The following is a 122,379-nucleotide window of genomic DNA, read 5'->3' as shown; positions in this document are numbered from 1 at the left end:
GACGGCGTTTATTGACGTTTTTTTTATGCCACTCATAAAGCCGTTTCGTGTGCGCGAAGGTAAAATGGGTCAACGAGCCGGCCCGCAGTGATCGGTGGTCGAATCGAAGGTTCTATTCGGCGAAAGTGGATTAGATGGATGCCTAAACCTACCTGAACGGGTGGCTTGGGTTGAGCAACGGATCTGGTTACTTTTTTGTCTCACTATCACCCACCATGGGTCGATTTTCAGTGAGAAACCTTTGTCTCAGTGGAGTATTTCTTCTTTGGCACGAACTCGTTTCACTGCTGCAGGGCAATGTTTGGCGAGACACAACCACACTCGACACACTACACTCTTGCGAATAATCAGCTATAGTCAATTCCCGCACCATCCAGCAAGTCCGAGCGGCCGCAAAACGGAAGCACTGCTCACTATCACGGTGTTTCTAATCCACACACGAAGCTTAAAATCACGTTCCTCCATACGATCGGATGGAAACGGTGCTCGGATCGATCGGTGAAATGAGGCGAAACGACAACGCCGTTTGACGGACAGGTGTACACCGGCACGAGTTTCAGCCCAGAGCTCGAAAGCTCGCGTATAAATCCACTCTCTCACGGGAGGCAACCACACACACTCGCTTGGTGGCGGCACGCGATCCCCGAAGCCTCCGATCGCGAGACGTGTTCGATGGAAACTGACGCAACCGAGGCAAACGGTGGTCCAACCAGGCCCCACCAGAAAGCGAGTCCGTGGAAAGTTTGCTCCACCGCGCGAGAGCTCAATGTGAAGGAAGTGAACGAAAGCTCACGCATTCGCTTGGTGAGAAGCGCTTCTCATGAGTGAGAAGCACGCTCATAGTGAGCGAACGAACGAGCACGATCAAAGGAAGGAAAAAATGGCGCTCGTGTTTTTGTTTGTGCCTGATGTAAGCAGACGAATGGCGGTGTTATTGTTTGGGGCCAATATCTGTCCCCGGTCGGAATGGAAAGCCCAATCCAATGCCAGTTGATAGTGGAAGGTGGTTAGAGGCCGGTGAAGGCGATCATCTCACAGGCGGGGTGGGAAATTAAAATCCAACTCCGCCAGAGCTGGCAGATGCTGGCCGGGAGAAAACCCGCACCCGAACGGCTGGCGGGCGGAATTTTGTTTCTCGGATTGATCCACACCCAGACCGGTAGTATGTTGACCTGCTTTAGATTTCGGTTTAGAGTAAGCAATCGCAATTACAAACAACCTTGCGGCCGATCTGGTGGCCGGATGTTGTGTTCGGAAAATTCGGACTAATGATGTTACTCGATCGACGTGGTCGGTAATTATCGCCCACCGAGGAAGCGGCCAGTGAACGAACTCCCGGTGTTGTCGATCTCTCGCGCACGCAGTCTGGTAACCTTTTCGAACAGGTTCACCGATCGACGTCGAGCCGATCACCGTCGAGTTTTCATCCCACTCGATACCGGTTCGTCCCGACCAGGAGTTCCGAAGGGCTACAACACCTGATAAGCCCACCAATTACTCAATCTCATCAACATGCAGCGATGCGAGATTGTTGCAGCTGCGGCGAGACCATCGATCAACGAAATTGTTCCAGTTTGTAGCTCGTTTCACTATGTCCGAGTCGGCAGACCTCCGCTGGCTGCTCAGTTCCAAGCAACGTAGCTTCAAGCGCATGTTTCACGGACCCGGAACCTGACCGCTCAAGCCGCTTAATGGCCACATCGTGTCCGCAATTCTCTCACCACGCCAACCACGACGATCGGGTGTCATTGCGCACTTCAAGTAGCTCCACATTGCCGCAATGTTGACGTTCTTCGATCGCGAGACTCAGCGCGGTACCGTTCGAGGTTCAAGTGAGCCCTTTTTTTGTTCCCTCGACAATGGAACCAACGGAACATCCGCGGAACCACGGAAAAAAGGGCCACCATCGGCCGGCGGCGAGTGAAGGTAAGCCTCACCGCTGAGTATCCTATGGACCTTGACATATTTCGTCGCATTCCTACGGACGTATTACGCCACTCGGGCACTCGGAACCCTTTCTTAATGGGCCGCCTAAGTTTGGCTGTGGTTTTTTCATTGTTCCTCACCACGGTGCGAGCTACACACCGTAACGCACGGACGCCCCTGTTGGATCGCAATCACATAATAACCGCCTCAAAGCGGGGCCTAAACTGCCTCACGCGGTATCCGCGGAATGGGCTAAAGAGGTGATTCATTTCGAGTGGAAAACGATAGCCACACGTGCAGTGGTGGCGTTGGTGGTGTGGCTGTGAGGGGTTGACAAATTTTCACAACCACCCTTGGTGGCTTCGTTGCGTCGCCTCACCCCAAAGCTAGCGTACGTTTTGGCGATGCGTCGATCGCTAATGTGCGTTGCGTAATGTGAGCGTTTTTCTTTTTTCAACCCACCCCGAGTGAGCGTGTGGGAAAAAGGAAGCTCTAATATCGCCACGCTTCCTGGACCGAGCGCGTTCTGGCACCGTAATCGGCTAATTTAATCAGCTTCCAAATGGAAAAGCCTCATTTAGGAGCACGCTGGACAAAGAAAAACACACACTACGTTTCGTTGGCCAACGGCTCAACGTCGGTCATTGATTTTGTGTGAGCAATTAGCGGTGTACGGTTGATAAATCCTGGCAGCAGGCGACGAGCCCGTTGTCAAAGGAACGGTTCGTGAATGGGGTGTTTTTTTTCCGGTGCCGGTTAAAAATGGCTTCATCTAGTTGCCAATGGGCCAACGGAGCAAGTGGGAGCATTTTTCAATTAGCGATCGTTTTCACCGTGCGTTCTGTGCGGTTTCTTTGGCGTCTTCTTTGTTTGACTTTGTTGCGTTTTTTTTTTCTAGCGAATAGTACATTTATTTGTTGAGGCTATCTATCTGTGGGGGAGAATCTTCCACGGCGCCACCCGAACGTACCGGTGCGATACTGTTACATCAGATATCTCCTCCCGCATACGCGAAACGAACGAACCGGCGCCGTTCGTACAGATAAGAACTTGCAGAAATAAAAGCTTCTTGCTGCTGCTGTTGCTGCTGGGTGCTTTTGTGTCGGTCAGTACCATCAACGGTACCGAGGGTTTCGCATTGAAACTCGTGGCCATTGGGCAGCCGGGAAACTTGGAACGCCGTTAGGACGGATGCCGATGGCGACGGAGACGGACGAATGTCGATGATGATCACATAATTTAGATACCTCGTGGGTTTTGTGGGGGTGCAAAGCATTTACAACGTTAATGACATGAGCGTAATTTGGATTACAAAGCGACGCACTGCTGCCCAGACTGCTCAGAATTCGGTACGGCCGTTGCTCGGGTCGGTGAACAAGAACCCACCGGGAGGGCGCTACGATCGCCCGCTGGCATCCAGATCCCATTCGGTAATGGGATAACGTTAGCACATTCATAAGCGCCCCTAATTGGGAAGGAAAGCGGTACCGATTGGATAAATTTAACGCCAAACGAACCAGCGGGAGTTGATTAATGGAAAACAAATAGGAATCGTGGGTCTATCGCTTAGCGCGGCTTAGCCCGGTGGGGGGAAAATCTTTCTTTTCCCCGAAAAAAGGGCCCTCCACCATTGTTCGAACAAGAGTTTTCCACCCTCCAACAGCCCGCTCTCGCCTGCTTTATCCGACGAAAAATGATTGACCAGAATCGGTGGCTATCGGTATATCACACGATCGGTTCCCGTTAGATCGAGCCAGCCAGAGGTGCCAGCTTGTGCGCACACGGGAACGAAGGCAAAAAATTAAGCCCACCAAACCCTTCAAGCAAACCGAATACCGCTGAACGGGTAGGGTGGAAATTGGTAGTCGAAGCAGGCGAGAGAGAGAGAGAGAAAGAGAGAAGCCCAAGTGATGTGAATACTGTGACTGGTAAAAAAAAGAGAGCCTCGCTGAAGCACTCCAGCACTCTGCGAACCGAAGAAACGCACCCTCGAGGGTGAAAATAAAGAAACAACGTAAACAACGCGGCGCACTCCAGCAGACAATATAAATAGTAAATGGTAGCTACACGGCGGAAGGGCCAACGGAGGCGCTCGTAGCCAGCAGGAAGCAGTCGACAGCACTGGGAGCGGAAGCGAACGAGCCCCGTGAGTCACAGCTGCAACGATGTAATGCAATTGCCCAAAGCTAGCGGTTCGCGCGCGCGAATGTGCAGAATCTGCGGTGGGCTTTGGTGCGCCGGCTGCCGCCATTACTGATGTTTCGTAATCGATATTTGCTTTACAAGTAACCTTGGGAAGAGTTTTGTTGTGCTAATGGTGTGATACAAAAATGTGCCTCCAACGAATCGAACCGGCGAACAGGTGGTAGGATGATTAAAAAAGGTTCGTCGCTTGCAAAAATTCGCTCAAGTCTTTCGTTTCAAGGTACATGCGGGATTTGTTCAAAGTATATGGTGTGTTTTCTCTAATAAAAAAAAGAGTTTTTCGAACATTTTAAGACTGATTCAATGATGCATTCTTTTTTCTTACTGTCTAACTCTTTTTAACTGAAAAATAAAATCATAGAAATACTTTAATTCATGTTAATTTAATGCGAAAATTTCAAGTACTCCCATACGCTGATTTGTATACTTTGAATAATCTATCCATTTTTTAATAAAATGCACATGTTTGAACAGTGTTTACAATTCGTTTTTTTACTCATAAACCAATTTAAATATAATTTAGTTCTTATATGTGTTATAAATAGTTAGAAGTAATTTTAATTGTAGTGAAATTTAAAGTGTTTAGTACTGATGTATTTCATACGTTTTTTCACATATTTATTGTAAAGAATATAATTTCATTGAAAATATTATTTAAAACAAATAGCTAATTTTAATGCTTATTTATTCAAAAATTACACAATACTATGGAATATTCGGCTTAAAAATGTACAAAAATCAGCAGAACACAAATGATAATTTTGAGAAGGTAGAACTATCATAATTATGGAGTAAACTAAACAGTACGTTGCATACTCAAAGATTAGCTATATTAATAGCCATTAAAAGTGTTTACCGTAATTATAACAAGAAAAATCCTAATACAAGAGACCAAAACAGAACGTGCTTACCAACCCAATAGTGACCAATGAACTTAAATAACTTGTCTAGCAGCTTCCATGTTTTGAATGTTACGCATTTTTTTAATATTGCTATTCTACTATACTCCTAAACGATGAAAATGGTTGATAAGATGCCTTAGAAACGATTTGAAATGAAATTGTGTCTACAATTTTGCTCAATAAGAACAAAAATAAAAATAGATTAATTCTGATAAATTATAACATCTAATCGATATGTTACATAGATGATTTCAGTTTCAGAAAATATATATTTTTAATAACGTATTTGATAAAAATTGTTGAGTTTTAACCATTTCTTTTTTAAAATACATGACCCCAAATGTAAAAGTAGATCACTTCTAGATTTTTATTTGAATGTTAGTCTTACTTTGAAAGGGTGGTTGCATATACGATGTTCATAATAACTTTTCTACCTTTTTTACTTACTTTTATTTATTATTACTTACTGTTATTTATGTATCAAATTGCCAATAAATAGAAACACTGATATACATATGCAACTGTAGTTTTCAAAGGTTTGTTAGATCTATTAATGTTAATTGAAGTATAAAATTAAAAATTTCATATAAATCCAAATCAAATTCATAATTTATAATCGTTTATATACGAATGAAAAATTAAGTAATACAGAAGAACTGCATCAAATATATCATAGCATTGGTGGAAGAAATACCAAAAATCGTAGACAAACTGTCTGTCAAAGCAAGGATATCAAAACAATCATTGTTAAAAGGTGAAATCATCCATTGGGCAAGCTTCAATCAAGCCATGGACAGCTTGCAGAAAAATAAACCAATTGCATCAATTCAATAAACGAAATTGAGCCTAATGCATAGAATGAAGGAATCAATGTATCGTGTTGATGAACGATTATCATAAAAGGAAACCTGTGTTCGTGTTAAATATTGGAAGATGGCTTGCAGCTATTGATTTAAGAATTCAAAATATGAAACTGAGCCTAATGGATAGAATGAAGAAATCGATATATCTTTGTTTTAAAATATAATCATAAAACAAAAATATTGTTCATACCAAATTTGGGTGGTAGTTTGCAATTGTGGATTCTATTAAAATAAGTAAATGCTCGTTCAAAGTACTTTTTTAAGGCAATTGATTCAGATTATTTATGATTATCATCTTTTAAATGATTTAACTGATTACGATCGATTGTGTCAACTTGCTACAGTTTATTAAATTTAAAATGATTCCCATTTATTTAAATTTCGTACAATTTTGTAACATTTCTTAGTATATTATTTTATATTAAATATTTTTTATATAATAGGTAATAAAAGAGACGTTGCTTATTTCTGATTCATTGATGGAAAAAAAATTATAATATAATTGAAACGGAATCCAACATTCTCGTACATAGGACTGACTATAGACTATTTCTGAAAATTATCAAATCAAATAAAATCATAACAAGGAAGGCCTTTAACGTTTTTGAATCAGTTAAGAAGAACCAAAGGTTTTCTATACTAGTATTCTTTAAAAATCTGCTTTCTGTTGTTGTGTTTGTAGATATTTTGTGTATTAATGTTAGTACAGGCTCTTTCATATGTTGTATTTGAAAACATTAAATTTTTGAAAAATAATGGAGCACAGCGCAATGCAGAACTGCTCCTAAAGGCAGATGTAATATTTCCCACCTCAACTGAGGCGCCTGCATCAATGCAATTTTGTTTATATACATGCAGGCGGTTATATCTACAGTAATTTATATATTGTGGAGAGTACTGTGGAAAATATGAAAGAGCAAGACCAAACTTTTCCGATGGCGTGAAAGAGATTACGAAACTAGGTCACTTTAGCTAAACGCACTCTGTGCATACCAAAGGACTAAACTGTCCATAGTTCAACAATTTGTGAGCAACCACGAGATGATCTAAAGATTTACTTAAAAAAATCAATTGTGTTACAACGAAAGCTGAATGCGATTGTAACCAACTAATGATACATTTGTAGTGATGTGTATGGATCCGAAGAAATTTTTATTCTTTTCATGATGCTAACAATGCTGTTTGAGTAAGTGTTCACTGTTGTGCATGTTGCTAACAATGCTTAATTACAAAAATGTTCTACTCGGTTATCCGTCGCACTTTCAGCTCTTGAACTATCATAACATGTGTGATTTCGCATTCGTGAGGTAAAATTAATGTTCGTAACATTTTTATTCACCAGAGACACACCGCGAACGAAATTTTTTTCGTTCATACATCCGTACTCTTTGCAATAAGCTTCATTTCCAAACCTGGCTAACTACACCGCGGCTGAAGCAAGTATCTGGTTTTCCCTCGCCCAAAGCTGCGTTTTGACGGTACGGTGTTAATTATAAGTTAATGCTACCATTCTGTCCTCGAGCGCCGCGACCGGGCACATCGCGAGACAGGTGACATAATTTCTCTGGGCCAGTTTTGATCCCCACCTCGCTTTCTTAACTGTTCTGCTAATTTGAGGCGGCTCCAACCGGCCACCGGCGAGCGCTTCTGGCAAAACGACCATCGTTGCCAACAGAGGAATGCCGTTCAGATACTACCACCATCAGCAAGTGGCCTCATCGTCCCAGTGCAGCTTCCCTCGCGGCCAATCTCGCAGAACATTCCAGTTTTGCGAGCAGAGGCAAGGTAGCTTGGCCAACGCGAAGTGGCTACCTTTGCTACAAATCGATTGGCTCACGTCGAGTGGTCGATTGGGCTTCAAATGTTATCTAATTTATTTCTCGTTTATCAGAACGCAAACCGCACAGCCCTATGATTGCCACCCCCAAAACCGCTCTACTACTCAACCGATGCAGTCCGTTGTGTCTAATGTTGTTGGTAACAATCCTTGCCCATAATCACTCGGCACTCTCGACCCAACCTCGATCAACCTGCATTGTTTCGCTTTCGAACCCACCGCAAAGGAGTGCCGCGCGAATACGTTAAAGGTTGGGTAGAACGGAATGTGACTTATGGTGTGCCGTGGAAGGGCTCCAAGGGCCACGTCGTTGAGCCTGTTTTAATTGAGGCAATCCTTGCCGCCAGAGCCACCAGGGCAACGAATGTTTGTGCTTCGAGAAAGTACAATTGACATCATCGAAAGCGCTCCAAGCGATGCACAAGTGATCTAATCGGTAAAATATGCAGCTTCCAATCCGAAAGACGCGCATTCCGTATTCTGGCGTATTCCGCTTCATCTCCGTCTGCGTATCCTCGACCGTTCGCGTTTGGGCCAGGCTCGCCGTTAACACACATATTCGGTGTCAACACGCAAGAAGCCGCCCCGGAGAGGACTTGTTTGAAAACTTGTTTTTTTCGAAATCAACCAAACCGAAGGTACCGGAGGGCCGTGCGAACAAACACCACGGTGATGTTCATAGCGATGGTGCGTGATGACGCCGAATACCGGCCGGGACGGGATCATGATAAAAATAATAAAAATAGCAATCATCATTTCCATCATCGGCGGTGGATTCTGATACGGATTTTCCAGCCCGAACCTCGCCCGACCGTAAATCGTAGTTTTTATCGCGTGTACTAAATTCACGCAGCCTTTAGGGTTCTTGGATCTGTGGCGCAAGTGGCTCGAATCAGAACAGAACAGGTTAGACGAGCATTCGGAGGACGGTCGATTGGAAATTTTAGGTCATATATTCAAATTAGGCTCGGGCGGGATTGCTCCACTCAAATGATCTCGACTCGAAACGAACAGGAACGAAAAGTAAGCCGGCCACTCGTCTTGGGCCTCACACAACGCTTCTCTACTGAACCCAGCGCTTTTCGAACTTCAGCAGCACTTGCTCCCACAGCGTGGCTCGAAAAGTAAAACCACACCACAGTTAAATAATAAACACCGAACGTGCGCCTATAAACCGGCCGCGGGAGAAACTTTGGCAAACTCCGGTCGAACAACAACAAAAAAAGGCTCCCAAGGTGCATCTCGTACGGGCCTGCTGATTAATAACACTCGAATCATAAAACTTTCCGCCAATAAAAAGCCTCCTCTAGGGCATCGTTGAGATGATGGCCAATTTTCCTCTAAGTGCCGCAAGCCGGAGCCCGAGTTATGGAAGGGAAAAAAGGGCGAAAAAAAAACCATGGACGTGCGCTCGCGCGCGCGCGTGCGTTTGTGTAAGTGAATCTGTACCACAGCAGTGCAGTAGCAACCCCACGATGAATGCGTTTTGCGAACGGTTTCCCAGCGCCAAAGCCCAACCCGGCTCGTTGACGCGTTGGCAGTGCTCTTGAAGCCCACCCGACGACGACGACGACGACGACGACGACTACGACGGTCAAGGTTCTTCCTACTCACGGGTTTATGGTTCAATTAACTTTCAGGAAGAAGAAGGAGAAGAAAAAAAACAGCAGCGCATAAATATACAATCCGAGCTTTTCCGTACTGCCGGCTGGTGGGCTCCCGTGGCAACCGTTTCGCCTGCTGCGATGGGGTGGATATATCTTCATCGTTCGTCCCCCGAACGCTCAAAACACCCGACCCATCATGGTGCAATGAAGCTCGAATCACGCGCAAGGCGTCGAGCTGGGGAGCCGGAAAAATCTCAACATTCACTTGGGCAGCGATCCGCGTCGGAACCTCGCGTTTGACTCCGGTGGCCCCGAGGTTGACCGGACCGGACCAACAAACCCGTGAGAATGGCTCGCGCCCCGGGGTCACGATTAGAATTGAATCGCATATCTAATACATGAGAGCATCTCGATCCGGGTTCCGATCCCAGGTTTGGGATGACTTCGCGCAGGTGGAGATGATGGATCACCGGAGGGCATCAGCAGCAGCAACAAAGTACAGAAAAAGCCCCATGATCAAAGGCCATTTTGGCGGCTTGGACGATTGACAAAAAGACGTATCAGTTGCACGCGAGATTGGTGTGCGGAAGGGCACTTTGTTGGGAGTGAAGGTGGCTCCTCGAACGGGCAGAATATTATGTGATTTAATTTGTTAAAAAAAACCTACAAAATCTGTCATATTATAAATCAGTTCAGATTTAAATTTTACATACACTTCTGATCAAACCGACTTAAACTGTTACTATACCCCAATCCAATTTTGCTTGAGAATGAGATAACTTCAGAGCACACGATGCCTTCATGCAGTATATTTTCCCGGCAATCGGTGATTATTAACCCTACCGGCTTGTTTATCAAACCAGCAACACATTCACCACGAATAGCGACTCGCCTCGATTGATAAAATGTTTCCCCCTACTGTTGCTGTTTTTTTCTTCTTTTATTAACGCGTGCACCTCCATGACCGCGCACTAAATATGTTTCAATTAAATAACTCGCATCGCTTATCAGCAGCCCGTTTGTGAGAAAAGAAGCCGGCTAGCCACGTACAGGGGAGAAGAAATATTGCCCTGAAACCGTACACGGCTGTCGGAGAGCTTTTTTTTGTCCCGTTTTTCCCGTAGGCACTCTAAGCCCACCGATCTCCACAGAGACGACTCCCAACCACGGTGGCCGCGGTCTATGCTCACGAACTGCAACGCCGATGTTCGGGCCGGTTCAACGTTTCATGGCCCAACCCAGAGACGAAGCTCTGTTTTTTCTTAGCACCTTCGCCGGTACTCGACAACCGCAGCAATGTTATGATTGAGTGCCATTCGGATTTATTATGTATTCGATTATCGGACAAGCGCGCGAACGACGTGCAAGCGGACGGTGCTGTTTTGCCCAAGAGCCACGGGAGGTTGTTTGTAAATCGGTTGGAAAATTGTGTGCAACCGTGAAAACGCCGCTTGTGCCAGCGTGTACACGAGCGTACGTGCCGTCGCGTCGATGGCATGCAGAATGTTGCTATTAATTAGGAGCTGGGCGTTGGAACCGCGACCGCAGCACGTATTACGCGAGGAGTATAAAATTTGGTAGCCACAGCGCCATCAGTGGCACGGATCGTGCCGAATTTCCAAACGTATGCGGCAATTTTGACTTTCAATTTACAAAACTCAAGGCATTTCCGGATGTCTCCAGTGTGTGAGATATATACGTGCTGTGTTAATTATGCCCTTATTATGCCCCTTAAAGGTGGTCCTAGATGTCGTGGTACTTATTCGAATTTTTTTATAAAAATACTATTAGTTTTTAAGTCAAAACACTATAAAACGTTAAAATGTAGTACTTATTTTAAAGAGATTAAAGATGCTTTTAGAGCCATTGAAGCTAAGTTTTGTCCTATTTGAGCAATACGAATATTCTGATGTTCTTTCTCGTGCATTTTTTCGCAGCTATGAATCGTCTTCTTATGTTGATAGACGCAAGATAAAATTTGCGAAATATATATTTGAAATCATCTACGAAATTATCATCAGGTTTCATCATCTGCCATCTCAATTAAAATGCGATTATTTTTCTTTCTTCCGATTCTAACGTTCGTTTCCAAATCTTTTTCTTCACGATTTGATATTCTCAAAGCGTCTGATTAAATATTGCGCAGCCGCTTTGTTTTGGCTCATTTCCACCTGAGCAGCACAGTTTCCATCCCAGGGTGACCTGTCACATTAGCAATACACCTTATGACATGCCAGAAGCAACTCTCGAGCAAACAAAACCTGTCTATATTTTCAAACAATCGCTTCTCACATTTCACCAAGCGGCTCAGGCCTCTCGTCATACGTGGTTTAAATAGCTTTGCCGGGGTTTGAACTTTCTTTTGACGGCGAGCTTAATTTCAGCAAACATTCACTAAAGACTTTGGACCGTCCGTGAGGCGGTCGTACCACTTTAGAAGTGATTTCTCTTACTGGATGTGGTGGAAACGTAGGAGTCTCCCGAAACGGAGGGAGACTTTCAGTTATCGTAAGGCAGTAGACAATAAAACTGGGATGGAAATTCCGTCTCCCCAGCCGACAGGCAGACTTTATTCACTGATTGCACCAGTCTATGCATAAGTTTAGGGTACTAAATATTGCTTTTTTAAAAACCAATCCATTTTTAATCTCTCTTTCGCGATCATGAAGCATTGCTTAAGTAATATACGTTCCGTTTTAGTGAAGCAATGAACTGTTTGTAATGGTAATAATATGAAACACTATAATTCGGATATGTTGTAACAATTCAAAATTGATTAAAAAGAAATTTGTCATCCTTTTGCACATGAACATATTTATTGATTTAAACGGCTATAATGTAACCCCGCTACTTAGCTATCGAATTTGATACTTGATGGATGGACTATCATTAATATACCGTTACCGTTACGAGCAAATAAGTATGATTTGCATTTTTGCGTAATATTTCCACAAGTTCGCCCGCTTATGCTAAATGCACACCATTCGTCTGAACGTCTGATTTCGAGAAGTAGCAAAATCGTTACTTCCCATCACCAGTGGAGTCGAATTCGTTCGAAAGAATAGAACTTAACGTGCACAATATTTGTAGCAAAGGGTTTCTCCGTTGGCCGATAACCACCAGCAGGTCTGTTGGCTCATCCATTGCCCTAGAGCCGCCATTTCACCTGTTCGCGTCTGCTCCCGCACAAAACCTCGCGAGGCCAAAAATGGTGCCAATTACGGATCGGCAAGCCGATAAGCCCGCCGCCGGTTTACAGTTGCCTGCAGGAAAACACCCTTTCCCATGGGGGTAGTTCTGCCCGCTCGTACTCCGGGGAGGCTCAATTTGCGCAGAAACACTGATTGGATCGCTCTGGAAACAAGCCGCACCACAGCATCATCGTCAGCATCGGTCGGAAAATAGCCCGGCCCGGATCCCCGGAAAAGCACTCCACAACGCCGCAACGGTACAGTACACCGATCGGTGGGGCTTTTCCGCGCCAAGCCGAGAGAAAGCTAGCTGAGGCCGCACATGCCGACCATAAGCGGTTCCTAATTTCGGCCTATTAATTGCTTTTCGATTCAGCGCCAATGACGGCAACGCATCGAACGTGCGCTCGCGAGTCGAAAACGTGCATCCCAAGCTGGGGAGGGTTGTTGTTGTTTTCCACAAAACACATTCGGAAGTGGATCTCGTGGCCGTGGTGCAGGGAAGGAAACTTGGAGCTTGAAGCCGTAATTAAAAACCCCACAATGGTTGGAAGCCAGCCTCCGTGTAGTGAGGTCTTGTTCATGTGAGTGCGCAAAAGCTTTTTCGGCCCAAAATCTGGCACGTGCTGACGAGCTACTGCTAGGCGCTCGACTAGCGTATAGCGTTTGATCCAGCCGCTTGACGAGCGGCTGGAATGGGAACCCCAATTAGGCGTACTTTCTTCCGGCAGCCACGAGGAAAGCGAAAGTGAAACAGATCTCATAAGGGAGCCAACTTCATCGAAGTGCTCCGATCGATCGTACGAGAAGTTGCGGTAATTTTGGAGGCTTTTTTTCAACGGATTCCAAACTCGAAAAAGACATCAAGACGTGCTGGTTCAACGATGCTCCGAGCTTATCTGCTCCCACAGACACCGCGGTGGAATAATAATCATGACCCTCAACGGACTCTGATGCCACGTCTGAGCGCCCGGGAATCGCAACCTCCCGCAGTCACCAGCCACCGGCTCGGGGACGGCTTTTTCCGCCACGTCATGGTGTGCGAACGTTGCGAAAAATCGACCCTCGAGAGAAACGCCACACGCGCGCGCGCACACACTCTTACTCAGCGGGAGCAAAAGTAAGCCAGCGAGAAGCTTACCACGACTTTCTGGGGCTGTATTTACACACACACACACACACACGGTCGCATGTACGACTCGCTCGGATGGCGGGACCCGTGGAATGCCGTTTGGTATGTTTTCCGTTTTGTCGTCGTTCCCACCATTCGGCCTCGTTTCTTGGCCACAACTCAACGTCTGGTGATGGCGCAAATGTCGCCCTACGGTGGGGCCTGCGAGCCAAGCCCTCGATGAAGCCACGAGTCTTCGAAGCCACCGAGACTTGCAAGAGCCTGAAGCTCGCGATCGTAAGGGTGATCCTCACGAAGGTGCACACACATACACACACATTCCGGAGTGCGCTGAGAGTGAGCGATAGTGAAGCATCTTGGAGTCATGTCGCTTTCCGAGGGCTTTTAAGCTGGCATTTCGGTGGATGATGAATGCGACTTAACACCTTAGTGATCTTGCCACATGAAGATCGATACGATCAAGTGCTTCAACGATGGGGGACTTCACGATCAATAGCGATTCACCATTCGATGCACGCGCGTGTTCTATCGATTCACGCTCCAAATACACCTTCCAGGGTGGTGACGATTTTCCAATTTCGGGGGGGGAGCGCATTTCTCAAACGCAATCGACGGAAAAGAAAGCGTTTTTCCCCCCTCGTGATCCATCCGATCGGCGGGAGAGAGAGAAAGGACAAAGACCCACCGTGTGCTGTCGCATAATGCGGCGTAGCTGGAAAAGCCCACCCAGGGCCGGCTGGTGGACAAAACTTTCCAATTTCTTCACGCGACCGAATTCTTTGCTAGCGAAACCCCTCTCAGTGGGTTACGGTCGCCACCATCCGCCACCGAAACTAGCCACGTACGGGGCCGAATAGCTCGATCGATCGCTCACCTGTGTCTGTGAGGGGCCGGCGATTTGTTGACGATTTCACCGCCCAGCCATTCGATGCGGCGACGGAAAGGAAAAGCGCCTTTTACCGCGCAACGGCCGATCGGCGTTTACTTCCACAATTAATCACAGCCGCATACGCATTCCGTGGCCGGTGTCACCGTTCATTCACAACTTTCTGCTGGCCCGTAACAGGAAACCTCGCCCCATCGGGAGGCCATCGATCGTGGCGGGAAGAAAGTTCGCGCATTTCGCCCTTTCGATCGCCGGAGAAAATGGTGTTGAGTGACGCTTGAACACGCGCGTGTGGCACTGGGGTGGCCACGTTGTGCTGAGGCGGTCTCTCGTGCGCTATGCCTTGGCTGGCTTTGGTTTTGGTCATGCAACTCCCGGCTGAATCCGGGAAACTTTATCCCTTCGGGGCTGGACACTTTCTCCACCGTTCGCGTCAAGTGCCGCCGAGCCCGGCTCTTGTGGGCTCGATCTACACGATGTTGAGGAGCAAAATTGGCACGTCCGAGCTGCTTAGCGTGTGTTGTTCTCCAAACACACTCGCAGGCAGATGAGTGGCCGTCGATCGTCGATGTTGAGAGGTGATATTCTCGATCTTCAGCTGGTTAGCCACTCGAATGGGCCATTGTGAGTGTGAGTTTTCTTCCCGCAGCAAATTACACCCCGGAAAAGCTTGACCACCAAAGCGCGTGGATCACCTGCAAAAGGAAAAGCGAAATCGACGGAAAGCGAAACGCCATACCTACCTTAGCTGCGTCTGATAAGCAAACATTGGCCACGGCCTGGTGCGTACGATCACCGATCGTTTCGGATGCAAATTGCTGCCACCGTGTAATGTGTTTTCCGATCGCACTCAACTCGGGTGCTTTTTTTTTGTTTTATTCCACTGCAGGCGCCTCCGATGTCATCACCGAGCTTCCGCATCGCAAACCGTCATTAACCGACCATCATTACCGTGGTGGTAGTGCATACGATTGGGGCAATTGAATCATTACGCCTCTGCCGACGAGCGAACTGGAACTGGGATCCCTCTCGTTTTTTTCTCCTTTGTTGGCTTTCCTTGGGCGTAAAACAAAAGATGCGAAGACAAGTGCATTTTCCTGCCAACAAGTGGTCGGGACGTTGCGCCCAATTGCTCTCCCGACGGTGAGAACTTTTTTGCCGGTTCGCTGGTGCCGGAACGAACGAGACAAAACCCTTTTTGACCCTTTTTTCATGACCTTTTTTCGGGACGGTGATCGAGCTAAAAGCAAAACCCCCAACAACGAAATTCAACACGGCGAGCTCCGATTTCAAGACTCTATATATTCTCCACTATTCGAGTATTTCGTATTTTCGTGACATTAAAATGATTGAATAACAATTTATATGCGTATCGTTTGACCTGCACTAGCGCAGGGGGTTTTTCCTTTTTTGTTTCAGTTAATAAAAGATTGCCATTATCGCCTACCAAATATGCCGCTCCCTACTACCGCCTAGTGATGCTGTCCTTTGTATGGTATTTGTCTCCCTCACGCTCTCTCTCTCTCTCGCACTCTCTTTCTGTGATTTCTTTTGTTCCACTTAATAACGCTTCTCTCCACCCGGGCGATATTTTTCTTTTTGCCACGCCACACGTAGGAGTATATATATGCTAAAACGAGCGCTCGAGATGTGCCCTTTTTTTTTTGCTCTTCTGTCTGATCTCTGATCCGAAACGCGTCTCCACGCGGCCCGGGGAGACCTGAACGCCGAGAAATGTGTCGTGTTGGCGAAATTTTCGGCCCCACCAAAAACCGGGTGGAGAAATTTTTCTGCTACTCCAGTCACCACCTCGTCTCGGCGGTATCTACGCTCATTTCCGCGTGCGTAAGTGCGCGCGTGTGTGTGTGTGTGTGTGAGAGTATTTCGTGCTTTTTTTTCTTCATTTCCTCTTTCAAGTCAACCCCCGCCCGCTTCAACGAGTCTTCAATCTGGCCACCATTCGCGCGAGAGGCTTCTTCACGATTGATTGATCATTAAGCTCTTCGACTCCGCGACTCCGTCGTTGGTTCGGTGTTGTTTTCCCTTTTTTTTCCATTCGTTATCTGCCAAACCCCTTCGTCCTATCCGTTTTTTTTTTCTTTTCGTAGCTTCACTTTCGAACGTCCCACCTTTGGCCCATTCGACCGGGACGAATGCTTTTGTTTTATTCCCACAACAACCCACGGCGAACCTATCAACCCCTACCGAAGATTCACCGATGCTTCTTCGTTCAACACCCCCAACCGTGGGTGGAAAACCGAACAACCTGCCTCCCATTCTGGGGGGTTGAGATGAGGAAGCTTTCAAAAATCGGTGGCGGCAATTTCTCCGAAATGAAAAAAAAAAAGACACAAGTGCACGATGCATCAACCCGCAACCCAAAGCAGCAGCAGATAAAAATGAAGGAAACTCATCACACACACCCACCCACCCACCCACACGGGAAATGAAAGCCAGCGTAATGAAGCCCGGCGACGTGGGGTTAAAGGAGAGCACTTTCATTTCACTTTCGTTTCATTTCGCACCGCGGGAGGACTTTCGAGGCGAGTGATTATAATTAAATTATCTAATTACCTAATAAGGCACATGCATTTCTTCTTGTAATTGCGTTCGTCTCTGCATTCGCTCGCACCCCGGCAACCAAGGAGTCCAGGAGTGCCCTTTTTTTCCACGGCGCGCGCCTGTGTAAAAATCAATTTAAAATGTACTGATCGCGCCGATCGCGCCGATCGAACCGTGCCTGCGATACAAACTAGCGATTCTAGCGATACTACCGTGTGCTAGTATGCGTGTGTGCGTATGTGTGTGTGTGTGTGGGGGCCACCCACGGACGTGATTTGGTAATGGCCGCCATTCTAATGCCATTTTCCGTCGATGCGCCATGTATGTTACAAAAACGTCCCAGCGTGTCCACGTGACTTGCGCGGGATCAAAGCGACGAACCTGCCGACGGGTGCCGCTCATCGTCTCGGTTTCCCAAACGTGCCAGACGAACCGGCCACCTCCGAGCGACGCCGGAGCGTAGCATCATCCGTCAACTCGAGCCCGGCCACCATCTGCGCGATCTCACGCTCCTTCTTCATGTCGGGCGGGTTGAACTGTAGACTAGCGAGCGAACCATGGCTGCGGCTGCGATGCTCCTGCCGGATCGAGTAGCTGAAGGCGCGCTCGTTCAGGTGCCCCTTGCGCCGGTAGATGCCCGTCCCACCCGGTGACTCCGCACCCGAATGCCCCGAGGCGTCATCCAACCCGGCGGCGGCCGATTGTGCCAGCTTGCGGCTGCTCAACGACAGCGGTCGGCTGTCCGCGAGCGATCCTGGACCACCGCTGCCATTCGGTGGTGGTGGATACGCGAACATCGGTGGCACGACGGGCACCCCGATCGGGATGCTCCCGTTGCTTCCGTTCACCGCCTTGCCCTTGTCCTTTTTCTTCTTGCTCGTGCGCGGATGCTGCAGCGTTGCGTACTGAGGCGCCAGCATCATGGCCGGCAGCGTCATGCCGGCGTGTGGATGCATCCCGGGATGCGCAAGACCCATGCCCGGATGCAGCTGGGCGTGGGGATGATGGTGGTGGGGGTGGTGGGGATGGAGCATGGAGGGATGGGGAGGAAGGCCGGCGGCCAGCGCCGCCGCCACCGTACCACCGCCACCGTTCATGCTGCGTGGCCCAAGCGTATGAAACTGGCGTCCCGGAACCTGCGGTGGCAGCGGTGGCGGTGGTGGCGGAGGACCCGCGCCGGGATGGCCCGCCATCATACCGGGATGGGGGTGGTACAGCATCAGGCCATGATGTGCGGCTGCCGCGGCGGCCATTGCTGCGGCGGAGCCGGCTGACCGACCTAGTGGATTCATGTGCATGGGACGTGGTCTTATAAGCGTACCGGATAAACTTTGACTGCCTACCTGCTGGTGTTGCTGCTGGTGTGCGCTTTTCGATGCCTTTTTGTCCTTTTTGGACTTTTTCGGTTCCTCTTTTGGGGGCGGTGGGACGGGCACCGGGGCGCTTATCTGACGCGCGCGTGCCGGGCGGCCAAGGGTGGAGCCACCGCCCACGCCGCCACCACCACCACCACCGGTGCTGCCACCGAGACCGCCGGGCCCGGAGTAGATATCGTAGTGACCATCGTTACCAAAGCCGATGCCATCGATCTGATCGGTCGAGCCGTTCCACACCTTGTGATTTTCGTCGCCATTGTACAGCGAGCTTTCACCGTCGTCAACCACCTCCAGATCTGCGCTGCTTGCATATACTGTAAGTGGGAGAGTGAGAGAGAGAGAACGAGAGAGAGAGAAGAGATCATGATGAGTGTGTGACGGTGGTGTACGCAATTATCGCACGCGATTCAGGTGACCGAAAACACCGTCAAAAAAATCACTTTCCACCCGAAACAAAAGGAAAACCCACCCCAAACAACAACAACAACAAAACCGGAAGCCAATCGGTGGGCAAATTTCACCGCACGGGAAATAAAAAAAACACGCACGCGTTTACTCGTAACTGGGCGAGATCGCGAGATGCTTAGCCTGCTAAGCCGTGGATGAAAAGAAAGCTCCTTCAACTGACAGTTCTTTGACAGCTGTGACACGTGCACGAAGGGACACTTTTCCACGGCGCACATTAGTGCTGGCGTATCACGGCGAATCAATAATCGTTCGATCGCTGGCACCCCGGTTAACGTGCTGGCCGCTCAACAATCGCCCATCATTACCAGCCGCAATCAGGTGCTCACAATTCTCCCAGGCTTGGTTGGGAATGCTGAGATCGCCACCTTGCCGCATCCAACGCATTCCAGCGCCATTTCCCATGCACCATTTTTGTGTTCGCTCCACCTCGAGGGAAGCGTGAACTTGAAACCCCGCTCAACACGGGAGCCCTCGTGGCCACACAATGCCACCAATGTTGTGGCTCAGATCTAGATCACGAAACTGGAGACTCATCGCGCCTCGATTCGCTCGCCATTTTAATGAACCACAAGCGTGGATTGGCGTGCTTTGCGACTTCCTGCAACTTGCAGACGGAAAACCACGGGAAATCTTAGCGTGACTGGTGCGTCCCACATTACGCTGTACCGCTCGCTCAGGGAATCACTGCTCGGTGTTCGTGCCATTGCACACTGATGACTTGACGCCATCAGCCAACAAGGTCAGGTGTGGCTGTCGCTTCCCACAGACCACCGTTTGAGGGCTTTCTTTTGCCTCCGAGAATGATCACGTCATATCGTGTTTACAGGGCGCCATTTCCCTGACGACAATGGGTCCGCATTCCTGTCGCGTGGCACGATCGAGAGGAAGTTGCTGTGCTGGCAAAAAAAGAAGCACCTCGTTCTAAACCCTCGACGTCTTGTATCCTGACTCATCCGAGGCGCTTTTATGACGCCCGAGCGGTGTGACAGCGTAAAGCGTGGTTTTGAGAGGCAATTGCACTGCGTACTGTGCGCACTTACTCGCTGGCGTTACGAAACACTCCCATCAACACCGCTGACCATGCGTGTAATATGGCTACACTTCCAAACACCAATCGCCGCACCGTTGCACAATCGCAACCGGGGGCCGCTGATTCCGGTTCGATTCCAACGTCTCGCGGGAGTGGAAATGTAAAATTATTACTTTAAAATAACGCGCACACGCCAAAAGGAAGGAGATGGCAAAAAAAAACACACACACCCCCTGCGGCTCATTTGCATGAATGGGCGCGCGTTATGCGCGGCAACGGATTAGGAAGTTGCCCGATTTTGCCAACTCACCGGCCCCATTTCTATTCCTACGATCGATCGATCGCGCGCGAAGGCGCTCCATTCGAATGGGTGGCCACTAAAACGCAAGACGTGGGGTGTTCGATTTAGGTATGACGAAACCAACCTTGCTAATTGGTTGCTCCCTTTCGAATAGCCTTCCAACCGATCCGACGATCGGCCCTGGCGACTTTGTACCGAGCAAGTGCGAAAAACGCCTCCAAACCAAAACCGCTTGCGGTCGTTGTTCACCAACCTCGTTCGGTGTTTTGCAAGCAAAGCCGTGGTGAACGAGAGCGCGCCTGAGCTGGCAAACAAACGCTTCCCTCTCGAGACACGTGGTCAAGACCCCACGATTCAACCTGCTCGATCGGTACCTTTTCGCGCACTCCCTCCCAGTGTTAAATGCTTTATTGTTTTCGGGGCCCTCCGTACGTGCCTTCAACCCTGGAAGGCCGGTTTCGGTTTCGCTTCCTGTGCGATATTTCGCAAAACGGCCCTGCGCTCGGTCGGTTGGAAAGCGCGCATAGTGGGGGAGGGTTTTGTTTTATTAGCCACCGTGCGGTGCACCGATGGGTGAAGGACCGCCCGACTACGTTTGAGATTGGTTTGAAAATTATGAAATTTGCAGACGAAGCACCCGCGGCTCGTTTCACGGTCGTGCGTCAGGAACGAGCGTTCGATGCACGGACCGTTGACGTTTGGCTGGTGGGTTATGCGCGTACGAGAAATGGACGTTAGTCGTCCTAAAGCACCACACCTGAGCCCAACATAACCACCCAGCTGTGATGCGGTGGGCTCGAAAGGTCAAGGCTGCTCATTGGGTTTATGATTCATGTGTGATCGCTTCGCTTTCATTCGTGCTTGAGATGAGCCGCCCAAGGGTGTCTAATCAAAGCTCGCAGTGGAAAATGCTTCTCGAAAACGGCAACCTTTTCGATGCTCGATCGCACCATCGGAAGATCAATTCGCACCAATTAGGAGCATCGTCTAATTGCTCGATCACGATGCATCACGCGCCAGGAGATCGCACAAAAGTCTGCCCGATTCCCGGACGATAGCGCATTTTCGGTGTTCGACCATCCACACAAGTGACCACGGGAAAACCGGTTTACAGCCACCATTAGCGTGTGGAACAACGTACGTGTGTGTGTTGTGGGTCACACCGATCCGATCGCCACATTGACGCACTTGTTGGTCAACAGCAAGCATCGAGCACGGGAAAAAAAAACCTGCAGAACCACATCTGCGGCCATATCTCAGTCGTAGGGTTGCAGAATCGCGATGTCGGGATTTGTGTTTTTTTTTTCGCACCCCAAATTCCTCCACCAATGACACTGGAAGGTCAGACGGCCAATTCACCGGCACCCCGTTGCGCCACCATTTGCACCGTTCGAGGGTGGTTCCATGCAGCGATGCAGCTCTTGAAAGGCCACCCCAAATTCAACCCACCCACCGATCGAACGTGCACCGGAATTCGATTAGCATGGCTGCTAATGGACCCCAGGCCCACCTATGGATACTTACGATTCTTCACCGTGTACGCGTCACCAACGCCGTTCATCGTCTGCCGACCAACACCAACGCTATTCAGCGTAGTCGTACTGCCAGCACGTGATCGCCAGCCATCACCGGTGCCGTTCGATTTTCCACCGATGGTGCCATACACACTGCTCGATCCTCCACTTCCGGAACCACCTTCAAGCTGCCGAGCATACGAGTTATCAGCGTACGCGTGGAAACAACAGCGCACGAGCGCATTTGCGGCCGCTTCACGCTTGCAGATGAACGTGTGACACTCGAGCACCTTAATGCCGGTAGTACGCCTCAAAATGGCCGCGAAAATTGGCGGATGCTGGGCGCGAGGTGTACGCGCAAACGGCGAATCCAGCGGCAGAAACTTTGGCTCCGGGTTGTTGTTACCACGCTCCGGAATCAACACCTGCCGTACGGCGGCACAGTAATGCAGCGAGTCGATCGGGAAGAAACGGGTCACCTGCTTGCGATTTTCGTCCACGTTCTCGAGCAGAATACCATTCGACCAAACGCTCAACCATGAATCGATGCCCTTCGCACCGAGGGCACCTTCGGACGGGTAGAGACTGCGCAAGGGCTCCTGGATGCCCTGCAACCCATCCTTGCTCTGCCGAGGCACGGCGCTGCCCAGGTACAACACCCGGCAGCGGCAGATCGGTGTTGACTCTCCCATTGTGCGCGTGTCCTTCATGCGCCTAGCCGTGCTGGTCCTGTGGCCCGGGGTGCAGATCCCTTCAGATCACAGCGGTTTTCGTGGCAGTTTTAGGTCCCGCACGATCGCGGGTAGTTTCACACTCACACACTCACTCACAGGCACTCGCACACGCGTAGAAGCGAAGAAAAATCACCGATCACCGTGCTAATGCCAGGCGACATCACGATCGTGCACCGCGAAGCTGTGAAACCGAGAAAAAGACCTGTTACAACCAATGCCACCGTACGATGCAGGTGTACGAAAAGAAACTGTCACTAGCTTTGCCTCTCTCGAAGGTCAAGTCACTGCAAAAAAAAACCTCCCCTGTGCTGTCAACACAACTGATCGAGTAAAAAAAAGCCCATCTCTATCGGGCCATTATGAGCGATCTTCACTTGGCAGATTTGACCAAGTCTTCGAAAAGTGGCCCAAAGTCTCTGCGTCTTTTTCCTCGACCGCTCTGCCACAACTACAAGCGAGTGAAAATGATCTTCTCCCACACTCACTCACTTACACACATCCGGGCACATTTATCACCACCAACACCGCATTCCAGCCGATCGCAGGTAGTGCTGGCTCGCTCGATCCACCGCGTTTTGTATCCCGCACTGGGGCACAGGAATCGTTCTCCGGACCGGTCTTACCGGGCTGTCGGTTCTGACCACTGAGATGGATTTTTTTTCACATTCTCTTCACGAGGCTTGATCGGCGTAATGATGGCGAGCGTGAGACCACACAAACATGCGAACACGGGGTAAATGTTCCGTGGATCCAACAAACGAACGATCGATCGACAGGCGGACAGCCCTTGCTTGAAGATCGTTCGTTTGTTGGCGTTCGTCGCTTTGAAACGCGTTGAAATCTTTCGATGTCATACGCGGGCGTGCTCACGGAGCGGACCCAGAACCCCCGAAACTGCTCGGAAGGAGCGTGCGAGCCGAGCTTACCACGTCAGCAAGACGCGATGTCGCGAGACGTGATCAAGGTGACATTTGCAGCCAGATTTCGCCCGTACGTCCACTGTTTTGCGGTTCACTTGTGATAGTACAGCCGCGCGTTGTAACACTACCGCTCTGGTTGATGCTGGTTTAAGTCGATTTTTTATAACGTTTGAAAAAAATATATAAATAAAACACTCACTCTGCACGATCACTGAACGAGTACGAGATGGGTGTGCTCTTTCTCGCACAGGCGCACGATCGCTATACCCTGCGAAACGTCACGATAATGCCTTCCACTTGATCCCGGGGATGGGTCTCTCTCTCTCTTTCTCTCTCTATCTAGCTCTCTTTCCTCAACACCCCGTGTCTTGGCGTTCCACTCTGAACCACACGCAGCACACGCGGACCGTGTGTTGCCACGGCGAAGGCTCACAGAAAAATGACGTGGATCGTTCCAGTTTAACACCAACCAACCGTCAATGGTAGCGGGTGATGGATACGGTGATGGACAAGTAAACGCAATCAGCACAGAAATAACATTTTTATCAAATAAAATTTTACATTCATGGAGAGTTGTGATTAGTTGTTTTACAAAGCATGATCGGCATATTGTAAAACCATTGGAAAAGTTTTTAAAACAAAGCAACATAAATGATCAACGACCCAATTTGTTGGCTCAGAAGGGCTTTAAATTATTTTAACAATGCTTCGTTTAATGCGCTATGAAATCCTACGAGTCATGTTTATTGATACATTTTACATCATATTGTCAATTAGCACATTATTACTACATCAAATGTATGGGAACTGTTTTTAACGGCGTCTTTTTCATATGATAATCTATTTTTTTTTCATCACATAAACATCGAATAATTCATAAATGTTCATCACATCGACGTTAGTTGATTCGACGAGCCTCATTTGATCATGTCGACTATATCGACTCACGCCTTCTTGTGTGTCTCGGCTAAAGGGAGTCGCGATCGGAAATATTTCACCATTCTTTGATTCAAATGGGAGATCCAACTTCATATCAATGCTAAGAGCTGCGATGTTAAAATTTATTATAAGAACAACAAATTATGTTCTTCATGAACAGAGTGTATGAATATGAAAAATAAGCTCCTTTAACATTTATCATAAATATACAATTTAAACAAATCAGGTACTGCAAAATAACAACATATATACAGTTTATGAAAGAATGGAGAAATTATTGTAGTAGCTGTCACATCACTTCTATTAATTGGACGTACCTTGCTTTCTTTTAAAATCCATCATCAATTTTATTAAACTGCACGCTTAATGCATACTGTAAATAATGCACTGCACAACGTTTACTAGCATGATGCATTGCTCCGTGGTAAATTGATTAGCCTTCCCAAAGTGAGCTATTTTCCACGAGCACTCAAACACAGTCACACACACACATGGAGTAGAACATGGATTATGTTGATAGTTTGATCGGATCGATGCCACGCCTCATTATGTCCGCAGTTAACGTATTAATTAGCCATCCTGTCACGACGATAGCCTCAAGCAAATGCTCCTGCCCAATTGTCGGCTAAGCATCCATCGATCCTGCCACCGCGTGCTGTTAATGTTTCATCGCATAAATTAATTACCCATAAGCAGCCCGATCGCGTTGCGCAATGCGCGTCGCGACACATGTCAAGCCACGCAGAAAGCCTTCAATCGATTTCGAGCACCAAACGGTCCGCCGGAGTGGCGGTGCCGCAGGAAAAACTGTAACACCGATCGCTTCGGCCCGCGCTCCTGCGAGTGGGGCAACTCGACTGGCTCGCGAACGCCCAGCCCGTTGTTATCGACGGACCAGTTTTGGCAGGAACGCAAGCAGTACGGTTTTCCACCATCCCCACCAAGCACTGGACGACGATGCACCGATGCACCGATTGCATGGGTTGTCCGGCTGCGTAGGGCAACGCGAATGCGCCGGTTTTTGCACCGATGCATCGCTATGCAAGGGTGAAAAAGGGTGGTTGGAAAATCACCTTCGAGCTGCCGAGTTCGTTACGTCGCCACACTCTGGGGGCTCGCCCTGAATCGAAGCCGTCCGCGAGGCTCCTTGGGAAGCGCCTGACGCCCATCGTCCATCAGTTTTCCTCACGATCCCGTCGAGTGAAGTGGTCCGCCGGCAACTCCGTCAGTCCGTGTGCGCGGGTCGGGCAAGATGATAACACTACTGCTGCTTGGCGTCGGCGTCCTGGCGCTGTACGCGTACTGCAAGATCAAGTTTAGGTTCGCGGAGAAGATCCCAACTGTCGAGCCGATGCGTCCGTTCTTTGGCAATGGGCTCGAGTTTGCCCAGAAGAACTCGTACGAGATCTTCAAGAGTCTCACGCGTGCCTACAAGGATAACAAGCGCATCTTTAAGCTCAGCTTTGGACCGTATCCGGTGATCTGCCCGACGCATCCTGACCTAATACAGAAGATCATGACCGAGCAGGCCAGCATGGATAAGCCGTTCGTGTACGATTTCATGCGCGTCAAGCACGGATTGCTGACGGCGGATTGTAAGTTTTGAAAGATTTCGCATTCCCCGCGTAACGGGCCGTTGGGAAAGCATTAGTGCAATTACGCGTTTTGTGGTATTTCTTCGCTTCAAGGCTTCTCCTGACAGCAACGGTTTTGTGCAGAGACGCCAAACGATTTTCGCAGGGCCGGTTGTACCTGGTAACGGTGGAAACCTTTGTGAAACCGCTCCGAAAAAGACTTGTACTATTTTTACTAACAGTTCTCAAACGATTTGTGCTTCTCTCTAAGTGTTTCGGAGCCGATTGACATTATAAGGAATTGAAGAAATGTATTGTTTTTCATCGGCTCGTAATTTAAAAAATTATATAGAAAAAGTCCATAAAATAACGCAAATTTGATCCTGCGACATGTAGCGCTCGGAAATAGGGGTTTTTGATCAATTTATAATCTTTTGTTAAATTGGATCATGAAATGGAAATATTGCACCCGCCATTATGATGATCGCATGCAATTATTCTATCGCGGGAAAATGTCTGTATCAACACAACAGCTTTAATTGAATGAAAAGCGTTACGATTGAATGAAACCACACTCGAATGAATAGGAATAATTGTTGTTTAAGCTAGCAATTGGCCTAGTGTACCGATTGGCTAGACTATTTATCATTACCTTCGACATATCTCGCGATCTTTGCTGAAATTTGAATACTTTGCTTTAATTGAGCACTGAACGTATCCCGAGAACTGCCTGAATGACTGTATGACTTACAATTATTGAATTAATTTCTTTGTTTTGATTATTAAAATTTATAAAAACTGTTTGTAAAAACAAATAACAAAAATATGCAAGCCAGTAGCTGTATTTTGTCGTTTTTTCATCATCGCTTTATTCACTGGTGTTGCAAGTAATTTGTATGCTAGACCACCGGCCTCAAGCACTACCGGGTGACAACATCATCGAGACGATTGATCCCGTTTCTTGAAAGTGCACTTAGTGTTACCCATCTCTGGAAATTGCGTAAATCCGGTTTGCCGTCAAGTAGCTACCACTATCTTGCAGCACTTACGCATGCCTTCCAATACGCACCTCGAGAATTGCCTACGTCTAATTGCCAAAGCTGTCTACACGTTAGTTGAAACACGTTTTCGCTTCTTTTTGAGCCATTTTCCAACGCGCTCAGAAGCGTTTTGCCATTTATCACACCGATAGGAAGTAGTCCTATTGCAACAGCACGAACCATTTTGCGGACATGCGAAGCTGGTTGCTCTTGATTAAACGTTTAGAATGGGCATAGAATGGTCGTGTGAACAGAAACAGAAATCATTTCAAAAGATCACCATCACTTAGTCAACGTTTTTGCAGTAAATCGGTACATACCACCATAAAAGTGCAACTTTGTGCGAATGTCATAAATTGCGATCCCAAGAAAATTCGCGGTGAAAGGAAATACAGTTTAGGGCTGGTTGATTTTATTGCTACGCAATGGTCAAGCTCGTTATTCAAGTTGTGATTGAGTCATACAAGGAAAACTACCTTCAAGGCAGGATAGAAAAACTCCCTTCTCCACGAGGGTGTATTAGCTTGGTGTATCTTTTCCTTCATCGTCGATAACGGATGGCGAAGATTTCCAGCCGCTAGGAGATACGCGAGTAGATATCGCTATTACGAAACAAAAAATGCTGGAAAAACTACCATATGAAACTCTAGCAAGAACATGATCATGTCGAGCAGCTATGAACAACCGTTCAACGCTCTTCTTCTATTCCATCAGATGACGAATGGCGCGTGCATCGGAAGGCGCTCAATCCAACGTTCAATACGCGCATCCTCAACAGCTTTATACCGATCTTCACTGATTGCGTGTCGAAAATGATCGCCAACATGGAGAAGCACGTGGACGACGAAAAACCAATCAACATGCTCGAGTTCACCTCACCATGTACGCTGGAAATGATCTGTCGCACCTCACTCGGCGGAACCGTGCTGGAGCGGGAAGGCAAACAGGAGTTCATCGAAGGGCTGGAAATGTAAGTACACTGCAATCGTCACTGCGAATAGCCAAAGCGGAATTGATAACGGTCTAACACTCGCCCCCAAAATGCCCTTCTTAAGCAGGGTGCTTTTGCAAACTCGATCGGATACCGAAGTGAAAGGAATAGGCATTGTTTCGGTGCCGATTACTATCGAACTCTAATTGAATGCAATTGATTTATGCACTCTGAAATGCAGCTCCGCGGTTAAGCCATTGTTCGTTCACTGGCTGCTGAATCAAACCGACCCTAAACCACGTACAAGGGCTCCCAACGTTGTACAGTGGCGATTTCGAAACAGCTCCTGCGGCCTTCCATGAACCAAAGAAGTTTCTAATGATTGTGCTCAATTTTCCATTTCGCAGTATCCTTCACAACGTGGGCCTTCGGATGTTCAACGCCAACCTCTATCCGGACATCGTGTACAGGAACACTCGGTTCTACCAGGCCGAAATGGCGGCCCGCAAGATATGCTACGCTTTCACGGACAAGGTAACCACCTTAAAGACGCACCCTTTTTGAAGGCGATTCTGATCCGTCTGCTCGATATTCGATTTTCCTGACCTCCGGCAGGTGATTCACGAAAAGCGAACCGAGTTCGAGAAGAAGCTACGTCGCACCGTAGATGGCAACAATAACAGTGCGATTGGGGACGAGAACGGCTTCGTCGCCTTCGACGAAGAAGAGGACGATATGCTCAGCTACAAGAAGCCGCAGATCTTTGTCGACCAGCTGCTCACGATCCCGAACGATGGCAAGCCGTTCACGCACGAAGAGATCACCGATCACATCTACACGATGATAGCAGCCGTATGTTTGACTCTCGAGTCGCTTCTTTGACACTTTACGCAGGACTATGAGCAAGGATCTCAAGTGTTGCGAATGCTTTATTTCCACAGGGCAACGAAACTTCTGCAACTCAAGCCGCTCATGCCTGCCTGCTGCTGGCCATGCACCCGGAAGCGCAGGACCGAGCAGCGGCTGAGGTACGCGAACTGCTGGCTGACGACGTCGAGTACACGCACGACATCCTCAAGCAGATGGTCTATCTGGAGCGCATCATCAAGGAGTCCCAGCGGCTCTGTCCCGTAGCCGCCGTGTACGGGCGTAAAACGATCGGACCGATCCAGCTGGATGAGTTCCACATCCCCACCGGGTACGTTCTGCTTCTGAACGTGTTCGCGCTCCACCGGCAGAAGGAATTCTGGGGACCGAACGCCGAGAACTTCGATCCGGATCACTTTCTGCCCGAGCGAGTCAAGGAACGCCATCCGTACGCCTATTTGCCCTTCAGCGGTGGCCCTCGGGGTTGCATCGGCAGTCGGTACGCGATGATGAGCATGAAAGTCATCCTGTCGCAGATTCTGAAGAACTACCGGCTCACCACTGACATCCCGTACGAGAAGCTGGACTTCAAGTTCAAGGTCTCGATGCATCTGTCCTTCGAGCACATGGTGAAGCTGGAACCACGTGGCGTGTAGCGCGTGAAAACGCGCATCGGGGTCATCGGTGAAACTGAATCTAAGCCTAACTGCCCGATTGTGGATAGTTCTGAGGCTGTTTTGGTTTGCGTTTCGTTGTTGAGCACCGCAACGAGGACAGGAGCCGATGCACCGGCGTAACTAGCGTTTGCCATCCGTCGGCGGTTTTTTTTTCACCCGCGTACATACGAGCCGCGTTGTGTGTACCGAGCGTTTGAAGGGAAATTATGCCCAACCGGCTGTATGCGAAGCGTAAATGCGTTTCTGCTGTTGACTAAAACACGCAACACGCGGCGCTTCGAAGCACGCAATCGACAATTCGATTAGATAATTCTACGAACCGACGTTGTGTCCCGAGTCCAGGCCCTTTTTTAGGTTGTTTAGCATCGCATATTCCGTCATAAATTCTTCTGCCGGCTGTTTTGATTGGAAAACCGCAAGTCGTTGTGATATTTTAAGTTCTTTTTGTACATTTGTCTGTTCTAAGTGTGTTGTCGATTTTCCGCACGTAGCAATGTTGAAGCGGTTGGAAAATAAATCCAAACAAATGCCAACCAAAGAGCTGATGCGTTTTCCTTGGGTTTTCGATGTACGGCTTAGAATCCGCGATTGGAAATTCCTTTGCTTTATTCGATTTAGCTAATTGCTGGAGCATACGAATCCATATCTAATTAGCGATGCTCATTAGCAAGTCAAATGGTTTAAACCACCCAGACTCGATCGATGATGCGTCGCGCCTCGACTGTGGCAAATGTACTTTTCGCTTCCATAACACGAGCCTCATCATTGCTCAGTGGTCGAAAGTCACTCAACCGTAAAAGTGACTGGCAAAAAAACAATGGAAAACAAATACCGCACGATTACACACCGTCTTGGATAGGGCGTTTGAGGAGCAAACTTGCTTTGCGTGCGATTCACTACTGGTTGGAGGTTTACGATCACGCTAAACTGTCCTTAAATGCATGTTGCTTTCGGAAGAGTTTCAGCAACGTGTAACGCTTCTTTGCACTGTCAAACATGGTTACCTGCGTTCGAGCTTCCCGTTCTTCTTAACTGCTTAACGAAGAAAAAAATGTAGAATTCTTAATCAAATTGTTTTTTTTTATCAAGCCGTCTTTACAATAGTTCTTTAAGCTTATTTTTTTAAACATAAGTAACCAATTTTTTAACAAACACTTTACTAGGCATAATTATAAAAATTATTATTTTTGTCACAAATCAATAAATAAAAATATAAATTTTTAATTTTTTGGAGTTAATGTAAATCAATTGACCTGCTGTTCAGACGGTTGGGGAACAACTGTCGACAAAATGTTCCATCTTTTCTTTTCTGCACCATGCACGTCGTAGCACTATCTCTCTGATTTCATTCGCTATTACTCCATAATTCTTATGCTAGAGAATTTCAACTAAAACGTGAGTTAACCTCTCCACTCATCGTTACGATTCATAACAAGCGAACGTGTAATTTCCCAAGCACCGTACGGGAACATTATCGGACGGTATCATCTAGCGGCATGATTGTACGATGTCACCGGAACACCGACGCCCGGAAGTATCGTTCGTGTGGCGAGCAATGCATCAAAAAGCTGATCAGTGGCTCCATTTCGAATCACTTCCCTATCGGGTACACCTCCAACACGATGGCGAGTTATCGTAGAACACTACCTCTGGTACTACTGCTGTGGGGATGCGTAAGTAAGCTCGTGCATACACGGTTCCTACTGGCGGCTTCAAAAACGACAGTGCAATTTCGATTTCAGCTATACGTCAGCGCGACTATCTCGCCCAACGTTATCGCAGTGCAGCAGGTCCTGTCCAAAGAGCTGCAAACACTAGAACAAAGCGCTTTCATTACAACGCACTCGCATTCGTCTCCAGGCGAGAACGCGTTCTACCGTCTCCGACGGGTGTTTCATGAGTTCGAGCGTCAAAATCAGGACAGCATAACCGCCATTTTGCGTGTGCTTGCTCTCATCGATCAGACGCTAGAGAACACCATCCAGGACTGCGAGAAGGTGTTTCATCTGCCCTCGTTGGAGAGTGAAAATGTGCTGTTCCGCGAGGTCACCCGTCCACTGTTGTTGCGCGTTGAAAAGCTTTGTCAGCAAATCAGCTCAAAGGATATCGCCAGCATAGAGGCCACGATGGAAGAGGTCGAAATGGAGGCGAACGTGTACCAGCGACTGCTAGGCGAAACGATGAGCGACATGCGATCCCTTCAGCACGAGCTAGACATTGCAGATAGGTGGTCATTGGATATCTCCGTGCCAGCTAAAATCGATGCACTTTTTGATCAAATGGCGTTAGTCAATTCGACGATCTGTACTGAAATCACGGCTGCGTTCGGAAGCTTTGTCGATCATCAACGATCGCTGGGAGAGACGATCGGGCAAAATATGAGGCCGGAAGATAACGACGAGCTGATCCTAGCTGTATCAAACTATGTGACCTTTTTACAGAACGAAACGACACTGCTCGTTCAGGACATAATCGAGGATCTGGACGATTGGTTTAACGAAACCGACGTGTTCCTTAACCTGGTAGCCGCGGAGGCAGCGAATCTTCCACATAAGCTCTTGGAGTCACCGATCGAGGAGTTTTTGCTGGGAGAAAGCTCTCTCCGATGTCTGGCGGAATTCAGCAACCATGTGACGGTGCAGCGAATGTCGCAAGAATTAGCGAGCATATTGCGGTGTTTTAACGTTAGCAGCGACACAAAAAAGCCGTTCGATATGGCGCTACACCTGTTGAGTCAATTGGATAGCGACATTCAGCTGACGTTGCGAGGAATTCTGACCTGCCAGCAAAGTGCCAGCTTTGAGGGATTGGATATTGATGACTATAGAAACATCATGAGCTGCTCGGAAGTGGTGAGATAACCTAAGCGTTAGAGTATTCTTTTCGTACATAGCTACTTTATATTACTGATTTTCAGACCCAATCGGTTCTGGAGGCAATGGAAAATTTGATCGATGCCAAGCTGGAAGAAATCGTCATGCACATCGATGCTTCAATGTACTTCAACGAGCTGCAAATGGAAATGTGTGTTTACTACAAATTTAGAGATATGCTCGTTGACATGGCCCTTACAAATCAGCACTATCACAAGTGTAACGCAGATAGCGACATTGAGTTGTGATACGTTTCATGTCTTTAAGTAGCTATGATCAGTATCAGTATCAACAAATGAAAAATATCATAAACATAATTCATATTTCTGTCCCATATCAATGAAAGGCAATCCAAATTGCCTGCTTAATTTTTGTCCGTACGTTTGAAAGCCATTTTCATTGGCGTTAAGCTTCTCTTTTCTCCAGACGAACCACATATCCGTGCTCTTGCTTTAGGGCTATGTCGAATCGAAAGCTCAGCTGCCCCATCGTCATGTCAGTACGAATCCAAAACGATCGCACGATCATCGTCAGCATCACCTTCATGCACAGCATGGCGTACCGCGAACCCATACAGTTTCGACTTCCGGTGTTGAACGGCATATAAGCACATGCCGGCCTGCCCTGGCACCGTTCCGGTCGAAAACGCTCCGGATCAAACGTGTCAGCATTTTCGCCCCAAACGTCCTTCCGACGGTGTAACGCAAATAGACTAACAACCAGCGTAGTGCCTCGCGGAATGAATTGGCCTTCGATGGTAACGTCGTCCTGCGTCTGGCGAGCAACCGTCGCTCCTGGAGGAGCCAAACGTAAGCTCTCTTTCAACACACACTCCATGTAGCTGAGACGCTTTAGGCGATCTTCCGTAATGGGTTCGTCTAGCTCTCCAAAAACATCGCACAGCTCCTGATACACTGTGGCCTGCACTTCGGGATGCATTGCGAGGAACAGGCAGGTGTGACCCAGCGAGTGTGCGGTCGTGTCGTTTCCCTGTGGGAAAAATTTGCATATCTCGGCTTAGACAACAATCGATGGACTTTGACTTTCCGGTACTCACAGCGCCCACGATCGAGTATATGTTGTGAATGATTTCTGTGTCCGTCAACGGAGCATCCTCTTTGGCGGCCAGCAAGCGATCCAGCATGGCCGGAGATTCTGCCACTTCGTACGATGTTGTTTCAATCGCATGTTTCCTGCTAGCAATGACCTACGGGAAGAGCATTCATTATACGTTCAAAGCCACACACCGAACCGGCAACCTGTTTACCTTATCCACCAAACGATAACACTCCGCTCGAGATTGGGATTCGATTGCGTAGTTGCTTGAAATTCGATAGATCCAATCGTAATAGTGCAGTGCATTTAGGGCTCGAAACGATATCATCTGCAACAAGCTGAGATCGAATCGATGGGTGTTTCCCTCGACCAAAACCGTCCGAAAGGATCATTAGGTGGGTTTACTTACCTGTCTAAATTATTTAGAATGTTTTTCGCTTCATGCTGCTTCACAACATTCGCTCCCAGCGTCGTGGAGAAGATTATGTTCAGCATACACTCGCTTAGAAAAGGCGCTAGAGACACGATTCTCGAAGTCTCACTGGCCACCGATTCAAGGTTTGAAACCATCACCGAAGCACAGCTGATAAAGGAAGGAAGCGCGTTGCTTACCTTGATCGCATTGAACGACGGACTCAGCGCCTTTCGGCACCGTTTCCATTGGTGGTCTGCAACGACCCAAGGGGCTATGGTACGTGTTGGATCGCGAATGTGCGGGCTACTTACAGTTCTGTGTCATAATTCCGTGATCTAGCTTCAAAAAGCCGTAAAAGAAGGGCTTTTCCAAGCACTTTGGATGGGTAAGAATGGCCTCGGATAACGCAGGGTGTGACGTGCACAACATCAGTCGAGGACCAAGCCATACTTTGAACCAGCGATCGAACTGAGCGAACGGTTTCGCCACATTGTTGAACAATTTAACTGGGGACTTTTCCATAAACGTCAGTGCGTTACCGACCAGTGGATAGCAGGGGCTGGCGCTTGGAATGTCCTGCACATATCGACAGCGTTCCACGAAAATGTAATAGCAATAAACACTCGCTGCAACGAGGCACAGTATTGGAGCTAACATTCCGATCGCACTGGCTGCCTGAATGCAACTACAAACGGTTCAAACGTTGCTCGAACGTTTGGTATGCACTCGTTCATTGGGACAGTGGGTGAAGGATATCCAGCATGCTCGCAAATGTTGGCGCCTGGCTTGATGCTGTTTGATTAATTTGTACATTCGCGTACAAGATTTCACAGAATAATGTTTTCCAACAGGTGCGGATTCATTCGACCATGACGCAGATTTGCTCGATGCTAGTATATTGGAAAAATGTATAATTGTTACACTATTATTGTTCAGTAAAGCAGTTATCACTCAGAGGCATTATATGTTTGTAAATGATGGCAGTTAAACATGTGAATGTATTTCTTTTAACTTTTACCAATTTTTAGTGGTTATGTACTTAGTGGCAATTACTTTCTCTAATATAATCATTTCATCATTCTAAGATTTAACATACATGTTTGCTAAATGTAACATAATTGAAACTGGTGATTAATTATGATTCATGCTTTATCTTTTTTATTTATTGAACTCATGGATACTAAACTTATTTCGAACGTGTAAGAAACATACAACAAAAATACTGCATAGACCTAACACACAAAAGATCCTCCGAAAATCGCAGATCATCCAATCCGCAGATCATCCGACAACAAAAAGTGAACAGTGATCTTTTATCCTGAAATACTGCAGTAAAACTGACTAGGTGTCATCCTTCAAATAAATAACCTCTCATAAACCTCACGATTTGGCAAGATCACCGGTTTAGCAATCAGATATGCTTATTCCCTATGAATCAAAATGGAGCATTCGAGAGAGCAGCGATGGAGCAAGGAATAAAGTATCGCACCTGCAATTTCGGCTAAATTCGCTTCTCTACATGCACGAGATAATCCGACTCCAGTTTCAACGTTAAATCGAAGCGAAACTGCAGATCGGCCATTTTCAGGTGCGATCGAAGGCGCAACCTTCTCAGTATGCTCGCCAGCATCACCTTCATACCGAGCATGGCGTAACGGGCCCCGATACAGTTACGTGAGCCCGCACTAAATGGCAGAAAGCAATTCGCATTCCTCCCGACGCTGCGTTCCGGCAGAAAGCGGTCCGGATCAAACGCAGCCGCATCCGGGCCCCAAACGTCAGTGCGGCGATGCATCGAGAAAATGCTCAACACAATCAGGCTGTCCTTCGGGATGCGCAGACCCGCTATTTCCACGTCCTGCATCGTCTGCCGCGCGATGTTCGGACCAGATGGCGCCAACCGTAGGCTCTCCTTGATCACACGCTCCATGTAGGTGAGCCGTTTCAGATCGTCTAGGGCAATGTCCTGCTCAGGATCTGGGAACACCTCCATCACCTCACGGTAGGTTCGCTCCTGCACGTCCGGAAACATGGCGAGAAACAGGCAGGTGTGCGTGATCTGCAACGCGGTGGTGTCATTTCCCTGCGAATTGTGTACAAACGTTGGGTAATCATTCGCCTCGGCTTTGAAGAAGACCCTCACGCTTACCGCCGCTATCATTGAGTAGATGTTGTGTGTGATCTCAATGTCACTGAAGGGTTTCCCATTGTGCGTGACGGACAGCAGTTGGTCGGCGAATATTTGTGGTTTCTTGAAGTCTTCCTCTTCGGCTTCAGTGTCAGCGAGTGGCTCTTGCCGTGTCTTAGCCTTCTCGATAACCTGCAAGAGTTGTATTAAGGCAGATTAGCTTAGAAAAGCATTTCTTGACTTTCCACTGTTAAACGCTGCTTACTGATTCGAAAAACTTATAGCACAATAAGCGCCGTTGGGACTCCTCGCTGCTATCGTTGGTGAGTCGGTACAGCACGTCCAAGTACTGATGCATATTGAGCATCCGTTTCGCAACCAACTCAAAGCAACTGTTCGTAACACGTGAAAATGCGTTATCCTTTGAGCCTAGTCTCCTGTGGCGGGCACGAGACTTACCGATCCACATTTTCAATGAACGCTTCCTTTCCCGGTTGCTCCAACACGTCACACCCGATTGTCGTTCCGCAAACCATCTCCAGGGTGCACTTGCTTATGAAAGGGAAAATGGGTACCATTTTCCCACCAGCCGAGACGGCTTCCACCATATTCTGCACCATCAGCTTGGAGCACTCCACGAAAACGGGGATAAAGCTGTTCAGAATACGCGTGTTGAATGCAGGATTAAGCGCTTTACGTTGTGTTTTCCACGGATGATCTGCAAGAAGACCTTTTCATCACAAGGTTGTTCGCTGGTGAACTATTCCTTCTGCACACGTACAATGGCCTGCGAATATTCCGTGCTCGAGCTTCACGAAGTCGTAGAAGAACGGCTTTTCCAAGCACTCCGAGTGGGTCAGCACGGCGTTCATGATGTCAGGATGCGATGTGCACAGGACCAACTTCGGGCCGAGCCAGATCTTGAACCATCCTTCAAACCGCCCGAACGGCTCCATTAGCGCGTTGAACAGTTGCACACGTGACTTCCCCATAAATAGCTGCCCATTTCCGATGAGCGGGTAGTACGGTTCCATATGTGGTAGATGGCTAGCGAATCGATGTCGCTGCAGAATCCAGCAATGCCACAGCCCTACTACTGCCAACGCGAGCACGAACCAAATCCACCACATCTTCACAATCCTTGCACTTGCACTTCACGGAACGAACTGGAATGCAACCAGGGCACCTCGGGGAATAAATAGTCCACAACGCAGTTCCGCTCCCGCTAGAACACAGCACAATCCCCAAGCCACCGCACCGACATGCATCTGGTTCTCGATGACAATTGCAACCACATTTCTCTAACGACGACGGCACTCAACGCCACATGCTTTACGCGACCGGCTCGGTGACGAGAAGATGCAAATGAAATAGACCATCAACCCTGCGAACTTCCGGTAATGGTCGTCGCTCTGGGAGGACAAGTGCATCCCTCCAAACCTGCCTGCACAAGGTGCAATAGTTGAAGGCAGTGTCAAACGGAATGTGCTCGCAATTACAGCCACAGCTCAAGCGGCTCTGGAGCGGACGTATTGTTGAACTTCGCAACAATGCCGTGGGAGTCAAAGGCACGTGAGGTTCAAACAGCCCACTTCATGTGCTGTTGACGCATCAGCTTACCCTTAGCCTGCACAACATGGGAACATCCAACATGATCGTCCATCCGAAAATTCACTTGTTGCTCAAATTTTTTGTTTAAATATAGGCACTTTGCATTCCTTGGATAGCGCAGATAATAAAAAGAGGAGAATTATGATTATGTTAATGGCGAATGATAATTGTATCGCTTTCGCATCTCATCGAGCACTATCGTTCGCGGTGTAAGCGGAGGTACGAAAGTGAGTCTGGCTCAAGCGACAACAAACGGAAACTGGATTCGCAACGTTAAAAATGAATTATGGTGCTGAATACTGGATATGGTGCGTTGTTGTCTGAAAAAACAATATACCATTTACATATCAAAAAGCAACCAACTAATGGTAAACACGTTCTTGTCCAATAGTTGCGAGGAATTTGTCTGTATGTTCTGGTTAGCTGTAAACAACTGTTTGCTTTCAAATTAGCAATTGAATACAATTCTTGATGGATTATTTCTAGACACGTGCGTATAAACTATAGTATATTAGTATACGTCGAAATAAATTTTCAACTGTTCTCAAAATGTCCGTACCACAGTAGAATGACACGAAGTAATTAGTACAGGCAACATTTGGAACATGTACAGTTGTTTCTAACAAGCTTGTTAAGCTAAGAAAAAAACTTCAAACCATTCCCTGATAAAGGGTGCACGTCTAACTAATATTCTCCATGAGTTGATAGAGCCAGAGTAATTTGTTTTCAAAGCTCGATGCGAGACTTAAATCATAATTTTGCATCTCTTTAGCAATTTTGGAGCGAAGCACATAAGTGTTGAACTACGAAGCATAATTACAACTTGAGCGGTAAATACTACATCCATATCTACACGAATTATAAACATACGTACTTACTTACTTACGTACATACGTGCATATAAACATACGTAAACGAAAACTAAAATCAAAAAGGAAAACAAATCAATAAAACTTTTGAAGTATTCACGACAAACGTAAAATGATCACTATTGAAGAAGTTCTATTTGCTTGATTCCTTTGAAGTTACGCATGTCTAACAACACCCATGAACATTATCAATCTAGTATGCTGTGGAAAATTTGAATAAAATACTGAAAACAATGTAAATTTATTCACATGGACTATGTTTATAAAATTAATTACCATGTTAAATATATCCTACTGCAAATAAAAATCAACAATCTGTTTCATCATTACTATTGTTGCGTCGTACCACTCGTTGGTCTCACTTTCTTCAACCCTAGTATTTTCAACATTTCTAGCAGTAATGTGGAAAATTTATACTCATTCTTACTTTATTAGGCTTCAACAAGGATTACAGTTTGACAAATGTCAGCACGCATTGACGGGCTCCAATCTAAACGTGTACCCCTGAGAAAGCTTCATCGTCAGATCGAACTTGAACTCCATTTTCTCGAACCCTATATCGGTATAGAAACGGAAAGTTCGCAGCATATACACCATCAGCAGCTTCATGCTAATTATGGCGTAGCGTTTGCCAATGCAATCCCTCGAGCCCATGCTAAATGGCGCAAATGCATGCGGATGGCGACCTTCGGAGCGTTCGGGCGAAAACCGATCAGGATCAAACCGATAGGAATCAGGTCCCCAGATGTCCTGGCGTCGATGCAACGCCAGTATACTGAACGCGAACGCCGTTCCTCGCGGTATCACATTGCCGTCTACTTCGAGGTCATCCGTACATGTTCGGCCTATCATAGGTGCAGACGGACATAACCTTAGTGCCTCGTTGATGCATTGTTCCAGGTACGTTAGTTGGTTGAGCGCTTCCGTTGTCGTCTCCAACTCGTTACTAACAGGAAACACCTCCAGGATCTCTTGTCGAGCCTTTTCCTGTACCTTTGGATGCATCGCTAGCAACGTGAGAAGATTACTAATTCCTATCGCAGTTGTGTCATTTCCCTACAAATGTGAGTATGAGGGCACTAAATAGGTTAAATAGGTTATAGTCATTTGGCACAAAATTAGCTTACCGCTAAAATTAAGGTCACAGCGTGATGCAAAATTTCCTTGTCCGGGAACGGTTGTCCAGCTCGTTTGCCTTTTAGCAGATGGTTTATAAATATCTGTGGCTTCCTGTACAGCTCGAACTCATCTTCTGATTTATCATCTTCAACGCTCGTTTTCGCAGATGCCCTTTTGATGCTAATCAACTACAATAACGATCGATTGTGCATGAAATGTGTCTAAAACTATGATTATTCAAATTATCATGGTGCTAACCTTGTTGATGTAGTCGTATAGCACTTCTCTAAATTTCATTTCAATATTGTAGCTTTTGGTCCACCTATAAATGAGCTCCGAATGATACTGCACGTTTATAAATCTTTGACCCATTATATTGAATCCTCTGTAATTCGGAAAAAAGGACATTTTCTCTTAGAAGACTTCAGACTGTCCATTTACTCAGCACATACTCATCAATCATCGGTAACAGCTGGGTTGCTTGCGGATCGTCCAGAATATCCGAGCCTAGAGTAGATCCACACACCATATCGAGCGTGCATCGGCTGCAGTGTTCCATCACGTTCACCCTGGACAGATCAGAAGATCGTTTCATGCCATCGATCATTTTCCGGGCGCACTTGTCGAACAACGGCACAAAGCTGTCCAAAATCCGTTTGTTGAATGACGTGTTCAGCGTCTTCCGTTGGTGTTTCCATAGCGAATCTTAAAAAGCACGACACAACATTTGCGAACGCCTTACATTAATGTTTACTCTCATACTCGGTAAGCCATTGCAAACCTACACGGGCTTTGGATCAGGCCTTCTTCAAGCCTTAAGAAATTGTACTCATTCAGTTTGTTCATCGCCTTCGAGTTATCCAACACAGAGTGCATGATGTCGGGGTGTGAGGTGCAGATGAACACTTTCGTCCCTAGGTGGAATTGGAACAACCGATCGTATCTGAGAAAGCTCTCGTGAATTATTTGGAAACGTTTTTCCGACGATTTGTTCAACACTAGTAAACTATGACCCAACACGGGCACATGCGAGTGCACTAGCTCTATCTTCTCGGCAAACTTAAGCCGCTGTTGATACTTCCGGTACAGCACAACGCCCAATATGGCGATCAGCGAAAGCAGAAACAGCTCCATGATTGCCAAACCCCACCGAACACCTGCAACTAAAGCGCTCAGAACGCTTGCGCCATTCTTTTATCTACCAGCCGGAAGCCATGAAATGGGTTCATACGCTAACAGCAATCAGAACGCTAAGTGTTAGCAGAGCGGATATTGCCGTAGTTTGTGTTTCTTTAATTTTATTTCTACTTCCCGCATGAAAGCTTCTTTCGAGCCAAGGTGTTTCACGGAATCAACGTCACAAAAGAACGCTGCGTCAATTTTGTACAAGCACATTTACCTCTGCTGTAACACAACCATTAAAAGTCAGCTGCTGGAGTCTCTTGGTCTATAAACAAGCGTGATTGTACGGCATCGTGAAATTTTCCGATAAAAAAACATATCGCAAGGATGGAATGACGCAGAATTGCATCCAATTGTAGTCAACACAACCCGTTTACTGGTGGAAAATCACAAAGTAGATCCATTAGCTACTATTCAATATTCGATATTGGTTCAATTCAGCATATACACTGTACAAAATACTCGTGCTGTAAAAATAATTCGTGCTTTTGTACGAAACTATACTCGAAAGCAACTGGCACCTGGTGCTTGTCTTTTTATGCACTAACGTTACCTTCGCAAAGCTCAGCAAGCGAGCAAACAAAAAATGCTCTCGCCGCAATGAGGACAATTAAATCTACAGACGTAAGTAACCTTTCCAACGATAGCACTTAAACTTGACTCCTAAGCTTGCACGACATTACTCGGCTGATGGTACGAGCAAGAAAAAAATGGACTCAAATGACTAATTCAAGTTCATCATTGGGTTTTCGTCACCAGTTTATCCCGGTCGTCCGTGCTGGAAGGAGTGAAAATGTTTCTCACAGCGGCCGTCGTTGTAGTGCTGCTGTTACTAGTGTTCTACTGGGCCCAGCAAGCCGAGCGCAACGCTCGCTTTGCCAAGGATATCCCGGGCCCAAAGTTGTACCCCATCATCGGCAGCTCGTATCTGTTCTTCGGGTCTGATGAGCGCACGTTCGATAACATTTGCGCGTTGTTTCGCAAGTACAAGCGCATGTTCAAACTGTCGCTAGGCACCAACACCGCGATCTGCCTGTCGGATCCGGATCTAGTGCAGCAGGTCCTCACGACGGACGCTTGTCAGAATAAGGCATTTTTCTACCGCTTTCTTGAGATGGATTACGGGTTGATTTCGGCACGCTGTACGATCGAAGACCAACGATGATCCGTTTTGGTGCATCAACTACATCCTCGATACTGTGCGTTCGTTTCTCCGCAGATGCTGACTGGAAGATGTACCGCAAGATGCTGAATCCCGCCTTCAACCAGCGCATCCTGATCAGCTTCATATCGATCTTTAGCCGCTGTTCGGAAGGCATGGTACGTCGGATGGCCTCCGAAGAGACGTCCCAGCAACCGTTCAATGTGCTGCACTACACCACCCAATGCACCCTGGAGATGGTGTGTGCTAGTTCGCTGAAAAGTGACATCACTGAAGACCCACTAGCGAAGCAAGCCTGCGGATACCTTGAGAGGATCACGGCCATTATGGGTTCGCGCGTGTTCAATGTGTTCTTGTACAGTGACCTGTTGTTTAGCTTGACGCAACGGTACCGTGAAATGCATAAGTTGATCGTTGGACTCTCGCAAGTAGTGAATCCTGTAAGTGATGCACATGACACACGACTATCACGGTTTTTACAGTGTGTACGAATTCCTTTTTGCAGATTCTGTACAATCGTTGGGAGGAAATCAGCAAACAAAGAGCCGAAACGCTGTCCGACGATGACGAGCAGGTTTATCGCAAACCGATGGTGTTTTTGGATCAACTACTTCATATGCGCCGTGACAATCATGAGCTTGAACTGCAAGAAATCGAAGGACATCTCTACACCATCATAGGAGCCGTAAGTCGCAACTTTCGCTAGAGCAACAATGAACCACAAGTTATTTGTGCTATTTTTACCTCGAACAGGGCAGCGAAACGACAGCAAACCAGGTAGCATACACCCTTCTACTACTGGCTATGCATAGCGACGTGCAGGACCGAGTGTATGATGAAATTCGGGACATCTACGGAGACGATTCTGGAGTAGAAGTGACCTACGAAATGCTCTCTGCTCAAACTTTCCTAGAGCAAGTGATCAAGGAATCGATGCGACTGCTTCCCGTGGCACCGCTTATAGGACGAGAAACAATTGAGCCGATGAAACTGGGTGGCTATGAAATTCCCGCCGGGGTGACATTGCTCATCAACATTCTCAGCATTCATCACAACAAAGAGCTGTGGGGCGATCGAGCGGATCAGTTCGATCCGGATCGGTTCGACCCGTCGCACTACGATGCGCGAAAATCACATCCTTTTAGTTTCATTCCCTTCGGTGGAGGGCCCAGGAATTGCATCGGCTATCGGTACGCGATGTTATCGATGAAAATCATACTCACAAAAGTGCTGCGGACTTACCAACTCTTCACACCGTTGACATTCAGTGACTTGTCGCGATTATCCTTCGCTATCACGCTCAACATTGCATCTGGGCACATGGTACAAATCAAACGCAGAATAAACCAAGTGAAAGGAGCGTGTTGACACATGTGGCAAATGTTGAACAGCAAGAATGTCGGTCATAAAAACAATCAGTATTTCATGGTACACCTTTGTTAAGAGTAGCCAGTTTTCAATCAGTGCATAGCAGATGCAAAACTCGTCAACCGTTATTAACAAACGTATGGAAAAAAAATAAACTCAAAAGTATTACATATTGCTTTGCAACGATGTCCTTGTGTATCATATTTTTTGCATTTATTGAAAATGAGTCTTTTTTCATTCATTACAACTCCGATAATTCGGTTGTATTAAAGACAATAATACAAAGATAATAAAAAAGTTATTAAACAATATTTGACATAAAATTTTCATGATTGACTCCTAACATCTATTCAATCACACTTCCTTTTGGCTAAAGAAAATAAGGTTTAGAAAGTTTTATCTACTTTCTATAGACAGTTTCTTCCTTTAACCCCTTCACAGTTTTGCCCGAGCATTTTTAGCATAAAATCTCAACATCAAAAAATATAAACTTCAAATTTTTCCGTTCCGATTTAAATTCACGAATCCGTCAACCCGATAGTTTTCAGTCATGCCAAACGCCAGTCGAGTTGCAACAAATGCACGAAAATCAAGCTTACGTGGCTCTCGTCGCTAAGCGGTATCGATTCGACGACGGATTTTGTACGCCAAAATCGGCAAGCTTGAATTCGCTATAACGAGAGATCATGCGTCGAAGAGGATACATTTACCAGCCGGATTACCACACTAATTTTAATGGATTTCCCCTCCTAATGTTATCAGTACATATCGTCGATCTTTCTGGCGCATGATAATCAGCATCCTATCTCGTTTGCTTTCGTTAGATATCGATCGCATCGTTCTAAGCACACTGTAGGATCTTATTCAGCGTCGTATCTTGCTGGTCAAAATTCGGTCACAGTATTTTGCCGGTCATAATAAATATACTCAATAATATGGATAACTGTTCTTTAAGTAACAGGAATTTATCGCACACAGTTTTCTGCTATGTTTTGTATTGAAAAATGTTTTAATGTATGCAACCACTAAATTTATTATGACCGGCAAAATACTGCGACCGAATTATGACCAGTAAGATAAGACGCTCTACAAGATCCTACAGTGTGCTTAGAACGATGCGATCGATAACAAAAGATAGTGAACGAGATGGGATGCTGATTATCATGCGCCAGAAAGATAGACGATATGTACTGATAACATTAGGAGGGGAAATCCATTAAAATTAGTGTGGTAATCCGGCTGGTAAATGTATCCTCTTCGACGCATGATCTCTCGTTACTAGCGTATTCAAATTTGCTGATTTTGGCGTTCAAAATCCGTCGCTGAATCGATGCCGCTTAGCGACGAGAGCCATGTGGGCTTGATTTTTGTGCATTTGTTGCAATTCGGCCGGCGTTTGGCATGACTGAAAACTATCGGATTGACGGATTCGTGTGGATTTTGTGGGTGGTTTGGAAAGGTTTTATTGAGCTTAACAACCCATTCACAGATTGATTAAACTTTATTCTTCCTCATTTGCCTTGTGCACTGTTCTTCATTTTTTTGAGCATGCATTTTAACTAATTTTCTGAAACACTGAACCAATTATCATCTTTACAAAAAATCTATACAAAAAAGAATAAAAATATTAATATTTTTATGAATTTTAGAGCGCGTTTTTTCCAAACCACAAATAAAAAAGGCTGACAATTTTTTGCCCCTGTTTTTCAAAATTGAAGGACTGTGAAGGGGTTAATTACTACTATATAAAGTTAAGCTATTTTCGGAATCAGCAAGATAGAAAGTTTTTTACCAAGTTTTTTGTTCATGTTGTCATACTGTTATACTTGACGAGATCATTTCGAGTATGAATATCATTTCGCCAGGTAGTATGCAATTTGCTAAACACCTTCATGATTTGAAAAGAGTCGTTATGTGCGGTTTGATACAGATAAACAACTCCTCAAATGCATCGCTCACTTAACGCTATACTTGATCTATCTATCTTTAATTCGTCTAGAGTATGATATTTTCAATATAACTTAAACTATTTGAATGTAAATAAGTCAAAAAATCACAAGGCATTATATTCTGAATCCATATTTAAACAATCTATCATCTAAGTTAAATTTCGATTTTGTGTAAGAATGTTTCAAAGAAAGAAAGACGCTTACAAAGACAGAAACTACTGTTTTCATACAGCATCAAATAAAAATGAAACATGGATATGATTGCTAAAACTAAATCTAATAACTAATCGAACTCTGCCAATCGAAGAATATTTATACACCGATGCCAATTAAAATATTTTCAGTGACTTTATTAAGATACATTGCCTCTTTCGCTCTGTTAGCTTGATAAAAAACTTCCAGTTCATCAGGTTATCATAAACGCAACCCGTTTTTACACAATTCGCCACTTTTTAAATGACTCCTTTACATCCTCTGCCCTAAATTGCGTAAATTTCAAGAACAACATGCAAAGAGCCATGTTAACCCAATCTGATTGTGATCCGTTTTGTGGCACAAGCACACTCTGCCAGCGTGATCCAGATTCGTTTTCCCCGAATCGAGCAAATTATCAGATTGTCAGAGCGCTCTTACCACCGCCCTGTCATGCATTTCTCCAAACCACCACCACCGCGGACCGGTGCAGGGAGAGTGCATTTTCTCCACCCCACAAAATAAGCCACACTCGACAATGTACGCACTGCAGTAAGCATCACGACCAGCCCGCCCGATGCAGCCCGTGGAAAGCTTGCTGAAGATGAAAACCGCTGTCGCTCGGAAAACAATACAATTTACTGCGTCATGTCGCAGCGGAAGGTCATGGGAAGCCCGGTGACAGACGTGTTAGCATGCGGATGCAGCTGCAGCTGTAGCCGCAATTGCAAGATGTGCACGTACGTACAAACACGCAACTCCCGGTCGCTAGTGCTACCGATTTGACACACATTTCGGGCACATATTTCAGCTGTGGAGCCATCCTAGTGTGCCATATTTTTGACGATCTCGCACCGAGTGAGTGAGTTAGTCGAGAAGCTAGTCCTTATGGAGACTGATAGTCGCACATTTTTCGTGCAGTCAAATCTACCTACGAAACATCACTCTTTCGCTGTTGGTGTGCCTTAGCTCCAGCACAGCCAAGGCTAACCTTCATGGATCACCGTTAATAGTAGGGTTTCCTTTATATCGGTTCCATTTAAGCGTGGTCGCGAAATCCCGCACACTCCTCCAAACATCTGCAAAACGCGTGCTGGAAAGACGCGAGCTTGTTTCCACTTTCTTGATGCGAGCAATCCGATCGGAATGGCATGGACCCACCGACACCCACCGACGTGCGCATCAACAACGTGCAATTAAGCGTTTCGCTGCCGATTCAGCTATGATGAGATCGTGTGAGGAAAGCCGCGCAAGAAATGAGCGAAACGAAAGTGAAACAGTGACCAAGAAGAAGAAAGTGTGTACGCATCAACAAACATGCGCTTTGCGTTGTTTGAAGAAAAAACAAACCAGAGTAAAACAAAAACGATCACAAACGATCGTAGAATGAGGAGGAAAAAAAAGGCAGACACTAAACTGCCAACATTGCCGGCAAACGATCGGCAAACAGTCCATAGGTGCTGTGTTACTAATGCGTGTTGAAGAGAAAAAGAGCGAGGTATAGCGAGATGGGTCTAGAAAAAAAAACACACACGTGCACATTTCAAAAGATGTAGCAAAATGTTGAGAAAAGTTCGAGCATTTCCCCGATCGCCAAGCCACCAGCCAAACGTTTGCTAACAAGACTGATCATTATTTGGCTGCCGATCGATGGGCTTTGAGGCCAGCAAGGAATCGAACGAACGGTTGAACGGTGGAACGGTTTGTGGAAATGCAATCGAAGCAACGCAAATAGTGAGGCTGACAAAGCAAGGCACAACAAAAATTGAGTTGCGATGCTACAACATCGTGTTAATCGGCTGAACTAACTGCTGAGATTGCGTAGATGCGTTCGACGCTGGCCGATGACCAAATTGTGTAACGTTCGCCTCAGAGAGGGTCAAAGTAATTAAGCGCAGGTACAACCCACCGCCGGCGCCGAAAACTGAAGTTAGTTTTGATGAATGCCCTATCGAAACTGCATCGGCTGCATCAAACGCCCATGGCTTCCAGCTTCATGCACAGCTTACGTATGATCGACTCGCAATTGAACCGTTGATCATGTTATAGTAGCCTTTCGAGCTACTAAAATTTCGTCCAATTTGTGATAGAATTATCGGAGTTTTATGTCAACATCCTGAACCCCAAACGTAAAGCTCACAACCTCACAGCTTCACCTCAATGAAGACTCACTGACAAAAAATTGCATTCCCAAACCACCAAACGCAGCCTCAAATCGGGTGAAAATTCCCTTCTCCGAGCTTCCCAAAGTAGAGCCCACGACGCGTGAGGGCAAATTCCGGTGCAACGCCAGGAAACGCAGGCACCCAATCGGACTCTGGTGGAAAACCTCGCCTCGGCCCCAGATCGATCCTGCCAGAACACCATTTCTCTCGCAAATCGCACCAACGACCAGCTAGCGGCACTCGGCCGTACGTGTTCCAGAACGAGGCCACTCCAATCGGCAGTGAGAGAAAACGAGAGAGAGAACACAGCTGCAAAAAAGAGCCAAGATCCCTAGCGTTATGTAAGCATCCGAGGAGTCGAATGCAATGGCGAGTTTCCCTGGACCGGGCCGGTTTTCCCGAGGGCGATTCCGGCCCCGGTTGACCTGGATTGCGTTTCGGGTGTGTCGAGGCCACAGGGGAACGGGGAGAAGGGTAAGGGCAGTGGGCTGCATGCGCGGAAGGCACAAACAAATGAGATCTTGATTGAATTAGGTGCAGCATTGCAGGTCCCGCTGCATTTGCACCTTCTGGTCCGTTCCGTTCGCAAGTTCGCACGATCACCCGAGCGTTCTGGGGCTGGGAACTGGCAACAGGGTGAAATGAGATGGAATGGATTGGAATTCCACGCGCAGAATGCAATCCCGCGGCGCAAGCCCGTCGCGGTTCCCGGTTCGCGGGCGCGATCTGCCACCCTTTCGGACGATTGACCTCGGCCCCCTTTGGGAGTGTTATTATGCTGCGCTCCCGTTCCATGCGAGTGCTGACTAGGAAGTGGTGAATTATTAATGCTCCCGCATTTATCATACGAGACTGCCGACACCGCACATTCGCCACCAGTAGGCGAGCAGAGATTACATATGTGCGCGGCGCAAAAAGGGCCCGGAAAAAGCGGACGCAATCGTGGCGGAAGATCCGCACGCAAAACCCAACGGTACCGCGATCGCTGCTGACCGCTGACAAACGGCACCGGGCGATCGGGAAGAGGGAAAAGAACGAAACGCACCTTTTGCCAATTTTCACTTTTAATAGCATCGAGCCTCGACCGTCGAAGGGCATCGCTGGATCGAGGTGGATCATAATAAACGGGATCCCTTGTGCGCTTTGAAGTGCACCGTGAATCGCATTCTTCGTGGCCGTTTCCGGCGGGTCGTAAGATAAGCACTCCCTTGTTTTTTTCTCCCCAACATCGGTGCTTATCGACGCGCCATGCCGGTACCGCAATCGGTACCGTTCTACATACGGTTCCGTTGGGCGATCGTGAAAAGCCCTTCGAGCTAGGACTCGAGCGTCATAAACGTCTCCAGCGAATTGGTCTATCGCGCTCGAAGTGTTCTTTTGTGCTCGCGTTCTGTTTGATGGCGTGTCTATTGGCGCAAAATTACCTCATTGAGTGTGAAGGGTCGAAAGTGCATTAGTGTGGCATTATCTTGCGATGGAATTTATGCCTCTACTTGGTGCAATGTGTGAGAATGGCGGTGCATTTTTTTTTTCAGTGTAAACCCACCGAGATTAATCGCTGAATTGCATCAGTGAGCAAACGTGCCATTTGAGAGGAGGAGATTTGATAGCTTCACGAAGGAAAACCCACTGCACCGTAGGTTGCAACCTTCGCAGCCCTTTTCGACGCGTCAGTAAAGTCAGTCATGTGAGTTTTGTTTATTTTCGTTTTGCTTCACCTTCATCGCGAAACGGTGGAATCAATACCATGGCCATCGCTCGAATGCAAAATCTTGCAATGAAAGTGAAACACCGTGCCGGTGAAATACGACCGATGCGCCACTTTCGTCACTTTGCCATTCAAGCCCTTCTAGTCGCAAGGAGCAAGCGCAATCATTTCGCTAGCTAACGATCCGAAGGGCACGGTACCGATACCTGCGACGAGTCGCTCCAAAAGCGGTGTATCATTTCAGACGCTCATCATCCGCCACAACGACCGACCCGGCGCTAATCATTCGCATCGAAACTCGATCACATCGTCTGATCCCGGAGCCAGCCCTATCGTGTTTCCTGCGCCCAACGCCAGGTGGCGCGTCTCGGCCCACAGGGCCCACAGGACACTTACGGGCTGGTAGCAGAAATCGCAAGCATGAAAATCGATCCGAGGAATTCACCCGCACGCCGGTTTCGCTTCACGATCACGCCGATGACATGATTACTTTCGACATTTTCCCGTTCGCGGCGTTGACCTCGCCGGAACGCGGATCGATCCCGTTAGGCGAACATTTTTTGGGCAACGGGCCACCGATCAAATGTAAAGCAAAGCCATGTTCTAGAGGCCTACTAAGCGCGAGACTTAGAACCCGCCGGGTACGGGTTGGCCAATGTGATCGCTTCATCGAGGCCGCCAACACCAACCCAACCGTCGACGACGACGACGACGACGACGACAACGATGATGATGATCCACCGAACCCCTTAATTGGGTCCCATTAGCTTCACTTAGCCTTTGGTTTATTGCTTTACCCGGTGCCTTCTGCATACTCCTACGAGCCCTTCGGGTGTCTTTCCTGCGCTCTGCTACACCTACTTCCGCACGCGACCAACCACCCAGGTGGCTCGAGCACCGGCAAAACTCTCGAAAATTTCCCGAAACACCCCCGGAAGCAACCGAAACACTGGTCGGGGTTGTGAACAAGAGATTTCACTCACCAGCAGGCGGATCACCCACCCAGAACACGGGTGCCCTTCAGCAGGCGCAAGATCGCTATCACGGAAACTCATCCCAGCGAACGTATCGCTAATAATTTGTAGCGGCTACAAATGTGTCCGAAACCGTTTGCCGAACCGTGGTTCGGTCTTCCGGAAGGAAAAACTAAGGGCTAATGGGCACGAGCCGGGAGAGTTATGGTCCATTTGCCATCGTACAGCTCGTGGTACCTCCGTTACCGCACTAGGGCGCTAGGGCGCAGAAAAGGAGTCCTCTAAAACACCGCAGTCTCGGGCTTATCGCTGGAGCTGACAACGAGACGAGCTACGAATCAGTGCGAGCTTTCTGCCACTGTCGAAAGCACCTTCTTAGGAGGTTCATTTTCACCCCAAACATTCGCATACATTGTTAGTCCTTACGGTGCGCAGATTTCAGAAAAGAAAGCACCCGCTTTGAAGACACGCGCTTCGTTAATTTGCTTAGCCACGCATGGGGAAGGAGAAAGCGTCCATTCTGCTATCGCCGGTGGTTGAATTGAATTATTTGCAATCCTTCATTTCTCTCGCTTGCTTGGTCGTGATTAGATTAACTTGAACAGCTGCTCTATGGGAGAGAAATGCATCAACTAATTCGATTTGAGGCAATACTTTTGCTTCAGATGAAGGTAAATTACACTTTGCTTTACTCGTGTTTGCATTCAATTATCACTCATGTTGCAACAGCTCTTCGAAGGGCTGTTCAGCACGTTATTCTACTCCATTATCAATCACCAATCTTGGACCTCTTCGATAAGCATCCGTTTCGTAGCTCAGTGCCATCGTCTTTACGTGCAACAAACCCTGCGCACGACGCATTCTCGTTCTAGGGCGTTTAATTTATGTTAATTCACCTTGGATGCCACTTACCGGACCACTTTTTGTTGCACCCTAAACCAGCCGTACAGCGCTGCAGGACTTTCGATGGTGCGTGCAAGGTTTCGCCGGCGCAAACTAGCGCAACTAGTTCACCGTCACCGACGAAGGCCTGCAGAAGGCTGAAGAACCCTGTTTCAAGGACGAAGCGCCTCGTACGACTGAGTACACGACAAGAGGGCAACAAACGGACCTCGGTATGTCGCTTGTTTCTTGCCATTTACGGGCTTCCTGAGCTTATGCCGGTCGGAATGTATCATTTTCTCAACCGACTCAACGCAGTGCATAATGAACGCTACGATAGCCGCTAATAGCCGGCTGGGAAACCGGACCACCTCGCGAGATCAGTTGGAGATTCAGCTTTTACGGCGGCGCAGGACAATCCACAAACAAGAACGAGCGATTTCGGGGGGGGGGGAGGTTTGCATTGCATTTTAAGCCAGCTTTCAGCACTTTCTCGCTTCGTGTGGAATGAATTTATTGACAGAACGCGAGTGAAAACCCCGTTCGCCCGTAGTGCTTATCCGTGTTGATGGATGCTTCACGCCAGTGATGGTCACTTTCGAGCCATTGTTTGCTGATCGCTAGAAGACCCGGGAACGCTTCTGAAATCGTGGCCGTTTCCGTGGCCCATTCCGCCAAGGTTCCGGCTCATCGGTTGCCATGAAACATTCATAGCGATCCGTTTCTGGCACCTACGGTGGGTCAAACATTTGCCTATGTTTGGAAGCACCCGGGTGACGGAATCATCTGAAAACCACCGTAATGAAGTCTCTTTACTGCTTTGATTTAGGAGAAAGTGCATCACCCCATCCGCTGGTGAGCTGAAATTGAGGCAAAATAAAGCAGAGAAACTTCAGCCCGAGTGTGTCGGCGAAAATGCCTCAAAAAACCCCAGCACCGGCTGAAGGGCCACGCCGTGATGGAGCGCATCGCCAATAAAAACATACCCGTTGAAAATATTCACAAACCCCCGTACGGCATGCCCGCGGGTTCCCAGACACGCCGTGACCTCTAGGATCCGTCCTGTTCGTCCGTTCGTACATGGCCCGCGGCATCAGCGGCTAAATGTCACTTCCTGCTGGAAACCCACGGGCACCCAGCATCCAACCGGCCAACGGAACCGATCGTGCACGCGCACGACGATCGTCTTGACATTTGCGCTCGAGCGATGCGATCGACGAGACGGTCGAGCGAAAATTTGAAGACGATTCGCAACCGTCGAAAACGTTGCAACCATCGCAAAGGAATCGCGAGGGATCTGTGTGCCATTAAAAACCGTTTCCCTCATTACTCATCGTCGGTGCGAGCTCCGATAAGATGCCGCCCGTCGAGATTTTCGACCTTCACGAGGGAAAGCAACACACACACACGTTCGTGGAGGCTTGCACAATCGGCACGATCCTGCACATGGAAAGGGAGAGTGATTCCTTGTTGCTGGTGGTCACATGATCTCATGGTAAGGAACCTACCACTGACGGTGGCCTCGGACTCGGAGCTCCTGGCGTTGGTGTGGTGAAGGGCTGAGGAAAAGAAAAACACACCACCAAAACCACGGGCAGTCGCATTCGAGCCACAGCCACAGGTGACGTTCGATTTCCCTTCGACCTTCGCGAGGGAAGCGATGGAATGCCAGAATTCAATTATCCATTGTGGAATTCCACCGCTCGGAAAAGCAAACTTTCCTCCAGCACCAGCCAACTGGCGCGAGTGGGAAACGTGGAAAACGAGTGGAAGTTCAAATAAACGGCCGAAGAAAGCCACTGCCAGCGAGCCTATCATATTGTGTGCATGATTTATTAACAACCCGTGACACCGGGCCTGTAAACAGCCTGGCTAATTGATTGTCCACCAGCGCGGCACCAGCGGGAAACCGGTCGGCTTTGAATCACGACCGTGCAGCACACGGTGTGGGAAAATTTGATGGAAATCAAACAATTTACCCACCCAAAGCCACCCGCCGGGTGACAAAAAAAATGGCCACCCTTAGAGAGCGTCCGATCGAAGCAACCGTCGTCCATGGCCTACGTTGGTAGCTTTCGATTCGGGGAGGGGTTTCATTCAGCTATTATCACTTCATGGGCTGGAAAAGTGGCCGACATGGTGACGTTTTCTCCGCCGGCCGTGGTGACGAAAACGGTTGAAATAGATAACGGAGTGGTGGCAGCAACGACAAAAAAAGGCTAGTCTTAGTGTTTCTCTCGCGTTTCTTTAATTAGAACCAAGAAAGCGCTTCGGGAAAAGCTAATCAAACTGGCCGGCTCGACGTGGGTCAAACGCGCTTTTCGGTGATTAGCGTGGAAACTCGGCTGGATTTCACTTTTCCGCGAGCGCCGCGAGCGGGAAGCCGTTTTTCTCGCCTCGAAGGTGCGCGGTGGATTTTGCTTTTCGATTTTTTTTTCGGCTTTTTTCCCCCTCTATTTTACTGCGGCTGATTGGTGGAAAATAAATACAATCTCCTATCAGCAAATTGGATTTAAAAGCGAAGCGCGGAGAAAGTGAAATAATTGGTACACCGAGCGCGCACAAGCAGGTCAACCGGGCGGGTTCCATAAATTCTAACTCCCTGAGACGTAGCCTTTTTTTTCCGCCTGTTTTCACTGCCGGAAAACGGTGCCCCGAAAGCGATTCCGGGCGCACGAGAATGCCTCATCACGCCCGAATCCAATATCCACTCTCCATTTCATTCACTTTTGCTTTCAAGCCAACGCCCATTTCCGACGCGAGTGCGATTTATTTTCCCCATTACACCGTGTCTCCGGCGCCGTGACAGCACGGCAGAAGCGCCGAAGCGATCGAAACCGGGAGTGAAAAAATCAATTTCCTCGATTTTTCATCAACTCCACCCGGGCTGGGTTGGGCTGAATGGCGCACCAGCAAGGCACCAGCTTCCCCAAAACCGAAACGCCACTCTCACGGGCAGGTTTCGTTTTCGTCTCGAACCCATCACGTGTGGGTTGGTTTTTTTCTTCTGTGTGTTGTGTCCATCGCGTTTGAGCGAGTTAGAGCGGATTTAAATGGTTCCCATTTCCCTCACCAGGTGCCGCTCAACGGTGGCTGGCCAAGGTCCGGGTCGACGGCTAAATTCATGCAGATTCACCCCATCTATAGTGCCATCCAATGTCACACGAGAGAACCGAACGAACTGGCTCGTTGAATATTCAAATTCGGGGGCCGTTTGTTGTGGTGCTTTTCCGCTTCGCAGCCTCGTGGTGGCGCTGCATTGCTGATTAGGATCCGGTTGCAAACGCAAAAAACTGCTCGCTGCTCGCTGCATTCCACCCCCGACTTGGTTGGCAGCGTATGTTTTTTTTTGTCACGATCGCTCATGAACACAAAGATCGTTCAATCCGGCACAATTTATCTTTGCCATCAATTGTATCACAATGCCCAGCTGGGCGGCTTTGAAGCCACACCTTGTTCAAGTTCCTTTATGGCTCTTTCTCTCAGGAACGAGAAATGCTTCGAATATTCGATACATTTTCAATATATTATGAGCCAAATTAGTTACACTTTGGTTCAACCTCAAAAGAGGATTTGATTCCTGTCCCTTTCTCAGAAATATATCCTCGTAAAATATCTCTCGACAATATTTGACAGAAATTGTATCTTTTGAATAAAAACCCCAAATATAATCACATTATTGACAAAATAAGAGTAACATCAGATCTAACAAAGTATCTCTCCAATCAGATCGATCCAAAGCCAAATTCAAACAGCTTCCGTAAGGCATTAGTCACCGGATATTCTTGAGTCAGAAAGGTGATTCAGTGTCCTTGTTGATGCCATTTCATAACCCACGCGTAACCATATCGATCCCAATAATCACCCACGTTGAGTGACGAACATTCGCACTGCATTCAAACGACCCATTCATTCCCTTCAAGCGCGATCCCGCCCTGAAACGATCGCATCAACAACACCTTCACCACCCGGCCACCTGACAGCAGCCACCATTCATGCTTATCTCGGCGCAGTTTTTACACCTCAGTTTTCCCGTTTTCATCGAGCTTTCTATATCTGGCCCAGAGCATCGCGCGATCGCGCACCAACCCTTTCGCTCACCCTGATAAGCATTCTCTTCCGTTAACGCAACCACGAACCGGCTCGCTCGCATGATCGCTTTCTCTCGCTCGATCGCGCCGCGTTTGCCTTTCTCCATCGTGCACGATCGTGGTTCCAACGCTCTCACAAAGCTTCTCGCGCTCTCCGACAACTCCGCGTGCTCTCTCTCTCGCGCGTGAAGATCACACAATGCGTCAAGTGGATTCGTGCGCGCGGGCGCGCGCGTACACAACGCCGTGCAACAGGCAGCATAGTTTTCCTTCAGCAGCCCAAAGGTGCGCATCTCACACTCGACCGGTGCTCGGTTTCGCGATTCGCGGTCCGCTTCCAGACTTCGCAGACGATCGCTGCAAAATCGTACAGCCTTCGCTGGCTCTGGCAGTCTCGCAGCCTGTGGAAGCCCATTCGCGCACTGCGGCACTGCGTGAAAGTGATGTTTTAGGAAAGTGGCGTCGATCAGATGTGCAAATTGGGGTGCCCCATGGTGCTGCCGTGTGTGTCCGGCGAGAGCGCTCGCAGTGGCTTCGTAGTTTCGGTGGGCCCGTGAAAGTGTGTGATTTTGAGGGTTTCCGTGTGCGTGGTTGTTTGCCCTTACACGACGTTCAGCTAACGATCTAAACGCTCACGCGGTGGACGCGAATGATTGTTTGTGCCCTAAGGGGGCGCGTTGTGCTGCTGGGCGAGTGTTGATAGTGTTTTTTTTCTCCTGTTTTTTTTTTCGCCAAACGCACCGCTTCCGGTTGATGCCAGTGACAGTGAAACGGTGACCGGTAACGATGGTTAAGTGAAGTGCGTGATCACTCGAACACCGCTGAACAACCAAACGGAACGTCTCCTTGTTCGGACGTCAACAAAAGCGCCTTCTCCCACCAGAGCTTGGGACGAAAAAAAAGAAGAAAAACACAACAAAAATGGACGCCAAAACCGAGATCCGCTCGAAACCGATCCTTAGCCCAACTCGATCACTCGACGAGGGTTTCGAGAGCGATCCGGATCGCATCTCGACCGATTCGGAGTTAGCACCGACCCAACCGACTCCAGCGTTCGATGTGTTGCAGCGTACCGATCGCGATGGTGTCCAACACACGCAGATCGCTCGCCGGCCGTCTCCTAGTGCCCAGGACACTCCCGCACCACCAGCAGCACCCACGAAAGATAGCGGGCCAGAGAGCATCATCTGTCTCGAGGGTGAAATCGAGAAAGAGCTCCGAACGAAGCTGGAAAAAACCACACTAGGACGGCCTCCAACAGGGCTGCCTAAGGCGACTGCTTCGGTGGCTGGGCAGCAGATCCGCTACCGGCGGATAAAAACACGTGCTCCACCACCTCCTATCGGGTCGTACTACTACCAGAAGCGATCAGCATCGGTAGACAGCGTGAACAGAGCCAGTGGCATCAACCATGGGCCCAACAGCTTATACAGCCTCGCGCTCGATCCGGGCAGTTCGGCGAATCTACACCTCGATCTAGCCGCACCAGGTTCAACACCCACCCATGACGTCATGTCCGGTCGGTTTGTCCGGGTGACGGTTGATCCACGCCACCACCAGCCACCACTGCCCGGGCCACCAACCGTGCCCACTTTGAACCAGTTCCGTTTGGCGTCCCTGTCGACGAACAACATCTACAAGTACTGTCACTCGCCGGCACCCATTTCCGGGCACTACCACCAACAACAGCAACAGCAACAGATCCACCCGCAACACCACCATTATCCCTTGCATCACCACCATCTGCAGACGCACCACGGGCACCATCTGAGCTATATTCCGACGCCGGTTGGCTCGAGTGCGGGTGTGTCCGGAAGCCGCAACAATCTCTACTCGCTACCATCACAGTACGGGTTGAGTGCTGCTGTTGCTGCTGGCGCCTCGCAGCAGTCGGGTGGCGCTGCAACACCAGCAGGTTCGTCCTCGGCGCAACCACCCTCAGCAGTCCTGCCGGCGGGATCATCAACCGGACCGGCGGGCAGGAATTATCAACACTTTAATCACGTCCCCGTTTGCTGGACCCAGTCGATACCCAGACAAACGCGAAGGTAAGCGATGGGTTCCCCGGTTGAGGGTGGGTTTCTGATTTCCAACCACTGCACTTGACATTCGACCGAGACGTGCCATTCCTAAGCGTGCGCTCACGTGATCGTATGCCCACGGGATGCATACCAAAGAGCCTTGTCGAGCTCACTGCGTCTTGCAACTAGGTCCGGTAGACTTGGTTTCTTTTATGTCCTACCTGCAGGCTCGCGTATCGGTACGCGCCTTAGCACGCGGTTGTACGCACGTAACCCAAATTTCGTGAGAAGCGCCTTCCTGTGCTGACGCAGATAGCGTTCATGATAAGCCGAGGTCGCCGACTAGCTAACGAGAGAAGCAGGACAGTTCGCTCTCGCTGGTTGCGATCGTGATGGAGTGATTAGCACGCTGGCAAAGGGCCACGCAAGGGTTTCTGATCACTTTTCCCTCGAAGCTCGGGTTGCAGTAAAGCGCAAACAGTTGGCAACTCGAAAATGTGACCCAATAAAGCCCGTGTTTACGTTCCCGTGGTGGTAGTCTTTTAATAGCAGACGTTTCCTTTTTTCTGTTACCTCAAGCTGCATCCAATTCCATGGCCCCGGGATCCTGTCCCTGGAAGCCCATCGGCACTGACAGAAAACAGCTAAGTGTTGATAATTCGCTCAGCAAGCAACATCTGTGGCTGCGTCACTCGTTGACACTTGTTTGCGAGTAGTTTGTCAATATTTTCGAGCTTCCAGCTCGGCTGGTAACCGAGGATAAGAGCGGAATCTGTTCGGGATGTGGACGGTGAAAAAAAAAACAGCTTAAAAGTCCTCACCATCACCGCCATAAAAGTGGCCATTATCTGTTCATTATGGTGTATCGAGGAGAGCCCGATAATTTAAAGATACTCATCTCTCCCCATTGATCGCTAGAAACACATTCCATTCCCATTCTAACGACCAATGGTGATCTCGGCTGGCCCATCGGTAGCCTGAGTTCGCTTCAAATGCATGGTTTTGTTGGCTCGCCCCATTACTCGACACACGCGTGTATGGTGCGTGTCGGTCAATAAAGCCGTAAATTATGCTCTCCCGGCTCGACTCAAGCTTCCATCCTCCCCAAACAGATCGTGACCGATCACCTAAACGTGACTTCCACTGGGCTGTCGCCATCTTAAATCCGGCACCGGCGATGGATGCGTCAGCGGCAAAATAATACGCAAATACCCCGAAACGAAAGACTTCACGGTGACATCAAGCGACGAACCTGCGAGCCAACACACGGTTCGGCTCGATCGAGCGTGGCTACGTGCGTGTGCTGGTGGCATTTGGTGGAGGCTCGTTCGTTTTCACCGGCCGTCGTCTGTTGGGCCATCGTTTTGCTGCAAATGGCAATAGGCAGCCCATAACCAAGCGCCCAGGGAGGTAGCAAATAATGTGATGATCCCAGGTTTTTATTTGCTCGTGTGTGGAAAGGTTAAGCCCTGACCCGGGTTGTTGACTGACCAGCGTAAGAGCTAATCTTTGGGTGTTTTTAGCACACACTGCATTAGCGCAATCGTTTCGTAGCACCGAAGGTTTGTCACCATTTGAGCATCATCATGATAACAGAAGTATCCATAAATTTGAAGAGACGCTGATAAAAAAACACGTTACGTTTGGCTCAAGACAAGACGTTTCTCGAAGGAACGTGAAACCCTGAGCCAATGCAAAGCATTTCGAGCTTCTATATTTGCCTTTACTTCGTGCGATTGCATGGTTCACTCGTTCACGTGCTTCGAATTCCCACGATTTCGGCGGCTCCGATTTCCGATCGGATGATTTGTGTGAATCATCAGTCGCCCTAAACGATATGCACATTCGACCAGCTCGGCCCTATAATGGCTGTGTTCCTGTGGCTGCACCAACGCCTTCGCGTGCGATCGCCTCGTCAAGGGCACCCTCCATCGATCGGTTCGATCGATAATTGCCATCACTCGGCCCTCGCGGGCATCCAATAACGAATCCGGCCGAGAGAAAAAAAAAACATCCATCCCATCGCGTTCGGAAAACAATTCGCCCCCGAGGAATGCGCACACGAGCACGTGACGCAGCCCAACCATCACGATGAGAAAATCGAACGAGCCCAAGAGCCAGCCGGCCGAAAAGCAAACAACTTTTACTTTCACGGCCCAAAGCATCCGATCTGATCGATCGCTACACGCTGCGGAAGCGCACCCAGCGGCCAACCTTCCTTTGGGGGGCCAACCTACCCGGTGAGACAGATGGAGTGAAAACTGTACAATAACTCAACTCCGAGCTGGTTCTGCAACGGCCACTCACAGTCCAGCTGCAGCGCATGCTAATGGTCCTTGTTTTCCATCCTGCGCGAACGCACGCTCGCAGGTGAAAAGTCCATTCGGTCGGTCCGGCTCGAGATCAAACGTTTCGGTTGCGCGTAGATCACGCGCGTAATGTGCGTGGCCATTTTTCTCCCCAACTTTGAGGCAATTGTTTAATTTACAACCGTAACCTGGATTTCTCCCGGGCCGGGGAGTGAAGACAAAAAAAAGGAAACTGACGCACAAACTGGCGAACAACAGCAACAACAACAAGAAAAAAGGCATCACAACACAAAATTGCAACACACCCATCACGAGAAACACGAAAGCTTGGGGGAAAAGAAACCTTGCGATGAGAAACGGGAGCTTTGGTGGTGAAAAAACACGATCGAAAACTCGATCAAGTGAATGAAATTATTCGATTTTGCCTGCGCCAGCCCTACAGCCTCTCTGGGTTAGCACGGCGTTTACTCACGTCTCCCATGGTTGGTGTTGTTGTTGTGTTTTTCCTTCTTTTTTTCTCACCCCACCCGCCTCCTTATTTCCACCGCACCGGCACAGAACGCCAAAAAGCGAGTGATAATTGGCGGACGGAAGAGGACGACCGAAGATGGTCGAAATTTACACACAAAACGATTCGAATCGCACCGTGAAAAACCACGGCCGACGGTAGCCACACCACACGGGAAACCATTACGGACAGTTTCCGACCGATCGGGCGGTATCGAGCGCGCGAAAACCGCACGCCGAGGAAATTTCGTATAAATTAATGAGCAAAACAAAAAAAAAAGTGAAAATTAACCGCCCCAGGAAGCAGCTTTTCAGCGCGCTTTCGTTTTCAGCGCAGGGCATCGACAAAAAGGAAAACTTCCATTTGATTTAGTGCACTGCCGCTGCTGTGAGCCGCCGACAAATTTTTGTGAGATCATCATGCACCCTTCAACGCATTCGGTACCGTTGGTAATGCGCGAAATACTCAAAGACCGTGAAGCTGTCCTCAATTGCCCACCAGTGTCTCGTGACGTCGTTCTGGGAGGGAAAAATGCACCCAACGACCCGAGCGTTGCGGTGAAAGTGAGTGTTTTTTGTTTCGAGCTTTACGAAAGCCACGACACATCCTGCTGTGTTGATCCTTCCGCGATACGACGCCACCGGCCACGGACAGACACAATTGCTTCCCTCTATCGGTTGGCTTCCGGCACGGGAATTTCCTCATTCCGCACTTATTAACCGGTTGGATAAGACATTACAGCGTCGTTTCGGGGTGTCGATGTAAGTCACGAGCACATATGCATACGATGCATACGAGGCCTGTCTCGGCAATCTTTTCCTGCTCGCTTTGCTGGATGCATCCGTGCACCAAGACTGGATGGATGCATATCGTCCACCAAGGCGTTCCGTCAACCGGGTGCATACGGAATGCACCTGCAACCGTGCATGATGTGGCATTCATATTCCCGGTTTTTACAACACACAAATTTACTCGGTTCGGGGCGAAAATGCACCACCGGGAAGAGTCGCAGGCTCGTAAAATAATTGCAACGTTTAGCGATTAGTTTGCCGCCGGCGTCCCATCGTCGTCCCCTCTTTCGGCAGTCTCGAACGCCTCACGCAAACAGGTTGGAGCATCAGCCATTTTGCTTTTCCCTGTTACTCCATACTCGCAGAGCAAGCGCCTCAAAACGGCGTATAATAAATGTGTAAAAACAAAACATTCCCTTCGTAAACCTGAAAGTAAAAGTTTTTCATACACCGCCACTCGCAAGCCTCCGTCCACTGCCGGTTTGGTTTGGAGATCGTTGGAGATCGCAACGCCAATCCCCCTAGCGCAGTGGGGAAGATAAGTGCTGCGATCGATTCCGGACAATCGACCAATCATGGGTTTCCCAGCTTAGCAGGAGATCCTGTACTTACTTCGCGCAAATCGATCGCCCCAATCGTCGGCCCGATCGCATGATAGATCCACTTCCCGCTATTGCGTAACTTCGCACGTTGCGTGTTATTTCACGCAAAACCATCAACTAAGCGCAACAAGAAGACGGCGCGCGTTCCTAGGGGGATATGATTCCGGTTTTTCAGCCGGACGATGCGAGGTTTTGGGGAAGTTAAAATGTGTGCATTTTTTTTGGTTTGTGTCGATTTTGTTCCCTCCCAGGAGAGGGCGACCGGGCTGGCACGCAGGTCGGCAGGAATTTTCGGACGATCAAGCAGGTTTGTGCAGCGAAAGTGTGGAACTGAACCGCACAGAGGTTCCCCACGACGAGAGAGCCTCACAATCGGAAGCAGCCTCATAACCGGTTCCCGGTCTCTGGTAACGGTTGTTCGATTATGGTCGCAGTTCGTCCGGCTGCGCTATTTGGACGCTCGAATTTGAAGCCTGCAAGGAAGCGAGTGAGGACTGCAAAAAAGCCCACATCCCTTCGACGCAGATATGCATTTTAGCTGCATTCACGCCCCACCCGAGTGGCTCAATTATCGAATTTTAACAAACCCAACAGCGCCAGTGCGGGATCAATTCCCACATTACGTCGATCCTGTTAATATTCGTAGCTGCCGGAGCAACGGACGCATCTTCGCATGCCCCATTAGGGCGTTATCATTTGTATGTGCACCAATCTAACCATCAACCCGCGATGGCTATCGTGGCTAATTGTTATGCTCCCGGCCGAAGCGACGACGCCCTTTGCTGCAGTGATATCTGCAAGTGCTACAATACAAAAAAAAACGCCACTGCATCGTCGCAATTAAACCCGGGCCATTCGTTCACACAACCCGAGACCCTTGCAGCTCATTGTAGAAGCCCGTTTTGCTCGTTTGCGTTTTGCACGACGAAAAAAAAATCCGGCAAAACCCATACGAAAATTACGCATCATTACGCCGAGCCGAGCAGATAAAGTGATATCGTACCGGCTAATTAATTGGCCTGCGGTTCGCTCCGGGTTGCGATAGGGGATGCTTGCGCCTCCACGTGAGCGCCTGCACGTTTTATGCAGTGTTTGTTTGGCACCGAACGTGCCCGGTAACCCTCCGGTAAGGGCAGGTAATTGCATCAGCACTCGGCACACGCTGCAGTTGCCTGCCGCTGGGAAGGGCTTAGAAAGCGAACTGATCATCGCTCTTCGGGGCGCATTTTAACCATCTCCCATGCCCATTCTAGACACGCGATCTTAGCTATTTTAATTAGCATTCCATTCACCAATCGCTGGGCGCAACCCGCACAGTTGGTGGTGGCGTTCGGAAGTGGCGACGGGTGCCGTTGCAATTCGATGGAACAATTTATTGGCCGGTCTCGCTGCCCTTGCACTCTAAATGCGCTAGATGTGACGGCGATCGAACTGTGGTCGCGCTTAGTTCCAATCGTATTGCGGCATTTTGGCTGAGCACAGCATGAGCCACAAGCGAGAAGTAGGCCATGTACGTTTGGTTTATTGCAGCGGGATACAGCACGATGGAAGGTCCATTTTTAGAAGGCTTTGGCTCATCCATGGCCTGCTTGTTTGCGGTAAATTAAGCTTATCAGCATGGTAAACTCACAAAAGTGTGTTACACAAACCCTCAGCCATTCTCGTGTGCATCACTGTACCTTCCGACACGACGCATTACGTGCGAGCTTTTTCTGCAACACTTTCTAATAATCCCATTTCGCTCGCTGATTGATAGATAAAAACGTACGACATTGTTGTGCGGGTGGCAGCAAATTCAGCACCAGCACCTTATGCCTTATACCCCCAAAAAGCATTCCCAACCAACGCAACACCGTTCCTTATCCGCACTTGCAACCGGTGATGTAAACGCTCTCAGCAACCTCCCCCAAACAATCGCACCGTGGGCCCACAACTCGGTGGATTTGAGCATAAAATCTTGATCCAATCTCCGTACAAATGGTGCGCCCTTTTCCGCATTGTTTATCGAAACCGAACCATCGGTGGCACGAAGCACGAAGCCCACCCCAGGCTGCCACATTCGCAATCGCAAGTTCCTCGCAAGCGCAATCGGACTACTTCCCCTTTTTTGTGCTGCCAGATGCATTGCGTTGCGTTCCTACCGAGGCTTCCGGGGCTGTGTGGTTTTTTTTTCTCGCCTCACTTTTTTCACTCGAAATGTTAATTAGTATCGAGATCATCTGCCGACGGCCCGGGCTCGGATGTTCGAGTTATCTTCGCCTTGTGGCCTGCGAATTTGGCCCGGCGGGTTCGCAGGCGCAACAGGAAGAAAAAAAAATAGCGAAACAAGCGCATCGCAAGCTGGAAAGAAATAAATCCCGCAACATACAACAACCCCTCACAGGCGGGAGGTCGAAAAAAGGCAACCAGTGTGGGCCAACGGAGCGGCCCACATAACATGCAACCTACCGGCGTGCTCTGACCTGCTCCCCAAAGGGGTGTGCCGGGTTTCGTGTTGGACCAATTTTTTGTTCCTTTTTCTTTTAATTTGTTACATTCGGTTCGCGCGAAAGGCCGCGCTTATCCGGTGCAATTCATCGCCTCGGCAGCTAAGCATCGGTGTCGCGAAGAAAATGCGGCCCGAGCCGTCGACGATGCGCCAAAAACCCGTCCATCACGGGGCAGATACGCGGGAAAACGAACCCTTCATCAAAACCCACTACCCTTTGGAATGGGGGATGATGCACCCGAAACATGGCTCGCTGAACGAACGTTCACCGCTGGCGATTATTTTTGCACTCTTCTCAGACCCGGTTCGTGATGTAACCGAGAGCAAGAAAGGCGAGCGAAAGGCTTCAAGCCATTACCATGCTGGTTGGTTAAACAAAATGGCCAAAAACAAAAAAGAGCCACACAAAACTATCGCGAAATGTCGCGGCTTTCGCCAAAAGCCTGTACTGATATCGACGGTTTTTGTGGGGTTTTATTTGGTTCCAATCTCCCAATTTCAACGCGTCGCTATCCACCGCAAACACATTCGATTAGCTAGCTCATCTGCATCTCACAGCCAGAGCGCCAACAGATTGCCAATTTGCGTTTGCATTTTAAAAACTCCTCTTCCCGCCAACACGAGCTTACACGTGTTCGATTTAAGCGCCTGATCCTACCGTGACGGTTCGCGCGTCATCGAGGCGTGACCATCTCGTGCACGTTGCAGTCAAAATTCACACCTCGCTTCACGTCAGGTGTACCACCATTGGTTGGCCAGAAACAATCAGCTTCTCCTTTCCTGCTGGCGCCTCCAAAAGCGTCATCCAAAAGCGATCCATCCGAGCCATCATTTGTAACGGTGATGCAAAACCAAAAAAAAAAAGCGCGCGCCTCGAACCTCTTCCACGAGGCCTCATTCAATGCCAGCGTGATTATGTCAGCCACCCCGATCGGCACGGATTGGCAAATGGAATGGCGCTCGCCTATGGTTTGCGCGAAAATTCGTTCGAAATTACGCGAATGAACTACGCGCGTTGGTTTTTGGGTGTTTTAATTGCTCATCTGGAACCGAACCAGGCCGAGCAACTCAATCAAACTCACCTGAAAAGTCCCAACCACAAGTTCGAAGCGTTCGCGCAACCAACAGGGAACAGTTAGAAAAGCCCAATTACGCAATCCGGAAGATGATTCCCCGGTCTTCCGGGACGTGTCCCCATGTGTCCCCAAGCTCAACCTGAGCGCTCAGGGATAATCACCCATTTAATCAACGGACAACGGACAACGGACCATCCGGTCGGTCGGTGACTCGCGTGTGCCATCACGAGCCCCAATATGGACCGAAAACAACATACTTACCAATTACTCTGGCCGGTGTTTCTTCTTCTTCTCCTCCCAAATCGTGTGGCCACCATCTCGTGTTCATTGCTCGTTAAAACACCGCTAGAACTCACCAGCTAGAAAACCCTTGCATCGGAAGCAGATGAGCCTACGCGAAGGCCACTGAACATTGGCGTGAGAAAGCTGGCAAAGGGCCGGCTCGATGGGCACGCGGGCACGACAAAGCCTCGACGAAAAAGGGCATTCCTTTGGGGGGCGGCTCCAAACACAACAATGTTGCGCCCAGCGGTCTCGAGTGAGATGTCCAAATGAGCAATTATCGGGTGGAACGGTGGAGGGTTTTTCTTTTCTTTTCAATTGACCCAGTCATCGGTTCGAGCGAACCGATCGCAGGACGTTATGGAAATGCGGGGTTACATTTCACTTACCGCTAGAGCTGCAACAATTGGGTCACGCCTGGTGAGCCTCCGAAACACCGTTCGGTTCTGCTAACGGAACCAGAATGCACTCGAGAGGACGTCCAGGTTCGTGAGAAGGGCTCTGGGCTTTGAGTCCCGGTCCCTTACGCTCGGTCTGCTGCTTGTCAGAGCGTCGAATCGAGAACCGTATCGAATCGAACCGAATCGAAAGCCAAGCCACGGATGATGACACTCCACCGGAACCGGGAGCAAGCGCCAGCCAACGCCCCTTTAAGCTTGGTGTGGACCCTTTTACGGGTCCCTTCGGTACCGTCGAGAATTTATTGTAATGGAAAGCGCTCCACCGATGTGCTCTATTCGTTCCCAGGAACCTACACCGAGCGGTCCTGGCACGCCATAATGAACGCTCGCACACCACGAAGCGCTTTTCCCGCGCGTTCGTTATTTTCGTCACCCAGGAACCAGATGGTGGGGTGGGGATAAAATTTAATTACCAGCGGTTATGGAATCACGACAATTTATTTCCTGCTCGCCGACGCGCGGCCAACATCGCCCAGCAAACGGGGACGCGATCGCGCGCGCGATCAACAAAGCCACCACCTTCTGGGGTGCTGGGGAGTAGTGTAGTATATGGGCGATAAATTTATTCCATGTACCGTTAGACCGTGTGCCGAGACGCTACCGGGATACTGGCCACCTCGATGGGCCTAATTTGCCGTGCGCGAAAGGGATCCCGGTGTGAGGGTTAGGAACCCTTTTTTTGCACGAAAGCCGTGAAACCAGCGGGTGGCCAAACCAGCGGGTTCGTGGTTCGTTTTTGTAGATTTTGTGCGCCATCGCGTCAATCGCGGTGTTCAACCACCTCGCAGATATGTGACCACGTGCTGGGAACGAGAACAGCACACCGATCGCGTTTGTCTCAGTCCCAGAAAAACCGCCACGGAAATGCCGCGCTAATGACACTCCAATCGAAAGCTATCTCCCGCTCGAGATCACCCAGGTTGGTGTGTTTCCGTGCGCTGATTTATTCGCTCCGATAACGGAAGGCAAGCCTGATTATGTTTTGTTTGCGCATGCGGCTAAATCGCGCCTGGCCGAAAGCGAACTCCTCTATACCAAACCGATCGCTATTAATGACCCTTCGTGAAGAAGAAGAACCCAGCCAGAGAAAAGGATGAAGGCAGAAATCCGACACACACACACACACACACACACACACACACACACACCGACATTCAGCTAAATAAATCACCGTTCATTAAAATAATTCAATAATTTTATCATCCACCAGCCAGACCGGGCGGCAGAGTGGCTCGGGAAACTACCGAGTACCGTTTCGATTCGCTAACGACCCCTAACCGGTCATACAATGTAGGCGCCCAGCCCAGGTCTGGTGGCGGTGGGTTTCGAGATAATTATCTGACAGGTCTCGCTCGTCTCGACCCTTGGGCCTCGAAAGCTCGTCTAAAATCAATACAAACTCCCCAGCCCACACTCGGTTCAGGCATTCGTAAACATTTGTTCTAGCCGGTGTCTTCCGTTCTATCGCGTCTCGATGATTTTTCATCCGCACTCACCATCCCCATCCGATCGGTGATCGAGGGTAACCTGCCAAAAAGTCCCGGTTTCGTCGCTCGAATGACCATATTTTTCTCGACCACACCAGCACGCGGCTTCCAGGAAAGTGGTTTCCAACTGTTCGATGTTTGCTTAATCACATCTCCCAACACAGCATTGGCGTTCTCGCGGGAGCCGATCGAGTGTGCGTAAATCAACGAAAATCGTCCAGCAACTCGGCGGGCTCGCATTTGTGCTCTCGTTTCGTTTGGTCCCGGATCAGGGGCCTTAAATGTTGCCAAAACGATCCACCCCGGGGGCTAATGAGGGGCCTCGTGGAAGCGACCATAATGATCTTCGATCGCCAACCGAGTGCACGAGGAAGATCGCTCGAATGGATGCCGGCACATGAGAGCAAACACTTGCGTAAATGAAAATGTTTTCCTTACTCTCACTTAATGGCCACTTAAGCCCTTGAATCTCTTCCAGCCGATTCATGCTTGGGGTGTTTTTTTTTATTACAAAACACACGGCCTATCTCACGTGAATTGCACTAATTGATTTTTTTTTGTTGGTCTAACAAACCGCCCGAAACGTGGGGATTTAATTAACGTTCTGAGCATCGAACGCAAGCAAACACCTCGCGGGAAACAAATTGCGTCGCTGTATCACACTCATTAGAATCTCATTCATGGAGAATGGATTTGGGGAACACCCGCGTGCTTGCGTCGGGATTTCTGGGCAGATGATCCACCAAAGGAGAGCGATGGAGGGAGAGAGAGAGAGAGAGCACACGAAAGATAGGGAATAGAATAATCCACTGTGAAATTAATCCGATTTCCAAGGCATTTTCGCTAAGACGCACGACCTCGCCCTCTCTCAAGGGCATCCGAGAACCGTCGTTGGGGGTTCAAAATATCTCGTGCTCCATTTCCATCCTCCATCACTGCTAGGATGCTTGTGCGTGTGCGTGTGCGTGTGTGTGTGTGTCCCTCCCTCGGTTCCTTTGTCCGCATTCCGGGCTGCTAAAAGCTCTGGCCGCGCAGATTTGCCGGATCATTGAACCGGGGTTGAAATACGATCCACTCGAAAATCAATCCACCGTGGCGAACACCCAACAAGTGGCCACTGGCCGGGTCGCAAACGGCCCTCGGAATTTCCCTTAAGAAAGGGTCAGCGCTACCACCGACATGGCGCCAGCTGCGATCGCGATCGCGAGCACTGTTCCGGTCGGTTAGCCGGTTCCACGCGAATCCCACGGATGCCAGTGCCATGGCTCATCGCTCGCACTCGATCGGCAACAAAACAACAAACCAAACCGACCGAACGGACTAAACAAAAACACTTTCAATTCGCAACACCCAACACCGAAATTGCTGACTTCCTCATTCTTGGCGCCAGTCGCCGGCAGTTCAATATCCGGATTGGCGATGTTTTTTTTTCCCCCGAACGCCCGCATTCACCGATGGGACCTTGCCTTCTTCGCTGGAGTTTTTCCGGTCAAATAGAGAAATCAACTGTCGAACAGCACGTAGAGCGAGTACTTGCATCCGCATTGCTGGGAGGCTCGTAGTGCTTGCAACACCTGCACCAACAACGTTGGTGTTGAAAAAGCTCACCCTGTGTGGTTGAAAAGCTTCACTGCAACCCAACTAGCCCCATTAGCAATTCGGTTCTGTGGGGTCGAAAATTACGCTCGCATCTTCACCGAAGCGGTTGCCAAACACCACCCGATGGAAAATCACACACATGGGCTCATCCCCGCGATGCTTCGTAAATGTAATTAGACATATTTTGATTTCCCATGCTCTAGCGGACGCGTGTTGCAACACCAGACACGGATTGTCCCGCCGTGACATCAACCAATTGGAAGGTTTGTCCTTCACTCAGACGAGATCACCCAGTCAAGATGTCCCTTTACAAGCACCGATCGACTGGCAGCAAAACGTTTTACGATCCACAGCAGGTTACCCGTGCGTTCCCAGCCGTGCATGCAGCCGTTACCTTCGGTTCGGTTGCGAAAGCCCTTTCGATGGAACTCTCGTCTTTAAACTCGATGCTCCGACGACGAGTGCGTGAGCCTTTCGGTAGGGGATCAGATTGAGCCGCTTTACTGCTGCATTTTGAACGATCGCCCTGTGCTTGCTGCCAAACAACCCAAAAACGATGCCTTTGAGATGGAAAGGTCGGCCACGAAATCGATAAGCGGCCGGGTTTTTTGGGCTTCTCAGCGGCACAACCGTTTGACCGACGCGAAATGATTCGCAACTGCAGGCTCGTTACCATTTAATTAACCGATGTTGCGGTTTCTTTTTGCTCGCTTTCGGGTTTCTTTTCTTTTTTCGGTTTCGAGCGCTTGCATGACCTGCACGAACAGGTAAGTCACCGATGGTGTAATTTCAATGTCAAACACCTCGACAAACATGACCTCCAGGCGGCTCTCGGGTGCTGTAGGTGCACCGGGTGAAGTTCAACTCCCCACGGTGATTGATGGATCATTGCCTGTCAAAAAGCTCACTGATTGGCCCAAGATCACCGACTGCCCTTTTAAAGTGATCCGACCAAAAACGTGTTTAATAAAAATCCCCCCCATACACAGGATCTACCTGTTCGGTAATTAATAATATACCACCCGATCGATCAGCGCGATCTTGCGGTATTTGGAATTTTACACGCTACTCGTTTTATGAGCGATAAAAATTCAAACTCCCCGAAACGGTTGATCGTCGCATGATGCGTTAAACATCGTGTACGCATTGAAGCCAGCCATCACGTTTTTTGACGACCACCGACACCGTTTTGGCCAATGCTAATTGATTGTGATCACCTTGGCAAATGGCGCAAAAAACCTCTCCGGGTGATACGCACCCTCCAGGGAATGGGCGTATAATTTTCAATTCAAACCATTCTCGCAGCCCCACACCAAAGCGCCACGTGATCGCGATTCTCGAACCAGTGCCAGTGAACCGTCAGCCAGTGAAAGTTCGTGCGTTTCCCACAGCACGCCGCTTCGCCGCACCAAATGAAACATAAAAGTGATACATTTTACATCAAACCTCAGACGGGCGCGCACTTTCTTTCCATCGCCGGGCCGGCACTCGAAAGTTATGGCACAAAATTAGTCGCACCGGCAATCGTCAGCTCGTCAGCGGCGCTGGAAAGTGAACCGTCTCCACGCAATGGTAACAATTCTGACAATTGTGCAGCCGCGCGGGAGGGCGAGCTCCATAAAATTCTCATAATTGTGCCACGACCCACCGGAGTCATCGTCGTCGTCGTCGCCGTCGTCGTCGTCACTGACGATGACAATGAGGCCGATGAAAACGCATACGACCCGTGCCCGCTCGGGGGCATTGACGAGATCGCGACACCGGGCCAAGCGACTGGCGCAGTTTGTTCGCCATTCACCGACGATTTATGCGAGTCGAGCTATAAATTCCGACCTGTTAGAAAAGCTGCTACTGCAGTGCAGTGCGTCTGGCAAGCCCACCCACTCCCTGGGGGCGTCGGAAATGATAATAGCTAGAAAAGGAAAACCCACTCCGACGCCCCTAATGATGGATTGTATGGAAGCGCATTAATGCATCCCGGGTGGTTTCCCACGATTTTGATACAGTTTCACCTCCCGATGCAGCCCGGTCCATTTTTGCTCTTTTTTTCACACACACTCGTCCACCCACACATGCGTCTGGTGTGATCATGCGCTTAGCACGCTTAGTACCTATTTTTTGACATGGAGTGACTCCGGGCGGATGGTTTTAATTTTTCCCGATTTTAACAAGTTCATCCACCCCATGGCATTGTGCAAACGAGCTGCGATGGTTCCGGCGTGATTAGGCTAATGATAAATAGACGCAATTTTGCAATGATCATTTCACGTTCGCGCTTTTGAGGAGAAACGGCATGCATCTAATATGAAATTCATCTCAAATCGGCGCTAAGACTAAGATTCCGTTCGTATGGCTTTCCAAAATAGTGAGTTTTAAATTGCGGTAAAATATGCAGATTCACGAATGGGCTATAACTTATTTATGAAGCTTTCAATTTAGCGAGCGAACGTTGGATTAGTTCACATCCTTTCGGGTTGCATTGGGGTATATAATGCTAGCGTAACTCACTAACGACAGGCATTCATTTTCCCGCTCACTTCGCTGAGGCTAAAATTAAAGCACATGTTCTAGGGGAATATAATGTCTACTTCAATTTCGTCATTAAAATGATTCATCACCCAATCTGCGGGTAATTAAAACTCAGCCACCCAGCTGTTGTAAGTCGTAAATCGGAACAAATGAGTTCCGGCTGAAGCGCCACACGTTGCGATCACCATATTTTATGTATCGCGGGCCATTTTGTGACCGACCTTAGGTTCAAAAGGCCACACACACACACCCATCAACGGTCGACGTTGTTGGACATCCGGTAAGCGAAAGTCAAAGGGTCACTTCAACAGCTTCCACCATCGCGTGTGCCATCCTCGAGGAAGGTCAAAGTCATCAAAAGGGTGGGTGCGTCAAAAACCACCAACGATTTTTTTTTCAAATTGCGCAACATTTGCGATCGTCCTAAAATCCGCTGCTTTCCCGCTGCAAGCGCACTTCCGCCGGCACACTAATTATGATTCTACTTTAATCACACCGTGCCGTTTTCTCTCAATCCACGCATGAACACACGCCACACTCGTACGCGAGCCGCTAGCACGTGTTAATGCGACTCTCCTTCCGACTGAAAATCTGGCGAAAAACTTTCACTGCCTCGAATCGACTCGCCCAAATGTCTCGACCCCACGACATGATGATCTTTCCCGGTCCCGGTCCCGCGTGTGGCGCGCGCGGAGAATTTCATCTCCTGCGGCTGCTTCTAATTTACATCGAATAAATATGCACAAACGAACCAAACACGCAATAAACGTTCCGTCGAGCCTTTGACTTTTACGTCGGCTCTTCGCTACTCTCGCTTTTCAGGCACGCGGGGCACCCAACGGGGGGTCCGGGAAGTGCTCGCGGGGCCAAAATTCAACCCCTAGCGAGGGGTTCTCTTCAGCCGTCGCACGAAAGTCAAGCCGTGGTCAAAAATCTGCCACCAAATGCCTCACGCGGTCATTGACATCCCTCCGGGGTGCGTGCCGTTTTGCGGTTTCAAAAGCCGCGTTGCTCCAGAACTGAGCGCCCTCTAGTGGCGAGGTCAGCAACGTTTGGATCCACCCTCGATTCACCTTTGCAAGCCACCATCAAGGGCCGTTCCGCGTGGTCGCGTACACATCACGCAGACGACCGTTTGCCCTACGCCACAGCCATACGCGAACGAACGGTTAAATCGGCCGTTGAGCTGTCGATAGGGACGATTTATAGCCATCATTAAAAGTCTTTTCCACCTCGCCGCTACACCGGCACCCAAAGGAGCATTTTCTCTTCCCAATCGTATGGGGGAGTTTACGGGAGTGAAACAAAAAAAATAAACTGGTAGGGGGTACCGTTGATCTACATTACGGAGCATCAGAAGCCTCACGAGCCTCGCGATCGCAGGTGTTAGAAGGCAAGCGTACACCGGTACACGGTGATGGCGGGCGTTGCTATCTCCATCTCCACCATCGGTGCATCTTGGCATGATTTATTCCGAGCCAATCGTTATGTCAGCCGGACGTCGCGGTTTGCTTCTGGCTTTCGCAGCGCGCTACAATTCGGTAACGGTCTCTGTCAATCCGCCAAAAGGCATCGGCGTTTGTCTCGCTGGCGGTGGCGTAGAATGGCAGACATTCGCATCTGGCTTCTTGGGTTAGGCTTGAAATATCGCCCCCAAGAGCCGACCGAAACACTCCCACTGGCTGTGGGAGCCATGAAGCCAGGAAAATCTGTTACGCTTTCTCCCTCGCGCGCGCGCTCGCTCGCGTTCCTTTTGCTGTATAATATTTATGCCAATTTTCGTTCGATTCCACCTCACGGGAAGCTTATCTCGATCGCTCCCGAGAGGACACCCGGCATGCAACCGACTTCGCAACCACTGACCACGGTGTTCGTCCGGTTCTAGGCCGGCCTGCCCGTAAGCTAAGCCCAACATTACGTAACCCAATTCCGGGCGTGTGGAAAACGAGTTCCGCCACGGCGAGAATCCTTCCCGATCGGAAACTGTGTCAGGTGCAACTCAGCTGACCATTTCGTAACGGTTGCGCCTCTTCACCGGCGTGACCGGCTCGCAGAACCGGCCGAATATGTTGCCCCCGGGCCTGGTTTGGTGTGGATTAGCGCAGTTTTTCCAGCTCCCGCGCGTGATCTTCGACCGATAGACAGAATGGAGGGCTCTCGTGGCCCACTTTGCAAACCCAGCGCGAGGCTGCTGCGATCGTTGTGGGGTTTCAAATGCCGCCGGCAAATGGGTTGTGGAAAGCGCATGATTTGTGGGAGCTGATACGCCTCATTGGGTTCGAGTGACCGCACGAGCATTCGCCTGTGCTAAATCGACCGAAGGAACGCGGCGTTTAACATTCTTGCGATATCTTCTGGCTGGCGATCGTTAGGGCCGGTGTTGAAGGCTGATATTTTTTTTTCACCCTCATTGAATGCTGTGAAGGTGTCGAAAATGGACACCCTGGCGTCTGCCACACCGACAGATTACTCGACCCGGATTCAGATAGCATCTGTTATCAGCTACGATCCAGCGAAGATCACTCGATCGCCGTCCATCGATCGATCCCTTTTACACCCACCCAAGCTCGTGCAACGCAACAAGTGTACCTAATTTGTGGGTGAAAAATGATTTCGCAAGCGCTATTTGACAATCCTGCGGCCAAGCCTAATGCTTCCATTTGCCGTCGATAAATTACAGCCCAGTTTGGCTTCCAGCGAGACGACATGTTGCCCGAGCCCGTGAGAAAGTGAACGGATGGATGGTTGGTTGGTTTTTTCTTTCGGTCACTTCCACTTTTATTATTACCTCGGCCACAAAAGCGCCTACAGTTCAGCTTGGTTCCGTCCAGGCTCAGTAAATTTTGTCTTTATTCCGGGAAATAAAAGCCAACCCCGAAGGAAGGCACGCCTCCAGCAGAAGGAAATCCGGGCCCCGGTCAGTTCAGCTCATGACCATGCTCGAAGCCAAAGAGGACATGGCACCCGGAGCACCCTTGGTTCCCAGGTGTCGATAAAGATGATTGAAACGCGTGTGACGCAAAACGGGCACTACTGGCTGGCACACTTACGCAATTGGCGCCGGCTCACGCTGGAAATTGCCGGACGCGGAATTAGACGCACCTGGGAGGAGCATAATTCAAACACCCTGCCGCGAGGTCGAGCGCTCGAAAAAGGAACGAAAAAAAAACTGTCACTTTCATAATCGCCTTCGTCGGGCGCAAAGTGAGAGATTACCCGGAGTCTGTGCACTGGTTTTGCGGAAGACGCCAGTTCGCACACACGCACGCACACGCATTACGCCGATGGTGCGTGAGTGTTGGCACACCTCCGGAGTTTCCTAGACGTCCGCGAGACCGCGAGCACGATCATGTCCGCGTAAGCTGCGTAAACGTGCCACCGCCAGGTGGACACTATAATTAGATACCCGACGATCGAGTCGCGATCCACGGTTACGTACACGTCTGGTCCTACTCGCGGCTGGTTTGACGCGAATCTTCAATTAACTTACACCAATCCAACCCACCCTAGCTGCAGATCGATGTCGATCAGTCGATGATGGTCTGGCAATGATAACCCGCCCGCGATTGATTTATCGTTTGCTGGGGTTTTCTAGTGATCCGTTTGTGCTGCTTCTCATCTCCAACGGGCTGCATGATGATGGAGAAAAACCACCCTCTAACAGCCAACGGCGATCGTGAATGCACCCGAGTGCATACTGCAACCGTGCCGCATCGTCTGGTGGCACCGAACCGTGACACCGAAAGTAAATCGCAATCCGATCTCTCTCCGCGCGATCCGATGGCACCGTAGTGACGTGCATCAACACCGGCTAGGGCTTGCAACAATGGGGGCTGCAGTTGCACCGAAGGGTGGCAAACGAGGTGTCAGGCTCCACCACAAGGTAGCACCGAACAAGCACGGACACGTGAAAGTGAAAGCCCATTCTGCGCGTACGCGTTGGTTTTTCTTTTCTTTTTTTTCGTGTCGAGTTTCTTCTTCACCACTCGCAGGGTGAAGCTTCTTTCTTTGCTCTGATGGGCGTGCATAAACGCTGGGGTGCATTTAGCCGAGGGTGTTTATTGGTAAGGTGCACCGATTTCCCACTCGCAGCGCGTATTGTTCCGCTCGCAGAATAAGACGTTTTTAGTGTTTGCGGGTTTTTCTTTTCTCCTTTGTTGCGGGCGCTCACAACCAAGCAACTTGTCATTTCGGCATTGTGTGGCCAAAACGCACGGCCGCGTAATCCTTCAGGAGCGATTTCGGGGGGGGTTAAACTGTCTCCTACCCACAATCGACGGCGGTGGTAATGGACCTGAAAGTGAGCCCATGAAAGCGACTCCCGATTGGACAAAGCGCGATCTCGAGTACGATATTGTAACGTGCGTTTTATCCGTCGGGGCATTTTTCTTTCTCCATCAATGGAGAAAGGATTTCCTTCCATCAGACGAACGCTACCGCTATTTGTGAGTGTGTATGTGTGTGTGTGTATGTGTTCATACATAAACTTTTACATTCATGTCTGGCTGGGCAGCGATTGCGGTTTATGAAAGAAGCATTGTTAATCCACCCCAATCCCACACCGATCGGTTCGTTGTAATTTCACCCATTTTTTTTTTTCGACGCCCCTCTCCAACGAAGCCCACAATTCAACCCCATTCGTCCCGTGAAAGGCACCCCACTACTGGTGGGGGGGGTGGGCTTTCGAAGACGCAGCACAAGACGCACGAGATTGCTCACATTCTTGCGCATGCCGCGAGCGATAAACCGGCAACGGTGTCGATCGATTGCACACACCAGCAAAAGGTAGTTGCCATGTCGATCGGCACCTCGACTAGCGCCACCGTACATCGACTCGATCGATCGATCGAAAGTGAAGCATGTACGAACGGGGCGGGAGCGATATGATTTATCAACCACGTGTCGATTGTTTCGTAGCGTCCCTAGCGTCGAGGATCGCGATCACCACACGCTATCGGAGGGTTTCGATCGAGCGCCAGAGGCTCTTCTCGATCTCGTGCGGTTCGTTCAGTGCTGTGCGGTAGGTCGACGAACTACTTTTGCTGCAATCGACCACGTGGGTAGTAAAACGACCCGCTTTTTCGTAGGAGTGGAAAGAAAAGCGCACCACGAGCGGGGAAATCTAGCGCAACGCAATTTGAGAAACAATATTTGATAGGCATTAAATCTAATTATGAAGCAATTTTCGTACAACTTTATCGTAAATTGAGAGATCATATCGCACCGACCGTCAATTAGTGGCCGGAGTGGAGTTTCCACTGCGAACGGAAGCGTGGAGCCCTTGGCGGTGAAACAATTATTGCGGCGAGTAAGCGCGCTGCATTATAACGCATTTTCTACACCGGGGTTTACAAAAAATGCGTAGAATGCGTGCGTTACACGTTGGCCTAAATAGAACCCACGAAGCGCGATCGCTGGGTGCGTAAAAACACGTGTTTTGGAAGGCGTTGATACGCGCAAGGAAATCGAAGCTTTTTTGAAATCACCAACCACTGGTTGTAAACCGGCAGTAATCAAACGATCAACGCAGTTTGCGAGACATCAAGCTTTCCTCCAGCCTATAGACGAATATCGAGCCCACAAAGTCCACTCCTATCGCAATCGCATCCGCTGTTTAACGATAGCGAATGGTGTAGGGGGCCTCCAGTAAATTGGCCGCATTTTCGCAGCTCGACAACAATGAAAGTCGATCGCTCACGGTGCTCCCATCGCCGGGTGCGAGCTCAAGAACGGGAAAAGTATGCCACCAAACCGTTCGGACACGCCTCATCCGCCACGGTTTCGATCTCGAGGCGAACAACGCTGCGACAGATGCACCACACACTCTCGCCTCGGTCGATCTGTCTGTCCCCGATCGAGTCCGCCCCGAAAAGTAGGGTAACGCGAGCTGCACTTACCGTAAGCAAATTAGCGGTTGTTCCTTTTTCGATTCGTTCCGTCTGGTTCCGGAACCACACCGGCGGCTCTGCGGGAAGCACCATACCCGACGACGACGCCGGGCACTTCTAGCAACACCTGCAGCGTTCGGGGCCGGAAAATTCCGCCAGCACCGCGAAGCACTCGCTTGTAAACATGCAGAATTGATTATGGCGAGAATTTTCAATTCCCTCACTCTCACTGGCACCGTGCCGAGGCTCGAATTACCGACCGTTCCCAGCGTTCCCAGGTTGGAGAGAAATCGGAACAACCACGTACGACACCTGGGTACCGGGTGCTGGAGAGTTGCGAATCACCACGAGGAAGGATAAACCCGTTTAGAGGGGGGGCTTGTTTGGATGGGGCTAATAAATAGAGGTGTTTGAACACACATCCCAAACAAGAGGTCTCGCTTGTGCGACAAATTCCGACCACCATCGTGTGTTTTAATGTGGTGCGTGGCACCAGCTACACCCTGTGCGAGATGTTTCCATATTTTATTGACCGCCAATTTGCATTTGGAATGGCCGAGAATTGCCACCGCGACATCGACACCGTTCTCGAACCGGCGCGCATTCCAGAGGCCCGGATTTATGGTCCTCAATTCGGGGGGCGAGAGAACATTGTACAGGCCGGATTCGGACCTGTCAATACAGTTATGCCTATGGTAAATTGATGCGAATGGTCGCCTAATGAGCCAATTTGCCATTCTACAGTTAGATGCTAACGAGAAGTCCATAAACCGATCGGGGAAAACCATCCGTTCGCCTGGCTTTAAGCGCAACATCCTGCAACAATCGACCTATCAGTGTCAATTTCGCTCTCTCAAAGCAAGCTTTCCTCGGTGAGGGCAATGGTTAGACAATGAGCTTTCTGGACGTGGATAACCAAAATTATGCGAGCCGTTTGGGAAACGGGTCAGTTTGAACGGGTCTCTTCACCTGGTCTGAACGGCTGAACCGTGGCTAAAAGTGGCCGCAGCTCACCGGATGACACCGGGTGATGATATAATTCCAACGGCTGCGAACAAGGTAAACGGCCCACACTACCACCGGGTAGGTCGGCAATGCAAACATCATTTTAGCACCTACTGGCCAAACGGTCATCGTTCATCATCGTTTTGTTTCCAGCATTACTCATCACCCCGCCAGCATGCCCGAAGTTGACGCATTGTTTGAGCATCACTCGAGCCACGAATCCCAACGCCAAGCCGACGATTTCGGCCAGCAGTAGCCAGCTTGCTCGCGGCGTGACACCTCGAAGATGTGAAGTACCCGGCGATAGTCGGCCCCCTTCGTGAAGGCTACGCAACGCGACTTTTACTTTCTGCGGCATCTTCGAGCCCTTAATGGAACGTCCGCGAGAGGACAGCTCCAGTGGCGTTACCTCACGAGCAGTCAAACGAGCCGTTGACCGATGTTCGCGAACTCAACGGGCTTCATTAGCACGGGGCTCGGACCATAAATTGAGCCTCCCAGCAGATGCAGCCTTTAACGTGCGGTGCATTAGCAGGAAGACGCTTCGGGAGCTAATAATCACACGGTGGTCGGTCGAGCTTTGGCGGTTGGATCGGAAAAGCTTACCTTGCGAAACCCGCTGGGCAGGCGGCTTTTCCCAAGCGCGATTCCTTTCGCTCCCGAGCGTAAGCCAATCGATCCGATTGATCGTTGTATTGATCACGCGATAAACGGGCAGTGCGTCTAAGTGTGGGTTTGGATGCCGGGGAAAATTGATAGCCGCAGGTTCGAAGCAGGAACTGGCCGTTTGCGTGGCCATTTGTTCGCCGGGTTGCCTCTCTCTCTCGCTCTCTCTCGCTCTTTCTCTTTTGCTGGGCTGACCGCGTCATTCTGCACGGATCGATGGGCTAATTAACGTCTTGGCGCGTGCTTGAAGTGGCAGTTTCCGCTGGCCTGGGAGGAACATTTCTCGACGCGGCCCATTCACCGCATTATGCAATGTGGTGCGAGTGCCGACGTTTGCCGTGTAAGTAAAACGAGCATGCGCACTTAGATAACTGCAGCCTGCCAGCCGTGAAAATCTTTCCCCAGCGTGACTTTGGTTCGGGTGTGGATGATGTGTCGCTGTAAATCTTAAACACATGCATGATTTTTAAGATCCGTTTAACACCCTTGCACCAGCACAACATACCTGTGATGGTGAGCTGTTGAGCAGTTTGTTGTTAGAGTGATTGAGCAAACTTTAGCTTTAAAAATAATCACAAAATTGTTGTGGAGATAGGTCATAAAAAAATCAATCTCCCCAATTTAAGTGAAGAAAAGTATCAGAAATATGCAGAATAGCAACATTAATCATTTCCGATCAATTTTGAGCTCAATTATTTATTTAAAAAAACATTGCTCATTTATTTACATTTTCTGACTGAACTTAAGATAGATGAAATTAAAAGTTACTTAATAAGATATTAAGCTTATTAAGCTTTAAGCTTGAAGCTTGGAAGGAATTAATGTTACAAAAAGAAGCTCGCAAGAGTTCCTCTATATTCCCGTAATACCCACCTATGCACCACGGCACCATGGTACACAACTTGTGTCACAAAGAAAGTAAGCGGCCAAGGTCTGCAACCCTTTTTTTCACCGATTTGTTCCGACTAACATCGTGCACTAACGTGTCACACGTACGGGCTTCTCCATTGCACCGTTCCCAACCAACATGGAGAGAAAACGCGACCTGTCCGGCGATTGGTTTCATCACTCCACGGCTCGCACCTTCCGCGAACGAATGCCTTAAATGTGATTTAATATGTCGCTAATCGCGCCAGATCTCACCGACGCGGCTAATGGCATTCAAATTCAATTACGCGCGCGTTCCTCTTCGCGCCCACTTTTCACTTTTCAAGCCTCCCCACGGTGGTCACGCTTTTCGCAACGCAAACGCCATCCAACGCGACCGAAGACCAGTTTCGCCACGGTCCCAGCAAGTTCAATGCTCTTAATTTGCATTCGATGCGAGCCCGACATCTTCGACCCAGCCATCCATCCATCTCGTGGACTTTCCGAGCCCTACGCACCTACCAGGCGTAAATGTCACGCAGTTTTTCACCTCACCTGCGTAGCGTTCCACCTGAGTGCGTGCGAAGGCGAAAAGCTCCACCTAATTCGGCGACATCCCGGCCTACCGAATTAAGCCGATTTGACCGCCGAGCCGAGAAAGTGTGAAACGGTAGCCCGCCGTTCGTGTGTGGAATTGGGACGAAACAGCGCGGGCACTAGGTCAATCCTGCCGGCTCGTTCCGGTGGTTGCATTTTCACGAATCGGTTTCATTTTCGGTACGGATAATAAGCTTTCGCGGTGGCCTCCGTGCGGTGCGTGAAGCTTTTCCCAAAGCCTCGACCGAGCTTCACGACGAGCTTCATTAGCTGCAGTCAAACAGTCGAGTCGCTTCTTCAGGACCACCAGGGATGGCGAAGGGATCCGGATAAGCTGCGGCATCCGTCTGACACTCGTCTGGCACTTCGCATGCCCTCATCGTACACCGCACCTGCACTGATTATGCAAAACCCCGTCAATCACGTGCCCTGCAGTAGCTGCCACTTGCTAAATCGTTCGATCGGTAGCTCCTGTCCGGCATAGGGCTCACCAGAACAGGCAGAGCTTGCAAGACCCATGAGTAGGGGTTGTAAATCGCCACCGATGTTGTAAAAAAAAGCCCCCCTCGTCGATGTATTAGTCAGCTCGGCTCGCAGACGCAGACCCTGGGTCCAGCCGAGTTGCCTGTGGGGGCCAATTTGCATACTTGGCGTGAATTTGACCATGCAATAGTCGCCACGGTGTACCACGGCACGGAACAGGTAGTCGGCGAGTGCAAGTAGTTTTCCACACGCGATTAGACGGTTACGCGACACCTCGTTGAACGGTTGGGACGATGGGCTGTTTTTTTTTCTTCAACTTGCCTTCCACGTTAGTGTGGAATCGTTCATTCGTCGACCTTACGAACAAACGATAAATCGACAGGTGCTATTTGGTTTGAACGTTTTTTTTTTCTCCTGAGAAGAGCTGCAATAATAATAAAAAAACAAATAGTTGACCATCACTTCACGTGCGGCCTCGATGGCATCTATCAGGCCAACATTCGCAAAGTACCATACCGTTCGATCGCAGGCTCGCGAAGGAAACACCGACAATGTCTCACTCGAACTGCCGGTCTCGATCGGGAGCTTATTTTTGGAAGGGCATACGAGGCGTTCACCAATCGAGCTAGCCCAACACCCCGAGGCTGTAGGACGAACCTGCCCTGTGTGGGCAAAAGGTTATTGGCGTCTGATGTCATTCACTTTCGCTCACTGGAACGGAAATTAACAATTACCGACGGGCCAGCCGGGTGATCGACGCCGGGTGCGTGTTCGCATGATCGTTGGGCTGTATTAGAACTAATTAAGAGTGTCGCAGAAGAGTTGAGAGCTCGCATTTTTAGCCCCCTCGCTGGCGTAATTTATGTGCAACAGGTTCGGTACGTCAACGATCTCGCGGTTGGCCTTCCAACGTTCACACGCGAGCAGATAAACTTGCATCAATCAATCATCCCGCGCGCAGTGCAAGTCACTGCCGACGAAGCAAACAAATCACCCTGGCAACGATTTCGCGACTCGCAGACCCTTCGAATGGGCAGCCCGAGGGCAATCACAGTAGCCACAGTCGCTTTGTTTTGTCCATTTTGTGCCAAAGTGCAAACCCTACCGTGGGCCAATTGGTGACCGACGATAACTCATTCGCGGTGTACAAGCGGTGTCCACCGAAAGTAGGCTAGCGTTGATACGGTTGCTGTTAACGATCTTCCGAAACTGCGCCCGAAACGAGTGCTCATACAAGTTCACTCCAATGACATCCTTCGCGTTGGGTTTCAACTTTTACCACCGTTCCTTCTCGGCCTCGATCGCCGCAGCGGGAATCGTATTTCCACGAGCAGGGAGAGAGAGAAAAAAAAACATCACGGTTTGCAAAAATTCGCAAAAATATCGCAACCCAAGGGTGACGTCTTTTTTGTTTGCTCGTTTGCTGCCGGTTTTTGCTTGTATATCTCCCTGGCTCGACGGCTTCAAGACACACGGCATTTGTGCAACCGCAAAACCTCTAGATCGAACGCATCCTTCGCTGCGGTGAGCGCAATTTGTCAATTCAATACAACCAATCAACCTTTTCCGCAACACAAATAGCTTTATTGACATTCGCCCAAGGCCTCCTCCCCACGGGGGAACCATTCGCCGCTTCGATCGCATGGATGACGGTGATTTCGAAAGCCTTCGCAGCCGGATTCGACAAGAAACACACCGTGGGCTCCGCTATCGCGATCGGAATCTGTCGTGTGATGGGTAATCTCTTAATTTAGCCAACAATACCCCGGCTAGGTCGTTTCCATTCCGTATTACGCTCGGATGGCGATCGTCTCGATCGAGCCAGCAGGGTTCAGTTGGAGCTGAAATGGGTCTTGGAAAAATAGCCACCAAATGGTGCGCGGCATGAAACCGCTCACGTGGATGTCGAGCTGAAGCTAAAATCAACCCGTGATCGTCGTCGTCACGCAGGCAGGACCATTTACACGCACACGCCAAAGCCCCGCGTACCTGGTGGTGATCAAATATTTAGACGATCATCGACATCGAGGCGTCTTCATGGGGACCGATCTGGCGTGACGGTTCGATTAGCATCCGATGGATTACGGCCACGGTGGGAAATCGCATTAGGCCGCATTCGGGAGGAGAAAAAAAAGCTCACTCCGTCGGGGGTCAGCACTCGAAAATGGGTTGCTTCCTTTTGCGCTTCGAGCTAATCGCAGCCACGATCGTGACCCGATGCGCACCAGGTGATGATCAAGATTCCGAAAAGGTCACACAGATCGGCGTTCTAAGGTGGAGTAAAAATGGACAAACCTGACGGGACGAGCTGACGGTTTCTTTGTGCCTTAAGGCCTTAACTACAATCTCAACTCACCGATGCGCAAGACATACAGCCTCCAAGCAGATGTTCAACATCGTCGACCTTTCTGTCGGTGGACTATTTGAGCATACATTCGGCAGCCTCATTTACCGCTGTGACAAATAGTCTCCTGAGATGGCTTACGTGTCCTTTTCAATTTCGTGTTAATAGCTCTCTGTTTTTTCTCTCTCTCTCTCTCTTTCTCTCTCTCCCTCTTGAACTCCCGCAGATACATCACCCCCACGACGCTGCCGCAGGTGATTGCACCATCGAACAAATCCACCGGCACCGGCATATCGCAGAAGCTGCGCGACCTGGCGACCTCGGCCGGTTTGCTGACCGCTAAACCGCGCCCGCCACTGAAACCGGTCATCAAGACGCGTGGCTCCAATAGTACCGAGTTCCCGAAAAAAGTCACATTCAGTGCTTTTGCAACCGTGCAGGTTGTTTGAGGACACCATCGCGAGACCCATCCGACAGAAGGACCTACCATTTAAAAGGACTCCCAAACCGGGCGGAATATCAACTATTTCTCCACGCCACGCAAGCCAGGAAATAGTTCGTTATATCCACCGAAACCGACCGAAACGCCAACCCAGCAGAGAACAGATCACCGGGGACACTTCTTTACGAGGACACAAAAAAAAACCCACCAACCTGTGGAAAAGCGCGCACACAAGACAAGCCACCCGACAGACTACAACCATCCTAATCTCGGTACAAAATGGATCGGCGGATGCGTGCCGGCTCCTTGGGGAAAATCGAACGCATTACATCACCAAGATCGCAGTTACGCTCGCAGCGAGCTGGTGCAATCGCTGTAATCCTGTGCCTGGCATAAAACAGGTTGCTGTGCGATCGATAGATCGATCGTGTCGCGTCATTTGCGCGGCGATTTGTGATGTATTTTTTTTTTTCCCCTTTTGCAATGCGTTCGACCACCCTTTTTTTTAGCCTATATAGGCCATTTTTATTCGAGCCAACATAAACGCCACCCGCGAGCCGTTTCTATTAGTCAACTCATTAGTCCGTTCGACAGGACGCAAAAACGAAATACTACCGAGCAGCGGCGAGGAGAGCATAATAAAAAATCGAACATGAAAATCGGAACGCGCGAGCGATACAACTGGTGGGGCGTTTTTTTTTTTTCATTCTTTCTTTCGCCCTATGCCTGCGTCGTGATCTAATCTTTGACACCGTTTAACAAGCGACCGCTGCACCAGCCGATGCTGATCGATGGTTTATCGAGCCTGCGAGTGGAAAGCATGGGTTCGAGACTGGTTGATGGTTTTACTTTGCAAATTACGCGTGGCTCGAAAGCGCCGATTGTACGGTTCGAGAAAATCACACGCGGTCCGCGATGGACAACAGCTTCATGTTATCATCACCCATCAGTGCCACAGACAATCGGCATGTTGTATAAATTGTGAATTTTCTTAGGGTTAGCCAGCTAGCTTTACTATTACGCCACCGATCGCGCCAGGTTTGCTGGAACGATCTTGCACCGAGCAATGCGATCGTTCGGGAAAAAAAAGCGCAAGATATCCTACGGAACAGAACTGTATCTTCAAGTGCATGCGGTGAGATATATGTTGGCCTAAAAATTAGTAGCAAGCAGTTTCCTGATTCAGATAGCGGAACGTTTGAGAAACAGCGACAAAAAATGAGGACGGAAACGAGCACTCCGAGCCATGAGCAGGGACCAAGCAGCGAACAATTAGATCAATTAGATAGCTGTAGCTAGAGCCGAACATCTAGAAGCGAACATCTCACAGGCAGGTAGATTTCACCACGAAACGAAAACCCTACGGCACGCATGAACGGGGGAAAAAAATGCCCACCGAAATTGATGCTGCCCCGAATGAGTGGTACAGAAAGCTGTGAAAAACCCGCAAGGCTCGTAAAAACACCGCTCGTCATTTCGTGTTGACTCGAAACCGATCGATCACCTGGTGATTCAGCGATTGTTGCATTGGGAAACTGCCATGATCTACTGCCCTTGATGTAGACAATGCTCACGGATGCAGCTTTTATTGGTTTGCTTGTAAAGCGCGTTGTGAAGCGATTGTAACTTGTGAGATCACGAGACAGAGAGAGGAAAACAGAGGAAAAACCCTCATACGAGGTGTAAATGTCAGTCACGTAGTGCATCAAGCGGGTAGCAATGATTGAGCTTTTTTGAAAAACAAAAATCCGTTAAAAATCACGTTACATCAAGGGGTCAAATCGCTCAGTCAGATTGTCGCACGTTTTACGTTTACGTTCCACATTACAATTGGCATCATTCCGCGCTCGGTTCGTTCCGCCCAACAACTTAAGCCTGACACTGTTTCCTTTTCTCGTTTCGCGCGTTCCTGGCGACTGGTACATGCGATCAATATAACAAAATATCAAAGCCGTTACGACATAATTAGCTTTAAAGAGGAGTTTAATTTAAGCTGACGCAACGCGAAGCTTTGCGTTTTTCCCGCAGCGATATCGCCGCCCTCGGGATGGGGCAGTAAGGAAAAGCGCGTGCAGAAAAATAGCATCATAAAACAATCACAAAATAACCAAACACAGCAAAGATTACGCACCGACAGGGAAGCGAGCGAGAGCGCTGTATACTAAATTGGCGGTGCGAAAGAGAAGCGAACCAAACCCACATTATCTCCCACGGTTTTTTTTTGTTTTTATGTAAATACTAAGCTTCTCCAAGCGCACGGTAACCGCTTCTGATCGTCATTTGATCGTCGTTCGCGTGCACTGAGTGGGGCTAAAAGCCACCACCATCCAGAGGGCCATCCGATCAGCACGTACTCTTATTTGTAAAAAATAAAAACAAAATACGGCTCCACGGTACAATCCAATGGTATTGGGTTTGATAAATGCGAGCGTATTTGAATAGTTGAATAAAAGGTGGAATATTTCAAATTTGCTGCAGTGAAATGCGATGCTTTGTGTGAGTGTTTTGTCATCCTCCGAAAATGGGAAAAAAATTACTTTAGCGGGCGTCTTGCGCGTTGCCACCGAGACATCGTACACGAAACACGTCGAACTAATTTTCCTCCACATGCCACCTGACACAAAACGGTAAGGAAAGTAGCCATGAAACCGTTTGCGACTCCGCGTAACCATCCAGCGCATGCGCGCGACATTAATATTCATAATCCGGGTTCCATTTTTTTTTTTTTGCGTAATCCACTACCCCAAACTGACCAGGTTGGCTGGAGGTTGGAGTAAAATCTCGCACACCTCCAACAGCCAGCGCAATGACATTTGCGTTGAAAAATCACCCACCACAATGCCGAACGCCGAGTCGTACCGAGACGGAGGATTATGCTTTCGATGAGCCGGCTTGGCCAACGACGATCACCATTATTGCACCATTAGTGGCCGTTTCCATAAAAAGGCGACCAGGCACACGGGAGACGACACGCAGCCGACTACTAACGATCGGTTCGTTTCCACGGGATATTTGTCGACCAGAGAGAGAGGGAGAGTTTCGAATTTCTGCCATGTTGCGGATCGTGGCCGTACTCGCTTGGAGCAAGGGAGAAGAAAAAAAAAGGCAGGCACTCAAAATGGCAGCATAAAATGCCCACCCCGTATGCACATAGCCGCGAGCGGGTATCATTACACTTGTTCCAGTGATCTTTTTGCACCAGTGATCCAGTTTTGCCGCACGTTCCGCATGTTCCACGTTTCACCGGCATGACCCGTGGAAAACCCCCCAACCGTAATGGGGTACAAATCGAATCACGCGGAATCGTCCGTTAGGGTTAGCGCGCGTTGCCACACGTGAAATGTCGCGTGGACTGTGTAATTTTGGAGGATGCTGCGCAGGTTGCATTCCATTGTTCCAGCGGGTGGTTAGCAGAATTATGCCATAATCACTTCATCATCGAGGTTAGCATGGTTTGCAGGCTGCATAGGAGATAGACGGAGACATGCTTCCAGTCGAGGATTATGCTCTTTCGGTTAAGGTTAATTTTTTAAACTCGAATCGGAGACTAATGGGAAAAGAATGCTTATCAAATTCCAACTCTTTAGGACCATTCAACCGACCCTCCACCGATGGCTCAATAAAGTGAAGTAGCTCAGAATGTGTCAATTATGTTGCGGGTTTTAGGATGCCAGCACGCGAAGGTTGCATGCAGTTTTTACTCGCAACCATTAGGGCATTTTCTCAACACCACCCACTACCGGAGGCATGTCGCTGCTGCTTACAAACTCTGCGTGCTTTCCGAGCCCGCAGGCGTGCCGAATTTTTCTTTCCCACCAAAACGCATCAGTTCACCCTCGACTTCGTTCGAGACAGTCCACTTCCCTCCGGTCATGTTTTCATTCATTCACATTGCACCGAAGCACCCGCACTTGAGACCGCGAGTGGCTATTTAGAAAACGAAGTGAGCAAAAAACCAAAAGAAAAGAAACAACCAGCAACAACCAACGACAACGGGCCCCGGGATGCGGACCGGAATTCGCCAGCGGCACCATTCTGGCTTGGACTTCCCTCCCCACACGGGCCCGGATGCGTACCTGCCCGGCGGCGCGAAACCTCGCGTACACCTAAAACAACTTGTCACTCAAGATAACTTCACTTTCTTCTGGCTAAAACGAGCGACAGCACGCAAAGTCGATGCAAGCGAGAATCAACCGCTATCAACCCGGCCGGCTTAGACAACGCCAATTCCGGCGAGCGTTGCTGCGAAAAGGGAGAGAAACCCACCCCGCACACACACGCACACACACCGGTTCAGGGGGTGGTGGAAAAAGAAGAAGAAGAAAAAACGAAGCGGTGCAAACCACCGGATCACGACCCCGTCGAAGGTTCCTTGGCTCCGGGCTGTGCTGGATAAGGGATCCGTTTGGTGCGGCCGGATTGCCTCGGAAACCGGTCATTTTATTGATCTTCAATTTTCGCTTTCGTTCGATTTGGCCACCAACATCGAGCCAGGTGAGCCGGCTCGCTACCGGACATGGCCATACGCGGTTCAATCCCATATCCCGATCGCGGTACCAAATCAGTGAGACGAGTGCCAAGCGTGCGCACAATGAACCGTTCGCTACTGAGGTCTGCGGTCCCTTTGGAGATCTGTTTGGTTTGGGTTCGTAAACTACGGGAAGCATAACCTGCGACATCGCTTCAACATTGCCACATTTGGGTAAATCTTTGACACACAGCAATCCTGACCATAGACGCTTTTCGCCCATAGTGCGATAAAAGTAAAAACGATCAAAACTAGTTGCACCAACTGCACACCGTAAGGAACGCACCAGAGCGAGATGGAACGAAACCAACCCGCGGTTGGCGCGGGTTTCGTTCGTCTACTATCACTTCTGCTTTCGGAATGTAGGTTAAGCAAAAGCCCCGTGGCCACATCGGGCCAAGATTCCGGCTCCGGTTCGCCCCAGGGTCATCGAACGGTTGATCGATTTCTGATGAATTTTTCGCTGCCACATGAAAAACAGAACTTCAAGCCACGAATCACTGCGCCAATCGATAGCAAGGTTGCACACCTCAGTTGGTTCAATTGTCAACATTTCCACGGCTGAAGGTTTTCCACAGGAACCAAAGGGGGCACACTTCACGATCCTTCCGGCCGGATTCCTTGGGGATCGCTAATTAATGGCCCTTTTTTTCCGCGCTGGATGGAAGCGTTTAAAGGGCACCGTTGCGGTCGCCATTATCTCGCCCATCAACGTGCGCATCCTCACGAACGCGCCCTTCAGGACGCAGGAATAAATAAGCTCCACCCGAAAATGCCCACAACGGGCGCGATTTGTCATCGCACTTTTTTTTCCTCTTTCATTCCCCAAAAAGTCACACGATCTTTGGCGCGATCACGTGATGGTGTGTGTCGTTCTAGGAATCACCCCAAACCGGGGACCGCAACGTCCGAAGCGTCCACGCAAGATTGATGGCTTCTTCCACTTCTAATGGGAGGCTTCATTTATCGTTCTGTGGAGCTCTATTTTTGTCTTCTTCGGTATGCTTTCGCTGTCTCTACGAACTGCGGTTTGATGCCCTGCGTCCTTTAATGATCAGCTCGTATCGAGATTGGCAACCGTCACTGTAGGTGTGCTTGGCGGCAAAACGAGGCCCACCAGCCGGACACAGGCACGCTTTCGAAGGGTCCGGTTTGTGGCCGGATAATTCAAACGACGCCCCAATGACGCGAAACGGCGGTTACGGACCGAAACCACGAAGCGATCCGTTTATGTGTCGCTGAACGAGCTAAACGTTACTTTATAACGCAACTTAAGCCTTTAATCATCCGCCCTACACGTGTGTGTGTGTGCGTGCGTATGTGGGCAATGCGAATAACCAAATATCCATTTAGATGAGCTCAACCGTCGAGGTGCCCTGAGAAAGTTTTTCTTCTCCACGGGGCACGTTATGTAAAGTCGCACTTGCCTTCAGTCGTGCGCACAGCACAAGTGAGACTCAACTCGTGGATGGTTTTGCACCCGCCGGGAATATATCCATTTTAGCACATTTCTTCGTTTTTCCCAACTCTCGGCTGTCAACCGCTGCCAGACCGCCACCGAAATGCATATCATTTCCAATTTTAAACCGTTGATTCCTATTCGTTTCGAATTCGAACCCCCTGCCAGGCACTGGCGCATATGCGCTCGTGCTGTCTCGTTCGTCTCGCGCAATTAGCAGAATTCGTTGAATGCTAATACTCTCCTGGATCTCCATGGTGCAAAAACTCGATCACGAAAAGCAATTGCACCTCACAACGGCACGGTAGATCACGAACACTTCATGTGGCTTTTTGTGGTGGCGCCCCAAAGTGGAGCACGTACGGTGCGAATAATTCAACGCTCAACTCGATGGGGTTGAATTTTGTTATTCCATCAGCATTGGTGTGCTAAACGATGCCATGATTTGTTGGGGCAGCGAGAAGGAGAGACCACGAGGGGGTAGGGAGTAAATACTTCTCCACCTGCTTTTACTACGCGGTGGAGCTCCTGTTTGTTTGGAAGCACAAATTTCTTGGGCTTTGCCTGATGTCATGCCGTACAATATATTCGAAAGACACGTAGAGAAGTCTAGATTCATGCTTATTAGTAAAAAATATCTATTTGACACCCTCCAAACTGATGAAAGATGAGACAAAGTTGAATAAAATAAACAGTAGAAATAAATGCACTTCGATCGATTGTTCAACATCCCATAGAAGCTCCCTGGTGAAGTTACAATTTTCCAACGATTTAGGCGCCGAAAGGCATAAACATAGCCACACGTGGCACACGCTTCCACAATGATCGGCTAAGGAAGCAATTACTCTGCACGCTACCTTCCTTAGGCCATGTTCCGCGTCTCATTGAACGGACAGTCTTTATCGATAGTCGCATTTCCCCGATCGGTAGCGAGAATCACGCAACGCCAGCTATTTCGGTCTCCAACCGCGCCAATACATCATTAATAAAACTGCCGGGCTGATGCGTTTCATGCCGCGGTATATTACCTCAGCGTACACCACCACTTTCCATCCATTTTCCCGCCACTACGCCAAACGCCAAACTTAATTTACGAAAATCGAGGGCAACGAGCGTATACTGCGTGCGCCACTATCGATCACGTTGCGTAACGTCTATGTGCACTTTTCCGCCATCGAAACGTGTTATCAGGCCCATTTGTGTACCACATATGGTCGCGGTGCGCGTTACATAGTCCTATTGGTAGATTCTTTTTTTTTTTTTCTTCTGTGTTTCATTTGTTGCGAGATGCCGATTTCCGCTTTTATTTTCCTGCCGACGTGATGAACGCCTGCAACGATTACCGGTGCGATGTAAACTGGAACAATGATTGGAGGCAATCGAACATCGAGTATAAACGCGCGGTGCAAGGTGACGAATGAAATGCGTCAACTCACCCCATGGTGGACGATTATCAGATAAAATATAGCACCAAACTGGTGAAAATGCATGGGGAAATGAATATCGCTTACTCTACGATGAACACTGCAGTACGTGGTTGCTTATGCAACCAAAACCCGCCCGAATATGTGTGTGTGTGTGTGAGTGTTTGTATTCGATCGGAAAACGGAAACAAGGTTCGTCGCTTGTACCACACCGTTGAAGTCTTTCGTTTCGTCCAAGCAGTCCAATTTAAACGAGATTTGCCCCGTTTAACCGGATGCTGCGCGAGCTTCGCCTGGCTTCGTTTGGCATTAGCACACGCTGTAAAATGTTGCTGCAACATTGTATTGAAGTGGAATGTTAATTAACATCCCCGGTGCATGTACCCGAATTCAGCATTTTCACATGCCATGAGTTCGCATAATGCTACTAATTATGTTGCATCGGTGTGCTAAAGGACCACGCCGTAGATGTGTAGTGATTTAAATTGAAGCAGCGTTGGCATGTTTATACTTTTACTTTTTTCTACGATTGTAGTGCCACATTTTCCCGGTGCCCAAGCTCAGTTCGCGATCCGTCTAACCTGGCGGTTGAGGCTTAATTTAACACAACAAAATCACTCCAACAAAGCTCTGCCTTTAATTAGCCGCGAAGATGTGTTTCGAAAATCCGTGCTTTCTTAACTCGCGAATGCTCAACGCCACTTGGCTTCTCAGCTGTAGCGCATTGGCTTCCTTTATTGCCAATAAAAGAGTTAGGCTGATCCTTGATTAACTCGTTATATCAAACGATTCACCACACGAGCCACATGGATATATTCGCACCACACTCCATTCGAAGCCGCCTTCCAACCGGAGAAAGTCATAGGTCAACCCAATCAAGGAACCACCGGTGGGCGATTCGTTTTGCCAGTTTGACACGATTATGCATCGAACCGGCCGGCTAATTCGCGACACGCAGATCGCTGATAAGAGCGGGATTCGCTTTCGCCGCAGCATCGCGCCGTGACGTGAGCATGTCGCATAATTCACCCACCGCTCACAGGAACCGCAGATCGGCGAGAGCATGGCGTTCGGAAAAAAAAGGAAAAAAGAGATGGAGGAAGGAAGAAAAGCTCTCTTCCCACAGCGACACCGCAGAGTGTCGCGATAATCGCGGGAAAGGCCTTTGCGGTTTTGTCTAATATTTATCATCTTCGATTTCTCCTCGCGATCCATCCGGCGGCCAGGACCAGGACCGGCACCATCGCTGCTCCACCGACGGCCTTTCGCTCACCTGCTGCCGGTTCGCTAAAACGCACCCCAACCCGGACCAGTTCGGTGTACGGAAGCTGCATCAACCGATAACCAGTGTCACGTTACGTGAATGCATAATCCACCGGCGTTTGCTTGCATCTGGCGTTTCGTGACCTTTTCCGGTGGTACCGGAACCGATGCTTCTCGCACCTACGCAGGATCGCGGCTTCTCGGAAGTGCAGAAGCGCCTCTTAATGCATCGATCCGTCCCCAAAAGTGAGCCTCGCGCGACAGATAGTCTGGTGTTACCGTTCCACCCCCTGAGTAAGGGTTGAAACAAACCGCGAGACACAACGCCGCGAGTCCGGTAGGTGAATTAGAAAGTCATTGAACTGCCCACGGAGTTCGCGATTGCAGTGTTACGGCGGCCCTACGACTACGACCGGAAGGAAAGATGAAAGAGCAACAACGAGAGAGTGAGAGAGAGTGAGCTGATCAGATAGGCCAAAAGCGAATGGGACCGCCGAAGAGAGAGAGAGAACGAGAGACGCAGGCTCAGGGGAAAGCCCCCGAGGGCTCATGCCATGGATGCTGCTCGTGGAGAAAGGAGTCCTACCGCTATCGGGTTGGGGCAGGTTTTTCGAGCAGAAGCGAACAAAAAAAAAACTCTACTCACCGGTGGTCATTACGGCTGTCGCATTAATCCGGCGTGCCGGCCTGTCTCTACACAGGTAACGCATTACTCCTAGACTTCCTGAAGCGTTCGTCTGAGAACCGGCCTGTCGTGTGGCCTTGTGGGGAGGAGTTTTTTTTTCGTTTTTTGGGTGGAGGATGGAAAAACGCCGTGTTACGCCATGCAACCACGGTGGGACGGTCGAATCCGATACGATGCATTTCGCCTTGCAGTATAGGTGTGTACACTAGCAGTCAATGGTCGACTGGAAAACATTTGTTATTCTGCTTTTATTTTTGGCGTTTTTATACTGTTTTTGTAAGATTAAAGAGTAATATGTAGAACTGTCGACACGTAACGCAAAGGACAAACACGCAGAAAAACTACGCATAGAATGATTTTTTTTACAAATAGATTACTTCTCGTATTTGATCCTTAACTACATGAAAGAAAATCATATTACATATATCAAGGCAAAAGTCCCGTATTAATACCAACCAGAGCGCCTAAAATGAGCCTTTAGTATTGTACAGCAGTCAATACTCGCTATGATATATTTCATTGTTTGCAGGAGAAAAAATTAATGGTTTATCAGGCAAAAATATGTTCCAAAAGCAAAAAAAACATGCTACACACTAATGCTCCGATACATCTTATATCGAGTCAGCTTTGAACGGAATCATTTTCGAATTGCAGGCTTATTTGAAAATCAAATTTTATTCATGCTCGATCAAAGCTCCGTGAATCAAAGACCCGACTGCCAAGCAGCACCACAAAGGTATTTCGATATCATGTTCCGTCAGCATGTACGCATGATGTACTCGCGAGGAAATACCACGTTGCAGGAAAGCGTTGATCACCCGAAACATGGGCCACGCGAGCTGGCTACCACACTTTAGGCAGTGCCAATCCTCCCATCATACCACCAGATACCGAAGTAAGTCACGCTTCAGTGAAAGAACACCGCACTCAATCAGGAAGCGCGTCTCTTTTGTTTCCCGTATCAGCCATTAGCCAAAAAGGCCGCCAAATTCCGATGCCATTGATGCTCGCGTGTCGAACGGTTCTATTTCCTCATTTGCAAAGCAAATCCACGGCTCGGCGATCAATCGGTCCTGCAGGTGTGGGGGTGACAAATAAAGCTCGTCTGGTTTTACGTGCATGACATCATGAGGAGACTCGAGCAAATATTATACTCAACCTTGAAACATCTCCCTCCTGTGTGAAGCTATCGATGGAGCTTTTCGATAAACCCTCCTCATTGTCACCATTTGCTGTTACCTAACGAAAACGTCGCTGGTTTCGTACGAATACGCCACAACGCGTGAGCTCGCAGTACACCACCCAATATCACGTGGCCCGCTGATTCGGTGGGAAGTCTAATTACGCCGATTGCTAACACCGGGTTACGCAGCAACCGCCCCAAAAGTGCGCGTGCGAGGAAATCGGACGTGAGCTGAATTTTACCTACCGAACTGCAAATCTAATTCACCCGCGATTACGGGCAGGAGATTTGAATTACGAAAAACCCACATCCCTCACCATTTCCACGCGACTACGCAAGCGCAAGCTTCCTCGGGCTATTTCTTTCTGCACGGAGCCGGCCTATTGCTCCATGTGGCTTGGTTTTGTTTCTCGTTGCCTATTTGTTGCTGTATTTTAGATTTTATTTTTTTGGCACAGCTTTACCAACCGCAATCGGGTTATCGCACGTCACTGTTTTCGTCGTTCGCCGTAAATCTATCCAGCAGCTCAATTAATTCATTAGCAAGCTCTGTATCTCAGTGACTGGGCGTAGACTCGCACATCCGCGGGTTAACTCGATCGAATTTGGCGTATGTGCATCACTAGCGATCAGAAATGATCTCCCTGCAAAGCGCATAGCCTCAATTCGTGCAGTCCCATAAAAGAGCCTACGAAGAGCACCGCCCGAGAGAACCGACGCAGTAAAAAAGCAGGGGGTTATTCAACAGACCGCAATCCTAAATTTGAAGAAAAACCAACACGCTACAACCCTCCTTGCGTGAGGACAAAAAAAAGGGCACCTCAAGAAGATCGAACCGGCTCGCGGTTCCCTTTTGGGTGACCGATCCGGGGTGACGGTGAAATTACTTCCTAATTAAAAATTAATTAGGCTGGTCGAGAGCACGATCGCCACCGTAGGGGGTGATACTATTTCGGAGAAGGCGCAACTCAAGCGCACCCCTGCCGACCGACTCCGATAAATTGTGACATATCGAACGCTAACGATTGAACCTTTGCCCGTTCCCTGCCCACAGTGGGGCTAGAAACTTAGATGTGTGGTTTTTTTTTGTATTATTGCAAAACCATTACTGTTGCATTTTTGCTCTTTCCTATTTTTTCGCCACCCATCACAAAAAACTAAACATGGAAAGCTCTGTTGAAAGCGTACACTTCATTTGAGCGCTCTCTCTATCTGTGACATAAAACTTATGGAATGCCTAGAAGGTAGTATTTGGCAATCATCTTTTACACTAATAGTGTTCAGTACGTTTATGATTGATGATAACGAGAAATAACCATAAATTACGAATCATCGTATTTCAGTGATAAGAACAAATTAGCATTGTGTGATCAAGGCTGAATGGTTTAGTTACAATAGTGTTCAGTAAAATCGAATGAAGAATAAATAGAAGGAAAAAAACATTAAAACACATTATATAATTGTGTAAAAAAGACATTTTTCTCAATTTCATGTAATAGACTCCGATAGAAAAATATGCATAGGTTTGTTATTACTATTTTAGCGTATTTTTAGTGTAGAAGATAGCTATCATGTGGTCTTGGGTTTTTGTTACAATATAGGGGTTTTGCAAAAATATGCTCCATGGTGCTAAAAATGCACCCTCAAACCTACAGATTGCTGAAATCATCATTGCAATTTTACATTTTATTACCGTAATCGCTTTAATCCCTCTTGCGACAGAAAAAAACAAAAACGCCTCCCAGTTTTACTTTCCGCTCAGGCGCTTCATCAAAGATCGATAAGAGAGTATCGATCTCGAAAGCCAGGATGAAAGTGTTCTCACGAAGACCCAACCATGCCCCCCTCGGCAGCATTAGCCACGAGATAAAGCTATTTGCCGAGTCGGCGTAATGCGTCATTAAAGCCAACCCGAGGGTACAGGGCACAGGGTGGAATCGAAATTCCACCGTTCGATCGCGATCTGAACGATCGTCCGGCTAATCTACACTCACTTACACCTTCGATGGGGCACCACTGATGGCGCATTTAGCGGTCGGTTGCTTTTCGCGTTCCCTGTTCCGCCATACCGGAACGGTAATGACTCCATTAACGACGGTGGCGACGTTCTAGCGTGCAAAACCCCAGCCACCGAAATGGGTGGCTAATAATCTCTGAATTAGCGTCGCCACCGGTCATCCCCGGGGGCATTAGGACGTGTCACGATGGAGGCGCACAACCTCGCGTTTGTTGCTGGCAAATGAAAAACTAAATCCCTGTCCAGCCACTCACACACACATACACGCGAGTGAGAAGGGTGCAATGGCCTTGGGTGGTGGACCATCTGCTTCGAATCTAGGCTCGATTCTCGGGGGTTGCGAGGAATCGTTCACATCGGAGCGTTTCATGCGGGCGAAAGCGAAAAAAATTAATTACTCTCCCTTCGCGCGAACGTCAGATCACCCACCAGAGCCGGGCGTTCTTTTGCCGGTCGTGTGTCTGTCGCAATCGCTTTGAATCGCGTGTAACCGTGGCTCAAGATCGAGCTAGATTACGATGGACACCTGCGTGTGGTGGCCCAGGTCGAATGCTAGATCCGTTGAATCCTGGGTGTGCTCTGGATGGACCACGGCCTGCAGATGTCCGAGAGTGCGCTCACTATCGTTCGTTTTTTTTTATGTGACCCGTTCCCGTTCGATCGATGCTTCCGCGAGAGCCTCCATTAACTCCAGGCGAGGGATTGATGCTGGAGAACTTTCAATTACGCCTTGCGGGAAACTTGAATTACGCCCTTTTTCCCGGAGGCATTTTTTTTTTGCTCGTCTTTTTGTTCGTCTCGTTTCCCACGCAGGGGTGGTGTATTTTCCTCTGACGTGATTTATCTGTTGGTGTGCGGCATTAATGGCAAAGTGTCTCATGCGTGCGTTCGCGAAAGTGATAGTTCTCTCCATAAAGTACGCAGAATTCAGCTTAAAAGCCGTTCTATTTCCTCGTGATTTTTTTTCCTAAAACGAGTGCTTTTTTCATTGCACATTGCTGCAGAACTGAGGCACGTAAATTGCGTCAAATACCAATCTAATCAACTCTCGCTGCTTCCAAACGATGCCAGAATTTCATGTGGTCATTCACACACCCTCAAGAAAGGAAAAATCCACACACTCATCGCATCCTTCTCGTCGCTTTCAATCATCCATCGCTCGAACCAACCTCTCCGTGGTGGCCCTTGAAGCGCTTTGTTACTAAAGTGCTGCACCGACGAACCATCGCAGGGCGAAAGAGCACGTGTCACGGTTAATTAGGCACCTAATTTTCACCTCCACGAACCATTCGCCCACCGTAACGCGTCGAAACGTCCAGCAGCAACCGATCGGCGTCCCTTCGTTCTCGCCCCCAAGCCCAAAGAGACGTCCCACCCGGCATAGAACGCGTGCGGCAAGCGGATAGGAATTTTATGCAATGGAATAAATTCTCCAAACAGGACGCCTTAATAAAGCTGTCAGCTTTCGTTCGATGTCAAAACACTCGCACGAAAAGGGCGTTCACCTCGCACGGTGTTCCTGTAGGGCCGGGCCGTGATCGTGATCGAGGAGATGCTCCCAGGGCTTTGGGCGGTGGGGGGGTTTGAGCTGCCCATCATTCTGGGGCTTGCCCAAGTGGAAGCGATTGCTGAAATAAAGCTCAGCCTGTAAGGTGATATCATTTAATTAACGACGCGCGCGGGGGTTGGAAAATGAGAGATACGAAAACAAGAGGAGAAAAAAAAGTATCCCCAAGTAATCGAGAAATGCATCGGAAGAATGTGGCGGTTGATTACTATAATTTGCATATACATTCTTTCCAGTTGCCGTTCGGTCAGCTTTGAGCTATTACTGCCACGCTTAGTTCGCGCGGTCCAGACGTTGCAGACGATTTAGTGCGCCTCTTGACACGCGGCGGATGCAACGGTTACGCGTGGAGTTATCGTCCCCGTGTGGTCATGCGTTCACGTCGTCGCGAAAGGTCGCACAAATTTGACACCACCGTGAAACAATGTTTTTCAGAACGAACCGGGCTGCATAATGCCGGGCTTGTGGCTGGATTTTTGCAACCGTTTGGAGTATGTGCGAAAAAGGGCTGACACTCGCCCGGAGGTAGAAAGTATGCCCATCCCAATTAACGCCTGTGAAGCACTTGGGACGTTTTAATAACATGTCAGTGGAGTATGGCGTTGCCCTGCAAGATTGTAGCATCGCGCGCACAATTCATCGGTACGCAGTGCAAAAGGTATCAGTTTCAGGGGGCTTTTAAATGTGCTCGCTGATAGTTTGATAATTCCTCGGACCTGCTGTACGGAGAATAAATGTGACAACAATCATGGATATTTTTGCAATTTAGCGACCGCAATGCAAGTAAGAGAACAATTGAAATCAAATACCGGTTGGTGACAAACAAATTTAAAGAGCTACATTTCATTTTAATTTGCGATAGATTTATTTATTAGTAGTAAAAACGTGTGTTGTATATCAACGAAACCTTCGATATGTTTGCTATGTTTGAAAACTGCTCGAATTGAAAGCTGCGTGTGATTAGCTCAATATTTATCCATTCGAGCAGACAACATAGGAGACTTGGTTGGTTTATTTGCTAACATCCTTAGCACAAATAGTCGGTTTGTTTTACCAATGATTAAGTCGTTAACACAAAGGTCCTAGAATAACTTTGAAAATGAATTCATTAAAAATATTGCAATATAATTGCTTAGAAAATAATGTTTGCTTTTCTGTGTGCCTCAGCTAATAAGTCGGTGGTTGGTAAAGAAATGCGGCTGGTAATATAAACGTCAATACCAGGTTTCTCCTCCGAAGAAACGTCAAATAAACAAATTATCAAAACAAAAGTATTTAACGCTTGCAAAATTTTTAACATTTTAGTCTCCTTTAGCTACTTAGTGCACTGTACTTTAAATAAGCCACAACGAACACAAAAAAATCTATTTCATGTGCGAAAAGAAGATAACGTGTGAACTAAATGGGTGAAACGCAAATCTAGGTAAAGGCAAGGTGTACGAGCGAGAACTTTTTGCGATCAACCCTAACAGTTGGCAAACATCGCCGGTTTAACTTTAAATAAGCATAGATTTAACAGTGAAATCAAAACGCAAACATAGTTCAGTTTAGAAATCATTCACATCCTTATTTCGTGAAACTGTGCAAAAATGCCGATCCAAAAGAAAAAGGTAAAAAAGCCAAAAGAAAACGAGACCGCTAAACCTTCAGTCAACATCAAGCAAGAACCGGAAGAACTGAAACCTCTAAGTGCGTACATCGACGACCGTCTCGAACTATTACGGCAAGTATTTTCATGTGTTAAGCCAAAAGAAATCAAATACCTTCTGCCTGATTTTTTGGAGGGCAAATCGAACGATCTTATGAAAGAGCGTTGTTTGGACGAACTTCTGGGAATTTCTACCAAGCGACTGCATTCGATCATTACAAACACAAAATGTCCCACGGATACAGAGTCGTCTTCGGAAAATTCGGATGTAGAGAAAATAGAAGGTACGCATGAGTTGGTAGATCAAAAACGAGCTTTATAATAATGTTTTTCAATGATTTCAGAGCATATTTCATTGGATGAAATCTCATCAGAGTCGGATGTAGACGGTAAACGTGGTATCAAGCGAAACAAAAAAGGTACGTATCTCTCTCATTGGTCCATTGGCAGATCCAACGGCACGTAACGCATCTCCATTTCGAGCATATCCTCACTGGAAGGTGTTTCACATCCGGTTACAACACAATTCCCACTGTGTAAAAAACCAAACCTCTTTCCATAAGCGATAGCACGGCAAATCGATCGCTGTTTTGAGGCTTCTATTGATGGTTCGATGATCGGAACTAAATATTTCCTCATCAAAAGCTGATCAGCTACTTCGAGAGACCGTTGTAAAACAAACACGATTTGATTTATATTAGCCAAAGACATTTCTATTGCCAAATCGGTGGATTCCGTGTAGGGCAAAATAATTGCGCTGGTATTTCCTTCTTCTGCAGCAAAATTCAAACATTTCATTATAGGTCGATCTTCTGGGGTAATACTGTCGTTTGAAATTTGTAGATTCTCAGTCTGTTTTCGATTCACTGCCCTTAGGTGATCTTGTAACCGATTGAGATCATAAACGGTAAGCGTGATCACGTCTGCCTCTTGAATTGATTTCGGAATTTCGTCAGTAACTAAATGAAATAGTGCCACCTTATTCAATTGCTTTGCTTGCATCAAAAGGTCCATATCGTTCGTGGCGAAAGCATAAAATTTTTGTTGCAAGTTGCTCTGCAGAATAGTACCATCTCCGGACGTAATTAATTGTAAACCCTGTTGGACAAGTTGGATGCACTGTTCGGAATCAAACAATTTTTGTATTGAACCTGGATCCATTGCTGGTAAAACTACAAAATGACACCCTTTGTTGAACATTTGTTCACATTCTTCTACTGTTAGCTGGTATGATAAATCATCGTCTTCATTGCAATTTTCCTCGCACTGAGCAATTTCACGTGTAACAATGCCGTTTGGTTCTAGTAAGCCACCGCGAATGACTCGACATGTTAAATAGTTTGGAAGAATCCTTGCTACCGTGAATTTTACTGCTCCAACAGATAACTCATCTCCAACGTTTGTGGTCTGCAGATTATAAAAATTGGAAATATGTTTGATTTCATCAAAGCATTGAGTCTCGTATCTAACATCCGATGTGAAAGTAATCATTTGTCCTTCGACTACTCCGACATGTTTCCTTCCGGATCCAAATTTTACGCGGGAATGTGGCCCACTTAACTCACAGATAATTCCCGTAACCACTTTCCAGGGGTGGCATTCGTTAGCATGGCGTTGTCTTGCTTCGTTGCAACGTTCTATCACTGTTTCACACTCGCTCGGATTATACAATCCGCATTGAATGTACAAAAATGTGACCCCCAGTCTTAGGGCGTACTGCAGCTCCTCCAAACTGGTGTCTAGCTTTACGTTCACTGCCAGCTTCTGCCAAAGCAACGCATTCTCTCCGATGAATTTCATAATAAGAAAATTTAAACTTGTCGTACTTGTTTCGTATTTCCAGGCGACACCATTAAGCAGCCCGATGAGCAGAATGGCGAGCCAAAATGTAAGAGTTCACGGAATTTGAAGCTTTCCTACTCGCAATTTGTAATTGTTCTTACGTTGATCTCTGCGTGTTTCAGCTGAAAAAGAGATGACCGTTCTGGAGTTGCTCGAATTGCAGGCCCGTGCTCGCGCAATCCGTTCACAGCTTGCTCTGGAACCGGTTACTAAGATCGAAATCGATTCCGAGCACGAAGGTGAAGATGGTCGCCATGGTGACATCGATACGGATGATGAAACGAAGCTGCCAACAAGGAAGCGATCATCTTCCAAACTTTCTACAAGCACAAGCGAATTCCCCAAGAACGGCAACCAACTTAAGCACGAAAACAACGGTCAACAGAACACCACGAGGGTGCGCTTGAAGCGGAATTTCCGCATCCGAAAGGTGGGCGATGATGACGATGACGATCAAGAAGTGTCCAGCAACCCTCCGGACTCTGTACACGAAAAGCCCACTGAACGCCAAGTGGTCGAAGTGGTAGATCTCGCAACAACGGTCTCGGTGAGTGCAGCCTTGGAGGAAAAACCAGTTGCAAATGAAAAAGCGTCCGATTCAGAAAACAAGTCACAGAAGTTAGAATCTGAACCGGAAGCTACAGCAACGACAGCAACCGGCGTTGAAAGCGTGGAAACTATCCCCGTAGAAGAGGATGCGAATGCGCCAGATGCCTCGGTTGACCTTGATGTTTCCAACGTACCGGAAGCATCTGATGCAGACGCTCCGGCAAAGGATTTAGAACGCGAAAGTTCCCCGGAAGTCATTCCTGTTGAAGCCAGCCCGGAAACGCTATGCATCTCGTCCGATTCCGAAGAGGAACGTCTCGCGAAAGAACGAGCCTCTATTTTCGTGCCCAACATTGAAGAACTCGATCGGCAGGCGAATAAACCACCAACTCCGGTGCCGGATAAACCTGCGGAAGATACGGAGCCCGAGGAGGGAGAAATTTCGGAAGAGGAAGAGGTGCCTGTGCCTGCCGAACCTACGGCTGCGGTTGAAAACGAACAAACAGTGAAAGATGGCTCGAACGTAGCGGAAGAGCTTGCGACAAATGAAGGTGCTCAGGGTAATGCCACTATCGGGAATGATGGCGATTCAACGGAGCCTGCGAAAAGAGACGAAACCGTGGAAGGGGACACTCTCGAAAAAGCACAAAGCTCCGAAATACACACATTATCCTCGAGCAGTGAATCGTCGGAGTCGGCGAGCGACAGTAGCTCCTCCGAGAGTTCCTCAGACGAGGAAGAGGAAGAACCTAAGAGCGAACCACCCAAATTGGACAACTCCGCACACGACGACGAGGACATCGTGGAAATTCACGACTCAGGCGACGAGAACCTGCTGATGGATGATAAGCCACCGGAGGAGGAAGCAAAGTCCTGGAATTCGCGCTGGCTCAAGAGCAACCGGGTGGCCAAGGTGATGGCTGCCTCGCGCTTGGGTAATAAGGTGCGTGAAAAGCTGAAGAAAAAGAAACAAATACAGCTCGCGGAGCAGCAAGAGTCGGCAGCGATGGATACGGCGGAAGCAGCCGCACATTCATCACCCAAACCCGCCGAACCGGTGGTGGAATTGCCCACAAACGTGGAGCTAGGATCGGTTGAACACTACCGGGAGCTAGTAGCGCAGCAAGAGAGTAAGGACTAGAAGCGATCAAGCGCAACCTAGCGCTTCCTTTTGGTTGTAACATTTGTGTGCTCCCACTCGCCGTTCGCAATCACTAATCCACCCGCAATAAAGCAAGCAGCAGAAGGCACAACACACAGGGGGTGGTTTCTGTTTGTCACTTTAATACTTTATTTTCTATGTTTGCAATTGTATTAATTGTTCGTCTACCTGGGGAAAGGGAAATTCATTTACGTTAGAGAAAGTGGGGCCCGGTTAGCCCCAGGGCGCACCAACATCCGAATGTTGCACGTTAGGAAGCGTTTATCCCCCGTAAGCTGCACTTCTTGGGAGCTTGGGGATCTTGCGATAGGGCGTATATTTGCATAAATAATATTAGACTCTAACGCTACGAGTGAGTAGGATTAGGAAGAGAGAATTAGCGCACATTATACATACAATACAATTCTCGCATTTCGATTTTGATCGATAATTGGTACGGTTTAACCCCGGCCGGAATATGCCCGCAAGCGTCGTGTCTGCTTTCTGCAACCCCACTTAAGCATCTCTCTCTCTCTGTCTGTCTCTCGTGGTGGTACATTCTACGCAAAGCTAAAATTACTGAAATCCGTTTTCAGCTGTATCGTTGGTTTCTGCTGCTGGGCGGCACTGTTCCGGGCGGCCGCGTTCGCCGCCTCGCTCTTGCTCTTCTGCAGTGTCGCGTTCATCTGGCTGCGCTTGATGGCTGCCTCCAGCTTTCGGCGCAGTTCCGGAGCCTGCGCCATGAACGTTTTGAACTCCTGCGGGTACTTTAGCCCGATCTTCATCAGCCACTGGATGGCGTGGTCGTTGAGTGCCGCCACGCACTTTGACTTGGTGGCCGCTGAGGAGCTGTTTGTTCGTTGTTGCTGCTGCTGCTCTGGATCGTCCAAGTAGTTAATCAGGATCGGCACAAGCAGCGTTAGCATTTGGATACCTGGGTGAAGCAAAGCAAAAGATTGTCAGTAAAACATCCACCGGTGCTTGTTTCTTGGGAGGATGAGGAGAAGATCGTCATTGCGCAGGTTATTGAACACAAATTACCTTGCATCAGTTCGTCTACTCGAAGTGCGTACGCGTGCAAAAAGTTTGTTAATAATGAAACAATTAATCACGCATCAACACACCAATCATCTGTTAACTAACGAAACGAAACAAAACTGTCCTGATACTTACGATTCTGTGGTTCCGCCAGGGCGATAAGGGTTTCCACCGTCGTGATGCCCTCCAGCACCAGTGCCAGCTCCTGTTCGCTCGCCGGATTGCGCGCTTCCTCCGAGTACAGATGCTCGATCAATCGGGGAGCCAGCGCGTGAATGTACGGCGTCGATACCTTCAGCTCACCGTTGGCAAATATCGAACGCATCGTCTGCACGCACTTCAACCGAACCGGCATCGACGCGCTCTGGAAACACTGCCGGAAGTGGTTGATGCAGGGGTACTGCAAATTCGGCACCGACACCACGGCCGCCGGTGAGTGCAGCAGAAACACGGCGATCGCAAGCATAACCGTCACCTCGTCCATCTTCGTCTCCTCGCAGCCGGTCTTGGTGAGATCGATAATGCGACCGAGGGCGCTCTGGAGCAGCTTGCGCCATTCCTCGCCGGATTGGTCGTGCTTTCCGTACCGATCGGTGGCGAGCGTTTTCATCAGCTGCACGGCCGCCTGCACCACCACGTTCGTGCTCGCGATCAGGGACTCATCCAGCACGGACTTTGTGGCCACCTCCTTGATGACGCCCGTCGTGAGGTACAGAATGGTAGGCAAAATCGAGAGGGCGCCCAGTGGCGAGCACAGCTTTGGCAAATCGTTCAAGCTCTGGATCGCGTTGGCCACCAGCAGGCTGTTGTCGTCGCCAAGCTTTATCAAACCATGTTGCGCTTGGGCCAGCTGGCGTTGCAACTGCTCGTTAGCCACCCGGGTGCTCTGTGACGGGTTCATGCCGGGAATTTGGCGAGCCAGCAGACACAGGACGACCTCCAGCACGGCGTAAACCAGCGATTTGCCTGGTAAAATTTCACCCTCTTCGCCGCCCTCTCCGAGATACTCCACGTCGAGCGTGGCACCTTCCGGTTCATTGTTACCATTGTCGGGGGCGGCGTTCTCGGTGGAGACGCCCAGTTTACGGCGTTCCTCATCCTTTTCGCGCTCCAAACACTCATTTGCCGCCGCTATCGTTTGCTTGAGGATCGAGATGCACAGGTACTGCACCTCCACGCTGTCACGCGTCAGGATCAACCGGTGCAGCACGTTACACAGCTCCACCGGAAGCGTTTTGTTCTGCATCAGCATTTCGCGCGACCACGCCGAATCAAACACGGTGTACAGCGATTGCAGGCACGCGATCACACTGTCCAGCTTTTCGTTCGTTCGCGTACTGCACAGGGCTTCCATGCAGATGCCAAAGATAAGGTGGAACCGATCCGCACTCAGGCTTCCGTGCGAAATTGCCGATGGAACTGGTGGCGTCGTCGTTGTGACCGAGGTTTGTCCCTTCACCGGCGCAGAAGGCGACACATCGTTCGCGTTCGCTTTATCCTCCGCCTGTTCGCGAGATAGCTGCTGTTCGCTCTTTGTGAATCCTTCCGCGTTTAGCCACAGGGCGGCCGCGTACAGAATCGGTGGCCACGCCATCAGATAGTGCGGTTTGGACAGATTCATCGTGTCGTTTGTGTAGAACGCACCACCGTCGTGAGGTAGCTGGCTTGCGAATTCCGCTGGCAGCGATAGCAGCGCGTAGTCCTTCAGCGCCGCCAGCCAGTGCATGGACAGATTGTCTAGCTCCGGTTGCACCAGCGATAGTAAGCTTTCGCCGCGGCTTTCGAAATCCCCGAACTCGTCGTCGAACGCGAGCCGGTTGAATTCCTTCGGCTGCATCGCCGACATTCCGGGCAGCTGGGACGCACCGCTCGCGACCGTGTTGAGCGTCTTCAGCATCTGACTAGCCGGAGCTGATCCGTGAGCAACCATCGCCATAATGTAGACCTGACCCCACGCCTTTAGAATGCTTAGCTTCTCGAGCGTGGCCATGCTTTCGTTGTACAGTTGCGTGCTGTTGGTGCGACTGTTCAGCTTGCTCAGGTTTGACACGAGCAGCTGATGCACGCGCCTCAGATCGTTCAAATCTCGTGCCACACCGGAACCGATCCACGCGCTGCACACCTCGCAGGCAGCTGCCGTCACGTGTGAGGGTGTGTCCTGCGAGAATGCCGGTCGAAGAGCCGCTCCGACTTGCGCCTGGAACTGCTCGAGCAGCAGGTGCCCGGGAAACTCGGGTTCCGGCACATGCGCGAACTTGTCGATCACCTCCTGCAGCGTCTTCAAACCTTCCAGTCTCAGCTGGTCCGAGTCACTCGTGGCCGCCATGAACGCCATCCGGATCAGATCGGACAGGTGTAGGACGAGGAAATCGCCCCGGGATTTTGTCATTTGCATCTCTTTCGCCGCAAGCAGATCGAAATGGTTGGCGCTGGCGTTCTCGCACGTAGCGATCACCTTCCGCACGCATTCGGCCGCAAAGACACGCGTTGGCCATCGCGGTTGCACCGCCGGATGCGTCGCCTGGTGGTCTTCCGCGTGGAACTCCATATTATCGTCGTCCTCGTCGTCATCCCCGTCGTCTCCGTCGCCGTCCGCTGCCGGTGCGTCTTTTCCCGTCGATGCGCTTCCGGTGCCGGATCCTGCCCCGGCCGTGCCTCCACTGGCGGCACTCCCGGCGACTCCCGGTACTACTCCTTCCGCACCGACCGACGAATCCGACGCCACGGTGAGCACGTTCTTGCACATGCTCAACCACTGGGAGAGATTTTCGGCCGCCAGGATCTGTAGCATCGATGTGATCGTGTCGTGGATGTTCCGCACCATCTGGCTGTCGCTTTCCGTGTCCAGCATTCCGAACAGCACACCCGGCAGCCCGTAATCGGAAAGCGCGTACCGGTCCTCGTCGCTCACCAGATTTGCGGCGTGTTCGCACACCTCCTTCGCTTCCCGTGTCGTTAGCTGCCGCAAGCAGGAAACAGCCGCCTTGCGCAGCATCAAATAGTTGCTGCTCAGGTTCTGACACAGGTTAGGAACTAATGACGATAGGTTAACATTGCGCGGAGCAAAAAGGTGCAGCTGCTGCAGGCATCCCGTTGCCTCCGCCTGCACCAGCGGATCCGAGTGAGCCTGCATGATGGCGGCCGCACACAGGAAGGACGATCGTGCGGTTGCAACGGAATTCGAGTCACCCTGCAACTCCGGACCGATTGTCGTGATTAGCGCGCTCAACACCCGCCCAATGCACTGGTGCACGTCCACGTGCGATTGAGGTACGGTCAGCAGCAGCTTCAGTGCGAGCGATAGCGTCGGTTCGACGTACCCGCGGAACATTGGACCACCCGAGTCCGCTATCAGCGAGAGGGCGTACAGAGACCACACCTGCACCACCGGCGAGCTGCCGTCCTGCGCGAGGGCCAACAAAATCGACACACTCGTGTTCAGGTGCTGCGACGAGCCCATTCCACCGACATACCGATGCAGACACCCAAGCGCCAGCGAGTGGCCAGTGCGCGTTACAACGTCCCGGGCGGATTTCAACCGATCGAAGCTAGTTTGTGCCAACTCGGCGGTGACCCGGGAATCACCGACTACTTGTGCGATGCGTCCCAGTGCTTCACCGGCGGCACATCGTAGGATCGGATTTGTGCTCGTAAGCGCGTTGATGATCAAATTCGTTGCACTCTTCCGGACATCGTCCTGTCCGATTGCCGATTTGGTTTCGGTCAATCCCTTTAGCCCACTGAGTAGGGCTGTGAAGATGTTCATCTGAACCGCTTCCTGGCGGGAGCTCTTCGCGTGCTTGATACACTCGCCAAAATGCTCCAGCATCTGCAGCCGGTGCTTGTTCGCCACCTTCGGGAAGATCAGCCCGAACAGGATTACCGACATGTCGATCACGGCCACACCAAGCGGCAAGGGACCAGGACATTGTTCACCAGCTGCTATGCCGCGGTACAAGCAACAGGCATCATGTTCAAGCGCTCCGGACCCGGCGGCACTGTTCGGTTGTAGCTGGAAAGGTGAACACAAAAAAGCGCATTAGTTAACACCGTCAATAACTGTAGTGCTAGAACTATTCCTCATGGAGGAGGAGCAAGCATTTTTGTGTTGTTGCTAAATGCACTACCACTCGCTAGAGGGAGGAAAAAAAAGCTCGATAGTTTAAACAAGCATACGTGAAAAGAATGTGTTTCGAACGGTTTGGTGAAAGTGGCGAAAGTGAATGTACCGAGCTACGGTTGCATTTGTTTTTACTCTATGTTTTCTAACGTTTATTTCATTTATGTCAACGTTGTCATGATAATATCAATCAGTCATTTTAGTCATGGAGAAATGATAATAAAATTGCATTAAAAAAATTTCCTACAAATTACGCAAGAGAGAATGTATCTAAGCGTATACGTATTCTCAGGGCAAGATTTACAAAAGATATTTTTTTTCGCCGTGTGTACTAACTTTCCATAAGCTGTTGACACAGCGCAAGATAAAGAAAAAAGCTCGAAAAAATACAGATTTGTACAAACTTGTAAAGGCGTCTGTTAGGAAAATACTTCAACGGAACAAAGTAAGTGCAACCGGCTGCGAATAGGCGAAACAACAAAAACAAAACAATGTATTCGATGAAAAGTACGACACAGTTGATAATGGTAATGGGCGGATAGTAAAACTATGATGAGAAAAACGAAACGAGCTTTAACATCAAAATGCAATCGAAAAGTGCGCATCGAAAGTACTCGAGCATAAAAAGCCAGCTGGAGGATCGGCAAGCATATCACGGGACAAAAGGCGCTAGAAATGTTCTCACTTACATAGTCACCGTCTGCTTTACGGTTCGGTTCCATCTGTTTTACATTTTTGGTGTACAATACGTTTTAATGCCATCGCATTACATAAAAAGTGTATAACGAAAGAGAGAACGGTACCGTCACGTACGATAAGACAAATGGGAAAATGTTAAAGTTTACATTACAATTCTGTGACGACAATTGTTTCGTGGCGCCCAAGTGGACGTTCCACACCGTTCGCTCAAGAAAAAGACAATCTAATTGGCACGGAACCAGGAAATAAGCATCTCTCACCTGATCCTCAATCGTACGATGATCGGTGTCCTGCAACCAGGTGCCTAATATGATCGAATCGTCACCGTGGCACATCTGCCGCAGGAACGATGTGGTAGTGTTGGCCGGATTTTCCGTGAGTGTGAACTCCGACACCAGCATGCGGAGTAGGTGCGTGTACGACGATTCTAGCGCATTTGCGGGCAGCAACGCGAGGGTTTCGTATAGCCTCAACCGTACCATGGCCGTCGGTGCTTTCAAATGTTGTCCGTAGTTTTTCAGCACTGACGTTATGCTACAAATAGAGAAGAAAATTATTAAAAAATTCCAGAAAGCACACACATGTGCCGTTTATTAGCATTGGCGAAACTTACTTTATCAGCATAGCCAAAGCGCTTTCGATGGGGGTTAGCAAACGGCGCGTGATATCATCCGTAACCAGCTCCGGACAGTGCAACAGGAAACTATGCATCACTGACAGCGCACCAGCGCGACCCTCTAACGTAACCTGCCACGTGAACGCATCCCCACGTGCCTTCTCGGATTCGAGCTCCTTCGTCGAGCGTGGGAACGCATTCCGCCACAGTAGCAACATCCGTGGCAGCAAACCCTTCACTACTGGGACGCCCAACGTCATGATGGCGCCGATCAGCAACCAGCCGGCCTGCGTTCGGTTCAACGATAGCCGGCTGTTTTGACTAGCTGTACGGAGCAGCTCTTCGGCGGTGTTGAAAATGATCTTTCCCCGCGTGTGCGGTATACCGAGGGGCGAATATCGCACACCACCCAAAACGGCCGCCAGTGCGCCACTGTAACCCGAGATCGCATCCGGTGAGGTGCGCATCTTCTCAATCGCATCGATAAATCGATCGATTAGCGGCGTAATTTGGCTCGGCACAGCGACACAAACGCATCGCAAACACCAGGCCGCGGCCAGGCGAGCTGCCATACAGGGGTGAATCAGCACGGCGCAAATTGCATCGATAAAGTTGAGTGACTGATCCGCTAGCAGGTTTTGTGCGGTGGTGCCCAACAAAAGCACCAGACTGCCAAGCTCCTGAAGCGCGCAGACAAGCAAGTGTTGGCTGAACAGCGTTTCTTGATTCGAGTCCTTTGCATTTTCCGGATTAAAGTCGATCGAGTTCATCTGCTTCGCGATCAGGTGGATCAGCTCCTTGCAGGCCGAGGATTGGGCCTTCTCGCCGAGCATCTTCCCGATGACGGAGCGCAGAATGAAGTTGATGCATTTGCGCGAGTACACCGCGTCGACGTGCGAGGAGGCCGCTTTCGGGTTCGCCACCAGATCCAGCACGTGCACCAGGAACGACTGCATGTTGCGCTCCAGCCAAAGTCCTCCCATCGTCTGTACGAACACCACGTACGCGTGGGTCACGCCGACACGCACCTCTCGGTTCACGCCCGAGCTACCCTTGATGATCTCGCCGGTGCCTTTCAGGAAGGAGACGCCACCACGCAGAAATCCGGACATCAGCACGCCAAGCGCCTCGTCCAGGGACACCGGGCGGAGCGATTTCGTGCTCGAGGACGAAGCCGTCATGCTGCTGAAGTTCCGCAAACTGCCATTCTGCGTGCACGCGATCAGGGTTCCGAGCAGCTTCGCAACCGCACATCGCACCTCGTAGTTGCAGCTGTCGAACGCGCGGAAACACAACGAGGCCAAGCTCTCCAGCTCCGTGGTGTAGAGAAACGGTGCGTGCTTCGTCATCTCCAGCAAACAGTTGGAGGCTGCCACGCGTACGGCCATCACGCGATCGGTGAGACAGTACCGAACCGCCTTATAGATGTCCTTGTGCACGTTCGAAATGGCCGTTCCCATGCCGGCACACACCTTCTCCAGCGTCATCATGATCTCGATGCGCGATTGCGATTCCGCGTTCTTGAGGGATTTGAGCAAAATCTGCACCGTTTCTTCGTACGAACGGCCCATCATGCGGCCCAGCTTCTCGTACATGCAACCCACAACGCAAGTCGCGGCCAGCCGCGTCGGCAGATAGCTCGGCGAATCGTCCTTGTTCTTCAGGATGTCATTGCACTTGTTGACGGTTTCAAACAGCAGGAAGGTGTCTCCGACGGAGAACAGTGTGGCCAGGCAGCGGGCGATTAGCTTGCGCGTCGGGGGCCCCGGAGCACCCTGGATGTGCTGGGTCAGCTGCTCCACCAGCTTCTTCTGGCAGCCTTTGATGTCGGACTTTTGGGCCGCTACCAGCACCTTGTCGAGAAAGCGTAACCATTCGAAGATGAACACCGGACGCTTCTGTTCCGGCAGCTGGCTGAGGGCGGTCTCGTTGAGGGTTAGGCTGTGTGAGAGCTCCATCCTGGCGCTTTGTTCCGCTTCTTCTTCTTCTTCGTTTACGCCCTCGAATGCACTGCCGTTCGGATCGCAGCCTGACGCAGCTGCAGGAAGCTGCGGGAAGTGCTTTAATGAGGATGTCGCGGCGTCGCGAATATATCTGAAAGAATACACATCAATTAGTATGCTGTATCTAAATACCGAATCGAATCAAACAAGTTGCCATGCAATAGACATTAGTATCCCTGCTTTAATTCAGAAAGCCCAAACAGTAACTTCCGCTGTTGAAACAAGCAGATGCACAAGAGACAAATGAAATCATCCCCGCAGATGGTTCGTTCTGGCCGTATCGGTGTTTAAATATTGAAACACATTAAATATGAATAATACGGGCGGCTATTTCTCGGTGATCGGGCCAATACAACCGGTTGAATCATTGAATGTGCTTTCGTGTGGTCGGTTTGTTGAGGCAGAAGCCATATACGGTGCTTAATGTCCAGCAACCTTCCTTATACTGCCACCGGGGGAGTCCGTTGAATTGGACCTCTTGGACGAACGATCACCAGCAACTTTTAGAAAGATCATTCTATTGCCCGTGAGCTGCCCAGTAGATTTAAGCATTTCATTGCCCAACACGGAACAGTTTCAATGTAACATAAAGAAAATATTTTGGTTTTTGAAACAATGAAAAGTATTCCGAATCACGTGAACGTTCATCCACCCATACATCAGAAACGAATTGACCATAAACGGCGACTCAACTTGGGTTGACCATGAACATGAGTCAACAGCGAACGGCCCTTGTCCTTGTCCTACAACGGTACCAAACCCTTTCCCTGTCTCGTTTAACGGCCAATTGAATGGATCCCTTTGCGATCTTGACTTCATTTCTATCTCTGCCATCCAGCACATCCGAGTGTCCCCATTCCCCGGGAGAGATTACTGCATTTACAGCTCATTGGTAGCTCAATCTCAGTTACCGAAACAGTGATAGATTTTCCATATGGCCCATGTTGGTTGGTTTTCGTGATGGAGGCAATTCCTTAAAAATGTGGCATGCGCTATCGAATGGGCACTTTTCATTCTGCTTGCAAAATCACTTGGCGGCGTGTCGAATTTGGCTTTGCATTCCTAAACACGAAACACTTTCGGGATGCGTCCGGTTTTGTGCTGGATAATGAAAATATTACCCAGCAGGGAACGATTAATTGCACTGTGGAAACGTGGTTCCACACCAGCACTTTGTGATCCGCACGATCAGGCGATCGGTCGATCGAGGAAAATGGAGCGGAAGGAGTTGTTTACAACACACAAATGCGCGAATCGGAAATTTTTACACAAACCACCATCTGGAACTTTGCGACCATGCTAGGTGAGTTTTTTTTTAATTTCGTTCGATTTCGTTCACTTTTCCTCCAAATATCTGTATCGGTCTGTTTTAACCAATCCTACATCCACGCGAAGGTTAACTGCTGGAATGCGCGCTTTTCTCACGTATCGATTCGCTGTACCGATAAGGATAAGCGAAACGTTGCCGGGACTTATCAGCACAAAAAATCTTAGGGCAATTTTTGTAAAGCTTTTTTGACGATTAAGCGCAACACACACGCATTCGGTTATCTTTTCCACCTCAGCCATCAACCATTTTAGCTGCCATCAACAACTCAACAAACGCGCACAAGACACCGAACGGACTCATCGATCGTTCGTCACGCGACACTGTTACGGACCAAACTAAACCAAAGCGCGCTCGGTCCGGACAAACCGGCAGCAGAAAATTGACCACGATGCATTTATTACCGGTTCCGCGGTTCAGCGTTCCTTTTTTATTCTTTCTCTCTCGTCCACGCACACTCGAGAAGACGTGTAGCGTGTGTTCCTGCCGTTGCCGCAAGTGAGTGGAAAGTGCAATGTGGAACGGCCGCGGTCAAAGGACCATGCCATGATACAATTTTTGGTGCATCATAGCAACCGCTCGCCCAAGAAAGGACCGAGAAGGAGCATCCCTTTTTACAGAGCCATCGACCCAATAAAAGCCTTCGATTGGAGCCATTCTCTCTATGTTTTACTTTACGCTTCTCTCGCTTTTTCTCTCAATCTCTCTCTCTCTCTTTTCTGTCTTTCTCTTTTGGGTGGCTTTGAAAGGCCGGAATGTTTTGAGCCTTCTTTGATGCCCCCTTCGTAAGTCGTTCACACGCGGGCATGAAGGAATCCTTTCGTTTGTTCTTCCTATTGCGTTAAGCGTAGGCAAGTTATCATAATCGGCGGCATTCCGTGTATTCACGGCATAATGTGCGTTCACGCTGGGGCACATAAAATGGAGTGATTACGGATATTAACATTCCATCGAGTGTTAGCTCCGTGGATTATGATTCACGCCTTCACAATGTTATTATCTATGTTCTGCCTATTTGCGGGAAGGTGCCATTATATAAAATAATAAACTCAAGTGTTGTACAATTTGTATAGATAATGTTTTTTAGGTAAACGGCCATATCAGGCAACCGCATCGTCACGAAGCTTCCACAGGTACAATGAGCTGTTTGCGAGGCATTAATGGCTCGCGTGGAGCACACGTGGGCGTCTTTCGGAGGGGCAAAAAAAACGATAAGTATAATTCAAATTTATCACAAACTATTACGTTCACTCAACACGAGAGCTCATCCGACATCGAACTCGACTTAGCGCGGAGGTTAACCATTATTACGCACGCAATACTTGCGAGTGCTTTTAGGGAATCCTGTCCGCCCAGAGCATCCCTGTACGAACCATCCAACCGAGATATGCTGCATCGCAACATACAGAGAGAGAAAAGAGCGCAGCTTTAATGTTCATCTTTCCGGTCGTCGTTTTAGTCTGTCTGCCAAACAACCCATAAAAGACGACTGACGCCGGTCTGGCCACCATAGCCTGGCACATAACCGACCATAAAAGTGAAATTCTTTTTTTTTTGGCAACCACCGCCCTACGGCTAGGTATCGAGGAAGTAGCTGGAGAATCGATGACCGAGCGACGTTTTATTTTTTCAGCAACGACAAGGCGATCATCTCTCCCAGGACATGATGCGGCAACAAAACAAAACGCAAACAAACGATACTAAATGATATGATACATTTAGGGCATGGTTATACGCAGTGAGTTTGGTAGTTCATTGGAAGTGAAATAACCCGTTGCACAATACCCAGGAGAGGTATGGTAACTTTGTTTTATGTAAAGCCCCGTTTTGTTGCTACTATCTACATACTCTTATCTACTTACAACTTCTTTCATTCTCTTATTGGAATGAATCATGAATGCAAGTTTAAATCCCTCTCAAAGAAGCAACCTTTTACTTTCAGATTGCTTATGTCTATTTCCCGTCGCTTATAAATTGCGCGATTCTCAGCTACTTATTGCTTTCGATTTGAATAATAAGCCTCCTCTCAGTCTTGATTCTTATTCCGCCCCATTCAGCTATCGAACGGTGGGTGACGCGTGCAAAGCTCGCTAAATAGTGCTGTTTGGACGGTACGTTCCTCTTTGGGCCACACGCGTCCGAATTCTTTGCTAAAGTTGCGTACATTGCCATAAATTGTGTCCGCCCACGGTCGACGCGATTCTCACCAGCTACCGATCCATCCACCCATCGGTCCGTTTTCGTCCGTCCCTGTTCAACGGGCCGCAACCGACATTCGGATGAGGTTTATACTAGTGGTGGTAGTATACTTGCACGCACCACATCACTGGGCCTATCAGCGGCGCATGGATACAATCGAATGGTCAAGAAAAAAATCCGAACTATCGCCACCACCGGAATCGCATGGCCACATTGCCGATGCTGGCACACTGACAAATTTGGAAAGTTTCGAGAGGCAAAAAAACCACGAAACTCCACGATTCCGCGATGGTGGACAACCTACGCACGTTATACTCCTAGACTCATAATGGACAATCAGAATAATATCTATCAAAGCTGAAGAAGTAAAAAAAACATGAAAAAATGATATCATCAGGAAATGGGTCACAGGCCAAAGATAGTGGTGGAAATATACAACGGCGTATACGCGATTTAGCAACATACCGAGTACGGTGGTTAGTTTCAGATACTGAATGCGATAATACTAGCAACGTGCACTTACGTTCTTTACAATTCCGACATTATTTCCACGCAGCTCAGCTGATTTTCGCAACACTTTTATCGAAGAAGAAAATTCGTAGCGCACACGCGTCTGCTTCTTCTTTCTCTATGCACGAAATTTCACATTTCTTGCCTCGTTGCACAAGCACAAGCTTATTCGTGTGTTTTTACAAACATACAGCGATAATTTGACGTGCACTCGAGAGTTTCACAATCGCAAGGTTACTAGGAGCTTAGGTTACTAGCAAATTGTAGAAATCACACAATTCTGCACAAGATACTTTTTAATCCAAAACAATCGCACGCAAGCACACACACGCGCACACGCACGCCTCGAGCCAGCATGCGCTGGCAAAACAAACGTCATCGCGAAATGTCAAACAGTTTTCAAATGGTTTTCTTTTGTATTTGATCGTTGGTCTTGATAAACTTGTATAAATTGTAAGTAGCTGAGAATCTATGAACTTTCAATTCAAAAAGCGAAAATTTTTCTTCAATAACATGCAGATTGGGTTTACTTTTCCCCAACATAGTGTATGGAATTCCATTTGAAAGTTCTTTGAAAAACGGCCTATAGCTATCAAATTCTCTACCCTATCCTAAAGTGCTGGTATATTTTTAGTATAAAAACGGCAACCGGTTGCAAAATACAATAGAACCTATATATAATCTATATTTTTGACTGTTATAGATTACTACGGTTCCAGAAAAAAACTGTATTTTTGCCAATATAGATACACCAAGAGTGCCAACAAAAAAACGAAACTGAATCCATAGAGATGGATGATTTAGGAAATATACCCTTAATTTAACTTTTGTAAAGCGAATTTCAATTGTTTGTTTCGTTATCGTCTAAATGTAGCTTAAAACGCCACCTCCCGTCTGACAGCCGATTCTGCAGTCCCATCGCAGCAAACAGCTGATTTGTATTTACATTTTTCCAGCCAAAAACATCAGTTCTGGGGGAAGCTAAATGCATTAGGTGGCCCACATTGGCACTACTAAATTTTTCCCGAGTGCTTAAATTTTCGAAGATAATTCGAATGATGAGTGAAGTTGTTAGTATCAATATTACATCAGCATTAGACGACGGGAACGATGAAAAGGACATCTGGATCTTCGGATACGGATCGCTAGTCTGGAAGGCTGATTTTCCCTTCGAAGAAAAGCGAACTGGATACGTAAAGGGATTCTTGCGGCGATTCTTTCAAAACAGCACGGACCATCGTGGGACGGCAGAACGGGTAAGAGATAATGCACCACCGTATGTTGTGTGAATGTACTTCTTTCAAATGTGATAGTTAATTAATTGTAGCCCGGGCGAGTTGTTACTTTGGTCCACGCTGAGAATCCAGAGTCGAAAGTCTGGGGAATGGGATATCGGATTGCCGCTAGAGAAAAGCTCCAAGTACTGAAACATCTCGACCATCGAGAAAAGAACGGATATGAACGTCATCTGGTCAAGTTTTATCCTTACCCTTGGAGCGCAGAACAGTTGAATGATGCGCAGCAAATTTTGCTGTACGTGGCCACACAGGACAATCCATCGTTTGCTGGGCAGCAAGATGATTTGAACACAATTGCCGACCAGATACTAGTATGCACTGGCCAGAGCGGTAGAAATCCGGAGTACGTCTACAAATTGGCAGAAGCGATGCGCCGGCTATACCCGGGCGAGCAGGACGATCATTTGTTCGAACTGGAAAAAATATTGCTCCAGCGGGATCCATTGGGTTCGCTATGCAAGCGAGAAGCAGCTCCCGACGCAGAAATACAACGGTCCGAAACAAGCAAAGAAGGGTAATAGCTGAGAATACTACGTAAAACCAAAACCATGGCTGGTGAAACTCATGCAGACTTTTTCAGCAATAAGATTGCAGTTTGAAAAAAAAGGAAGCGTTGATTGATTAAAAACAACCTATATGAGAGGTGTGAAGTAAATAAAGGCTTCAAAGAGCAGTATTCCAAAGCTCCAAGCATTACAAGAAATTGAGTTTTATATAATTTTACTATACTTAAATATAAAGTGCAGGTATGTGTAGGAGATTTATAATTCGACAACACTTTTCAAATGCATTCAAAACCAACGAGTAATTCTTTTTGGTCCAATTACAAAGGGTTTCCAAACTGCAATGCATTTCGGCATAAAAGTTCTGGCGTTTAAAAAATGTATAAAAATATAGTTACCAAAAACGAACAATCAAAATGTGCTTCATTTTTCGCATCGCTTGACAAAACATGGCTTTAAAAAACGTTCAAAATATCTTTCCTTTCCAAACGCGAATAATTTTGCTTTCAAAAATGCTTTAGTTACCCGCATGTAGTTGGAGGTATAATTGAATTACGTTCAAGTTGCCAAAAATGCCCCGGGAATATACTATTTCTTGCGATTACACGTGGCAAAACTAAATTGTATGTCTTCTATATGCTAAGAGTCGCTAAATACCATTGAATCATACCGCTGGGTACTGATAACGTGACGCATGAGTTCACGGAAGCTAAACAGCTAGACTGAAACGTTGCCGGAAGAAACAACGGGATAAGCGACGGGTCAACAAACCATACGCGTTTGTTTACAAACATTGCACACGCACACGCCTTGCCGCACGACGTCCAAAACATATGGCGAATGGTGGGCGATGGCGTAGTTGGGCAAAAAAAAAACCACGCAAAAAAACTAACCATGCTCGATGATCTGCGCATGTGCCCTGACAAAAAAAAACCCCACGAGCATGATTTTCTCCGACTGTTGACGGACACTAATATTTGATATCGATCACTGTCGCAGAGTCGTAGTAAAGGCGGTGTGTTTTTCCACGCGACCGTGAATATATTTCCGTTCCGCGGCAGCCCGCCTCAACGGCGGCTCCTAATTAATGAGTCGATCCGCGCGACAGCATGCGATCGGACGTGTTCCGACGGCGAGTGATAGATTTAAATTGCATTATGTAAGCCCCAAATTGCGGCGTGCGACTTTAAAACACCCCGTGGAGGAAACCAAACAAGGGCGTAGAAAGTTCGGAGAGCGTGAAGCAAAATGATAAAGCTGCTGAGAATTGGTCCCGGGTCGCGTCCTTGCACTCTGGCCACGGTGCGCCACAGCAGCAGTGAAAGTGTCAACCCTAGCCAAGCACGTGTCGTAGTGGCAGGCGCGGGTCTGCTGGGAAACTCTGTCGCGTACCATTTGGCCGACAACGGATGGAGCAATGTGTTGGTGCTGGATCAGAGCAAAATCGGCAGTGGAACGTCACATTTCGGCTCGGGAACGATTGGACTGTTCAAGCCCACGCCCGAGCGTAACATTGTGGTGGAAAGCCTGCGCTTGTACCAGAAGTTGCACCAGCAGGGTCACGAAATCGGCCTGCGAAGATGTGGTAGTCTTAATTTAGCACAGACGCACGATCGCGTGATTGCGCTGCAACGGCGAGCCGCTTACATCCATCCGACCGGTGTGCAATGTGAGCTGGTGGATTCGGAGACGGCCAGGAAGCTGCATCCGTTTCTGAACACGGACGATCTGCAGGGGGCGGTCTATGTTCCGGATGATTGCATCGCTGATCCAGCGGCCGTCGTGCAGGTGTTGGCGAGCGAAGCGCAACGAAAAGGTGTCAAATACTTCGAAGGTTGTCAGGTGAAATACGTAAGTAGACTAAGGCAAATGAGTTCCACAGGAACGACCAGCTCGAGGGAAGTGTTTATCACCACCATAATCAGGTTAGATGGGTAGTGCCACTAATGGATAGTTGAGCCCTGTCCTATCTCATGCTTTTCAGCTTATTGTGGGATAGAATTTGAAAAATAGACTCCTTAGCTCTAAAGGTATAATCACAAACAATAGTTAAATTGCTGTTTACGTTAATCAGAAGCTATTTTGTTTCTGCAACACGTGATTCTGCAACACGTGTTAGATTTAAAATGTTTTTACCGTTGATAATTCGATAATGTTAAAAGCACAACTGTTCTTTTTTATTGAGAACGCACAAAATTATACACGTGTGGCGAACTCTCCGATATGATGTTTCTCGACGGATCAGCTCACGGTTTATCCACTAATTTGACCTACGAAAGCACCTCCAAAGGCACTGATGAGTTCGTATTTTTTCTTCTTCCTTTAGATCAATACCAAAAATGAACGCGTCCACTCGATCGAAACAGACGTGGGCACAATCAGCTGCGAGTACTTCGTCAATTGTAGCGGCATGTGGGCCCGAGAGCTTGGCCTATTGTCAAAACCACCGGTTCGCGTTCCGGCTTATCCCGCCCAGCACTATTACGCGCTGACCACCAGCTTAAACCTGCCCACCGACGACGATAACCTGCTGCCCTGCATACGGGACTACGACGCGAATCTGTACGTGCGACAGTTCGATCAATCGCTGCTCGTCGGTTGGTTCGAGAAGGAAGCCAAACCGGCGTTCGAAAACACGAAGGACATCCCAAAAGCGTGGCAGAAGCATCTGCACCAGGATCACGATCATTGCGTGCCACTCTGGGAGAAAGCCGTCGATCGGTTGCCGGTGTTACGCGAGCTAAGAATGCCCACGGTCCGCAACAGTCCGGATAACTTCACACCTGACGGGCGGCTAATATTTGGCGAGTCGGCTGAGGTGAAAAACTACTTCGTTGCGTGTGGCATGAATGGGAATCCGCTGCAAGGATCTGGTGGCGTTGGGAAAGCCCTTGCCGAGTGGATCATTAGTGGCACACCGACGATCGAGATGTTGCCGTTCAATGTGCAGCGGTTTCTGGATCTCCACAACAACCGGCAGTACCTGCAGCAGCGTATCCGTGAGGTGGTTGGCCGCCAGTACGCCATCCTGTACCCGAACCAAAGCGAGTACAAGTTTTCCCGGAAGTTGCGCTGTTCGCCGTTGTACAGCGTGCTGGAAGCTCGTGGTGCCGTATTCGGCACAAAGATGGGCTACGAACGGGCACTTTATTTCGATTCCGATTACCGACGTAAGTAAAACTGGCCATTGTTCACTCGTGGTGCTACATTGTTGTCTCATTCGCAGGTGGTGATCCGTTGCCAACACTTCCGGAGGGCAGCTTTTACAAACCGAAGTTCTTCCAGAACATGGAGAAAGAGTACCAAGCGTGCGCGCAACACGTTGGCATCATCGACATATCGTCCTTTTCGAAGATCGAAATCAAACCCGGTGTCCAGAGCGAAACAGAAGCCGGTAGAAACGCGGTCCTGGACTATCTGCAGTACATGTGCGCCAACGATGTGAACATCACCGTCGGTCACATTGTGCACACTGGCATGCTGAACGAGCGCGGTGGTTACGAGAACGATTGCATGCTCATCCGCCAGTCGGAGGATAGCTTTTTCATGATCTCTCCTTCATCGCAGCAGACGCGAATCTACGAGTGGATGTCCCGCAACCTGCCAGACGATGCGTCCGTGCAGCTGAACGACGTCACGTCCATGTACACCGTGATCAACGTGGTCGGACCGAAGTCTACGCTGCTGATGAGCGAACTTTCCAACTCGGATGTCCGGTTGGCACCGTTCAGCTATCGCAAGCTTAACCTGGGTTACGCGAGCGATGTGATGATCATGTCCTTTACGCACACCGGTATGCCCGGGTACTGCCTGTACGTTCCGTCCGAGTACGCGCTGCACGTGTACGATCGCTTGATCACACGTGGGCGGGATTATGGCGCGCGTGATGTGGGAACCCTTACGCAGCGGTTCCTGCGCATCGACAAGTTTATTCCGTTCTGGGGCGACGAGCTGACGAGCATGACGACCCCGTTCGAGGCGGGCGTGTTCTACTCGGTACGATTGGACGTAAGTACGGTGTGCGTATGTCCTGTGTGTTTTGAGCACTCGTTGGTTTACAGATTTCCCAATTGAAGAAAAAGGAAAACTTTATCGGCCGGCAAGCGCTGGAGCGGCAGAAGCGGGATGGGCTGCGAAAGCGGCTGGTGCTGTTCCACGTTGAGGATATCGACATTGATAAGGACGTGTGGCCGTGGGGTGGCGAACCGGTGTACAGGAACAATGAATTTTGCGGTACGGTCACTTCGGCCGGGTAAGTATCCGCGCGAGTAGCTTCGCGAACCGCACAACCCTAAAATTTGCATGGTTCTTTTAAGCTACGGGTTTGCCTCGGAAAAGCTCATTTGTTTGGGCTACATCAGTCGGCCGAAGAGTAACGCGGGGAGCACCATAACGACGGAGTTCATAATGGACAAGGACGCGGTGTATCATATCGATATCGCCGGCAAACGGTTCCGTTTGACGCAACACATCCATCCAAAAGCGGCCATGGCAAGCGCACTAGGACGACAGGATTCGAACAAATCCTACCGCCCGACCGTTGTGAAAGAGAAGAAACAAAACCAAAGCTAAAACAGCGACAACTTTACCTACTGTAGTGGAGAACCTTATCGAGCCTAATCGAGAATGGTATGTTGTTTTTATTATGCACTGTAATCTGTTGTGTACAAATTATAGTTATTTATTTTAGAATAAAGTTTTAAATAAAGTATCAACAAGCTTAAATAACGTTATGTTAATCCAAAATCGGGTTTTCACAAAAAGCTATCTCCAAACTTTGTTGAAGGCTGCTTTTTCCATAGCATGAAGAGGTTTGTAGCTAAATATAATTGAGTTTTAAACATTTTCAGCACTTGTTACACTGTATCATATGAAATTTCTTCGAAATAAGCAATATTATTTCAAACTACACGCATGCAGCACGTTCCGTTACTTATTGGACTTTTAAAAAGCAAGCCAGTGTTTTGCAAACTATACAATTATGAAAAAAAGGTAAACGAACACCGAACTATTTTTTATTCTAAAAAATGTGCATTTTATGTACGTATTCATAAAACATGTGTTCAATAAAAAATATTAAACGAACAGG

General features: G+C 48.8%; 9 protein-coding genes across 12 annotated transcripts; 5 read left to right on the top strand and 4 right to left on the bottom strand.

The window, feature by feature from the left end:
• Window positions 1-17,509: 17,509 nt before the first annotated feature.
• On the bottom strand, window positions 17,510-22,510 carry LOC128730861 (uncharacterized). Its single transcript, XM_053823947.1, has 2 exons — window positions 21,811-22,510; window positions 17,510-18,801 (listed from the first exon to the last, which is right to left on the bottom strand). Exons 1-2 carry the CDS (start codon window positions 22,508-22,510, stop codon window positions 17,510-17,512), a joined length of 1,992 nt encoding a protein of 663 aa, XP_053679922.1.
• A 3,135-nt stretch (window positions 22,511-25,645) lies between these two features.
• LOC128721779 (uncharacterized) lies at window positions 25,646-43,265 on the top strand. The gene is made up of 11 exons (XM_053815574.1): window positions 25,646-25,988; window positions 27,722-27,977; window positions 28,346-28,472; window positions 28,554-28,790; window positions 28,880-29,453; window positions 31,343-32,334; window positions 32,400-32,506; window positions 41,495-41,877; window positions 41,955-42,337; window positions 42,403-42,582; window positions 42,651-43,265. The coding sequence occupies exons 1-11, from the start codon at window positions 25,646-25,648 to the stop codon at window positions 43,263-43,265; spliced, it is 4,197 nt and encodes a 1,398-aa protein (XP_053671549.1).
• Window positions 35,328-37,084, bottom strand: LOC128730863 (cytochrome P450 4C1-like). The gene is made up of 5 exons (XM_053823950.1): window positions 36,736-37,084; window positions 36,414-36,672; window positions 36,220-36,346; window positions 35,976-36,146; window positions 35,328-35,909 (listed from the first exon to the last, which is right to left on the bottom strand). The coding sequence occupies exons 1-5, from the start codon at window positions 37,082-37,084 to the stop codon at window positions 35,328-35,330; spliced, it is 1,488 nt and encodes a 495-aa protein (XP_053679925.1).
• LOC128730864 (cytochrome P450 4c21-like) lies at window positions 38,900-40,687 on the bottom strand. Its single transcript, XM_053823951.1, has 5 exons — window positions 40,339-40,687; window positions 40,006-40,258; window positions 39,812-39,938; window positions 39,562-39,741; window positions 38,900-39,490 (listed from the first exon to the last, which is right to left on the bottom strand). Exons 1-5 carry the CDS (start codon window positions 40,685-40,687, stop codon window positions 38,900-38,902), a joined length of 1,500 nt encoding a protein of 499 aa, XP_053679926.1.
• A 12,848-nt stretch (window positions 43,266-56,113) lies between the features above and the next one.
• LOC128720424 (TSC22 domain family protein 1) lies at window positions 56,114-83,769 on the top strand. Its single transcript, XM_053814092.1, has 2 exons — window positions 56,114-57,274; window positions 83,456-83,769. The coding sequence occupies exons 1-2, from the start codon at window positions 56,148-56,150 to the stop codon at window positions 83,676-83,678; spliced, it is 1,350 nt and encodes a 449-aa protein (XP_053670067.1). The 5' UTR covers window positions 56,114-56,147; the 3' UTR covers window positions 83,679-83,769.
• Window positions 83,770-99,386: 15,617 nt separating this feature from the next.
• On the top strand, window positions 99,387-103,085 carry LOC128721565 (histone-lysine N-methyltransferase SETD1B). Its single transcript, XM_053815331.1, has 4 exons — window positions 99,387-99,729; window positions 99,790-99,864; window positions 101,289-101,333; window positions 101,410-103,085. Exons 1-4 carry the CDS (start codon window positions 99,387-99,389, stop codon window positions 102,975-102,977), a joined length of 2,031 nt encoding a protein of 676 aa, XP_053671306.1. The 3' UTR covers window positions 102,978-103,085.
• Window positions 103,086-103,103: 18 nt separating this feature from the next.
• On the bottom strand, window positions 103,104-111,438 carry LOC128721564 (HEAT repeat-containing protein 5B). 4 transcript variants are annotated; one of them, XM_053815328.1, is made up of 7 exons: window positions 109,448-111,438; window positions 109,095-109,368; window positions 108,825-108,857; window positions 106,727-108,027; window positions 105,494-106,639; window positions 104,136-105,424; window positions 103,104-103,911 (listed from the first exon to the last, which is right to left on the bottom strand). In XM_053815328.1, exons 1-7 carry the CDS (start codon window positions 111,406-111,408, stop codon window positions 103,538-103,540), a joined length of 6,378 nt encoding a protein of 2,125 aa, XP_053671303.1. In that variant the 5' UTR covers window positions 111,409-111,438; the 3' UTR covers window positions 103,104-103,537. The 4 variants fall into 4 exon arrangements, with proteins under 4 accessions (XP_053671303.1, XP_053671302.1, XP_053671305.1 ...); XM_053815327.1 differs by having other exon boundaries at window positions 104,151-105,424; XM_053815330.1 differs by lacking the exon at window positions 108,825-108,857.
• Window positions 111,439-116,547: 5,109 nt separating this feature from the next.
• LOC128721769 (putative glutathione-specific gamma-glutamylcyclotransferase 2) lies at window positions 116,548-117,413 on the top strand. Its single transcript, XM_053815563.1, has 2 exons — window positions 116,548-116,745; window positions 116,817-117,413. The coding sequence occupies exons 1-2, from the start codon at window positions 116,548-116,550 to the stop codon at window positions 117,303-117,305; spliced, it is 687 nt and encodes a 228-aa protein (XP_053671538.1). The 3' UTR covers window positions 117,306-117,413.
• A 1,125-nt stretch (window positions 117,414-118,538) lies between these two features.
• Window positions 118,539-121,902, top strand: LOC128721761 (pyruvate dehydrogenase phosphatase regulatory subunit, mitochondrial-like). The gene is made up of 5 exons (XM_053815551.1): window positions 118,539-119,141; window positions 119,617-120,460; window positions 120,517-121,298; window positions 121,352-121,542; window positions 121,607-121,902. The coding sequence occupies exons 1-5, from the start codon at window positions 118,539-118,541 to the stop codon at window positions 121,860-121,862; spliced, it is 2,676 nt and encodes an 891-aa protein (XP_053671526.1). The 3' UTR covers window positions 121,863-121,902.
• Window positions 121,903-122,379: the final 477 nt, after the last annotated feature.

This window comes from Anopheles nili, chromosome 2 (assembly GCF_943737925.1).
Source record: "Anopheles nili chromosome 2, idAnoNiliSN_F5_01, whole genome shotgun sequence".
NCBI classification, from domain to species: Eukaryota; Metazoa; Arthropoda; class Insecta; order Diptera; family Culicidae; genus Anopheles; species Anopheles nili.
Note: the sequence above shows the minus strand (reverse complement) of the source record. Positions and strands in the feature narration are given on the sequence as shown.

Excerpts from the sequence above, each read along its gene's own strand:
- LOC128730861 (XM_053823947.1), bottom strand. The coding sequence starts at position 22,510 with ATGAAGGACACGCGCACAATGGGAGAGTCAACACCGATCTGCCGCTGC. Across the intron at positions 18,802-21,810 it reads CGCGTACACGGTGAAGAATC|TATATGCAAGCAGCGCAGAT; the intron begins GTAAGTATCCAT and ends TCCCACTTACAG.
- LOC128721779 (XM_053815574.1), top strand. The coding sequence starts at position 25,646 with ATGATAACACTACTGCTGCTTGGCGTCGGCGTCCTGGCGCTGTACGCG. Across the intron at positions 25,989-27,721 it reads CGGATTGCTGACGGCGGATT|ATGACGAATGGCGCGTGCAT; the intron begins GTAAGTTTTGAA and ends CTATTCCATCAG. Across the intron at positions 42,338-42,402 it reads TCTCGCAAGTAGTGAATCCT|ATTCTGTACAATCGTTGGGA; the intron begins GTAAGTGATGCA and ends TCCTTTTTGCAG.
- LOC128730863 (XM_053823950.1), bottom strand. The coding sequence starts at position 37,084 with ATGTGGTGGATTTGGTTCGTGCTCGCGTTGGCAGTAGTAGGGCTGTGG. Across the intron at positions 36,673-36,735 it reads CGGAATATTCGCAGGCCATT|ATCATCCGTGGAAAACACAA; the intron begins GTACGTGTGCAG and ends GTCTTCTTGCAG. Across the intron at positions 36,347-36,413 it reads TTCATTGAAAATGTGGATCG|TTGCTTTGAGTTGGTTGCGA; the intron begins GTAAGTCTCGTG and ends TGTTACGAACAG.
- LOC128730864 (XM_053823951.1), bottom strand. The coding sequence starts at position 40,687 with ATGGAGCTGTTTCTGCTTTCGCTGATCGCCATATTGGGCGTTGTGCTG. Across the intron at positions 40,259-40,338 it reads AGGCCTGATCCAAAGCCCGT|ATTCGCTATGGAAACACCAA; the intron begins GTAGGTTTGCAA and ends GTGCTTTTTAAG. Across the intron at positions 39,742-39,811 it reads TATACGACTACATCAACAAG|TTGATTAGCATCAAAAGGGC; the intron begins GTTAGCACCATG and ends TCGTTATTGTAG.
- LOC128720424 (XM_053814092.1), top strand. The coding sequence starts at position 56,148 with ATGGACGCCAAAACCGAGATCCGCTCGAAACCGATCCTTAGCCCAACT. Across the intron at positions 57,275-83,455 it reads ATACCCAGACAAACGCGAAG|ATACATCACCCCCACGACGC; the intron begins GTAAGCGATGGG and ends GAACTCCCGCAG.
- LOC128721565 (XM_053815331.1), top strand. The coding sequence starts at position 99,387 with ATGCCGATCCAAAAGAAAAAGGTAAAAAAGCCAAAAGAAAACGAGACC. Across the intron at positions 99,730-99,789 it reads GGATGTAGAGAAAATAGAAG|AGCATATTTCATTGGATGAA; the intron begins GTACGCATGAGT and ends CAATGATTTCAG. Across the intron at positions 99,865-101,288 it reads TATCAAGCGAAACAAAAAAG|GCGACACCATTAAGCAGCCC; the intron begins GTACGTATCTCT and ends TCGTATTTCCAG.
- LOC128721564 (XM_053815328.1), bottom strand. The coding sequence starts at position 111,408 with ATGGAGCTCTCACACAGCCTAACCCTCAACGAGACCGCCCTCAGCCAG. Across the intron at positions 106,640-106,726 it reads CTCACCGTGGCGTCGGATTC|CGCATCGACGGGAAAAGACG; the intron begins GTCGGTCGGTGC and ends CGGCACCGGAAG. Across the intron at positions 105,425-105,493 it reads GATAAAGCGAACGCGAACGA|AATTTCGCACGGAAGCCTGA; the intron begins TGTGTCGCCTTC and ends AGTTCCATCGGC.
- LOC128721769 (XM_053815563.1), top strand. The coding sequence starts at position 116,548 with ATGAGTGAAGTTGTTAGTATCAATATTACATCAGCATTAGACGACGGG. Across the intron at positions 116,746-116,816 it reads ATCGTGGGACGGCAGAACGG|CCCGGGCGAGTTGTTACTTT; the intron begins GTAAGAGATAAT and ends AATTAATTGTAG.
- LOC128721761 (XM_053815551.1), top strand. The coding sequence starts at position 118,539 with ATGATAAAGCTGCTGAGAATTGGTCCCGGGTCGCGTCCTTGCACTCTG. Across the intron at positions 120,461-120,516 it reads TTTCGATTCCGATTACCGAC|GTGGTGATCCGTTGCCAACA; the intron begins GTAAGTAAAACT and ends TCTCATTCGCAG. Across the intron at positions 121,543-121,606 it reads GGTACGGTCACTTCGGCCGG|CTACGGGTTTGCCTCGGAAA; the intron begins GTAAGTATCCGC and ends GGTTCTTTTAAG.